The sequence below is a fragment of the Jaculus jaculus genome, chromosome 2, assembly GCF_020740685.1.
Source record: "Jaculus jaculus isolate mJacJac1 chromosome 2, mJacJac1.mat.Y.cur, whole genome shotgun sequence".
NCBI classification, from domain to species: Eukaryota; Metazoa; Chordata; class Mammalia; order Rodentia; family Dipodidae; genus Jaculus; species Jaculus jaculus.
The window spans coordinates 9,298,626-9,437,799 of record NC_059103.1 but is presented as its reverse complement, the minus strand read 5'-3'; the positions used below and the strand labels follow the sequence as shown (position 1 = coordinate 9,437,799).

Genomic DNA, 139,174 nt, shown 5'->3' with positions numbered 1-139,174 from the left:
CGCTGCAGCAGCAGCAGCAGCAGCAGCAGCAGCCACTGCAAGCAACGGCAGGGCTGCGACTGGGGCAGACCTGGCTGCAGGCCAGCTGGCGGGAAGCCCGAGGAGGGAGGAGGGAAGCGGGAGGAGGGGAGGAAGAGGGGAAGAAGGAGGAGGAGAGCAGCAGTGAGCAGCAGGCCCGAGGAGGCAGGACTTCCTGGTGTGGGGGTTGTCAACAGCCCAGAAAGAGAAAGAGAGAGAGAGAGAGAGAGGGAGAGAGAGAGAGAGAGAGAGAGAGAGGGACCGAGACCGAGACGGAGACGAGCTGAAGAGCAAAGAGACAAATCCAGCAGGAGCCACGCGGGAGGAGCCTTGAGTCACTCCAGGGACCCAAGGAGGCCGGCTGCCACCTGGATCCACCAGCGCGGGGGGCTGAGCCGCCCCCTTCCCACCATCACCACCGCCGCCGCTGCCGCAGGGGAGACCCCCCCCCCCCCGCCCAACAACAACCCTCAGCCCCAGGCCGAGGCCGCGCGCCTGAGCTCCACCGTGGAGACGCGGGCTCCTTCTCTTCTCCACTGCAAACTTTGCACCTAGATGCCTCTCTGGGGGGGATCCAGACCCCGGAAAGCACTGGACAGTCCCTGATCACCGCCTGCCTGCGTGGCCAGGAGTCATCAGGAAAAGGACAGCCGGACATCTTAGTCCCCAGGACCCCCCCCCCCCAACTCTCCGCCTTCAACCTCCCGCCCCGTGTCTAAGCTCAGCTCGGTGGCCGAGGCCCGAGAGGTAGGACTCTGGGCTGGGCGGGGCGCTTGGGCTGGCGGGCAGTGCCTAAACCCTAGGATGGCGGGCAGCGGGGTGGTGGTGGTGGGGGGTGGTTGAGGCCCAGCAGGGACCTCAGGGTGGCACCTCAGGAAAAGGAGCCAATTCACCCCCTTTGCTCCAGGCCCTGGAGTCCTGTGTTTTCGGGGAGTGGCGCGGGGAGGGTGGTGGTGGTGCCACTTCTGTCCCCATGAGTTTGAATCTCAAGCCAGAGAAGAACCCCAACTTTGGGTTCTTCCTGTTCCGTATGCCCTCTCGGCCTTGTGCCCTGGGGAGGTGGTGGTGGCTTGCTTGCCATGGCTTTCTTGCACACGCGCGCGCGCACACACACACACACACACACACACACAACACGCAACACACACCCTCTCTCTCTCTCTCTCTTTCTCTCTTTTTCCAGTTTGCAAACTCAGCTCTGGATTTCGGCAGCGACAGCAGCAGCAGGAAAAACCTGCCCCTGCCCCCCCTCCTCTTGACACCTCCCCTCCCTTGTACTCCGCTCACCAACCAGGCACCCCCCCACCCCCAGTTCCCACAAGGCCCTCTTGCCATGTCGGACCCAGACGTTCCCAGGGGCCCCAGTGCCCCCGTCATGTGGCCTCCTTGTTCTAGGGGTGCCTGAGCCCCTTTCCAGGAGCCCAGCCCCTCCCCCACCCCCAGCCCAGTCCTGAGTCCCAGGGACCATGAGTGGGGGCAAGAAGAAAAGTAGTTTCCAGATCACCAGCGTCACCACGGACTACGAGGGCCCAGGAAGCCCAGGAGCTTCGGATCCCCCTACCCCACAAGTTCCCACTGGACCCCCGCCCCGTCTCCCCAATGGGGAACCCAATCCTGATCCAGGGGGTAGGGGCACCCCCCGGAATGGCTCCCCACCACCTGGGGCTCCTGCCTCCCGTTTCCGGGTGGTGAAACTGCCCCATGGCTTGGGAGAACCTTACCGCCGAGGTCGGTGGACGTGTGTGGATGTTTACGAGAGAGACCTGGAGACCCCAAGCTTCAGCCGGCTCCTGGAGGGAGTTCGAGGAGCCTCAGGGGGCACCGGGGGCAGATCTTTGGATTCTAGATTGGAGCTGGCCAGCTTGGGCCTGGGTGCCCCCATCCCACAGTCAGGCCTTTCTCAGGGCCCCACCTCTTGGCTCCGCCCGCCCCCCACTTCTCCTGGACCTCAGGCCCGCTCCTTCACAGGGGGATTGGGCCAGCTGGCCGTGCCAGGCAAGGCTAAGGTGGAGACACCCCCACTGTCGACCTCCCCACCCCAGCAGCGCCCCCCAGGGCCTGGAACTGGGGATGGCCCCCAACCTCTCCTGCCTTCTCTGAGGGTAGATTTGGAGGCTGGGGGCGCGGTGGCTGGGACCCCTCCACTGTCCCGGAGAAAAGATGGGGCTGTTCGGCTGAGGATGGAGTTGGTGGCTCCCGAGGAGACGGGGCAGGTAAGGACGGGGCTCTAGGTTGGGGGAAGACTCCGCTCTGTCAGTGGCCTCTCCCTGCACGTCCATCCTACCTTCCCTAACTCTGCACCTGTCTTTTCGGAGAATTCCCCTTTTCTCCCTCTGCCATTACACTTTGACGTACATTGTCCTCTTCTTTTTTTAATCACCCAGGCCCCCCTCTCCTTTATTTATTTATTTATTTTCTGTCTCTGTGGCCTTTAACTTGTTGCCCATGGCCTTGATCTGTTTCCATAAAACATGTAGCATATGGGGCCTGAACGCTTCAGTTTTGGGTTCACCCCCACCCCCACCCTTTGGCTCCAGGTGATGAGGGTGGAGGCCCCAGCTGGATGATTGGCAGGGCTCCTGAGGGAAGCACTTGTCAGGGTTTGGGGTGGCCATAAAAGGTAGGCATTCTTCTGGGACCTCATTCTTGCCTCTCACCACCATCTCAGCCTCATCTGTAGCTTTATGGCACACACGTTTCTCTGAGGGATTGGTGTGGGTGGCTGGCTGCTGTGGCCTTCCATCTGTAGTCACCTTGGTCCCCTGTACCTGGGCTTCTCTGTGAGTGACAGCTGCGGTGGTACAGCCCGTGGCGGAGTGAGTGGGAAGGAGGCGGAAGCAGGAGACGAGTTAATTCCTTTGCTTTTTTTTTTTTTTTTTTTAATTTTTTTTTTTTTTTTTGGCTTCCTGTCTCCAAAAGAGGAACAAGCCCACAAGCCTGGGCTGGGGGGCAGGATGCCTGGGTCTCTGGTGTATATGTGTGTGTGCGCTGGGTGTGTGTGGGGGGGGTGGGTGGACAGTTAGGAATGGGAGGGTTGGATGTTTCAACCCTGAAGTAGAAAATAACACCTTGGCTGCCGGAGGGCAGGGCAGGGAATGTGAGGATGAGGGCTCTTCCCCCCGTTCTGGCCATGGGCACAAACCACAGTGTAAAAATATCTTGAGCCTGGGCCCTGTTAGAACTGGTCAGGACTGGCTCTCCCACCCTCTCCTGGCCTCCGGCTTCCCCCTCATGACCCCAGTCTCCCCCTTGTCAGAAGCTCTTTCATTCAGCCACTAGGAAGAGCAGATCCCTTCTTGTCCCCAGATTCTCCCAGAGCTAAGCGCCCCCCCCCCCATTTTTTTGGTCACTGGTTCTCTTTGCTGTCATTTTAAGACTTGAGGTCTGCAGACCCTGTCTCTCTTCTCACAGTGTCCCCAACCCCCTTTCCTTCCGCCCAATGCCTCCTGATGGCTTCCTGTGTGTGTAACTGTCGCCGTTTGCCTGCCTTAAAAAGTCTGACTCTGTCATGGGCTTTCTGCCGTCTCTTCTCCTCGCATGGTCTTGAACAGGGGGCGCAGGCCGCCTTTCCTATGCTCTGGCGCCCTAGCTTCCCTGCACTGTGCTCTGGGCTTTTTCGGAGCAGTGGAGAAGCTGGGGCCTCCCCGGGGCCCCACCGAGGCGGGCTGCCTGGTTCCACTCACCCCCGCCCTGGGGCCGCCACCCCCAGCTGCCAGTTGGGCTGTGGGAGTCCACGCCCAGGCTTCCCCTCCCCTCCCCCATCTTCCCGACGCCCACCGCACCCCAAAGCCAAAGCCGGGCAGAGAATTGTTGAACGTCACCTGAGGCCTGAGAAGTTTGAGAAGAGGCTCGAGTGTGGGCCAGGGGTGTGGAAAACCAGTTTCTGAGGATTTATTCATCCTGCAAATAGCCACAGAACAAACTTACCTTCTAGCAGGAGAGACGCAATAAAATACCTTAATTTCAGATAATATTAGATGCTATCAAAAAATGAAACTGTTCAGGGGGGGCCTGTGAAATGGAGGGGAAATATGTCTGTAAGGAAATGACATTTGAATGGCTTGGAGAAGGCACACAATGTGGGAGGTGGAGGCAGGGGGGTGATGAGTTCAAGGTCAGCCTGGACTATCACGTCTCAAAGAAACAAAAAATAAATAAATAAATAAAAAGGAAGGAAGAAGGGAAGGGAAAGGAAAGGAGGAAAGGTGGGGATGTGCCTTAGTCGGTAGAGTGCTTGCTAAGGATGCAGGAAGCCCTGGTCTCCATCCCTAGCACCCCACAGACTAGATGTGATGGTGAATGCCCTAGCATTCATGAGGTGGAGGCATAAGGATCAGAAGTTCAAGGCCAACCTGAGCTATACAAGACCCTGTCTTTAAAAAGAATATATATATATATGGCTGGAGAGATGGTTTATTGATTAAGGCACTCGCCTGCAAAGCCAAAGGACCCAGGTTCAATTCCCCAGGACCCACATCAGCCAGATGCACAAGGTGGCACATGTGTCTGAAGTTTGTTTGCAGTGGCTGGAGGCCCTGGTGTGCCCATTCTCTCTCTTTCTCTCTAATAAATAAATAAAAATAAAAAAATATATATGTATGTGTGTGTCTATATACATACATATATATATATATATATATATATATCAGCACAGGGAAGGATTGTAGTGGTAGAAAGTCTGTAGGCTCCTCAGTCTTAGGCAGAGATGAGGAAGGTGAAGAGGCAGGTTGTAAGGCCGGGTGGGGGGGGGGTGTCTCTCAGTTTCTCTCCCCTGTCTCTCCTTAATGTTGCGGGTGGAACCCAGGGTCTTGTGCTTGCTGGGACGCGCTCTGCTACTGAGCTTTCCCTCCCCAGCCCCTCTCCCACGTGACGATTCCCCCTCTCGGTTCTCCAGGTGCCCCCACTCGACTCTCGACCGAACTCGCCAGCTCTCTACTTCGATGCCAGCCTGGTCCACAAGTCCCCAGACCCGTTTGGGGCGGCAGCAGCTCAGAGCCTTAGCTTGGCCCGCTCCATGTTGGCTATTAGTGGTCACCTGGACGGTGACGACGACAGGTAGGTGGAGGCTTCCTCCGCGTGCTGGGGCATGTACAGGTGAGCGCGTCCCTAGCCCTCACCCAGTGTTACAGTTGTGTGACACAGTCTGGCAGATGTCCCTCCCTCGAGGTCACCTTGGAGGAGAGCCCCGGCCGGGCCATAACCACTGGGCAAACTTGACTGGGGAACTACTTCCTGTCTGTGGAGCGAGCTGGGTGGGACTCTGGCTTAGAACTTAAAAGTTTTTTAAGGGAGTCATTGTTGTCAAATTCCAGAGCTCTTGCAGATTTAGAGATTATGCAGCCAGCCCGAGGAACCCATTGGCAAATGTGCTGGAGATAAAAATAGGAAATGTGGGGCCCTGGAGATGGCTCAGTGGGTCAGGTGTTTGCCATACAAGCATGACTACCTGAGCTTGGATCCCCAGCACCTATGTGAAACACAGGGCACGGTGGCACCTGCCTGTGATCCCCACCACCGTCACGCTGGGCAGACAGAGACAGAAGGATCCCTGGGCTTGCTGGCTAACTAGCCTAGCCAAATCAGTGAGCTCTAGGTTGAAAGCAACAGACCCTGTCTAAAGAAGAAGACGGAGAACTACTGAGGAAGACATCTGATGTCGCCTTATGGCCTCCACACAACCACCTAAGACCATGCACATGTACCTGCACCCCACAAAGACGGAGGGGATGTCTCTTTCCAGTTCAATCTCCCTCTTCTGCCAGTGAGGGGAAAGGGACACTTTAGGGTCCTTGTGGGCTGTGACGTGACATCCTTGAGAGTCCAAGAATTTGTAGTACCAAGCAAACATCGCCTTCCTGGCATGGTGCCATGGAGGCAGCGGGGGTTGAGAGTTCAAGGCCAGCTTGGGCTACATTGTAAGACCCTAACTCAAAACAATAGGGAGAAGGGTTCTGGGCATATAGCTCAGTTGGAACAGTACCCGTTTAGCGTGTGCTAGGCCGTGGGTTCCACCCCTAGCACTGAATAAGCCATGTACAGTGGCACATACCTGAAATCTCAGCATTTGGGAGGGGGAGTTCAAGGTCATCCCAGGCCTACATAGGGAGTTCAAGGGTACCTGGGTCAGAAAAATGGAAGAGGTTGATATTTATGAAACTTGTTAATTAAAAAAGTAACGGGAAAGCCGGGTGTGGTGGCGCACGCCTTTAATCTTGGCACTCGGGAGGCAGAGGTAGGAGGATCACCATGAGTTCGAGGCCACCCTGAGACTACATAGTGAATTCCAGCTCTGCCTGGGCTAGAGCGAGACCCTACCCTGAAAGACTAAAAAAAAAAAAAGGGGGGGGGAGAAGGATGGAAGGAAGAAAGGGAAGAAAAGAAAGAAGGAAATCATTGGCTTAAAATTCAGTTTCCTGTGGGGATGTGGCGCGCACCTTTAATCCCGGCACTTAGGAGGCAGAGGTAGGTGGATCACCGTGAGTTCGAGGCCACCCTGAGAATACATAGTGAATTCCAGGTCAGCCTGGGCTGGAGTAAGACCCTACCTCCTTGAAAAACAAAACAAAGCAAAAAAAAAAAAAAGTGCCAGGGAGATCAAGCCATCCCATGGCAAAGCTGGGCAGCAAGGGACAGACAAGGAGGCAGGATTACCGCTGGCTTTGGCCTTTAGGGGAGAATGCCCCATTCGGTGGGAGGGTGGGCAGGACTTTGTGGAGGCCAGTTTCAACATTCACAGGAATGTTGGCCAGCTGAGCAGGGAAGAATAAAATCACGGGTTAGATGGCCAGGCTGCTGATTTCTGGCGCTGGGCTAGTAATGGCTGGAGCAAAATGTCTAGGGAGCCACCCCTTTCCTTAGAGAGGAGTGGGACTTCCTGTTAGAGGCCCTGGAGGGGTGGGACCCCCCCTGTTGGGGAGGAACTGGGGAGTGGAACTTCATGAGTTGGGTTACATGGGCGCCGGAAGGACCCATTCGAGTTGCCACTCCTTGTCTCTCCCCTAGGTGGCGCCATCCTTGGACTGGGGGACTGAGGCCCACCCTAGAAGGGAGCCAGGGATTTGAGAGGGAGAGTGGGAAGGAAGGGTGGCTGGGAACTTGTCAACTAGAGAGCAAGGGGCCGGTGCCAGGCAGGGCGGGGCAGGGTGGCTTCTCTGTTCCCTCCCAGCTGGCTCTCAGGAATGTGTGAGGTGTAAGGTCGGCCAGGCCGAGAGTCACCTGCCTCCATTGCTGCTATTCTGAGCACTTCCCACCCTTTCCCCCTCCCATTTGGGAGGTTCCCTGGCCAGAAGACTCCCCGTTCCTCCTCTCCCCCTGTCCGTGTCTCTCCAGCTTGCTGTCAGAGAGGGCTCTGATTTAGCACTCTTGTTTTTTTTCCCCCCCAAGGTAGGGTCTCACTCTAGCCCAGGCTGACCTGGAATTCACTCTGTAGTCTCAGGGTGGCCTTGAACTCACAGCGATCCTCCTACCTCTGCCTCTCCAGTGCTGGGATTAAAGGCGGGCGCCACCGCTCTGGGTCTGATTTAACACTCTTCTTTAGGTTTTTCTCCCTTTCTTCCTTCCCTCCCTCTCTGTCCCACCCGCTCTGTACACCCTAGTCTGACCGGTCCAGCTCTCAGCCTCCACTTTAGTCTGTGGGGCTCCCTGACCCAGCCCAGCCCCTCATGCCTCACCCTGCTGGGCCTGCGGGTTTGGGTTTGGCCACCCTTTACCCCTCCTAGGAATGGGGTGGATAAAACCCCTCCTCTCCTGTCTGGTGTACCTGGGGCTGGCAGGAGACCAGGGTTCAAGTGGCATGGGACCTCCCTTTGAGAAGGAAAAGCGGGCTGGGGTGTGAAGTGCCTGGAACCCATGCTTTTCGGGAAAGTGGAGGTGCCTTATCAGTATTGAATATGGGATGGCATGGGAAAACATCTCATCTGGTGAATTCAGACTGTCTGCTGCATGCTCCTGGTTAGAAGGTGTTTTGTGGGTTGAAGAGATGGTTCAGTGGTTAAAAGGCGCTGGCTTGCAAAGCTCGACTGCCTGGGTCCAGTACCCCACGCAAAGCCAGGTGCACAAAGTGGCACATGCATCTGGAGTTCGTTTGTAGTGGCAAGAGTCCCTGGCATGCTCGCTCGCGCGCTCTCTCTCTCTTCTATTTGCAAATAAATATGTTTTTAAAAGGTATTTTGTGCCCCCTTTTAGGGTGCAGATGCTTGGTGAAGGTGAGTAAGTAGAGGGGAAGCCCAGTTAGGGGCTTTGTGGGAAATGAATCCCAGAGACTTAAGAGAGAAAAAGTACATTTATCTAGTGCCATCCTTTTGGTCCAGAATTTTTTCTTTTAAAGGTTTTTGCTGGGTGTGGTGGCCTTTAATCCCAGCACTCGGGAGGCCGAGGTAGGAGCATCTCTGTGAATTCCAGGTCAGCCTGGGCTAGAGTGAGAAACTACCTCTAAAAACAAAAAGTCTTGGTCTGATGACTTAGCGGTTAAGGCGTGCTTGGCTGCAAAGCCAGAGGGACCCAGGTTCATTTCTCAGGACCCACGTGAGCCAGATGCCCAAGGGGGCGCATGTGTCTGTAGTTCATTCCTTTGCAGTGGCTGGAGGCCCTGTTGTGCACATGTTCATATTCTCTCTCTCTCTAATAAATAGATGGAAATAAAATATTTTGCCGGGCGTGATGCTGCAAGCCTTTAATCCCGGCACTCGGGAGGCAGAGGTAGGAGGATCGCCGTGAGTTCCAGGCCACCCTGAGACTCCATAGTGAATTCCAGGTCAGCCTGGGCTAGAGTGAGATCCTACCTCGAAAAACCAAAAACAAAACAAAAATTTTAAATTAAGTGGTTTTTTTTTTTTTGTGTGTGTGTGTATGGTACTGAGAATTGAATCTAGGCTGTCCCACATGCTGTGCAAATGCTCTGCCATTGACCTATACCCTCCCCCCCTTTTTTAAACAGTGTCTCATGTAGCCCAGGCTTACATGGAATTTACTTTGTAGCTGAGAATGACCTTGAACTTCTGATCCTCCTGTCACCTCTTACCAATTTTCTGTGGGATTTTCATTTAATTTTATTTTTTAACATTTTATCTTGATACAGAGTGTCTCAGGAAGTTGCTCACACTGGTCTTTAATTCATTCTGTAACCCAAGCAGGCCTGGGCTTTCTTTTTCTTTCCTTCCTTTTGTCTTTCTTGCTCTCTCTTTTTCTTTTTCCTTTCTTTTTTTTTTTTTTTCCTTTCCTTTCTTCTTCTTTTTTTTTTTTTTTTTAGGTAGGGTTTTACTCTAGCCCAGGCTGACCTGGAATTCACTATGTAGTCTCAGGGTAGCCTTGAACTGATGGCGATCCTCCTACCTCTGCCTCCCGAGTGCTGGGATTAAAGGCGTGCGCCACCACGCCTGGCTCTCTCCTTTCTTTCCACCCCTTCCCCACAGGGTCTCATTTTTTTTAAATTTTAAATATTATTTATTTTCAAGGAGAGAAAGAAATAGAATGGGCACAGTACAAATGAACTCCAGATGCATGCAAGCACCTTAACTGCTGAGTCATCTCTCCAGCCCTTATTTATTTACTTATTTATTTATTTGAGAAAGAGAGAATGAGCCTGTTAGGGCCTTTTGCCACTGCAAACAAACTCCAGATGGTTGCACCACTTTGTGAGTCTGGTTTTATGAATTGAACCCAGGCCGACAGGCTTTGCAAGCAAGCACCTTTAACTGCTGAGCCACCTTCCCAGCCCTCAACAGGGTCTTATGTAGCCAAAGATGGCCTTGAACATCTGATCCTTCTGTCTTTACCTCCCCAGTGCTGGAATTCCAAGCACACACCACCATAACTGGATTATGCAGTGCTGGGATTGAACCCGTGCATACTCTATCAACTGAGCTTCATCCCTGTTCCCCAGACCTGGCCTTTTAGTCCTCCTGCCGTAGCCTCCTTGGTGGTTGGGTAGCTGGGACGACAGGCCTGCCCCACCAGACCTGCTCTACGGCTAACTTGGATCTCACGCAACTGTGAAAGCAATCCTATGCAGATGAGGAAGCTGAGACTCCCAAAACAAAGGTCTTAAGGGCTGGAGAGATGGCTTAGCAGTTAAGGTGCGTGCCTAAAAAGCCAAAGGACCCAAGTTTGATCCCCCAGGACCCGTGTAAGCCAGATGCACAAGGTGGCACAAGTGTCTGGAGTTTATTTGTGGCGACTGAAGGCCCTGGCATTCCCATTCTGTCTCTCTGCCTGTCTCTCTCTCTCTCTCTCTCTCTCAAATAAATAAATAAAAGTAAAATATTAAAAAAAATTTTTTTTAAAAAAAAACAAAAACATGAGCTGGGGAGATGGCTTAGCAGTTAAGGCACTTACCTGCAAAGCCAAAGGACCTAGGTTTGAGTCCCCGGGACCCATGTAAGCCAGGTGCACAAGGAGGCACCTGCGTCTGGAGTTTATTTACAGCAGCTGGAGGCCCTAGCGTGCCCATTCTGTCTCTCTATCTGAAATAAATAAAAACCATTAAAAAAAAAACTTGTTTAAAAGAATAAAATTAAAAGAAAGAAAAGGGTCTTTAGAAACCTGGCTGGGGACTAACCCCAAAACCTCACCACTTCCTGTTGGGGTGCATGTGTCCCAAGAAGGTGGCAGCTGTCCCTTGCTAGGACAAGGAACAGGGACAGCTCCCCAAGTAGGAAAAGAAGTCAGCTCCCCCTCCCCTGGCCTGGCCCTGCCCCTGCCCCCCAAGCCACCACAGACTCTCTAGGGAGTAGAGTAGGCAAGAATGCCAGATGCCACTTTCTTGGCCTCTGGCCTAGCTCCTGGGGGCTCCTCCAACATATCCAGGGTACAGGGCTGGCCTTTGTCCCCGAGATCCGAAGTCACCACCTCTTCAGATGTCCCAAGTCTTCATCTGATTCTCATGTTGAGACTGCCGTATTTGACCATAAAAGGGGAAGACCAGCCTCAAGGGGGAGCAGATCTTCACCCGGGGCCCTGAGGGTCCTGCTGGGCTGTTGTCCTCAGAAGTGCCTGTTGGATACTGAGCAGCTGCAGAGGGTACTGTGCACAGGAAGTCATGACAGTTTTCAGGAAGATGGCAATAAGTGTCTTAGGATGGGGTATTGTGTGTATGTGTGTGGTTTTTTAAAAAAATTAAAAAAATATATATATATATATATTTTTTTTTGGTTTTTCGAGGTAGGGTCTCACTCTAGTCCAGGCTGACCTGGAATTCACTATGGAGTCTCAGGGTGTCCTCGAACTCATGGCGATCCTCCTACCTCTGCCTCCCGAGTGCTGGGATTAAAGGCATGTGCCACCACGCCCGGCTTTACAATATATTTTTATTGATTTCTTTGAAAGAAAAAGAGAATGGGCATGGCAGGACCTCCAGCCATTGCAAACGAACTCCAGATGCGTGCCCTTGTGCATCTGGCTTACTTGGGTCCTAGAGACTCGAACCGGGATCCTTTGGCTTCGCAGGCAGATGCCTTAACTGCTAAGCTATCTCTCCAGCCCTTTTTCGAATTTTTAAATATTTTGTTATTTATTTGAGACCGAGAGAAGGAGAAAGAGAGGATGGGCATGCCAGGGCCTCTAGCCACTGCAAAAGAATTCCAGATACATATGCCACATCATGTGTAGCTAGCTTATGTGGGACTGGAGAATAGAACCTGGGTCCTTAGGCTCTGCAGGCAAAGCAACTTAATCGCTAAGCTATCCCTCCGGCCCGGGTATTGTGTTTTAATTCACACAAAGTCGCTGTGGGGTTTGTGGTACTGGCCGTTTCCGTTCTTGACCCTGCCCAGGATCTACAAGCATGGTACTTGCAGCTAGCTCTCCCTAACTCGGGGCTTGTTAAAAGGGAAGGCCTGGGTTCCTAGAGTCCTGGGCCCATAAAGTGTTAATGTTAGTGTGTCACAGGGCAGGTGCTTTGAAAAAGTCTACAGCTCTAGACAAACAGGAGATAGTCATCTATCAGCCAACAAATGTTTATTGTTGTATTATTCCTTTATTTCTGGCGAGAATGAAGGATTTACTTGGCATCTTTGCTCTGATGTCTGCCAAGCAGGGCTGATGTTCTATTCTTGTGTCTGTCCATCTTTGGGCTCTGTAGGGTGTTCAGGGTTTTTTTTTTTTTTTTTTTCCTGTGATGGCTCAGTCTTCTCCCAGTAGAAGGAAAAAAATAAAACTGCTTAAACACAGATGAGCTGGCCTTCCACTCTTACCCTCCCCCCCACCTTGAGGTAGAGTCTCACTCTAGCCTGTGCTAATGTAGAGTTCATTCTATAGGCCAGATTGGCCTTAAACTCATGGTGATCCACCTACCTCAGCCTCCAGAGTGCTGGGATTCAAGATATTACCCACCACATCTAGCTGGCTCTAAAGTCTCCCCTGTCCCCTTACCCTGGAGGCCCTAGGTGGCCTTTGTCACCACTTTCTAGCCTGCTCACCCCCTTGATTGTTCTACCTGTCAGTACCGTTGGCACCCAGAGACTGGCCAGGAAATGGAAAATTCCCAGCTCCCTTCCTGGCAGCTGGGCCTCACTCTTGCAGGGGTCACCTTGGAGTAAGCACAGATCCCCCTGCTGGAAAGCAAGTTGGAACCAACAGCCCGGAGGGAGGGAGGGAGGGAGGCCCTTAGAGCAGCACTACATGAGATACAGCGTGTCGGGGTCCTGGCTTGCAGAGGGGACAGGGGTTAGGGACCCTGCTGCGAAGCTGGAGGACTGTGCAGCCTGGCTGGCGTTTGTGATGAGCTGCTACAGGGTGAATGAAGCAATAGCCTGCGATGGGAGGGGGGAGGGGACGGGCGGTGTTGAGAGAGCCTTGGGGGACAGGGCTGGGTGAGGAGGCCTTTAGCCACCAGAGGGGCTTGAGGGAGAGCCAGTTTCTGGGACCAAGGGCCCAGTGCTGGTGCCAAGACATAACCAGCCTGGCCCCTGGGGCATTTGAGTCAGGTCTGAGTTGCCCTCTGGTGGCCACTTGACAAACTGCAGCCAGACCTGTTCCCTGTGGCTTTGGTCACCCCATTCCCAGTTCTCTTTAAAGGCTTCCCTCCTCTGTCTAGCTTCACCTTCCTGTTGCTTCTCAAGCCCTTGCACCTCCAGGACCTCACACCCAAGGCCCAGATTGCACATAGACTGTCTTTGACTTACAGGGCTCTGTTGCCATGGGATCCACTCCCAGTCCTCTCTACAGGAGGAGATGGGACACCCCCGCCCCCAGGAGTCACTCATGATGCATAGACGTTGCATGTAGGGGGAGTACTCAAGAAAATGAAGGAGCCGGGCGTGGTGGCGCACGCCTTTAATCCCAGCACTTGGGAGGCAGAGGTAGGAGGATCACTATGAGTTCGAGGCCACCCTGAGACTATATAGTGAATTCCAGGTCAGCCTGGGCCAGAGTAACACCCCACCTCGGAAAACCAAAAAAAAGAAAAGAAAAAAAGCAAATCAAAGTCTCATTCCCTCCTCATCTTTGCAAGCCTTAAGGGACACTAGTATTAGTCCAAAGGGGAAAGGAAGGGGTTCAGAAGTAGGGCAAGGCCTCTTAGGGTCAGGCTCTTTACCATGACACCCCTCCCCATCCCAGCTCTCTTGTCCCATAGCCCCTCCCCCACCCAGGGCCACCAGCTGACTTCCCTCGGCCGCCCCCTCCCCTCCAATCTGGGATCCATGCCAGGGTGAACAGGGGACATTGGCACAGCCCATGTGTGTCTGGGAATTCCCGCCCACCATGGAGCCAAGGGAGGGGGTCCCCGTGTCCCTGAGGAGCCAATAGCTGATGTGCCTTCTCTGGGAGGGGAGGGTGTGTGTATATCTTTCAGGCCAGCACCCTGTAGGCCCTGTCTCCTCTCTGCCTGCCTGGCACCAGCCAGACCCCACTCTGCCCCCCGGGGGGCTCTGAGCCCCCCCCAGGTGTCTCCTATGATAGAGCCCTTTCCTTTTAGGGGAGGGGTGACCAGAGGACCTTCTCCTCTCGGGGATGTCCCAGCCAGGGGTCTCTGTAAAGTCCCTCGTATCATCTTACGAGACCCGAGTAGTCGGGATGGCTCCAGGACCACCCCGGAAAAGGGGCTGTGTCTCCTCACCGTGCTCCCCACGGGAGTCATCCCCCGTCCGAGGGGCACCTGGACAGCCTCTTCACCGGGGTCTGGGGGGCCTTGGGCAACGGCCTTCATCCCGCCGGGGGATGGACAAAAGTCTCCTCCCCTTGATTCTCTGCTGTCACAGGTACAGGGCTTCGTGAGGTGGGCTGGAGGTGGGAAGTGGGGCACCTGGAAAGGCAGCTAGCTGGCTCCTGACTTCGCCTCACCTCTCACCTTCCCCGTGTCTCTCCAGTGGCTCCGGAAGCTTGGTTGGTATCGACAACAAGATCGAGCAAGCCATGGTAAGAAACCATCATCTTGGTCCTGGAAGCCCCCCCCCCACCACCATGTCTTCCTCTTAGAAGTCCCCCATGCACCTGCATGCACTCACCCATTCTGAGGAATATTGACTTCAGCCCCTTGGCTGCCTCAGGTTCAACCCTCCACTTCCCTTAGCACCTGACCCCTCCCCGTCCCTCCAGCTGTGTCCCCACCTTCCTTCCCCTCGGTCCCCCCCCCCCCCCCCCCCCCCGTCTCTGAGCATCGGGAGTGTCTCATAATAGCAGGGGGGTGCAGTTGGGGTGACCTGGCTGCTCTGACACTTTGCTAGTCCCCGGGTGCCACCCCCTCTCCCCCCCAACAGGACTTGGTGAAGTCGCACCTCATGTTTGCGGTCCGGGAGGAGGTGGAGGTACTGAAGGAGCAGATCCGGGATCTGGCCGAGCGGAACGCCGCGCTGGAGCAAGAGAATGGGCTGCTGCGGGCCCTGGCCAGCCCCGAGCAGCTGGCCCAGCTGCCTTCCTCTGGGCTCCCACGACTTGGACCCCCTGCGCCCAATGGGCCTTCCATCTGAGCCTCCTTTCCCTCACAATGTGCCTTTGGGGGGCAGCCCCGAGCTGCTGGGCCTTGTGCCAGCCGCCTGCCCCTTGTCCTACGCAGCTTTAATGCAACCCCACCCCCAACCCCGATGCCCAGGGCTGGGAGTTGAAGGCTCAGTATTGGCCTGTCCCCCCCCCACCACCACCACCACCCTCACCTAGTCTTCCTCTAGTCCCCCAGATCTCGATGGAGGAGGGAGGGCTCAGAGGGGGTGTTCAGATGGAGCCCCACTCCCTGAAACACCTCAGTGCCCCCCCCATTGCCTCCTTAAGTAATCAGAATTCTGGGGCTCCCCAGCAGTACATGGCTTGGGGGTTTTGGAGGATCCCTGGTAGACCCCTTCACTCCCACATTATTCCCTCAAAGTGCCCCCTCCCTGCTGCCCAGGGGAGGGCATATGGACAGTATCTGGAAGTTCTGGGATTCAGGTTGTATTAAAATAATAATTATAATTAAAACTGAAGAAACTTGAATCTGGAGGGTGGTGTGGTTTTGCGTCTTTCTAGGCTTGCCTTGGGGGGGGGCTCTGTGCCTCCCCCCTCTTCACTCTGAGCTGCCTTGAAGCTCCCTCGCAGACCAGGGAGGTGGGCGCCGTAGTTGACGAGAGCAGCAGTGGATCCCAGGAAAGGCCAGGCAGCGGGGCTGGGGGGGGCGGCGTGTGCCCACGTGCTGGTGTGTGGGGGGGAACAATGAGGCCTTTGGTGAATGTGCAGGATCCCAGCATGTCCCCTCTGCGGGCTGGATCCGGGTGGCTGCTTGGGAGGTGGGGCTGGGGGGGGTCCTGAATGGGTCCCTTGTCTTAAGGCTGGGTGTGGGCCAGGCTCTTCGGGCACATGGTGCCCTTGCCAGGCCTGGCTGTCTGCCTGTGGCTTCCACAGCCCCCCCCTTCTCCCCCAGCTGGCTGAGGACAGGCCCTGTGGGTGAGCAGGCTCCACCCTGTCAGTCTGGGCTCGTGGCCCAAGCAGAAAGAGGCGGCCAGGGAGAAGGCCTGGCCCCATCTAGCGAGGGGAGGGCAGCGCTGCAGGGACAGGATTGGGGGTGGCATCCGAGAACTCTGCCCAAGTGTGGATGGGCCCCTGGCAACCAAACTGGGTTTGGAGCCTGTAACTTCCTTTTGGGGGTTAGGGAAAGGTTGAGACAGGGTCTTATCTATCACTGACTGGCTTCGAGCTCCATATGTAGCCGAAGCTGACTTTTGAGCTCCTTGAGTTTTCTGCCTCCTACTGAGTGCTGAGAACACAGGCCTGTGTTCAGCTGTGGACACTGCGAGACAGAGGCCCAACTTTGGTTTTTTGTTTCATTGTTTGGTTTGTTTGAAGTGTATTATTTTTGTGGTGGTGGTTGTGAGTTTTTGTTTTGTTTTGTTTTTAGACAGGGTCTTACTCTAGTCTAGGCTGCCCTTGAACTCACAGGGATTCTCCAATCTCAGCCTTTCCTAGAAGTAAAGGTATGCACTACCATGCCCTGGAACTCACTCTCCAGCTCCTGGTTGGCCTTGAATTTACAGTGATTCTTCTACCTTAGCCTCCCAAGGACTAAAGGTGTGCAGCTGGTGTGTGTGTGTGTGTGTGTGTGTGTGTGTGTGTATGTTTGGTTTTTTGAGGTAGGGCGTCACTCTCTATCGAGCCCAGGCTGACCTGGAATTCGCTATGTAGTCTCAGTGTGGTCTCGAACTTACAGTGATGCACCTACCTCTGCCTCCCAAGTGCTGGGATTAAAGGTGTGTGTCACCATGCCCGGCTATGTGTGTGTGTGTTGTTTATTTGCAAGCAGAGAGAGGAGAAAGTGGGAGGGCTCTTCCATTGCAAATGAACTCCAGCTGCATGCAACACTTTGTGCATCTGGCTTCATGTAGTACTGGGGAATTCAGTCTGGGCTTGTCAGGCTTTACAAGCAAGCCCCTTTAACTACTGAGCCATCTCCTCAGCCCCAGAGTTTGTTTTTTTTTGTTTTGTTTTGTTTTTGAGGCAGGGCCTCATTCTAGTCCATGCTGACCTGGACTTCACTATGCAGTCTCAGGGTGGCTTTAAACTCACAGAGATACTCCTACCACTGCCTCCTGAGTGCTGGGATTAAAGGTGTGTGCCACCATAGCCAGTTTATATATATATATATTATTTGAGAGAGATAAAGAGGAAGAAAGAGAGAGAGAGAGAATGGGCACGCCAGGACCTCCAACCACTCCAAACGAACTTCAGATGCATGTGCCACTTTATATATCTGGCTTATGTGGGTCCTGCAGAGTCAAACCAGGATCTTTTGGCTTTGTAGGCAAGCGCCTTAACCATTAAGCCAGCTCTCCAGCCAGTTTTTTGTTTTAATTTATTTTATTTTCAAGCAGAGAGATGAGAGTCAGAGAGAGAATGGGTACACCAGGCCCTCCAGCCACTACATACGAACTCCAGACTCATGTGCCACTTTGTGCAGTTTTATGGGGGTCCTGGGGGATCAAACCTGGGTCCTTTAGCTTTGCAGACAATAGTGTCTGAGCCATCTCTCCAGCCCTGTTTTTTTTTTTTTTTTTTTTGTAATTATTTTTGAGATAGGATCTCATGTACACCAGGCTGGCCTTGAAGTCCTGAACCTCCAGCCTCCACCTCCTGCGTGCTGAGATTACAGATATATGCCACCATGTTTGGCTGAACCTTGGTTTTTATGACTAGATTCTTCACGGGTACAGTGACATCGACTGATGCTTATCTTGAAGAGTTGTTATGATAATTACATGGTAAAATACATAGACAGTCCTGGACCCATCCAGTACTGGGCCAGAAGGGCCAAGGTCATCTGTGATTGGCTCTGAGGGGCTTGGAAGGACCTGGGGGTTGGAGCTAGCAGCTCTCACAATGATCTAGAACACTCCCTCCCTCTAGATTCTCATCCACTTTGACTCCTCTCCCTGCCCCAGGGAGGGGAGGAAGGGCCTGGGATGAGTCACCGGGGGGGCACACACCACTTGATTTCCTATTTCTTCCATCGCTACTGTGCCTAACGTCCCTCGGGTCCCACAAACCCCTCGCAGTGGTGGCCACCAGCCTGCGGCCTGTCTCCCTCCTCACCCCGAATGCTGGCTCTGCCCCTGGCCCTCCTTTGGGCTTGTGGTATTGGGAGAGATGGCTGTGTTCTTCAGATTCTTCAAATGGGTCAGGAGGGTTTGGTTCAGGGTGACCAGCTGGGTGAGTTTTACATAATGAGCTTGTTCGGTTTGGGGGTTCACAATGGAAGACCAAAAGAGACAGTTTCTTGGATCTAAGACTTTACTGTAACAGGGGAAAAGGAGAAAAAGGGGGGGGGGCGATAAGAGAGACTCATCACTCCTGAGCCAGGAGATTAGAAAGGAGAGAGGGAGTGAGGGATGTGCCCTGTGCAGGAGGGGCCCTGGGTTGTGTGGAGCTGGTGGAAGCCGGCCTTTCCTCCTGTTACCCCAGAGTAACTTGAGTTACCCCGCAAGGCGGCACTTCCAGAGTCAGCGAGGTCAAGTGGCGGAGGAGCGAGAGGGAGAAGGTGGAGCGCTCTGGGACTCCGCAGTGCTGGGGTGGGCCCTGCGGTCTGTGGCCTCGAGGCCGCAGCACCCCACGCCCTTCCCTGTTGGTTAAACAAGACAAGGTGGGAGGTAGCGAGTACTGAGGAGGGGTTCGGGAGGGAGATGCGTAGGCATGTCACCCCCAACTTTGTCTTCGTCGGCTTGTGCCACTGCCTCCCCTCCATCCCTCCGTGTCTTGCTTCTTAGGTTGTTTTCTGGAGGCACCGAACTAAATCAAGCCACCTGGAACATTCTGGATCCAAGAAGCACGTGTTGGAGGGAGTGGAGGAGACTTCCACGGAGTTTGAGGCTGTCAAGTTGCTCAAGCCCTCCAGAGACTTTAAGTTGTCCGAACTGGAAGAATGTCCTGAGGTGCCTGAATTCCACGTGCTGGACACTGCCACCACGGATGGGCCTGCGGTGAGCCCCAAGAGGCGCTCCCTGGTGCAGCTGTCCCAAACCGCTGTCCAGTCCATTTCCATGTTCATGTACTCAGCGCTGCAGTCTGGCTGGCAGATGTGCAGATGGAAGGTGAGCGTCCTCCCGCCCTGCCCGATCTCCAGTGACTCATTCTTCCCTGCACCCCCCCCCCCTTAAACATTACGTGCGGGTGTGGGCGGCTGTGTATGGGTGTGTGCGTGTAGGTCAGGGGACAACCTCAGAGTGCCGGTTCTCTCCTTCCACTTGGTTTCAGGCACGGTCTGGCTTGTCACCACAGACTGCAGATGCAGGCACCACTTCTGTATCTGGCTTTACGTGGGAACTAGAGATTTGAACCTGTACCTGCAGGCTTTGCAAGCAAGTGTCTTTAACCACTGAGCCATCGCCCCAGTCCAGGACAGGGCCTCTCTCTTGTGTGCCGGTGGGAAGGCCAGGTGGCTGCCTTCATTGTTGCAGGCCACTTGGGATTACTTGGCTTCAGCTTTCTATGGGTGCTAGTGATCAAACTCGGTGTCAGCCAGCTTGTGGAGCAAGTGTCTTTAACCACTGAACTATCTCTCCAAGCTCTCTACTTTTATATATGCATATACATTTTTAAAAAAAATTATTTATTTATTTTGTTTTTTTTGAGATAGGGTCTCACTCTAGCCCAGGCTGACCTGGAATTCACTATGGAGTCTCAGGGTGGCCTCGAGCTCATGGCGATCCTCCTACCTCTGCCTCCCAAGAGCTGGGATTAAAGGCGTGCGCCACCACGCCCAGCTTTATATATATATTTACTTTTTATTTACTCATTTGAGAGAGGGAGAGAGAATGGGGTGGGACAAAGCCTATGAACTCCAGATGCATGCGCCACCCACCTTGTGCATCTGGCTTTATGTGGGTCCTGGAGAATTGAACTCAGGTCTTTAGGCTTTGCAGGCAAGCGCCTTAAGTGCTAAGAAGTGTAATTTTTATTTTCTAAAATATGTTCTTTTCTTGAAGCCGTGCGTGGTGGCGCACGTCTTTAATCCCAGCACTCGGGAGGCAGAGGTAGGAGGATCGCCGTGAGCTCGAGGCCACCCTGAGACTCCATAGTGAATTCCAGGTCAGCCTGAGCCAGAGTGAGACCCTACCTTGAAAAATCGAAAAACCAAAACATTTTAAGAAATAAAATAAAATGTCATTTTCTTAAAACATATTTTTATTTATTTGCAAGCAGAAAGAGAGAGAATATGGGCATGCTAGACCCTCTTGTCACTGCAAACAAATTCCAGATGCATGTGCCACTTTGTGCATCTGGCTTTACGTGAGTACTTGGCAATTGAACCCAAGCTGGCAGGCTTTGCGAGCAAGCACATTTAACCTCTTAGCCACCTCTCCAGCCCCAATTTTTTTTAATGCGTGAAAGAGAGAGGGAATTGGCACACCAAGGCCTCCAACCACTGCAACAAAATTCCAGACTCTTCTACCACCCTTTGTACATGTGCGGCCTTGCGAGCTTGCGTCACCTTGTGTGTCTGGCTTATGTGGGACCTGGAGAGTTGAACATGGGTCCTCAGGCTTCACAGGAAAGTGCCCTAACTGCTAAGCCATCTCTCCAGACCTTTTTTCCTTCTTTTTTCTTTTTGGTTTTTCAGGTAGAGTCTTACTCTAGCCTAGGCTGACCTGAAGTTCACTCTGTAGCTTTGAACTCACGGCCATCCTCCTTACCTCTGTCTCTTGAGTGCTGGAATCAAAGGCATGTGCCACCACACTCAGCTCCCTTATTTTATTTTTATCTAATTTTTGTTTGTTTGTTTTTGTTTTTCAAGCTAGGGTCTCACTCTAGCTTTGGCTGACCTAGAATTAACTCCGTATTCTCAGGGTGGCCTCGAACACACAGCAGTCCTTCTACCTCTGCCTCCCAAGTGCTGGGATTAAAGACGGGTGCCACCAGGCCCACCTGATTTCATTTTTTCCATGCAGTTCAGGCTGGCCTCAAACCCACAATGTTAGCCAAGGGTGACCTTGAACTCCTGATCCTCCTGCTTCCATCTCCCAAACGCTGAGATTACAGGGGTGCACCACAATACCTGGTTTATGCAGCGCTGGGAATTGAACCCAGGGCTTCATGCATGCTAGGTGAGTACTCTAACCAACTGAACTACATCCCCAGGCCCTCCATTTTCCCTCCAGCCCCCTTTTAAATTATTTCCTGTGCCTGTTCTGTTGCCAGGCACCAAGAAGACAAGGGTAAGCAAAGCTTAACCAGATCAGGGGCATCACACACAGGATTAATAAGAGGCCTGGTTTGCTTTGTATCTTGAGGCAAGTGTTATGTGAGACAGAGGGGACTTGGATCCTAAGGGAGGGCGTCTCATTCAGACCTGGGGGTGGGGCATCTGGCCTGCCTTCCTCGCCAAAGTGAGCGAAACTCAAGGATTGCCTTTGACTTGTGTGTGTGTTGCGGGGAGGGTGCTGGGGAGCTGCTAAAGGGAAGTAGGAGTGAGAAGCATATTCCAGAAAGAGGTAATAGTAAGTGTGTGTGCGTGTGACCCATGGTATAGGAGAAAATGCCACAATCCTGGAGCTTAGGGTTAGCATGTATAAGGCACAGTGGATGGCCAAGTTGTAGAATTTGGACTTGACCTTAAGGCAGTAAGAATTTTGAAGACATGAGCAGTGGAGTTACAGAATAATTTTAAAAAGAATATTTGGGGCTGGAGAGATGGCTTACCGGTTAAGGCACTTAACGGTTAAAGGACGCAGGTTCAATTTCCCAGGACTCATGCAAGCCAGATGCACAGGTGGTGCATGCATCTGGAGCTCGTTTGCAGCGGCTGGAGGCCATGGCAAGCCTGTTCTCTCTCTACATATTTATCTGCCTCTTTATCTCTCTCAAATAAATAAATAACAATTAAAAAGTTTAGGCTGGAGAGATGGCTTAGTGGTTGTGGAGCTTGCCTTCGAACTCTAAGGACCCAGGTTCAACTCCCCAGAACCCACATGCGTCTGGAGTTCGTTTGCAGTGCCTGGAGACCCTGGTGTGCCCATTCTCTCCTCCCCCCTCTAGTAAATAAAAACATTAAAAAAAAAGTTTATGTGTGTGTGTGTGCGTGTGTGTGTGTGTATGTGTGTGTACATAATTTTGTTGTTGTTGTTGTCTTGTTTTTCGAGGTAGAGTTTTATTCTCTAGTCCAGGCTAACCTGGCATTCACTATGTATTCTCAGGGTGGCCTCGAACTCACAGCGATCCTCCTACCTCTTGCCTCCCGAGTGCTGAGATTAAAGGCGTGCACCACTAAGTCTGGTTGTATGTATATATTTACATATGGCAGAGAGTGGAGAGCGAGTGTCATGTAGCCTAGGCTGGCCTTAAACTCCCTGTGTAGTCAAGGATAATCTTGAACTCCATATCCTCCTGTCTCCGTCTCCTAAATGAGGGAGTTACAGGCATTCAGCACTATGCTCAATTCATGTGGAGATAGTCTTTTTGTTTGTTTGTTTGATTGTCAAGGTAGGGCCTCACTCTAGCCCAGTCTAACCTGCAATTCAGTCCGTAGTCTCAGGGTGGCCTTGAACTCATGGCGATCCTCTTACATCTGTCTCCCAAGTGCTGGGATTAAAGGTGTGCGCCACTACGCCCGGCCTTCTTTCTTAGTTTTTTGAGGTACAGTGAGTATCACTGTAGCCCAGGCTCACTCTGTAGCCCAAGCAGGTCAACTTGAACTCATGGTAATCCTCCTGCTTCAACTCCCTTGGTGCTAGGTTTACAAGCATGAGTTGCCATGCCCAGCCACCCCCACATTTTTTTTCAAGGTAGGGTCTCACTCTAACCCAGGCTGACCTGGAAGGCAGTATGTAGTCTCAGGGCAGCCTCCAACTCACAGCAATCAATCATACTACCTCTGCTTCCCAAGTGCTGGGATTAAAGGCACGTGCCACCATGCCTGGTACCCCTACATTTTAATTGAGAAATCACCTGGACCTACATGTGACTGATGGGACTGAAAAATGATATGGCAATTTTTTACAAATCTTAAACATACAAAGCAGGCCATGGTGATGCACATCTGTAATTCCAGCACTTGGATGGTAGAGACACAAGAATCAACAGTTTAAGGCCAACTGTGACTATGTGGTTGTGTTTGCAATAGGCAAAATCCACCCCAGTGGCCTTCAATAGGTGATATGTTCACATTTGTGTGTACATTTTCTATAACGATAACAAAATGCCTGCTTGAGGCATCTTATAAGGAAAAGAGATTTGGGGCTAAGGATGTAGCTTAGTTGGTGGAATACTTGCCCAGCATGCAAAAAACTCGGAATTTGATCCTCAGCATTACATAAAACCAGGCATGACATAGGTTTATAATCCTAGCACTTGGGAGGCTAAGGCAAGGGGATCAGAGGTTCAAGGTCATCCTCAGCTACATAGTAAATTCAAGGCCAGCCTGGGATACATGAGATCCTGTCCCAAAAAAAGAGGGCTGGAGGAATGGTTTAGCAGTTAGGGCACTTGCCTGTGAAAACTAAGGACCCAGGTTCAATTCTCCAGGTCGTAAGCCAGGTGCACATGGTGGCATATGCATCTGGAGTTTGTTTGCAGTGGCTAGAGGCCCTGGAGTGCCCATTCTCCTGCCCCCCTCTCTCTCTAATAAATAAAATAAAATCTTCAAAAAAGGAAAAACCAAAATAAATAAAAAACAATATGATTTTTTTAAAAGAACTAAAGGCAGCTAGGCATGGTGGCTCATGTTTGTAATCCCAGTAGGAGGATTGCAATGATGGGTTACAGTTGCAGGTCATTCTGGGCTAAAGTAAGACCCTAACCCTGCCTCAAATAAATAAATAAATAAATAAATAAATAAATAAATAAATAAAAGGAAAAAGAAAGAAAGAAAAGAAAAAAAAAAAAAGACAAGCTCAGTGTGGATGGTACATGCCTTTAATCCCAGCACCCTGAGATTACATAGTGAATTCTGGGTCAGCTTGGGCTAGAGCAAGATCCAGCCTCAAAAAACAAACAAACAAACAAAAACAAAAACCAAACAAGTTAGGACAGTGATGCACACCCTTAATTGCAGCAATTGGGATGCAGAGGTTGGAGGATCACTGTGAGTTTGAGGCCACCCTGAGACTATATAGTGAATTCCAGGTCAGCCTGGGCTAGAGTGAGACCTTACCTTGGAAAAAGCCACCTCCCTCCAACCAAAAAAAAAAACAACAACAAAAAAAAACAAATAAACAGGGCTGGAAATTAAAGGCATTTGCTTGCAAAGCCCAGTTCTCATTAAAACCAGATACACAAAGTGGAGCATATGTCTGGAGTTCATTTGCAGTGGCAGGAGGTCCTGGTGCACCCATTCTCTGTTGGACCCTCTCTCAACTCAAATAAATAAATAAATAAATAAATAAATAAATAAATAAATAAATAAATAAATAAATAAGAGGGCTGGAGGGATGGCTTAGTGGCTAAGCACTTGCCTGTGAACCCTAAGGACCCTAGTTCGAGTTTCCCCAGGACCCACGTAAGCCGGATGCACGAGGTGTTGCATGGCATGCATCTGGAGTTTGTTTGCAGTGGCTGGAGACCCTGGTGGCCCATTCTCTCTCTCTCTCCCTCTTTCTCTCTCTGTCTGTCAGTCTCAAATAAATAAATAAAAATACACAAAAAAACTTTAAAAAAAAAAAAAGGGAGGTGGAGAGATAGCTTAAGGACTTGCCTGCAAAGTCAAATGACCCAGGTTTGCTTCCCTGGTACCCCTATAAAATCAGATGTAGAAGGCACATATGTCTGGAGTTTCTTTGCAGTGGATAGAGGCTCTGGCATGCCCATTTTCTATCTGCCTCTCTCTCACACACAGAAATAAATAATTATATAAACAAATAAATAAAATACAAAAAAAAAAAAGAAAGAAAAGGAGGGGCTGGATGGATAGTGTAGCGGTTAAGGTGTTTACCTGCAAAGCCAAAGGACCCAGGTTCGATTCCTTAGTATCCACGTAAACCCGGATGCACAAGGGGGCGCATATGTCTGGAGTTCCCTTACAGTAGCTGGAGGCCCTGGTGCACCCATTCTAGCTCTCTCTGTCCCCTCTCTATCTCTCTCTCTTTGCTTGCGAATAAAATAAAATAAATTTAAATTATTTATTTAAAAAAAGAAAAAGGAGGGCTGGAGAGATGACTTAGTGGTTAAGCGCTTGCCTGTGAAGCCTAAGGACCCCGGTTCGAGGCTCGGTTCCCCAGGTCCCATGTTAGCCAGATGCACAAGGGGGCGCACGCGTCTGGAGTTCGTTTCCAGTGGCTGGAAGCCCTGGCGTGCCCATTCTGTCTCTCTCACTCTCTGCCTCTTTCTCTCTCTGTCTGTCACTCTCAAATAAACAAATAAAAATTAACAAAAAAATTTTAAAAATAAATAAAAAAGAAAAAGGAAAGTAATTTAGAAGTTAAAAGTTCCAAGATCCAGGGGCCCCTTGCATTCAGCTTCTTTCTGGTGGGTGCCTCGTGGCAGATGGCATCACGATATCAGGACATGTGCGGAAGAGATTACATGGTAAAACAGGAAGCCAGCATTGCATAAACTAGGTGGGGTTTAATCCAGACACTTGGAAGGTGGAGGCAGGAGGATTAGGAGTTCAAAGCCATTCTCATCTCTCATTACATAATGAGTTAGTTCTAGGCCACACTGGGATACATGAGACTGTTTCACAAAACAAAACAGAAGGATGGGAAGAAGGAAGAAAAAGAAAGGAAAGGAAAGAAAAGAGAAAGGGAAAATGTGGAATGTTAGGGACAGCTTATCTGAGCAGCTTCCTGGAGAAGGTGGTGTCCGGGCCAGTCCAATTAAAGGAGGTGGTAATGAGTTAAGCCCATTGCTGTTTATCTATCCATAGGTCGTTCCTCCTTACGCCTAACCATCTTCGTTTTTCTTTTCCAGTCCTCTGTGAGTTCTGCCTCAGTTTCCTCTCGGGTGAGGACCCAGTCCAGCTTGGACACGCGGGAGGCGGAGATGCTGCGGGAGGTGTACCTGGTGCTTTGGGTCATCCGGAAACAGCTCCGAGAGCTGGCCCACCGGCAGGAGAGGCGCTGCAGGAGGCGCCACATGCGGTCCCACTCTCACCACCAGCCTGAGCCAGTGCAGGGCCTGAAACAGGATGCCCGAAGCCCCCTCTAGGGAGGGGAACCCCAGATCCTCAGAGAGCCCCTGCCTTGCTCTTATGTAAGGTTGATTGGAAAGGGGTTCAGGGCATCAGGCCAGAAGTTGCAGGTGAGGAGATGTGTTTTCATCCTGGGAGCCCCAAGGCCAGGCCTGGGGTTGCACGCATATTCTCCATTGTTTTTCAATTTGTAAAAAAAAAAAAAATATATATATATATATATATTGAGAAATAAATAGCATATATTTATGTAGGGTGTGCTTGTGAATGGAAGAGGAAATAAAAGGATCTTCAATGGGTCAGGGAGGTTTGGCGGCTCAAATATGCACGGGAGTAACCCCGTGTGTCTATCTGCAGACATCGGGGATGTATCCCCACACCCTTCTAGTGGCTGATTGTGTCTGGCTGCTCTGCCTGACCAGTAACCATAGCAACAGCAGCCATCCATTTGAGCCTTCTATGCACACCAAGCATCCCTGGCTGTCCCCCCAGCAGTCCCAGTGGTGGCCTAGGGGACTTGTCCACAGCCCTACAGCCAAAGAGGCCTCTAATTAAACTTCCTGCACCTGAATCCCACAGTGTCCTGACTCTGGAACTCTCTATTTTATTTATTTATTTATTTATTTATTTATTTATTTATTTATTTATTTATTTTTCCCGAGGTAGGATCTTGCTCTAGCCCAAGCTGACCTGGAATTCACTATGTAGTCTCAGGCTGGCCTTGAACTCACAATGATCATCCTACCTCTGCCTCCTGAGTGCTGGGATTAAAGGGCATGCACAAATAAATTTTTATTGGGGCAGGGGAGATGGCTCAGCGGTTAAAGGTAGGTACTTGCTAGCAAAGACTGCTGGGCTGAGTTCGATCTCGCAGTGCCCATGTTAAGCTAGGTGTGAAGGAATCCCGGGAGGGGGACCCCACGCTCTGCCCGGATATGGCGACACCCCAAATCACTCATGTCATGAGAAGCGGTCTTGATGCAAACTGCAAGAGGATTTTATTCCAAGCGCTCTGGGGCCCACAGTCGTACACCGCACAGGGGTAGAGGACTGCAGAATCCCGAATGCAGGAACAGGACAGTTTTTATAGGGTTTCTAACAAAGCCTGTGCATTAGACCAATCATTTTTTTTTAATTTTTATTTATTTATTTGAGAGCGACAGACACAGAGAGAAAGACAGATAGAGGAAGAGAGAGAGAATGGGCGCGCCAGGGCTTCCAGCCTCTGCAAACGAACTCCAGACGCGTGCGCCCCCTTGTGCATCTGGCTAACATGGGACTTGGGGAACCGAGCCTCGAACTGGGGTCCTTAGGCTTCACAGGCAAGCGCTTAACCGCTAAGCCATCTCTCCAGCCCCCAATCATTTTTTAATATCAGGAGCCCTCAAGGTGTTAGCCAGTCAGTTTGTGCCACCCCATAGTTTCTAAGCCAATTAGTTTATGACCTTGGTGGTCAGCATTTGTGCAGGTCCTTGGGTGGGAGTAGCAGAGTGTGGTACCAGTCTCCTATGACCTTGAAGGTCAGCCTTTGCGCAATTCCTTAGGTGGGGGTAGCAGAGTATGGTATCAGCCTCCTATGACCTTGGTGGTCTGAGGCAGGCTGCTACAGCTTATGGTGCGAGCTACTAAGGCTTACAGTGTGGGCTATTAAGGCTTATAGTGTAAGGCTTATAGTGCAGGCTATTTACAGAAACCAAATAAGTGGTTCACTTCATTACTCATTTCCCATCCTTGAGGGCTATCTCATGCCCTTTTTACCTAGTTTTATATTAGGAGCGGGCTCTGATATAATGAGAAGAGGGATTCTTTACTTGCTTCCAACAGAGAGTAAAGCCTGGAGTTTGAGGTATGCAGGGAGCCCGCTTAAGCTCCCTTGGAGCGTGATAGTATTTCTGAGCTTCTGAATTCTTGGGCCTTTCAGGTGCACAAAGTGGCACATGTGTCTGGTGTTCGTTTGCAGCAGCAAGAAGCCCTGGTGCACCCATGGGTGCATTTTCTCTCTCTCAAATAAAAATATTTTAAAATTTTGTGTGTGTCACATATGTACGTGAGTGTGTGTGTGTGTGTGTGTGTGTGCATATACCCTAGTAAAGGAAGAGGCATTTCACCAGACAGCCAAATTTGGGAATTTGAGGGTTTCTAGGGCTTGGGGTGGAGGCCACTTGAGGCTAGGGGGCAGCACATTCCTGGGGTATGGGAGGAGAAGAAAATCCGAGGTAAGGGAAGGAAAGGGGAAGAGCAGGGGCTCAGTAGGGAGAGGGCTTGCCTAGCATGTACAACACCTACCACATCAAGCTGGGTGTGGTGGCGCACGCCTTTAGTCCCAGCATTGGGGAGGCAGAGGTAGGAGGATTGCAGAGAGTTCGAGGCCAACCTGAGACTACATAGTGAATTCCAGGTCAGCCTGAGCTAGAGCGAGACTCTACCTCGAAAAAACAAAACAAAAACAAAAACCTGTCACATCAACTGGGTATAGTGGTGCATGCTTGTAATCTCAGAATTTAGGAGGCGGAGGCAGGAGTTCAAAATCACCCTCAGCTGCATAGTAAGTTGAAGACGAGCTATCTCAAAAAAAAAAAAAAAAAAAAAAGAGTTGCAGATTGGAGTCATTACAGCAAGGGGGCAGTAAAGAGCAGTGAGCAGAGATGGTTTGCGGAAGCAATTCACCTAGAAAACTCGGTAGGATCCCATCCCCCACACAACCTTGGCAGCTTTGGGAGAGTTTGGTGCCATGGTGGGGATCCAGCAGTCTTTTTGCAGTCCACGTCTTTGCTAGCCTGAGTCTGTTTATCTGCCCACTGCACCTCAATACTTACAGCCCCAGTATTATCACTCCATGTAGCAGGCACCCGTAGTGACAATTTTAATGTCTTTTTCTACAAAATTCTCACTACTGGCTTAGGAAGTTTCATTTCCTTTTCAGGGGTGCTGAGGACTAAACCTCGGGCAAGCCCTGTAGCTCTGAGCCACACCTTCAGCTCTGTCATTTCCAGTTCTTTTAGGGGACGCTCGGCATGGTGGGCGCACACCAGCACTTGGGAGACAGAAGCAGGAGGATTGCAAGTGTGGGCCCATCCTGGGTTACGCAGGGTGGAGGTTTGACTCATGTGTTTCTGATTAAGCCTCATGGTCAATCTCCAGCTGGCTGAGCCTTTGGAAGGTGGAGCCTTGCTGGAGAAGGTGTGTCACTAGGGAGGGTCTTTGGGTGTCATGGAGCAGCTCTGCTTGTCAGTGCTAGAGAGCTCTCTCTCTCTCTCCTCCCTCCCTGTTGCTGAAGAGCAATGATGAACATCTGTGTGCTCCTCCCATGCTCTCCCACCATGATGAAACTTCCCCTTGATATAAGAAGCCAGAAACGAGCCATTTCCCTCAATAAGTTGCACCTGGCTGGATGTTTTGACCCAGCACTGAGAAGGTAACTACATCACGTAGCAAGACCTCACCTCATAGAGAACAGCAGGGTTGGGTGACAAGGTGAGACCCTGTCCCTGGGTGGGGGATGGGGCAACAAAAGCAATAAGTTGAGATATTAAAAAAAAAAAAAGATAGCAAAGGGGGCTGGAGAGATGGCCTAGTGGTTAAGGCATTTGCCTGCAAAGCCAAAGGACCTCTCAGTTTGATTCCCCAGAACCTACTTGAGCCAGATGCACAAGGGGTTGCTTACGTCTGGAGTTCATTTGCAATGGCTGGAGGCCCTTTCTCTCTCTCCCTCTTTCTCGCTCTCAAATAAATAAATAAAAATTAAATTAGGGCTGGAGAGATGGCTTAGCAGTTAAGCACTTGCCTGTGAAGCCTAAGGACCCCGGTTCGAGGCTCGATTCCCCAGGACCCATGTTAGCCAGATGCACAAGGGGGGGATGCACGCATCTGGAGTTTGTTTACAGTAGCTGGAGACCCTGGCACGCCCATTCCCTCTCTCTCTATCTGCCTCTTTCTCTCTCTGTGTCTGTCGCTCTCAAATAAAATAAACATAAACAAAAATTATTAAAAAAAATTAAAAGCCAGGCATGGTGGCGCACGCTTTTAATCCCAGCACTCGGGAGGCAGAGGTAGGAGGATCTCCATGAGTTTGAGGCCACCCTGAGACTACAGAGTGAATTCCAGGTCAGCGTGGGCTAGAGTGAGACCCTACCTCAACAAACCAAACAAACAAAGCTGGACACAGTAGCACAAGCACCTGTCAGCCCAGTGTCGAGATAGGAGGCTAAAAGAGGAGAGTCTGCTGGAAGCCTGTGGGTGAACTAGCCCACGATGAACAAGAGACCCTGTCTCAAACAAGGTGGAAGGTGAGGACTGACATCCAAAGACTGTGACCTCCACTTACACATGGTGGCATGCTGTACCCCCCCCCCAACATGCACACATACACGTAAAAGAATAGAAACCACTCTGAGGAACAGAAAATCCATATCAAATACTCCTCTTTCATTTTTCTGGCTGAGGGATGAGTATAGTTCTTCTGGAGTGGCATGCAGGAACATGGCGGGTAACCATGGTGATGGTCCCAGTGGTCAAAGCCTAGCTTCAGGTTTGTCATGGGGTCTCAAAGCTACTTCCAATTCCGAATTATTCATCAAGTCTTTTATTGCCGGGATCCATTCTGGGACTAACAGTGTGAGTGATGAGTCTGTGTCCTGCAGCCTTGAGGGCTTTTGTTTTTGTTTACAGGGCTGGGGATTGAACATATTCTAGGTCAGCACTGTACCCCTGAGCCTCGCTCCCAGCCCCTCACTGGGGTATTCATGGCAGGAGCTCTACCATTGAGCCATACCCCCAGCCCCTCACTGGGGGATTCTAGGCAGGAGCTCTACCACTGAGCCACACCCCCAGCCCCTCACTGGGGGATTCTAGGCAGGAGCTCTACCACTGAGCCACGCCCCCAGCCCCTCACTGGGGGATTCTGGGCAGGAGCTCTACCACTGAGCCACGCCCCCAGCCCCTCACTGGGGGATTCTAGGCAGGAGCTCTACCGCTGAGCCACGCCCCCAGCCCCTCACTGGGGGATTCTAGGCAGGAGCTCTACCACTGAGCCACACCCCCAGCCCCTCACTGGGGGATTCTAGGCAGGAGCTCTACCACTGAGCCACGCCCCCAACCCCTCACTGGGGGATTCTAAGCAGGTAGTGTATCACTGAAGTATATTCCAGCTCACTTTATACACTCTGAAGTATATTCCAGCCCACTTTATACACTGTCTGTTTTTTGTTTGTTTTTCAAGGTAGGGTCTCACTCTAGCCCAGGCTGACCTGGAATTCACTCTGTAGTCTCAGGGTGGCCTCCAGCTCAGGGCGATCCTCCTACCTCTGCCTCCTAAGTGCTGGGATTAAAGGTGTGAGCTAGCACGCCCTGCAACACTGTCTGTTTTTGAAGCAGGGTCTCACTCTAACCCTGGCCTACTTTGTAGTCCAAGCTGGCCTCAAACTCAGGGCAATCCTCTTACCTCAGCCTTCCAATTGATGGGATTAAATGCAAGCACCACCATGCTCAGCCATTTTTTCATATATATATATATATTTTTTAAATTAATTAATTTTGGTTTGTCTTTTTGAGGTAGGGTGTCTAGCCCATGCTGACCTGGAATTCACTATGTAGTCTCAGGGTGGCCTTAAATTCTCTGTGATCCTCCTACCTCTGCCTCATGAGTGCTGGGATTAAAGGTGTGCACCACCACACCTGGTTTGCTTGTGGGCTTGCCTGCTTTCTTTCTCTTCTCTTCTTTTCTTTTCCTCTCCTCTTTCCCTTCTTTACTCCCTCCCTCCTCCCTCCCTCCCTCCCTTCCTTCCTTCCTTCCTTCCTTTCTTTCTCTCCTCCTCCTCCTCCTCCTTTTTGTAGAATGGGCATGTCAGGGCCTCCAGCCACTGCAAATGAACTCCAAATGCATGTGCCACTTTATGCATCTACCTTTATGTGGGTGCTGGGGAATTGAACTGGATCCTTAGGCTTTTCAGACAAGCACCTTAGGACATGTCTCCAGCCCTCTTTTTTCTTTTTCTTTTCTGCTTTTTTTAAAAAAAATGTTATTTATTTATTTATTTGAGAGCGACAGACACAGAGAGAAAGACAGATAGAGGGAGAAAGAGGGAATGGGCGTGCCAGGGCTTCCAGCCTCTGCAAACGAACTCCAGATGCATGCGCCCCCTTGTGCATCTGGCTAACGTGGGACCTAGGGAATCGAGCCTCGAACCGGAGTCCTTAGACTTCACAGGCAAGCACTTAACCACTAAGCCATCTCTCCAGCCCTGCTTTTTGTTTTTTGAGGGACGGTCTCCCTCTAGTCCAGGCTCACCTGGAATTCATGACATATTCTCAGGCTAACCTTGAACTCACCACGATCCTCCTACCTCTGTCTCCCACGTGCTAGGATTAAAGGCGTGTGTCACCATGCCTGGATGTTGTTCTTTTGAGATAGGGTCTTGCTTTAGGCCACACTGACCTGGAATTCACTATGTAGTCTCAGGCTGACCTTAAACTCACAGTGATCCTCCTACCTCTGCCTCCTGAGTGCTGAAATTAAAGGTGTACATCATCACACCTGTTTTTTGTTTTTTTTTTTTTTTTGAGACAGGTTGTCAATACATACCTCAGACTGCCTTTGAACTGTGGGCTCCTGAATGTTTGAATCATAAGCATGTGCACCTCATCTGATGTTCTCTTTACTTTTTTAAAAAAAACTTATTTATTTATTTATTTATTTATTTATTTATTTAAGAGAGAGAGAGAGAAAATGGGCGCTCCAGGGCCTCCAGCCACTGCAAACGAATTCCAGATGCATGTGCCCCTTGTACATCTGGCTTAGGTGGATCCTGGAGAATTGAATCAGGACCTTTTGGCTTTGCAGACAAATGTCTTAACTGCTAAGCCATCTCTCCAGCCCATCTCTTTACTTTTTAAAATATTTTTTAGCTATTTATTTGAGAAAGAGGCAGATAAATAGTGAGAGAAAGAATGAATGAATGGACATGCCAGAGCCTCTAGCCACTGCAAACAAGCTCTAGATACATTAGTCACTTTGTACATCTGGCTTATGTGGGCACTGGGGGATCAAACCTGGGTGCTTTGGCTTTGTTGGCATAAGCCTTAACCACTGAACCATCTCTCCAGCTCCCTACTTTTTATTTATTTTTATTTTATTTTATCTTTTCATAATTTTTATTAACATTTTCCATGATTATAAAAAATATCCCATGGTAATACCCTTCCCCCCCCCGTACTTTTTATTTTTAAAACATATTTATTTGAAGATTGAAGAGATGGCTAGGTAGTTAAGATGCTTGCCTGCAAAGCCTAAAGATCCATGTTTGACTTCCCAGATCCCATGTAAGCCAGATGCACAAGGCCACAGAGAGACAAGGCTGCACATGCGCACAAGGTGGTGCATGCATCTAGAGTTTGACTGCTGTGGCTGAAAGCCCTGGCATGCTAATTCTCTCTTACATTGAAAAATAAATAAATAAAATAAATACTTATTTGAGCCAGGCATGGTGCTGCACATCTTTAATCCTAGCACTTTGGAGGCAAGAGATAGGAGGATCACTGTGAGTTTGAGGCCAGCTTGGATCTACAGAGTTCCAAGTCAGCACAGGTTACAGTGACACCCTACTTCGTGAGAAAAAAAAAAAAAAAAAGATTACTAATGAATAAATAAATTGCCGAGGCTGGCCTTAAACATGTGCCTCCTGAATAACTGGGATTATAGACCTCAGTGTCACGAGGCCTGGCTAGCTAGCTCTGAGTTTTAATGAGCCTCTGGGTTTGATGTGTTCCCACCATCTAAGATCCAGAACTGGCCTTCATGTCTTAGAAATGATCTTCACTGGGAACCTAAGGCTGCGTCTTGCTGCTGCTGCTGCTGTTCTTCTTTTCGAGGTAGAGTCTTACTCTAGTCCAGTCTGACCTGGAATTCGCTGTGTAGTCTCAGGGTGGCCTAGAACTCACGGTGATCTTCCTACCTCTGCCTCCCAAGTGCTGGGATTAAAGGTATGTGCCACCACATCTGGCGGCTTGTTTTTTTCTTTCTTTATTTTTTGCTTAATTTTATTTATTTGAGAGCGACAGAGAGAGAGAGAATGGGAGCACCAGGGCCTCTAGCCACTGCAAATGAACCCCAGATGCATGCACCCCCTTGTGCATCTGGCTCACATGGTTCCTGGGGAATCGAGCCTCGAACTGAGGTCCTTAGGCTTCACAGGCAAGCACTTAACTGCTAAGCCATCTCTCCAATCCCCCCCTTTGTTTTTAAAGAAAGAAAACATTTTTATTCATTGAGACAGAGAGTGTGTATGGGTATGCCAGAGCCTCCTGCCACTGCAACTGAACTCCAGACACATGCACCACTTTGTGCATCTTGCTTTGCATGGACACTGAGGAATCAAACCCAGGACGTCAGGCTTTGCAAGCAAGTGCATTTAATTGCTGAGCCATCCCTCCAGCCCTGGGACCTGAGGCTTCTGAGAATGAACCATCCAACAGGGCCAAGCAAGAACCTGACTATCATTGGTAAATAGCCTTGCAGGTAGCTACAGGCCCAGGAGGCTGACTGAGCCTGAGGCTGTGGGCTTGTGGAAAGGAATACCATTCTCATTTTCCCTTGGCTACTTCAGTGTCATGGTGGTGCGAGGTGGACAAGGAAAGTGAGTTCAGCCAGCAGTCAAGGGAGCTGTCTGCACACCCTACCTCACTGCTTCCCCTCAGTCCTGCCTGGGCTCGGCCAAGCAGGGGCAGGGAGGTTTGTGGGAGGAGAATGGTGGGGAGTGGAAGAACTTGCTTTTTCTCCTACTGTCTAATTAGTCTCCTTTTTTTGCCCATCCTAAAAGAATCTAGCCCAGGGCCCTGGGGGAACTGTCCAGCAAGAAAGAAAGCATGTGAAGTCTCCTGGCATCGGAAGAGAAGAGGGGGATTCAGATTGATCCTAGGGCAGAAGGAAAGCTTATTTTCTTGGGGTGTGTGTGTTTGTGGGAGTGCACACGTGTCATGGCACATAAGTGCCAGTCAGAAGACAGTTTTGCTTAAAATTTTTTTAAATAACTTTTTATTTATTTATTTATTTATTTGAGAGCGACAGACACAGAGAGAAAGACAGATAGAGAGAGAGAGAGGGCCTCCAGCCACTGCAAACGAACTCCAGACGCGTGCGCCCCCTTGTGCATCTGGCTAACGTGGGACCTGGGGAATCGAGCCTCGAACCGGGGTCCTTAGGCTTCACAGGCAAGTGCTTAACTGCTAAACCATCTCTCCAGCCCTAAAATTTTTTTAATTAATTGATTAATTAATTTGAGAGTGAATGAGAGAAATAGGCAGGTAGAGAGAGAGAGAGAGAAAGAGGGAGAGAGAGAGAGAATGGGCGCTCCAGGGCCTCCAACAATCATAAATGAACTCCAGATGCATGTGCCCCCATGTGCATCTGGCCTACACGGGTCCTGGGGAATTGAACCTGGGTCCTTCGGCTTTGCAGGTAAGTGCCATCCCTCCAGCCCCAGAGGACAGATTTTGGGTGCCAGTCCTCGCCTTCCATCTTGTTCGAGCAGGGGTCTCTAACTGTCCACCGCTCGGATCGCCAGGCTGGCCGGCCTCTGAGTCTCACTTGTGCCCGGCCTCGCTTCTCACCACAGGCACGCTGTTATTCCAGACACAGCTACAACCTTTGGGGGGCTTTACGCAGGTTCAAGGAACCTGAACTCAAGTTCTCATGCTTGTGTTTTCCACTGAGTGATCCTCCCACTTCCATGCTGTTGTGTTTTTTTTTTTTTTTTCCTTTTCTCCTGTTCCTTATCGTTCTCCTTCTACAAAGTATTTATTTGCAAGGAGAGAGACAGATAGGAAAGAGAGAGAGAAGAGAGAATTGGTATACCAGGGCTTCCAGCCACTGCAAATGCCCTCCAGACTCAGGTCACCACATAGGTAGTGGGGAATGAAAACCAGACCATCAGTTTTTGAAAACAAGCACATTTAACCACTGATCTCTCCAGGCCTTTCTCATTTATTTTTATTATCTTTTAAATTTATTTATTTACTTTGTTTTTTCTTTCTTTCTTTCTTTTTTTGTTTGTTTGTTTGTTTTGTTTTTTGAAGTAGGGTCTCACTCTAGCCCAGGCTGACCTGGAATTCACTATGTAGTCTTAGGGTGGCCTCGAACTCATAGCGATCCTCCTACCTCTGCCTCCCGAGTGCTGGGATTAAAGGTGTGTGCCACTGTGCCGGGCTTTCATTTTTTTTTTTTTTTTTAGACAAACTACCCAGGCTGGATTCAAACTCACAGTTCTCTCCAGCTTCCCAAGTAATGGGAATGTCAACATGTATCCCCACACTTAGGTTCCCTGAAAATTTCAAATTTTTCTCAAAGTCCCTATAACCCAATGACTACACCTTTGCTTATGCTTTCTGGTGGCTTCCTGTCATCCTTGAAAAAAAAAAAAAATCTAAAGGCTGGGTGTAGTGGTGCATGCCTTTAATCCCAGCACTCGGGGAGGCAGAGATAGTAGGATTGCCACAAATTCGAGGCCACCCTGAGAATACGCAGTGAATTCAAAGTCAACCTGGGCTAGAGTGAAACTCTACCTCAAAAACAAATATTCTAAAATATCCTGCTCAATGGTGGGTGACATGTCTGTCATTTTGGCATTCAGGAGGCTGAGGCAGGGAGATAACAAGTTTGAGACCAGCCTGAGATACATAGTGAGACTTTGTCTGAAAAAAAAGGGAGGAGGGCTGGAGAGACAGTTTAGCAGCTAAGGCTCTTGCCTGTGAAGACTAAGAACCCAGGTTCAATTCCCCAGTCCCCATGTAAGGCAGATGCACCAGGAGGCACATGTATTTGGAGTTCATTTGCAGTGGCTGGAGGTCCAGGTGTGCTCATCCTCTTTCTCTCTCTCCCCCTCCCTCTTTCTTTCTCAAATAAATAAATAAATAGATTAAAAAAATTGAAGGTGCATGCTGGAGTGATGGCTTAGCAGTTAAGGCACTTGCCTGCAAAGCCAAAGGACCCAGATTCAACTCCCCAGGACCCACGTAAGCCAGATACACAGGCTGGAACATGTGACTGGGGTTCATTTGCAGTGGCTAAAGACCCTTACACGCCCATTCTCTCTCTCTCTCTCTCCCTTTCTTTTTTTTTAAATATTTTATTTCTTTATTTATGAAAGAGAGAGAGAGAGGAAGAGGCAGGAGAAAGAGAGAAAGGAAGAGGCAGAGAGAGAGAATGGGCACACCAGTGCCTCCAGCCACTGCAAACAAACTCCAGACACATGCGCCCCCTCTGCAGCTGGCTTATGTGGGTCCTGGGGAATTGAACCGGGGTCCTTAGCCTTCACAGGAAAACGCCTTAACCACTAAGCCACTTCCCCAGCCCTCCTTCCCTTTCTTAAATAAATAAGTAAATGTAATTTTATTTTATTTTTAAAAAAGAGGAGATGCTAGGCACATAGTTCAGTCAATAAACATGAGGATTTGAGCTTGAACTGTAGAGCTCATGTAAAAATCTGTGCATGGTGGTATACCAGTAATCCCAGCCCTGGGGAGGCAGAGACAAGCAAATCCCTGGTTCTCACTGATCAACCAGCAAGCTCCAGGCCAATAAAAGACTGTTTCAAAAAAGTGGACATTGAGGTTGGCTCAATGGTTAAAGGTTCTTTCTTGCAAAGCCTGCCAGCCCCATGGTTCAATTCCCTAGTACCCATGTAAATCTAGGTGAAGAAAGTGTCCTATGTGTCTGGAGTTCTTTGCAAAAGCCAGAGGCCCTAGAGCACTCTTTTTTTTTTTTTTTTTTTGAGGTAGGCTCTTGCTCTAGCCCAGGGTGATCTGGAATTTACTATGTAGTCTCAGGGTAGCCTCGAACCCTCCCGAGTGCTGGGATTAAAGGTGCGTGCCACCACATCCAGCTTTCTTTCTTTCTCTCTCAAATAAATAAAAATATTTAAAATTTTTTAAAAATTTATTTGCAAGCAGAGAGAAAGGAGAGAGTAGGTACTTCTGGACCTCCTACCACTGTAACAAACTCCAGAGGCGTACGCCACTTTGTGCGCTTGGCTTTATGTGGTGTATGGGTCAAGGTTCTCTACAGGAACAGAACCGACCAACCGAACTGTATTAAAAGGGAATTTATTGGATTAGTTTACGACAGTCAAACAAAAGCAGATTATAGGCCTGAGAGTCAAGGAACCCGGTAGCTGCTCAGTCCACGAGGCTGGATGCCTCAGCAGTCCCAATCCCACCCCGAAGGCCTGGAGGTGACTTGGAGAGACACTGCTCTTCAGTCCACGCTGGGAAGCAGCAAGCAGCAGTAGCCAGTGGGAGGGGAGAAGAATACCTTTCTTCCCACTGCTTCTTTTGATGACAGCTCCCCTCCCAGAGGGGCCGCCCACTCTGGGGAAAGGGCTCACCCTGGGGGAAGGATTCCTCCTTTAGTTAATCCTTCCTGGAAACAACCTCTGGGGACCCACTTATGAGGAATGTCTGTGGATTCCTAGACAGATCAAGTTGACACAAACTTAACCATTCACACATGGGTACTGGGGAATCGAACCCAGGGTTGTCAGACTTTGCACCAAGTGCCTTTTACTGCTGAGCCTTCCCTCTAGCCCCTAAAAAAAATTTTTTTTTGAGGCAAGCCCAACAGACTGGTCCTTTTTTTCTTTAATGAGAGAGAGAGAAAATTGGCATGCCAGGACCTCCAGCCACTGCAATTGAACACCAGATGTGTTTGTGGCCCCCTGTGCACGTGTGTGACATTGCCTGCTTGTGTCACTGTGCATCTGGCTTATGGGGGACCTGAAGAGTTGAATATGAGTCCTTAGGCTTCACAGGCAAGTGCCTTAACTGCTAAGCCATCTCTCTAGCCCTAAAAAAAATTTTTTTTAATTATTTATTTATTTATTTGAGAGCGACAGACAGAGGAGAAAGAGGCAGATAGATAGATAGAGAATGGGCGCACCAGGGCCTCCAGCCACTGCAAAGGAACTCCAGACGTGTGTGCCCCTTGTGCATCTGGCTAACTTGGGTCCTGGGGAATTGAGCCTCAAACCGGGGTCCTTAGGCTCGACAGGCAAGTGCTCAACTGCTACGCCATCTCTCCAGCCCCCCAACTTTTTCTTTAAAGTGGACAGTGTGGATTGGGGAGATGGCTTAGTGCTTAAGGTGTTTGCCTGCAAAACCAAAGGTTTGGTATGGTTGAGGCAGGGTCTCACGTAGCCCAGGCTGGCCTTGGACTTGCAATGTAGCTAATAATGAATTTCTGATCTTCCTCCCTCTACCTCCCAAGTGCTAGGATTGTAGGTGTGCACCATGACAGCCAGTTTATGTAATGCTGGAGATGGAATCCATGGTCTCATGCATGCTAGACAAGCACTCTACCAACTGTATCTCTAGCCCCACAGCTCTCCTATTGCTGGCAGTTAATACTGGGTCCTTGTGTTGTTTCTCCTTTAATGTTAGAGATAACTTTATGATACAGAGACCCTCTATCCCCACTTCACAGGTTAGAAAACTGAGACTCAGGAAAGTGAAGTCATTTACCCAAGGTTACACATCCAGGAAATGTGGCTTTCAACCACTTCCTGTGCTTTTTACTAGTGTGTTTCATTGCTACATTCTGATTGTACTTGTTGTCAACCTAAATTTAAGAATCAGAAAAAAGGGCTGGAGAGATGGCTGAGCCATTAAGGCACTTGCCTGAGAAGCCTAAGGAACCAGGTTTGGTTTCCCAGTACCCATGTAAGATAGCTGCACAAAATGGTGCTTGCATCTGGAGTTCTTTACAGTAGCTGGAGGCCCTGATGCACCCATTCTTTTTCTCTTTCTCTCTTTGCAAATAAATTAACTCAGAAGTTAAATGCACCTGTGCTAAGTCTGAAAGCCCAGGTTCTAATCTATAGTACCCATGTGAAGGCAGATGCATAAAGTGGCTCATGGGTCTGGAGTTCATCTGTAGTGGCAAGAGGCTTTGGTGCATCTGTTTCCTCCCTCTCATTCTTTCTTCGCTTGCAAATGAACAAATTAAAAAAGAATGTGTATAAAGCACACACCTTTAATTCCAGCATTTGGGAGGCTAGAGGTAGTAAAATTGCTGTGAGTTTGAGGGCAGCCTGGGATTACAGACAGAGTTCCAGGTCAGCCTGGGCTACAGTGAGACCCTACTTCAAAAAGATTAATTAAAATAAAAACACACACACACACACACTTCCAAGGGTGGAAGGGTGTAGAAGGAAGAACATTTGTCAGAGACAAGAGACCTTAGTCTTGGTGTCAATATTACCTTTGCTCTCCCCTTATGACTTGTGAAACTTCCTCTCCTGGGTCTCAAGCTCCCCACAGAAAATGATGGATCAGGGGCCTGGGGAGATGGATTAGAGGTTAAAGGTGCTTGCTTGTAAAGCCTGATGAGTTAGGGTTCAGTTCCCCAGTACTCATGTACAAGCTGGATGCAAAGGGGTGCACGCATCTCTGATTGCCAGTGTGTTTAGGACAATGGGCAGCAGAACCAGGAGAATCTGAAGCTCTCGGGCTGGTGTTTGCAGTCTGGCAGTTCGTTTGTAGTGGCAAGAGACCCTGCCTCAAAGAAGGTGGAGCACACACACCTTCAAGTCGTCCCTGACTTCCACATTTTGGGAACCAGGGGTGTTTACAAGGTCGGCTCAGTCATCATTAATATTTTTAAGTTTTATTTTAGAGCGATAATGAGGGAGAGAATTGGGGCACCAGAGCCTCAGCCACTGAAAGCGAACGCCAGACGACTGCGCCCCTAGTGGGTATGTGCCACATTGCACTTGATTCACCTTTGTGCGTCTGGCTTACGTGGGATCTGGAGAGTTGATCACTGGTCCTTAGGCTTCGCAGACAAGCACCTGAGCCATTAAGCCATCCATATATGTGTATATCTTATGAAGATCATGCTAGCTTCGAACTCCCTATGTAGATGAGGACGACTGATCTACCTCCACCTCCCACGTTGTCATTGCTTTTTAAGGGCTTTTCAGGGAAGAGAATTAGGAGAGCATTATCACAAGCTCATACAGACGCTTCCTATCCAAATTCAAGAAGACTGCGGGTAATTCTGCAGCGAAATCCGCGTCCTCTCCTGCAGCAAAATTCCTATCGGAGGTGACAGAAACCTTTGAGGCATCTGCGGAGGCGCTGAGCGGGACATCTAGATGCTAGAGCAGAGGTCATTTTTGTTAAAGATGTCTCCTTAGACGCTCTAGAGGGAGTACTCGGGACCCTCTACGTAAACGCAAAGAATCGACACGATACCCCATCTGCGTTTACGAAACGCAAAGTGGTCTCGATGGGGATCCGTAGGGCGCCTGTGGGGCTCAGCTCTGGAGCCTCGCCTCCCGGGCGAAGCCAAGTGGTACGGGCGGAAGCGCTCGGGGAAGTTGGGGGGTGGGACCCCGGAAGTGGCGTCCCGGAGCACCTATGGGGTGAGCCGGCGGGCGTGCTGCGTATCCGCCTGGATCAGGGCATAACGGTTTCCGGTAGCGGTAGCTCGGAGGGGCGGGGACCGCGCCACCCCAGCAGCAACCCCACGCGAGCATGAGTTGTGGGGCGTCTGAGCCCGAGTTCATGGAAAGCGAAGAGTCCGTGGCGGCCCCGGGTGTACCCCCAGTGCCGCGAGCTCCGGAACCCCGCATCCCCGTACCGGAGCCCGGCTTAGACCTGAGCCTGAGCCCGCTGCCTGACAGCCCCGAGCGGCGGAGCGGCAGCCCGGGGCGGCGGAAGGGGCGTGCGGAGCGCCGGGACCGGGGCCGGGGCCGGGGCCGGAGCGGGAGGCAGGTGAGCGGAGCTGGGAAGAGGCCGAGGCCCCGGGCTCGCTGACCGCCCTTCACCGCTCCGCCTTCTGCTCCCAGGTCCGTTTCCGCCTGGCGCCGCCCTCCCCGGTGCGACCGGAGCCGCCGGCCGCGGCGGATGCACCGAGCGAGCGGCTCGCGGCGCCGCGGGAGCTGGAGGCGCCGGTCCCGCACAGCAGCTTGGCCTTGGGCCTGGAGCTGCGGGCCGCCTCCGGAGCTCAGTTCGATGCGGCGAAGGCCGTGGAGGAGCAGCTGAGGAAGTCGTTCCAGACCCGCTGCGTCCTGGAGGAGAGCGTGGCGGAGGGTGAGCCGGGCGCGCGGGCGGGCCTGAGCCGGGGCCGAGGCGCCGCTCACCCCGCCCTCCCTCCGCGCGCTCGCAGGCTTGAACGTGCCGCGCTCCAAGCGGCTTTTCCGCGACCTGGTGAGCCTGCAGGTGCCCGAGGAGCAGGTGCTCAACGCGGCGCTCCGGGAGAAGCTGGCGCTCCTGCCGCCGCAGGCCCGAGCCCCGCCCCCGAAGGTGAAGGGAGCAGTGCCGGGGCTTCCTCCCTCTCCTTCCTCCCCTTGGGGTGGAACCTTACCTTGGGCCCTGACTCCCCACAGGAGCCACCTGGGCCCGGGCCGGACATGACCATCCTGTGCGACCCGAACACTCTATGTTACGAGTCCCCGTACCTGACCGTGGACGGGCTGCCTCCGCTGCGGCTTCAGGCCCGGCCCCGCCCTTCCGAGGATACCTTCCTCATGCACCGGACGCTGAGGAGGTGGGAAGCTTAGACTTCAACTCGCTGGATTACTCGTTTTTTGTGTTTAAACTTTTTTTAATTTAAATAAAGTTGTTTTTGCAAACGGCGTTTTCGTGGGAACCAGAATGGGGCTCCTTTAGCTGGAGGTTAACTTTTAGTCCACTTCCCGAGAATTTGGTAAGCAACAGGAAAGCACTGTCCGCTGCGGGGCATTAAACACTCCTACTTCTTTCACCTTGTGTGTGAGGTGTGCTTGTAGGCCAGAGGTCTACGTCTGCTCTGGTGTCTTCCAGTCAATCCCCTTCCACCGTGTTTTCTTTTTAAAATATTTATTTCACAGAGAAAGAGAAATGGGCGCACCAGGGCCTCCAGCCGCTGCAAATGAACTCCAGACGCGTGCGCCCCCTTGTACAGCTGGCTAATGTGGGTCCTGGGGAATCGAACCTGGGTCCTTTGGCTTTGCAGGCGAACACCTTAACTGCTACGCCATCCCTTAACCGTATTTTTGGAGACAGGATCTTTCACTGAACCTAGAGCTCCAGCTAGCCAAAAGACCCCAGGGATCTTTGTGTCTTCACCTCCCGTTCTGGGGTCTGAACTTGTCCATGGCAAGCTGTTTATGGACAGCCATCTCCCAGTCCACCACCTTTGATTTGATGCGCATCATTTATTCTAACTACGTAAGATATGGGACTCAAGAGCTCAGCACAGTAGTGCATGCCGGGAGGATCCTGAATTTAAGGCCACCCTAAAAGACAAAGGAAATTATCACAATATTTGTAAAAAATGGGTTTCAGGCTTGGTAGGTGTGACTAAGTGGTGGACTATGTATGTGCAATGTCCTGGTTGCAGTCTTCAGTTTAAGAAGTCCAGTTTCCACTTTGACCGGGTGTGGTGGGGTATACCTGTAACCCTCAAGCACTTGGGAGGGAAGAAACAGGAGGATCTTGGGCAAATTGTTCAGAGTGTAGTCTGAGCAACAGAAGACCCTGTCTCAGAAAATTGCCAACTTACCCCATTGATAAAAAGTGCCATTGTTAAGTATACATTGCAATCCTGAATAGAAAAAGTACTTCAAGTCTTAACCTATTACACTTTAGTGGAGGTCTTCTTTGATTTTTGTCTTAAGGAACTTGCAAGGTTTGCCAATTTAAATTTTTTTTTTTTTTTGAGGTAGGGTCTGAGGTAGGGTCTCGTTTTAGCCCAGGCTGACCTGAAATTCACTATGTAGTCTCATGGCTGGCCTTGAATTCTGCCCCTTTAGAGGTGGATTAAAGGCATCTGCCACCACCAGCTTGCTTTAAATTTTTTTTTTTTTTTTTTTTTTTTTTGAGGTAGGGTTTTGCTCTAGTCCAAGCTGACCTGGAATTCACTATTGCCTCGAAATCTCAGCAAGCCTTCTACCTATGCCTCCCAAGTGCTGGGATTAAAGGCATGCTTCACCATGCCCAGTTTTTTGTTTTTTTTCCAAGCAGAGAAAGGCACCAGAGCCTCTTCCTGGTGCAAATGAACTCCAGATGCATGTACCACTGTGCATTTGCCTTTACATGGAAACAACCTGAGCTGTCAGGTTTTACAAGTGCCTTTGACCACTGAGCCATCTCTCTCCCTAGCCCCCTACTTGCTTTTACCTTCCTGGGGCTTGCCCATTCTTGTTTGCAAATGACCCACGAGTCAAGATTTGTTCCATGTTCAAAGCTATGAAACTCTGGACAACCAGTCATTGCTAGTTGCCTCTTTTTTTTTTATAAACTATTTTTTATTTTTATTTACTTATTTATTTGAGAGTGACAGGCACAGGGAGAAAGACAGATAGAGGGAGAGAGAATGGGCGCGCCAGGGCTTCCAGCCTCTGCAAACGAACTCCAGACGCGTGCGCCCCCTTGTGCATGTGGCTAACGTGGGACCTGGGGAACTGAGCCTCGAACCGGGGTCCTTAGGCTTCACAGGCAAGTGCTTAACCGCTAAGCCATCTCTCCAGCCCTCTAGTTGCCTCTTTGCAAGTCTGATTCCACCAGGGCTCCTGGAGTAGGTCTGGACTCTGTCCCAAATTACTGTTTCCTAAAGTTAGCTTACTTCCCTGAAGTTCCCATGCATAAAGTATGTCACACTTTGAGGGGGCGGGGTAAGAAGTTGCATGTCAAAATTGGTATGACCCCCTGTAGTGGTCTGAACGTAAATGTCCCCATAGAGCCTCTGGTGTTCGGGCTTTCAGCTTGGTCTCCAGCTAGTGCAGTATTTGATAGGCAGGCCTTGCTTTAGGAGTATTGTGTGTGTGCGAGGGTGGGCAGACCTTGAGGGGTGGATGTGAAGTGAGCCAGCTTCTTTTACCATGATGAAACTTCCCCTCCAAACTAACTCTGGGGCTGGACAAATAGCTGAGCAGTGCTTGCCTGAAAAGCCAGAGGACCCAGGTTTGAGTCCCCAGGACCTGCATAAGCCAGATGTACAATGTGGTGTATTCTTCTGGAGTTAGTTTGCAGTGGCTGGGGCTCTGGTATGCCATTCTCTATCTGCCTCTTTCTCTCAAATAAACAAAAGATAAGAAAAAACCGGGGCTGAAGAGATGGCTTAACAGTCAAGGCACTTGCCTGTGAAGCCTAAGAACCCATATTTTCTCTCTCAAGATCCAATGTAATCTCTGGAGATGCACAAAGGTGAGGCACAAAGGTTGCACATGCCCACTAGGTGGCAGAAACATTTGGAGTTTGACTGCAGTGGCTGAGGCCCTGGCACACAAATTCTAAAATTAAAAACAGTAACAAAAAACCCTTTAATAAATCCTCTTGTAAGCTGCTTCTGGACAGGTGTTTTGCTTCAGCATGCAGGTAACTGCTGCTGGGCGTGGTGGTGCACGCCTTTAATCCCAGGCTGAGGTAGGAGGGTCACTGTGAGTTCCAGGCTGCCCTACGACGACTACAATGCGAATTCCAAAATTCCAGGTAAGCAAGGGCTACATCAAGGCCCTACTTTGAAAAAAAAATATAAAGTATAACTGGCTGGAAAGATGGCTTAACGGTTAAGGCACTTGCCCGAGAAGCCTGTCTGAAGTTTATCAGCAGGGCTGCAGGCCCTGGCATGCCCATTCTCTATCTGTCCTTTTCTCTCTTTACAAATAAGGCTAACTGCTATATCCACCTTTTCCTGAGCAGGGTTGTGTACCCATACTCAGCATTCTGACTGACGACTGAAACCCTGCCCAGCTGAGACTAGGATGGGCAGGGAAGAAACAGGTTCTTACTAGGAGGCGCCATCTCTTCTCCAGATAGAAAGTGCCAGACACAGGTCCAGGGGCCACTGCCCTAGATATCAAGTTTATTGTGCTGTTCTCACATTCCAAACCCAGCCCCTCTCCCACTGGGGGACAGCAGCAGGAAGGGTTTTCACAGTACCTGCATGCCTCCTTACTAAGCTTCCCCTGGAGCCCTTAGTCCATCTGTGGTCCAATGAAATGCAGCAAGAGACAAAGGCTGAGGGGAAATAGGAATCTCCGTGGGAGAACAGGAGGAAGGACTGGAGAATTTGATATTCTCCACTTCCTAAACTCTAGGAGGACAGAGGTCAGCAAACAGTCCATGCCATCCAGCCCAGCAGGCTGGGGAAGAGGAAGCTGATGTAACTCCAGCACAGCTGGGCTTGCAGTTCAGGTGCCAGAGGTGTAAAGGGAGGAGGAAAAAGGAGATTGGGACAGCAACTTAAGAAAAGCTTTCTTTGCAGATTCAAGAAAGGAAACTTTTTGGAGTTAAGACAGAAAAAATCTTGGGATAATTTTCCTCCCCCGCCCTAGGTCTTCAGGAGCAGGAGCAGCAAGGAACGCCTCTTCACACCTTCAATCCAGGGGGCCATTTAGTGGCTGGGGGCACGGGCCTTGTGAAACAGGTATACAGGACGCTGGAAGCCTGGGGAGAGATACACAGTTAGGAGGCAGCTGGCCTTGATCTTGGGGCTCTACAGGGCCTGGTTGTATCCTCTCACCCAGGATGGATCAGCCTCCCCCAACAAAATAAGCTTATCTTACCTTTGGACGTGTTGTGAGGTGTGGCCACAAGCTCGTAGCTGGAAAAACCCACCTCTGGAGATGTCAGGTAGGAACTGAACTGTTCTGGCTTTAGCTGGATTCGATAGTAGTTCTTGTAGATTGTTTCCTGGGGAGAAAGGCAGGGGTCCACTTCAGCTTGCTGCCTCCTCCCTTGCCCAAGAATAATGTCCACCCAGGAATCCCTTTCTCCTTGCTCAGAAACTCTGAGTTGGGTAGTATATATGTGCGTAATTCTAGCTTCTCAGAAGGCTGAAGGCAGGAGGATGGAAAACTCAAGGCCAAGCGTGTGCTACAGAGTAAGGTTGAGGGCAACAGTGGAATCCGGTCTCAAAAAGTAAAAAGGGCTGGGGATGTAGCTTAGTGGTAGACCATTTGCCTAGTGAAGAGCTTGGGGGTGTGGCCCAGCAGTAGACTACTTGCCTAGGGTGTGGCTGTTTAGTGCTTGCCTGGCACATACAAGGCCCTAGGTGCAATGTTCAGTACCGAGCCAAAAAAGTCCATTTCCTCGTCTCACCCAAAGGATGATTTATCCCTCATTTCCATAGATACCCAACTCACCGTTAGAGTCTTTCTCTTGCCATAAGAGGACCAAGGTTGGGGCTCCAGGATGAGGATGCCCCCAGGACGCAGGTGCCGGTAGATCCTACGGAACATGCGCTTCAGTCCCTCGTCACCCCAGTTCAGGTGCACCCACTTAGTGAGGCTGAGGCAGAGCACCACATCATACTCGGCTGACTGGGCTTCCACCAGTTCTTCTCGGTCCAGCACATAGTTACCCTGAGGACAAGGATTACAGGGGAGGTCAAAGGGGATGAAAAGAGCTACTGGCTTGCATACCCTGAGATAGAGTCCTAAGTAATGTCACCTTCAGCCTTTGGTGATATTCTTTTCTGGGGCTCCTCCCTATGCCCTAATAGGGCCTTTTGTTCAGTCTCATGTTCTTACAATTTCCTGCCTCTGCTTCATTTTAGTACTAAATCAAAATAACACTAAAAAGGAAGCCTAGGTAATTTTAAAGTTGAGCAAATTATCCAAAACATTTTGCCAACTGGAGTCAAGAGACTACATGCCAAATGCAGTGAGAATGAGAATGCTGAGGTGTTTCCATGATTCTGTCCTATTCCTATTTCTCCCAACAGGGCCCCACAAACACAAGACAGTGACTCCATGTTATTTAAGGGAACCTACCTAGTCCAGAGCTCGGGAAGACTGATGGGTCCTTTCCTATGGCAGGGGCCTACACTTTCTCCAAGTGTAATCAAGAACCCTTGGGCTGGGGAAATGGCTCAGCAGTTAAAAGTACTTGTTTGCAATGCCTGCTGGCCCAGGGCTTATTTTCCCAGTACCCATGTAAAGCCAGGTGCACCAAGTGATACATGCATCTGGAATTTATTTGCAGTGGCAAGAGACCCTGTTGTGTCCATACACATTCTTTCCTTGTAAATAATTAAAACCAAACATCCCAGATCCCTTAGGAAACCTCTTCTAGAAAATAAATTCATGGGCTGGAGAGATGGCTTAGCGGTTAAGCGCTTGCCTGTGAAACCTAAGGACCCCGGTTCGAGGCTCGATTCCCCAGGACCCACGTTAGCCAGATGCACAAGGGGGCGCCCGCGTCTGGAGTTCGTTTGCAGTGGCTGGAGGCCCTGGCGCACCGTGCCCGTTCTCCCTGTCTCTATCTGCCTTTCTCCCCCTGTCACTTTCAAATAAGTAAATATTTTTTTTTTTTAAAAAAAAGAAAATAAATTCATCATGGCCCTCTGTGAAGACATTTCTTCAGTAACCCATGGCAAACATTGCTCCAAGCAGCATAACTGCTTAATGGCAGGAGCTACGTGTGCAGTCAGGGGCAGATATGCCAGGCTAAATAAAGTACTCTCCCCTTCTTGAAGAATCCTTTTTGATTGCCCCCTCCCAGTTTCTAGGGTAAGCATGGAGAGACGTTACAGTCAAGCAGACTGGGTTCCTGACCACTGACTCTTCAATGAATGTTAGGAAAACAAGAGGCCAATGCAAACAAAGCCCCTGCCCCTATCAAAGAACAAAAACGACAAATATTGGTCTGCCACTACCGTAGTCTCCCCCACCTCCCAATCTCACGTTCCCTCTGTAGGTCTGAAGACAAGGCTGCATCTGGACTGAATCTCCTGGTGAGCAGTTTTGGCCTCCTGGGAGGGAAGGTGGACAGGTCTGGCCTAATATAGTCCAGGCCGAGAGAGCTGGACAAGAAATCAGCTCCTATACCAGGGATGAGGAGCCTTGCAGCCATGAGAAAGGACCCGGATTAAGAGCAGGAAGACAGTGAGATCTCACTTTCCAGGTTAGAGGAGGGAGGCACCTGGCACAGGTTCTCTATTCCAGACTGTTCTCTTGAGAAGCTGGTTCTTGTAGGAAGAAGCAGATGCAAGGACACATCTCTGGGTTATGACCTTCCCCTGCCACATTTCTATTTAATCTTATCTTCATATCTGGCCCCTATTCCAAGTCTTTGCACCCTCTTACCGTGACGAAGACCACATTGTTGGGGAAGACGGATGTGTCTGCTCCATCCAAGGGCACTTGGGGTGCAGCGATGGGACCCCGGGTGGCTGTCAGCGAGGCTGGGAAGGAACTCCTTTTTCGGACATTGGCAGTCCCTTCCTCCCCTTCTGTCCCTGGGTCCCCCTCAGAAGTCTGTGATGGGAGGCGAAGCTCCTCAGACAGGTAGTGTCGGATGTTCTGGCGGGCGGAGTGGATGAGCCAGGGATCTATGTCCAGCCCCACCATGCGGGACGGGCCCCACTTGCAGGCAATACTCAGGGTTAGATGGCCCACATTGCAGCCCAGGTCTAGGACGTCTCGGCCCCGAAACCACTCAGGCTTCAAGACCTTAAGTCGCACATCCTCACAGGAAGGATTTCGGTACCCATAGTACTTGCAGTAATTCCCATACTGGTACTTGCGCTGTTGTTTTTTGAAGGCTGCTGCAGGTAGTGGGTGGTGGTGGCGGCTTCCCCCACTCCCTCTGCCCTTTTCCTTGGCACCCTGGCCTCCACCCCTAGCTCCTGCCTCCGACTTGCTGGAAGTCCTGCGACGTTTCCGATGTCGGGAGGAGGAAGACGAGGGTGCAGAGGTAACTGAGGCAACAGAAGGGGCTGAGATGGAGCCTGAGGAGCCCTGCAGGGCAGATGGGAGGGGAGACACGACTTCATCCCTGCAGTTGATGGCTGTGTTGAGTTCATAGGGTTGGGGGGCATCCCGGCTCTGGCTCCTGTGTCGCTGCGGAGGCTGCTGCTGCTGTTGTTGTTGTGGGGCCCCCTCCCCGTGGAGTGAGGGGGTGAGAGGGTGTGCAGGCAGCACGGCGTGGCCATCGTTCCCTCCAGATGCCTGCTGCTGCTGGTGGTGCGATCCCCGGTGTCTATGCCGCTTGCGACCAACCTTGAGCGGCGAAGCAAGAACTACGTGGGCCTCGTCAGTGCAACTATTGAGACTGAGCGGGTCAGTGATATCTTTGGGGATGAGGATCTCCACTGGATCTCGCCCCTTGGCCGGAAGTGGGGATGACTTAGGGGTCTCCGCATTAAGTGCTCGACTCACTTCCTCGTCCAGGAGGCTATTCAGGTTCAGCGGATCAAAGATGTTGCCCCCCAGGAGGAAGTTGGAGGGCAACACGGAGTCACAGTCCGAATTCACCCGCCTGCGCCTCTTGAAGGCCGGATGTTTGAAGCCTCCACCTCCGCCCCCTACGTTACAGCTATTCCTCCTCTTGCCCCCGCCTCCCCCGGGGGGCCGGTGGGGCTGGTAACCGTTCCGAGGTCGCGGAGGGGCGGGGGCACCCAGTTCCGTCCCGCCCCCTCCCCGGCGTTCCTCCCCGACGTCCGGGGGAGCCGCTCGCCCCTGGGGTTCCGTCGGGCGGGCCTCGCCGGGCGCCGCGGGCTGCGCGTGGGGGCCGCCCCCTCGGGGCTGCAGCGCCGAGCCGTCCCGGGGGCTGGCGGCGGCGCCCAGCGAGCGCGCGCGCGGCCCGGGCCCACGTTCTGTCAGCACCCCGTCGCCGAGCTCCCCCGAGGCGGCCTCACGGTGCGGCTGCACCCCGGGGCCGCCCCCTCCGCCCGACTCCTCCGTAAGCGGCGGCGGCGGCGCGGGCACCAGAAACGGTTCCTTCTCCGCCGCCATCTCGATCATTTCCTCCCCTTTAATTTCCGTCCCAGTTGACAGTACCGAAGGAGAGCAAGGGCGCGGGGAGAGGGAGTGGGGGGGGCTTCACCTCCACCCACCCACCACCCCCTTTCCTTTTCCTAGCTACCCACTCCCTTCCACACCCCCACCTCACACACTCTCTTCTCCCTCCCCCCCCCCTCGAGTGCGCGCGCAGCTCGGCTTCGCCCAGCCTCGCGCCTCTTCCCCACAGCGCGCCTCACTCGCCCGCGAGACCAAAACAAGATGCCCGCGAGACCCGGACAAGCCCGGGGTAAGAAAAAAAAAATTCAACCGCGCGTGCGCCGACCCCCTTCTCTCCACCCGGCCGACACTTAAAGCCACACGGCCGCGAGCGCGCACGCACGCACGCCCGCCAGCGCGCGCTACCGCCGTCCCCGGAAACGCGCGTGCGCACTCCGCCACCACCCAGGCTGCGCGCGCATCGGAGTACGAAGCAACTTAACGGCTCCGGGAGTTTAAATATAACCCCCTTTCCGTCAGTAGATCCTCTCCCCCCCCCTCCGCCGCTGCCGCACACCTCACGCCCCCAGCTCCACACGGGAGACCCTACTTCCCTTCGTGGCTACGTCCGGCCCTACTGAATATCCTTTGTCTCTGCCGCGCGATCCCACCCACCATAGGCGGGGGGGACGGGGAGCTGGCGTGAAAAGGTCTCCTTGACACCCGACCCGTGTTCCCGAGGAATGAGCCTCCGCCGTCTCCGCCCGGCTCTAAAACCCAACAAACCTCCCTACCCCGCCTCCTTCCTCCCGCCCTCCCCCCCCTTCGCCGCGACGCGCGTGCGCACTCCCTTCTGGTCCTTGCGCGGGTAGGAGGAGGCCGCACGTGCTGGAGCTGACGCCCCGCCTCCCGGAGGGGGCGGGGCGCGTGACGTCGCTTCCTTAGATACGCGCCGCGTGCGTCAGCACGAATCCAGCGTGGTGGGTTTCCCCGCGGCCAAAGGGGCGGGGCCTGATGAATTATTCATGAGGAGAACGCTGCCGCCGTCACCGCCCCCCGTGCGAAAAATGTATTCAAAGTACGCGAGGGGACCCAAGGCGCTATGCGCTTGACCTAAAGTCTTTCTTAGTCAGCAAAACACTACGAGGCCATTTTAGCTCACCACCCCCACCCCAGAAGAAACAGTCTCCGGATTGAAAACAATGATTAAAAAGCACGAAAACAGGAAAGTGCGTCCAATTTTCTCTTCTACCGAAAAGGTCCAGTCGTTCTTTTCGTTTCTCCGCTTCCGCCCCGCCGCCAGCACCCGGAGACACCACGCCTGGCTCCCCACCTGCAACACCCACGTCCAGGCGCCCGTGGAGAGCACGGGCTTGCGCGCCCTCGCCCAGCTTCGCGCGGGCTGCGTGGTGATGGGTGGCGGGAGCTCCCTGCCTACAGGACACATGGCTGAGAAGAGGACCGTAGCGGGGCGCTCAGGATAACCTTAAATAAAACATCAAAATTGTGTGTGTCTGTGGGGGGGATGCTGAGGAAGAGATGGCTTGGCGGTTAATACGCTTACCTGGGAAGCCTAAGGACCCAGATTCGATTCCCCAGGACCCACGTAAAGGCAGAGGCAAGGTGGCTCATGCGTCTCGAGTTCGTTTGCCGTGGCTGAAGGACTTGGCACACCCATTCTGTCTGCCTCTCTCTTTCGAATAAATAATTTTTTTAAAAAAATGGGGTTGCAGGCCCAGAAAGCCAAGCGCCACATGTTCTCTCTCATATGTGGATCCTAGCTACAGATGACTGGGCTTATGCGTGAGAATGAAAATACTTAGTAGCAGAGGCCAGTAAGTTGAAAAGGAGACATAAAGGGTGGAGAAAGGAAGGGAGGAGGATACTTAATAGGTTGATATTGTATATATGTAATTACAATGATTGTAATGGGGAGGTAATATGGAGAATGGAATTTCAAACGGGAAAGTGTGGGGGTGGGGAGGGAGGGAATTACCATGGGATATATTTTATAATCATGGAAAATGTTAATAAAAATAAAAAAAAAATGGGGTTGAAGAGATTGGCTCAGCGGTAAAAGGCACTTGCTTGCAAAGTGTGATGCCCCGCGTTTGATTCCCCGTGTAAAGCCAGAGGCACAAAGTGGCACATGCATCTGGAGTTGTTCGTTTGCAGTAGCAGGAGTTCCTGGTGCACCCATTCTCTCTTTCTTTGTATCAAATAAATAATATTCTAAAGATATTAACAGGGCTGGAGAGATGGCTTAGCGGTTAAGGAGAGATGGCTGAGCGGTTAAGGTGCATGCCTGCAAGGCCTAAGGACCCAGGTTTGATTCTCCCGGGCCACGTAAGCCAGCTGCACATAGTGGCACATGCGTCTGTAGTTCGTTTGCAGTGGCTAGAGGCCCTGGCGCTCCCATTCTCACTCTCTCTTCCACACTCTGTTTGTAATAAATAAATAAAAATAAAGCTTTAGCTGGGCGTGGTGGCACGCCTTTAATCCCAGCACTCGGGAGGCAGAGGTAGGAGGATCGCCATGAATTCAAGGCCACCCTACATAGTGAATTCCAGCTAAGCCTGAGCTAGATAGAGTGAAACTCTACCTCGGAAAACAAAACAAAACAAATAACATGGAGTTAGAGGAGTTCATTTGCAATGGATGGAGGCCCTGGTTGTGCCCATTTTTTCTATGTCTGCCTCTTTCAAATAAATACCTGTTTCTTTTTTTTTTAATTGACAACGTAAACAATATTCCATGGTAATTCCCTTCCTCCTCCCACTTTCCCCTTTGAAACTCCACTCTATCACATCCTCTCCCCTTCTCAATCAGTCTTCTTTTATTTTCTCATGATCTTTTCCTCCTATTATGATGGTCTTGTGTAGGTAGTGTCAGGCACTTTGGGGTCATGGATATCCAGGCCATTTTGTGTCTGGAGGAGTACCTTGTAAGGAGTCCTACCCTTCCTTTGGCTCTTACATTCTTTTTTTTTTTTTTTTTGGTTTTTCGAGGTAGGGTCTCACTCTGGTCCAGGCTGACCTGGAATTAACTCTGTAGTCTCAGGGTGGCCTTGAACTCACGGCGATCCTCCTACCTCTGCCTCCCGAGTGCTGGGATTAAAGGCGTGCACCACCACGCCCGGCAGCTCTTACATTCTTTCTGCCACCTCTTCCACAATTGACCCTGAGCCTTGGAAGGTGTGATTGAGATATTTCAGGGCTGATCACTTCTCTGTCACTTCTTCTAACCACCATGGTGCCTCCCAAGGTCACTGCCATCTGAAAAGAGAAGGTTCTCTAAACAAAAGTGAGAGTAGCATTAATATATGAGTATGAACATTAAGAGAAGTGCTTACTGGGCAGTTTGGTGAGCATGGTACATACATTAGCCAGACAGCAGCCACCGTTATGCCCCTGGGGTTCATGACTGCCCCTGTTGTAGATTTTCAGTATCAGGGATGTATTCCCTCTCAAGGAGCAGGCCTCCAGTCCAATTAAAGGGCAGTTGGTTTCTCCCATAACAGACATGCCACTATTGCACCTGTTGACTCATTTGGCCTGGATGACCAATTATAAGGCTTGCAGTGTCCACTGTTGAGTATCTTCACTGGTGATTTCTCTCTCTCCCATTGAACTGTATGCAGTGTGGCTTTTTCCAGCTGGTCTACATGGAGGAGGTTTTCTGCTCAGTTCCAGCAGGATTTCTTAATAACCTTGCAGCCCAAGTATGTGGAGTCTTCAGCAATAGGGTCTTACGTCTATTCCTGGTAGGAAACCAAGGGCCTTGGCAATGGCCTGTAATGTTTGGTGGGCATTAGGGACCTCCCTGGCCAACAACTCATTGGAAGGTATCCTATCCCTGACACTGAAATTTTTGTAGTAACAATCTATGGCTTTTGTAAATACCTGCTTTTGGGGGGGAGGGTTCTTTCCCCCAGGGTACATCTCACTCTAGCCAGGTTGACCTGGACTTGACTGTGTAGTCTCAGGGTGGCCTCGAACTTACATTGTTGGACTTAAAGGCCTGCGCCACCATGCTTTGCCTTCTCTCAAATAAATAAAATTATGTAAAACATATATTAAAATGAGCGGATGAGGTTAGAAAGAGGAGTCGTGGCATGAAAGGAAGAAGAAGACCGTTTTGGGCAAAGAGGACTTCACTTCAGGTGCAGTCAGAAACTTCTGCCGCCCAAAAAAAAAAAAAAAATGACCGCAACGGAGGATCATGGGATTTGTAGTTTTATCTGCTGGAGTTAGGACATGGGCCGACCGGATCGCAGCTGCGCCTGCGCACGCGCAGCAGCCGCCGCCCTGAGCTGTGGCCGCTAGGGGGCGGGCTTCTCCTGCGGTCCTCGTGCCTCCTAAGGGTGGCGGGAAAAGTAGGTGGCTGTGGAGCGGGCTTCGCGGCGAGTCCGCGACGGCCTCGTCCTCTGCGCCTGGGGTCCGGGTCCTCGCCGCGCTCAGAAGGTAGCTGAGTCTGGGTGGCACGATGCGGATGGATGGGCGCGGTTAAAGTCTGCGGCCCGTCTGCTGAGGGGCCGGCGTCCCCTTCAGAGCGAGCCCCGCCGCCGGCCCTCCTCGTCGTCCTCCCCGTCAGAGCGCGGTGTCCACGCCGCCCCCGGCTGAAGTCACCCAGAGTCGTGGTGGAAGCGAGGACCCGACGGGGGCCGGAAGCTGAGGGAAAGGGGTCGCGGGGACGGCGGACAGAAAGCCGCTACCCCGCATGGGCGGGAAGTCGTGCGTGGGGACTGAGGCGGGGGAGGAAGGAGGGGACGAACGGAGGACCCCCCCAAAATCCCCGGAGGGTGGGTCTTTCTTCAGGGCGGGCGGAATGTCTGTCGCTGGGTTCGAAACCTCGACGTCCTTGTGAGGAGGCGGGATCGAGGCCCCGGTCTTTGTGCGTGTGGAGGGGGGTTTGCTGAGGACATGACACGCGACACGGGCGGGCCGGGGAGAGGAGCGGGGCGGAGGGTGTCGGCGCTCGGAGCCCGCGCTTGTCCCGTCTTCTCCGGCCGCCGCCGCCGCCGCGGGGAAGGGTTTCATCTCGCCTCGTGCGCCCGGGGTACACGGAATCCTCACTCAGTCTCCTTGCTTTAAAAAAACAAAAATCCCAAAGGCCTGTGAAATCTTGGTCGTTGGGGGGGAAAAATTATGTCTGCATGCTGTTAGACACTGAGGTCGAAAGGCGATCGGACTCCGTCTTAAAGTATATTTTAGGGGATGGGGAAGATGACTGGATGAAGAAGTACTAGCCAAGTGCAAAAGACTGAGAGTTCGGATCCCGGCACCCCGGGGTAAATGCCCGGATGGACAGGGTGTCCAGGGATGGGGAAAAAGATGGAGACGGGAGTCCTCAAGTTAGGCTAGCATCATCCAGGAGCTTTGTGCCCCACCAATAAAGAGGAGAGTAGCCGGGCCGTGGTGGCGCACACCTTTAATCCCAGCACTCGGGAGGCAGAGGTAGGAGGATCGCCGTGAGTTCCAGGCCACCCTGAGACTCCATAGTGAATTTCAGGTCAGCCTGGGCTAGAGTACCCTACCTCGAAAAAACAAACAAAAAAAAAGGAGAGTAATACAAAACTTTCAAGGTCACGCTCTGGCTTACCCATGAGCACACCTCCCCCATGTGTATGAACACTAATACATGCACACAAACATTTTATTTTTTAATTTTTAGAGAGAGAGACAGAGAATTGGCACACCAGGGCCTCAGCCACGAAATCGAACTCCAGACACTAGCGCCTCCTAGCGGACAGTGCGACCTTGTGCTTGCCTCACCTTTGTGCATCTGACTTATGTGGAATCTGGAGAATTGAATATGGGGCCTTAGGCTTCCCAGGCAAGCACCTTAACTACTAAGCCATCTCTCCAACCCACAAACGTATTTCTTACAAATTCTATTTACTTATTTGCACGTTTGGGTATTGCACGTATGAGCACAGCAGGGTCTCACTGCTTCAAATGACCTGACATTTGGTTTTATGTAGGTGGCTTGGGAATTGAGCTCTGGAGGCCGGCTTTGCAACCAAGCACCGGCAACTACTCAACCATGGTCTCCAGCCCCTCGGACGTCTTTATCAATTGCTCTCTGCCTGATTATTTTTTGATTTTTCAAGATAGGGCCTTGCTCTACCCAAGCCGACCTCGAATTCACTATATAGTCTCAGGCTGGCCTGAAACTCATGGCTATCTTCCTACCTCTGCTTCTTAGTGATGGGATTACACCTGGCTTCTACCTTATTTTTAAAATGTTTATATAATTTGCAAGCAGTAATAGGAAGCACGAGCTGCTGGAGAGATGGCTTAGCAGTTAAGGTGCTTGCCTGGGAAGCCTAAGGACTCAGGTTCAATTCTCAGAACCCACATAAGCCAGAAGCACATGTGCCTGGAACTCGTGCAGTGGCTGGAGGCCCTGATGCGCCCATTCTCTCTCAAAATAAATAAATAAGTTAATTAATTAAAATCTATTGTGCAGAATGGCATTAGCTCTCTCTACCTCCCCCTCTCAAATAAATAAAATATTTAAAAAAATAAAAAAGGGCTGGATAGATGGCTTCACGGTCAATGCATTTGTCTGCAAAGCCAAAGGACCTAGGTTCAACTCCTCAGTACCCATGAAAGCCTGATGCACAAGGTGGTACACACATCAAGTTCGTTTGTAGCTGTTTACATGGGATCTAGAGACTTGAACTCTGGCAGTCTCAGACCCCAATTCTTGCTCAGGAAGTGTATTTAACCACTAAGCCATCTCTCCAGCTCAGCCCTCCTTTTTATATTGAGTGGATGGGGTCTAGTTTATGGAACTCTCTCTTGTTTTCTTCAGTAAAGTCTGGCATTGCCTTTGCTCATACACTCGCCTGTGGTGGCTGGTGTGTTCCAGCCATTGCTCTTCTGTGTCTGATCTTTTTTTTTTTTTTTTTTAAGTTGTTATTTATGTAAGAGAGAGTAAGAGAGAGGCAGATAGATACAGAGAATGAGCACCAGGGCCTCTGGCCCCTACAAATGACCTTCAGATACATGTGCCATCTTATGTATCTGGCTTTACGTGGGTACTAGGAAGTCGAGTCTGGGTCTTTAGGCTTTGAAGGCAAGCGCCTTAACCACTAAGCCATCTCTTCAGCCCCCTGGTCTTGTTTTGAGCCTGAGTTTTTTCTCTCTCAACCAGTTCTGGAGTTTGAGGGGTGCCAGTGATTCTAGGCTATTCGCTCCCTTGCAGGTCAGGTTACAGGTACTTGTGGCCACACCCATCTGTTTATGTAGAATCTGGAGATTTTTGAACTTGCAGTCTCAGGTACTCTTTTGTGCAGGAAGTCCATTTAGCCACTGAGCCTTCTCTGCAGCCCTTCACCCTGTGTCTCTTCATTTATTATTATAATTTATTTGTTTGAAAGAGGCAGAGAGAGATTAAGAGAGAGAGAGAGGGAGAATATGAATGAGAATGGGCGTGCCAGGGCTTCCAGGCACTGCAAACGAACTCCAGATGCATGTGCCATCTTGTACATCTGGCTTACTGGGTACTGGGGAACTGAACTGAGGTCCTTTGGCTTTGCAGGCAAGCACCTTAACAGCTAAGCCCTCTCTGCAGCCCATGTGTCTATTTAGAAGAGAAATTTAAGCCTCCAGTATTATTCCTGGGTCTAACCCCTTAGTCTGTTCAGAAAGAAGTTGGCATTTTGAATATATTTTATGGTTTCGTCCCCGTTTCTCAACTAGATTTTATTATGTCTTTGTGAAAGGAAAATTCCTCTGAATCAGGGAGCAGCAGCTTGAGTTATGAGAAAGTGACTTTCTGAGGACTGGGATGTAGCTCAGTTGGTAAGAGTGCTTATCTAGCCTGCACAAAGCCCTGGGTTTAATCCACAGCACTGCATAAAACTGGATATGGTGGTGCATGCCTGTAATCTCTGCACTCTGGAAATGGAGTCAGGGGACTAAGGGCATCAGCTAAATAGTGAGTTGGAGGCCAGTCTGGGATACATGAGACCCTGTCTCAAACAGCCCACTCAAGAAATAATAAATGAAAATATTAAACAAAAATTAATGGCTGGAGAGATGGCTCAGCTGAACCGCTTAAGGCACTTGCCTGCAAAGCCTAACGACCTGGGTTTGATTCCTCATTATCTACACATGTCCAGATGCACAAACTGGCACATGCATCTGGAGTTGTTTGTATCGCATGGAGGCCCTGGCATGCTCATCTTCTCTCTCTGCTTGCAAATACATTAAAAAAGGTGGGTGGAGACTTGAGGGATGGCTTAGCGGTTAAGGCATTTGCCTCAAATCCAAAGGACTCAGGTTCGATTACCCAAGACCCATATTAGCCAGATGCACAAGGGGACACAAGTGTCTGAAGTTCGTTTGCAGTGGCTGGAGGCCCTGGCGCACCCGTTCTCTCTCTCTCTCTCCCCCTACTTCTCTGCCAAACAAATAAATAAAAAATAAATAAATTAAAATACACACACACACACACACACACACAGATATATCACCCCAGAGGCATATACGTATCACTCTGGAGGCAGAGATCAGAGGATTGCTGCGAATTCAAGGCCACCCTGAGTGAATTCCAGATCAGACTGGGCTAGAGGGAGACCCTACCTTATGAAAAAGAAAAGATAAAGAAACATCAAAAGTGCTGGGTGGGGTGTGCCTTAATCTTGGCTCTTGGGAGGCAGAGGTAGGAGGATCACTCTGAGTTCGAGGCCAGCATGGGACTACATAGTGATCTCCAACAGTGAGTCAGCCTGGGCTAGAGACCCTAGCTGGAAAACAACAACAGAGCCCAGTGTGGTGGCGCACGCCTTTAATCCCAGCACTCGGGAGGCAGAGGTAGGAGGATCACTCCGAGTTTGAGGCCACCCTAAGACTACATAGTGAATTCCAGATCAGCCTAAATTAGAGTGGAAACCCTACCTCAAAAAAATCAAAACAGAACACAAGGAAAAACCCCAAAAGTGGCTTCCTGGCTTTCTCTGTTGATGACCTTAGAGATTTTATTTAAAAGTAATGTTCACCACTCTCACCTTAGTTTATTCTGCATCCTTTGGATGAAATGTCCTATATGTATCTGTTAGGTCCATTTCTTCTATGACCTCATTTTGTCCAGCTGCCTCTCTGTTTATTTTTTCCTGGGTTGACCTGTCAATTGATGAGAGTTGGGTGTTGAAGTCACCCCACTACAACTATGTTTGGTGTTATCTGTGACCTTAGTACTAATAGTGTTTGTTTGATGAAGTTGGGAGCCCCCATTTTAGGTGCATATATGTTTAGGATTGTATTGTCCTCCTGTTGGAGTGTGCCTTTAATCAATATAAAGTGACCTTATCTTTCTTAACTAATGTTGGACTAAAGTCTCCCTTGTTAGATATTAGGATAGCAACCTCTGCCTGTTTTCTAGGCCCATTTGCTTGAAACACTGTTTTCCAACCTTTCACCCTAAGATAGTGTCCATCCTTTGTAGAAAGGTGGGTTTCTTAGAGGCAACAAATTGAAGGATACTGCCTTTTTTTATTTTTTATTTTTTTGAGGTAGGGTCTCACTCTAGCCCAGGTTGACCTGGAATTCACTCTGTAGTCTCAGGGTGGCCTTGAAATCATAGCGATCCTCCTACCTCTGCCTCCCGAGTACTGGGATTAAAGGCGTGCGCCACCACGCCCGCCTGGATCCTGCTTTTTTTTTTTTTTAAATTTAATTTATTAGATTTCTTTTCAGCAAATACAGGCAGTTTGGTACCATTGTTTAGGCTCATCCATGACCTACCCCCTCCCAATGGTCCCTCCTTGTTGATGTAAATGGGTCGTGCATTGTGGAGTTAGCCCACAGTTACTGGTACGATAAATGTCTCTGCATATCATGACCCAACATGTGACTCTGACATTCTTTAGGTTCCTGCTTTTTAACCCAGTCTGCAAACCTATGTCTTTTGGTTAGGGCATTGAAACCCTTGATATTAAGAGATATTATTGAAAGGTGTATATTTATTTTTGCCATTTTTTTGGTAGTTCTTCCGGTTTTACCTTTGCTCTCTTGTGTTAACTAGTATTTGAGTATTGTTTGTTTTTTTCCAGGTTCCCTATATGTGTGCTTTTCTTTCTCTTCAGCATGGAGGATTCAAGTACTTTCTGTAGAGCTGGTTTTGTCTTCAAATACTCCTTTAGCCTGCTTTTGGTGTGGAATGCCCTTATTTCTCCATCTATTTGAATGAATAGCTTTGCAGGATAAAGTAACCTTGGTTGACAGTTGTTATCTTTCAGAACTTGGAATATATCACTCCAAGCCCTTCTGGCATTTAAAGTTGTGTTGAGTAATCTGCTGCGATCCTGATGAGCTTGCCTTTATAAGTAACTTGATTTTTCTTTCTAACTGCTTTCTATATTTTTTCTTTGGTTTGTGTATTTGGTAGTTTGATTATAATATGGTGAGGAGAGGTTCTTTCCAGGTTTTGTCTGGTTGGTGTTCTAAAGGATTCCTGTATCTGCTTTGGCACCTCTTTCCCAATTTGGGGGAAGTTTTCTTCTGTGATTTTGTTGAAGATGCCTACTATACATCTGGAGTGAAATTATTCTCCTACTATACCATGTATTCTTATTCTTATTTTTTTTATTTCCCTGGGTTCTTATGTTTGATCTTTTCATAATGTCCCGAATATCTTGAAATTCCCATTCATACTTTCCTATTAGTTTGTCTTTCTCTTTGTTGGACTGTATTAGATCTGCTACCTGCTCTTCTAGTTTATATATTCAGTCCTCTCCTTCATCTATTCTACTGGTGAGATTTTCTACAGAGTTTTTATTTCATTAACTGTGTTCTTCATTGCTAGTAATTCTGACTGGTTTTTTTTTATTATTTCTATTTCCTGATTTATGTCTTGTATTGACATCTTTATTTCATTAAATTGGTTTCCTGTGTCTTCTTTGATTCCTTTGATTTCCTCTTTCATTCCTTTGATTTCCTCTTTGACTTTGAGCACATTTATAATCATTCTTTTGAAATTTTTCTCAAGCATTTCCTCTAACTCATTCTCACTGGAGGTCATTTCTGATGCATTAATACTTTTTGGTGGATTTATATTGTCTTGAGTTTTGGTGTTTCTTGTGTTATAATGTACATATTTTTGCAGCTTGGATTAATTTAATTCTTGGGTTTTGTAGTTAGCTGCAGTACTATGAGATGTATCAATCAATCTGATGTTAATATATCTTCAGGGTAGGAGCTTAAGGCGCTAGGTGTGGCTCTCAAGACTCTCAGAGTATCTACAAAAGTGACCCGAGGTGTTAGGTTTCCCTGCTCTGAGAGCCTTCAAGTAGGCTGAGTGGAACCAAACATAGGCAGATTCTATAATTTAACTAAACAATGTACATGTTCAATGAGAAACAGCACAGAGTACTTATGCAGAGTAGGTATTATGACAACCAGATCCTCTAACTGTTCCTTAGGGTGTGTGGTGCTCCACCCATACCCTTAATCCTGACAATAAGGAGGTTAAGATTTTTGGTCTTTTGAGGGTTCCAAGTCAGCTTGTGACCAAGTGAGACACTTCCCTAATGAACAACAGAAGAGGAAACAAAGCTCTTATAAATCAAGAAGCAACAAATGCCAAGCCCAAAATATATGCTTATTTAAGAATGGCACATATGGGCTGGAGAGATGGCTTAGCGGTTAAGTGCTTGCCTGTGAAGCCTAAGGACCCCGGTTTGAGGCTCGACTCCCCAGGACCCACGTTAGCCAGATGCACAAGGGGGTGCATGTATCTGGAGTTCGTTTGCAGTGGCTGGAGGCCCTGGTGCACCCATTCTTCTCTCTCTCTCTCACACTAACTGCCTCTTTCTCTCTCTGTTGCTCTCAAATAAATAAATAAAAACGAACAAAAAAATTAAAAATAAAAAAGAATGGCAATCTGACTATCCATTAGATTTAACATATAATTTATCCTGATCTGGAAGGTGCAATTAGCATTTCCAGTTCAGGCCAAAAACCAGGTTTATTTGGTGGATACTGACCTGGTGTCAACCCAGTTACCTTTTGGGATAATTTTGGTCTCAGTTATGCTGCGCTCCTGCTTGGGTCCCTTTTTGGTGCATTGTGGGTTCAAGTAGGCTGTCTGTGTCGTTGCATCACTGCTCTGGTTGCCGGTGTTGGGTGTTGTGATCTCCTTTCTGCTGGTCTCTGGTGCTTACTGGCGCTTGTGCTGGCCGTGGGGGAGGGGAGGCTGTCGATGGTGGCTCTAGTTCTCTCGCTGGTCCACGTGATCCTCTGCCTCATGATCTGCTCCTCCGTTGTTCACTATGGTTCTCCACGTTTCTTGAGTTTGTGAGGAGCTCTGGTGTGAGTGGAAAATCCCCTCACCTGGCTTTTCCTGCGGCTCAAGCTGAGCCTGGTGGCTGTGGCCCCGCAGACCTGGTGCTGGCGCTGCTGGAGCTGCTTCTCCCTGCCTATGTGGGCTCCTACTTCTCTGCTGCCATTTTAATTTCTTATACACCTCACTTTTTAGTAGAAGAGTGTATTTTGCTGTTTTGTTTTTTGGCTTTTTCTACCCTAGGCTGCTTGGGCGTGGCTCCTATGCTGCCGTTTTAACTGGAACCCACCTTAGTTTAAAGGGAACTATTATGCATTACTGCTTATAGCTTTGATACGTCTTATTAATAAAATTCATTTTTTGTTTATATTTTATTTATTTATTTATTTATTTGAGAGTGACAGAGAGAGAGGAAGAGGCAGATAGAGAGAGAGAGAATAGGCACACCAGGGCCTGCAGCCACTGCAAATGAACTCCAGATGCGTGTGCCCCTTGTGCATCCGGCTAATGTGGGTCCTGGGGAATTGAGCCTCGAACTGCGGGGTCCTTAGGCTTCACAGGCAAGCGCTTAACTGCTAAGACATCTCTCCAGCCCTTTTTTTTTCTTTTTTGGTTTTCTGAGGTTGGGTCTCACACTAGCTCAGGTTGACCTGGAATTCACTATGTAGTCTCAGGGTGGCCTTGAACTCTCAGTGATCCTCCTATGTCTGCTTCCCAAGTGCTGTAATTAAAGGCGTGTACCACCATGCCTGGCTGCAATTCATTTTTTAAAACTAATTAAGTTATTTATTTGAGACAGTGGGAAGGAGAGAGATGAAGAGGAAGATAGAGAATGGCTGCATCTGGGCCTCCAGCCACTGTAAATGAATTCTAGATGGGTGCACAACTTTGTGCATCTGGCATACTACGGTACTGGGAAATTGAACCTGGGTCCTTAGGCTTTGCAGGCAAGTGCCTTAACTGCTAAGCCATCTTTCCAGATTCTTATTAATGCAATTCTAATTCACAATTCAATCAGTTGAAGGTTGGGGATGTTTGTATAGGTTCAAATAAGGATTTGAAACTAGTAGAAAAATTTGAAGTTTTAGGTTGGGAAAATATTCTTTTCCTATCTTAAATTTTCAGTTTTGAATTACACACACACACACACACACACACACACACACACACACACATCATGCCAGAATACAAGTATAACAAAAAGCTTCATTTTATCCACAGATCTGCTCCCCAGAGGCACTTTGATTTGTTTCTTGTATTTTCTTCCAGAGACAGATTATGGATATACAAACATATAAATACACATTTTTAGTAGCCAACAATTGTTACCGCAAACACAATAATTTTTCATTCTGCCTTTTCTCCTTTAGTAAAGTTCTTATAGTTTAGATTACTTTCGTGATCTGTTTTGGAATTATGGGGTTGAGAGAAGAAATACTAACCAAATTAAGGAATCCTCTTCTCCTTCTTAAAAATATTTTATTATTTATTTATTAGAGAGAGAGAAAGAGGCAGATAGAGAGAATGGGCACACCAGGGCCTCTAGACACTGCACATGAACTCTAGACACATGTGCCACCTTGTGCATCTGGTTGTGCATAGGTCCTGGGCAATTGAACCTGGGTCCTTTGGCTTTGCAAGCAAGCACCTTACTATTATGTCATTTTCAGCTCTATTTTATTTATTTTTATTTATTTGATTTATTTGAGAGAGTGAGACAGGATAGGCACTCCAGGGCTTCTAGCCACTGCAAATGTACTCCAGATGCTTGTGCCTCCATTTGCATTTGGTTTATGTGGATACTGGGGAATTGAACCTGGGTCCTTTGGCTATGCAGGTAAGTGCCTTAACCACTAAGCCATCTCTCAAGCCCCCCCAGGACCTTTTCAACTCATCTTGTGATGTAGAGGGAGGACCTCTATTTCTTGAGTAAGCTTGACAGTTGAGAGCCTTAAAAATCTTTTGATTCTTTTGGTTTCTCTTTATAGGAAAGTATGTGAACCATGGGTCTATTTTGTGTCTTTTTATAGTGGGAAATAGGCTGGGAAATATAGTGGTAGTACACACCTTTAATCCCAGGACTTGGGAGTGTGAGGTATCGCTTTGAGTTCAAGGCCAGCCTGAGAATACAACAGAGAATTTCAGATCAGCCTGAGCTAGAGTGAGATCTTACTTCAAATTTTTTTTTTTTTTTTTGTAAAAAGTGGGGAGGGAAAAGTACAGCGAGTAAGGGAGAGAGAGAATATAAACCATCCAGGGCCTCATGCCACTGTAAACAAGCTCCAGATGCATGTGCCAGTTTGTGCATCAGGCTTTACATAGGTACTGGGGAATCAAACCTGGGCCATTAGGCTTTTTAAGCAAGCACCTTTAACCACTGAGCCATTTTGCCAGCCCCTAGAATGAACTTTGAAATCAGATTCTAATCTTGCTTTTACTATTTATCCATTCCTCAGCACCTCTTAATCTCTAAGCTGCAATTTTCCCTTGTGAAATGGTATGTATCTCATACATTTGTTGTGAGAATTAAATAAAGTGATACATAAAGAATAAATGATGTGTTCAATACACACTTTGTGTCATCAGTGATCACTAGTCACTATTGGTGATAAGAAAAACCATGCTGATTTAGACCATCTGGAATAGATTTTTGGAGATAAGCTATGAGTATCAAGCAACGTGTCAGTTCTCACTGTTAGGTTTTAAGGCAGAGAAATATGATTGAAGGTACTGAGTTCTGTGGGTGGGGACCTCTGCTGGTTGCTAAATATATCTGAGTTGTGAACACAGGTAATAGAATCCAGTAATTTGGAAAATGTATTGACCTGAGCATCTAAGTAAAGAGAAAACAAATTTTATGATGTGTATAAGAGAGTTCTTAATGCCCAGGGACCTCTGAATTAGGTTGGAGAATTGATAAATTATTTATTTTCTGTGTATTTAGAGGAACTTTCTGAACTGAGAGGAAAACACGCTGTAACTCCCAAGATTAGCTATGCCCTATTATCACCACCCCGACCTAATACTCCCATGCTTCTATTTATTTTCTTTCTTTAAGAGAGAGAGAGAGAGAGAGAGGGAGAGAGGGAGGGAGGGAGGGAAGGAGGGAGGGAGGAAAGAGAATGGGCACTCCAGGGCCTGCAGCCATTGCAAATGAACTCCAGATGTATGTGCCACGTTGTACATCTGGCTTGCGTGGATCCTGGAGAATTGAACCTAGGTCTTTAGGCTTCACAGGCAAGTGCCTTAACTGCTAAGCCATCTCTCCAGCCCCATTTCTTTCTTTTTTTTTTTTTTAAAGTTTTGTTTGTGTATTTTTATTTATTTATTTGAGAGTGACAGAGAGAAGGAGGCAGAGAGACAGAGAGAGAATGGGCATGCCAGGGCCTCCAGCCACTGCAAATGAGCTCCAGACGCATGCATTGTGCATCTGGCTAACATGGGTCCTGGGGAATCAAGCCTCAAACTGGGGTCCTTAGGCTTCACCAGCAAGCGCTTAATCATTAAACCATCTCTCCAGCCCCCTATTTCTTTCTTAAAGTATTTTTATTTATTTATCTGCAAGGAGAGAAAGAGAGAGAGAGAGAGAGAGAGAATGGGCATACCAGGGCCTCTTAGTACTGCAAAGAAACTCCAGATGCTTTTGCTACCTTGTGCATCTAGCGCTACACGAGTACTGGGGAATTGAACCCAGGCTATCAAATTTTGCAAGCAAGTGCCATTAACCACTGAGCCAGCCCCCCATGCTTCCATTTCTACTGCTACCATGCCTGCCTTATTTCACACACAGGTATAGGGTAGACAAAATACTAAGGACTGTGGCTCAGGCTTGTCATTTCCGTTACTTGGGTGACTGAGGCAGGAGAACTCCAACTCACTATGTAACTAAGGATAAATTTTCTGATTCTCTTGCTCCCACATCCTGAGTGCTGGGGTTATAGGCTTGCACTGCCGTGTTCAGTTTATGTGGTGTGCCAAATCAAATCTAGGGCTTCTACTAACTGAGATGCACCCCTAGCTCATCTTTAACAGCAGTGTTTATGAATGATTTTTTGGCATGTAACTGGTACCACTGAGGTGGTAGAAATGGAGTCAAGAAGGCAGAAATTTAGTCAGGAGATCCAGGCAAAGAGAGTCTAAATCCAAGAAGATAGGGAGAGAAGGAAGTTTAAAATTATGTTTAATCAAAGTTATAGAAATTCATTTCTTTTTTATTTCTAACATAGGCTGAGAACATCTGGTTCCAGCATTGAATGATGGCAGCATTACAGAATAATGAAGGTAAGTCACTTGGTACATTCTTTCATTTCTCTAATTTTCTGCTTCACCATCTCCTTCTTCCTACCAAAGGGCAGTTCTAGCATATATATTTTTTTGTCTACTTCATTCACATTACCACTCTGCTAGATGCATTAAACAAAAATAAATATGACTTATAAACAATTTTGATCAAGGAATATACAAATTCAGGGAGAAAAACACTTTTATTTATTTAATTAATTAATTTAATTAATTTTTTTGAGGTAGGGTCTCACTCTAGCTCAGGCTGACCTGGAATTCATTGTGCAATCTCAAGGTGGCTTGAGCTCAATGAGATCCTCCTATCTCTGCCTCCCAGTGCTGGGACTAAAGATGTGTACTACCACGCCTGGCATCAACAATAAAATAAAATAAAAGAGACATTTCAATATCTATAATGTGAGGTTAAATGTTAATGTTACCAAAGAGGTGCAAAGTATTATAGAAGCTCAGAAGAAAGATTACAGTTCATGCCTGCAGGATCAGTTTAATTTCATCAGTTTAATTTTTTCAGAGGAGGTGGCATAAGACTGGGTTTGGAACAATTTGTAGATATTGAGTAGTTTTTTTAAAATGTATTTTATTTATTTATTTGAGAGAGAGAAAGAGGCAGAGAAAGAGAGAGGGAGAGAATGAGCATGCCAGGGCCTCCAGCCATTGCAAATGAACTCCAGACTCATGTGCCCCATTGTGCATCTGGTTTACATGGGTCTTGGAGAATCGAACCAGGATTGTTTGGCTTCATAGGCAAACACCTTAACTGCTAAGCCATCTCTCCAGCCCTTGAGTAGTTTTTTTTTTTTAATTTTTAAAAATATTTTTATTAGCATTTTCCATGATTATAAAAAAATATCCCATGGTAATTCCCTCCCCGCCACACTTTCCCTTTTGAAATTCCATTCTCCATCTATTTGAGTAGTTTTTTTTTAAATCTGATTTCTACAAAATTTTATCCAAAAGTCAAAATGAACCAGTTTCACACTTGAAAAATTCAGCTCCCTACATGCTTATATCAGTATTTCCCAAACCTGGAATATGTCAGAATTTACTAACCATGCCAATTACAGATTTTTGGGCCTTACTCTAAACCACTTCATCATGATCTCAGGGCTAGGGAAATGGAATAGGCAGGGAGAGATCTAGGAATCTGAATTTGTTAAAAGCTCCCTCCATATAATTCTGATATGGCTTGTTAATGAGCAATGCTTGGCAATCTTTGTGCGATACCATATTTCATAAACTTTTTTGAACATATTTCTTCAGAATATGAAAAAGTACCGAAGAAAACCTTTGCTCCACCTACACAAAAATGGCATAGCATAATGCCTCCTGGTCCTAACTCATACAAGGAGGACACCCTGGGGATCAGTTCTCCACAGGCAGAGGCCAATCCCAACCCTCCAAAGGCCAGTTTGAAGAGGAAAGAGCAGAAGGCAGCTACTCAGAATGGTCTAAGCAGGGGCCAGGAGAAAAAACAGAAGGTTCAAGACAAGACACCATCAGAGAAGCACAGAAAGGTAGGACAGTCCCTCCTACTCTGCTTCCCACTCTGGCTAGACAAACAGAATCTCTTTGTGCAGAGGGGTTACTTCTGTGGTACTGACAATTAAGCTCAAGACTTCATGCATGCTAGGCAATCACTATTCTCCTTCTACCACTTTTTATTTTTATTTTGAACCGGGCCCTTGATAAATTGCCCAGGCTGGTCTTAAACTTGTAATCCTTCCAGTTCAGCCCTGCTTCCTAGTCACTGGGATTACAGGTATATGCTACCATGTCCATCTTACTTTCAAAAAGCATTTGTGAGCTGGAGAGATGGCTTAGTGGTGAAGCGTTTGCCTTTCATGCCTAAGGACCCTGGTTCCAGGCTCAATTCCCCAAGACCCATGTTAGCCAGATGCACAGGTCTGGAGTTCATCTGCAGTGGCTGGAGGCCCTGGTGTGCCCATTCTCTCTCTCTCTGTCACTCTCAAATAAATAAATAAAAATGAACAACAAAAAAATAAAAATAAAAAAATAGCCGGGCGTGGTGGCGCACGCCTTTAATCCCAGCACTCGGGAGGCAGAGGTAGGAGGATCGCCGAGAGTTCAAGGCCATCCTGAGACTACATAGTGAATTCCAGGTCAGCCTGAGCCAGAGTGAGACCCTACCTCGAAAGACCAAAAAAAAAAAAAAAAAAAAAAAACCAAAAAATAAAAGCCTTTGTGGGGCTGGAGAAATACTTGGCCTTGCAAGGAAGAGGAGAGTACCCAACACCCATGTAAAAAACCTGGGCATGGCAGCACATACCTTTAATCTCAGTGCTGGGGAGATGGAGATAGGAGGATTCTTGGAACACACTGGCTAGCCAGCAGTCCAGCCTAATTGGTGGGTTCCAGGCAGTCTATGAGAGACCCTGTTTCAAAAAGAGGTGGATGACATTCCTGCAGGTGACATCCAAGGTTGTCCTCCAGCCTCCACATGCACATGTGCCACACCTCAACACAGGTGAACATTGTTTTTCTTACTTTTGTTTATTTATTTATTAGGGAGAGAAAGAGAGAGAGAGAATGGGTGCATCAGGGCCTCTAGCCACTGAAAACGAACTACAGATGCATGCGCCACCATGTGCATCTGGTTTACGTGGGATCTGGAGAATCGAACCAGGTCCTTAGGCTTCACAGGCAAGTGCAAGTGCCTTAACCACTAAACCATCTCTCCAGCCCGAGATGAACATTTTTTGAGATAAGGTCTTGTTATGTAGTCCAGATTGACCCAGAACTCACTGTATATCCCAGGTTGGCCTGGAATTTGTGGCAACCTTCCTGCTTCAGCTTTTTTTTTTTTTTTTTTTTTTTTCGAGGTAGGGTTTCACTCTAGTAGTCCAGACTGACCTGAATTCACAGTGTAGTCACAAAGTGGCCTTGAACTCATGGCAATCATCCTACCTTTGCCTCCCAGGTGCTGGGATTAAAGGCATGTGCCACCACACCCAGCCTGCCTCAGCTTTTTGAGTGCTGGGATCATAGGCATGAGCCACCATACTCTCCTGTTCTTAAAATGCAATTTTAGCTTGGCATGATGGCACACACCTTTGATTCTAGCACTTGGGAGGCTGAGGTAGAAGGATCACTCTGAGTTCAAGACCAGCTTGGTTGGAACTACAGAGTGAGTTCCCATTCAGTCTGGGCTAGTGAGACTTTACCTGGACAAAAACAAAAAATTTATAATTTTCATATCTTAAAAATCTTATTTGTGCATGTGCATGTATGAAAGAGAAAGAGAGGGAGAAAAAAATATACTGGGGTCTATTGCTGCTACAAGCAAATATATCTGTTCTGCTTTGTGTGTGTAGGTGGGTAATTGAACCTGAACCAGTAGGCTTTGTAAGGAAGTACTTTTAACCACTGAGCCATCTCCCCAGCCTAGTCCATATATATATATATATATATATATATATATATATATATATTTTTTTTTTTTTTTTTTTTTTTTTTTTTGAGGTAGGTTCTTACTCTAGCCCAGGCTGACCTGGAATTCACTATGTATTCTCAGGCTGGCCTTGAACTCACAAAGATCATTCTACCTCTGCCTCTGAGTACTGGGACTAAAGGTGTGCACCACCATGCCTAGCTAAAAATTGTTTTTATTTAGGGGCTGGAGAGATTTCTTATTGGCTAAGGCACTTCCCTGCAAAGCCTAAGGACCCAGGTTTGATGCCCAGAACCCACTTAAGCCAAATGCACATGGTGGCATGTGGGTCTGGAGTTCATTTGCAGTGGCGAGGGGCCCTCATGCACCCATTTTTTCTCTCTTTCTCAATAAATAAAATCTTTAAAATATATTTATTTACTTATTTGAAAGAGAGAAAAGGCAAATAGAAAGTGAGTGAATATGGGCGTGCCAGGGTCTCCTGCCACTGCAAATGCCCTCCAGACACATGTGTATTTTGTGCATCTGGCTTTAAGTAGGCACTGGAGAATTGACTGGACTGTCAGGCTTTGCAAGCAAGTTCCTTTAACCATTGAGCATTCTCTCCAGCCCCCTCCTTTTAAACTTCCATTTCTTTTCAAAGAGGCCCAAAATAGTTTGATGAAAACATTTAGCTAAAAATAATGGGACAAAGTGAAATAGTGGTGCGGGTAGAAAGGGGCAGAGACAATCATAAATGGCTTCTTTTTCTCTGAGTCTTTTATTCCCAGATCTGGGAGAAAGTTGCTGGGCTCCTTGGGTTTGTTGACGTCATGCCTTTAGTGTTGTAAAGCTCCTGCGTCGTTCAGAACTGTGAAGAAACAAGCAGTTTTCTCCTTCACTCTTGTCTCTGCAGGGGAAAGCCACTCTGTCCAATGCAGAATTTGAGGAGATTGTCCAGACGGTGCTGCAGAAGACCCTCCAGGAGTGCTTGGGTATGGCTTCTGGTCAGTTAGCCAAAGTGACTGCTACCTGAGCTGGGCACTGTTTCTCTTTTCCATCTTCCCGAGAAAATATTAGATGGGATTTTGAAATATTTCATCTCATTGCAGGCCTATAGCTAATTTACCTTAGATAAAAGGTGGTTTTCTAGAAAGTAGGTTATTTTGACTTCAGACTGTATTCTTATCTGTTTTTAAAATGTGATTTTAATTTTCTTCAATATGTCTGTATCTTACTTAGAAAAGATAAACTGCTTTCACAGACCTGAAGAATGCAGTGTTAAGTATTTTTAATCTTGTTTTAGTGTTTTCAGTGGTTGATTTTTAGAATAAAGAGCTCTATTGTACAGGTTCTGAGATCTTCTCTAAGATTATGCAGTTAAAGAGAATGGTCTATATATTACCTATTCTCTCTCTCGCTCTCTCTTTTTTTTTTTCTTTTCTTTTTTTTGAGGCAGGGTCTCACTGTAGCCTTGGCTAACCTGGAATTCACTATGTAGTCTCAGGATGGCCTTGAATTCACAGTGATCCTCCTACCCCTGCCTCCCGAGTGCTGGGATTAAAGGCCAGCGCCACCATGCCCGGGGATATATTAGCTATTCTTTTCTTTTTTATATATAAGCTTTTTTTAAAAAAAATTTTTATTTATTTATTTGAGAGAGACAGACACAGAGAGAAAGACAGATAGAGGGGGAGAGAGAGAATGGGCGCGCCAGGGCTTCCAGCCTCTGCAAATGAACTCCAGACGCGTGCACCCCCTTGTGCATCTGGCTAACATGGGACCTGGGGAACCGAGCCTCGAACCGGGGTCCTTAGGCTTCACAGGCAAGCGCTTAACTGCTAAGCCATCTCTCCAGCCCTATATTAGCTATTCTTAAGTATATTTCTTTTCCTAAAAGGAGTTTAAGGAAATGAGATAAATGTAGTGCATATGCAAAATAAAATTATCTGTCTGTCCTGGAAAGAAAAGGCCTGCAGAAAGATACAGATTAATAGTTTTTCTTGTTTTGTTTTTTTGGTTTTTCGAGGTAGGGTCTCACTCTGGTCCAGGCTGACCTGGAATTAACTCTGTAGTCTCAGGGTGGCCTTGAACTCATGGCGATCCTCCTACCTCTGCCTCCCGAGTGCTGGGATTAAAGGCGTGCGCCACCACGCCCGGCTTTAGTTTTTCTTCAATATTGAAAGGTCTATAGTATGACAATATGCCAGTGGGTAGACTCTTTCCATTAGTGTGTGTGTCATATTTTAATGCAATATTGTATGGGGTTGTTTTCTTTTGTTGCTTCTCTGCTTGCAAGCCTTGTTTTGGAGGGATGGGAACTGACCTTAATTTTGCAGAGACTTCGTATTTCCAACGCATAGTATGTATCCAGTCAGACAGAGAACCAGGAATTGTTGCTTCTGGTAGTGATAATGATAACACTGATGGGTAAGTACCTCAGGGAGGCATGTTGAACACAGGGTGGACTTAACATTGGGAAATGATGACCTTGCCTGCCCACTTAATTACTTATTATATTTTTATTGATTTCTTTTAACTCAGGAAAGATCCCTGTTTGAGTTGGGAAGAGAATAGGCAAATAGTTCAGTAAAATGACCTCAGAAAACCTTAGGAGGCATAGGATTTTGGTTTTATTTAGTTTTAGATGCCAAGAATTGAATCCAGTTTCTTGAACATGCTATGTTCTGTACAACTGAGCTATACCCCAAGCTTCAAGTCTAGAGAATTCCATTTTCCTTTTATCCTTATATTCTTTCAAAGGATTTGTATTACAAGTCTTTATTTTTAAATTTTTTTCTTTTGGCTTTTAAAAAAGGTTTATATTTATTTATTTATTAGAGAGTGAGAATGGGCATGCCAGGGCCTTTAGCCACTGCAAACAAACTCCAGATGCATGCGTCACCATGTACATTTGGCTTACATGGGACCTGGAGAGTCCAACCTGGGTCTTTAGGCTTCATAGGCAAGTGCCTAAACTGCAAAGCCATCTCTCTAGCCCTCTTTTTTTTTTTAAATTTAATTTATTTATTTGCAAGGAGAGTGAGAAGAGAGACAGAGAGAGAGAGAGAGAATGGGCACCATAGTGCCTTGAGTCACTGCAAATGAACTCCAGAAACATGTGTTCCTTGTGCATCTGGCTTACGTAGGTGCTGGGGAATTGAACCTGGGTCCTTTGGCTTTGTAGGCAAACGCCTTAACCACTACGCCATCTCTCCAGTCCCCCTCCTTTTTTTTTTGGTTTTTCAAGGTAGGATTTCACTCTAGCCTAGGCTCACCTGGAATACACTGTGTAGTCTCAGGGTAACTTTGAACTCATGGCAATCCTCCTACTTCTGCCTCCCAAATGCTGGGATTAAAGGTATGTGCCACCATGCCTGGCTCTTGTCCCCTTCTTAAAAATTATTTATTTGAGAGAGCCATAGAGGAGAAAGAATGGCAAAGCAGGGCCTCTAACCCCTGCAAACGAACTCCAGATGCATGTACCATCTTGTGTATCTGGATTTATGTGGGTTCTGGGGAATGAAACCTAGGTCCTTAGGCTTTGCAGGCAAGTACCTTAATTACCAAGCCATCTCTCCAGCCCTCAAAAAAAACTTTTTTGTTTGTTTTCCTTTTTTTTCATGAGAGAGAGAAAATTGGCACACCAGGGCCTCCAGCCACTGCAGTCAGCTACAGATATGTGTGCCACCTTGTGCATATGTGTGACCTTATGTGCTCATGTCACTTTGTGTGTCTGGCTTACATGGGACCTGGAGTCAAACATGAGTCCATAGGCTTTGAAGGCAAGCGCCTTAACCACTAAGCAATTTCTCTAGCCCTATTATTTATTTATTTATTTGAAAGATGTGGGGGGAGGTGAGATGGGGGGCAGCTAGGGTTGGGAGAGAATGAGCATGCCAGAGCCTCCAGCCATTGGAAATGAACTCTAGATGCATGTGCCACTTTGTGCATCTGGCTTATGTGCGTCCTGGGGAATTGAACCTGGGTCCTTTGGCTTTGCAGGGAAGCTCCTTATGTGCCAAGCCATCTCTCCAGTCCTGAAGTTTTAAAAAAAATTATTTATTTGCACATGTGTGTGGGTGGTGGGTGCACCAGTGCCTCTTGAGACTGAAATGAACTATTTTTTGCATTGGGCATGTTGGTGGCTGGGGAAATCAAAGATGGCCCAGCAGTCTTTGCAAGCAAGAGCAATTAACTGCTGAGCCATTCTTCCAGCTCACAAGTGTTACTTTTTTAACTTATTTAAACAATATTGGTTCCAGGGAGAGGGTGATGGCACCTGATAATACAGAGATTCCAGCTTGTCTGGAAGATAAGGTTGACCTTGACATACAGACATCTGAGCTAGGCCAGGTGGCTCCTGCTCTCGCTAAGAAGAAATTTAACAGACCCAATTTAAGCAAAAGAAAGAAGGAAGCTCGTAAGTCTAGTCAAATATCCTTTGTGGCCTGGTTTAAGTACTTTAGGAAATTAGAGAATGGGATATTGGGGAATTTGCAATCCCAGGCTTGAAACTTTATTTCTTTTTCTTTCTTTCCTTTTTTTTTTTTGGTTTTTCAGGGTAGGGTCTCACTCTAGTCCAGGCTGACCTGCAATTCAATATGTAGTCTCAGGGTGGCCTCAAACTCACAGGCATCCTCCTACTTCTGCCTCCTTAGTGCTGGGACTAAAGGAGTGTGCCACCACACCTGGCAAAACTTTTAATTCTTTCACTGGCTTTTATTGCCTACAGAGATTCTCTTTCTTCATCTCCTCATTTCACAGGAAACTTTCCCCCTACAAAGACCTGAACACATGTCTATTCACCCCCAGCTAGGGCTTAGGTAGGCCAAAGAAGCATAATTGCACCAAAACCGGTTCATTGGGGTTAGTTACAGAGAAGGGTGAGGAGTGATGAATCAAAGGCAGCTGCATCACGGAAAAGCCCACCCTAGCTGAGGTGAAGACTCCTGGAAGCTGAGTCTCCGGAGCACAGTGCACAACCGCAGGCAGCTAGGCTTGTCCACGAGTTTCTTCCCAAGCAGTTGTTTTTTTCTTTATGTAACCATGAGGCTGGTTCTTGCACCTTTTCCCAGACTTGTATACTTCCTGAGTCTCCTGAGCTTCCTTCCTCCCCTAAGGAGGGAATGCTTTGACTTGGAGGAAATTGCTATATAACACTCCACCCCTTCTTCTAACGCTTACATTTTTTTTCTATTTATTGTTTATTTTTATTTTTCTATTTTATTTATTTGAGAGAGAGAAAGAGGCAGAGAGAGAGAGAGAATGGGCGCTTAGGGCCTCCAGACACTGCAAACGAGCTCCAGACACATGTACCCCCTTGTGCATCTGGCTTTACGTGGGACTTGGGGAATCAACACTGGGTTCTTTGGCTTTGCAGGCAAGCACCTTAACCACTAAGAAATCTCTCCAGCCCCCTTACATGTTTTTTTGAGGCAAGCCCAACAGACTAGCCTTTTTTTTTTTTTTAATGTGAGAGAGCAAGATAGATAGATAGAAAGAGAGAGAGAGAGAGAGAGAGAGAGAGGGAGAATGGGTACGCCAGTGAATCCAGCTACTGCAAATGAGCTCCAGACACATGCGCCACCTTGTGCCTCTGGTTTATGTGGGTTCTGGAGAATCAAACGTAGGTCCTTAGGCTTTGCAGGCAGGCTCCTTAACCGCCAAGCCAGCTCTCCAGTCCTACTCTTATATACTTTTTTTTTTTTTTTGTTTATTTTTATTTATTTATTTGAGAGCGACAGACAGAGAAAGAGGCAGATAGAGAGAGAGAATGGGCATGGCAGGGCCTCCAGCCACTGCAAGCAAACTCCAGAGGTATGCGCCCCTTGTGCATCTGGCTAACGTGGGACCTGGGGAACCGAGCCTCGAACAGGGGTCCTTAGGCTTCACAGGCAAGCGCTTAACCACTAAGCCATCTCTCCAGCCCGAAAACCTAATCTTTTTTTTTTTTTTTTTTTTTAAATTTTTATTAACATTTTCCATGATTATAAAATATATCCCATGGTGATTCCCTCCCTCCCCACCCCCACACTTTCCCGTTTGAAATTCTATTCTCAATCATACTACCTCCCCATTACAATCATTGTAATTACATATATACAATATCAACCTATTAAGTATTTTCCTCCCTTCCTTTCTCCACCCTTTATGTCTCCTTTTCAACTTACTGGCTTATATACTTTTTTTTTCTGCTCTCTCTTCCATATGTTCTCCAAGCCTTGGAGGGGGAGAGAAGGTTGTTCATCTATGGCTAAGCACTGGACCATTATGCCACAGTAACAGTCATTTAGTCTCATGAGCTTGGCCAGGTTACTAGTGACTTTCCATTAGCAACCACTGCTGCTGACTGCACGTTCTCCAGCTGAGGCAGACAGCAGTGGTGTTGCTGTGTGGGAACAAGCACAAAGTCAGCAGACAGGTTGGCAGGACTGTCACATCTATCTAATAAAATCATCGCTGAGCCGGGTGTCGGGGTGCACGCCTTTAATCCCAGTGCTTGGGAAGCAGAAGTAGGAGCATCACTGTGAGTTCAAGGCCAGCCTGAGACAACATAGTGAATTCCAGGTCAGCCTGGGCTAGAGCTAGACTCCAACTAGAAAAAAATAAAGCAACAACAACAAAAAGCAAAAAAAAAAAAAAAAAAAAAAACCGGGCGTGGTGGTGCACGCCTTTAATCCCAGCACTTGGGAGGCAGAGGTAGGAGGATTGACGTGAGTTTGAGGTCACCCTGAGACTACATGGTTAATTCCAGGTCAGTTTGGACCAGAGTAAGACCCTACCTCAAAAACCAAAACAACAACAGCAACAACAACAAACCCAGTATCTGATCCTTCCCAAATGAGGCCTATTATCTTCTTAGCCACAGACTTTTTATTTATTATTATTATTTTAAAAAATATTTTTATTGACAACTTCCATAATTACAAACAATATCCCATGATAATTCTCTCCTTTCCCCAACTTTCCCCTTTGAAACTCCATTCTCCATCATATCCCTTCCCCCTCTCACTCAGTCTTTCTTTTATTTTGATGTTATGATCTTTTCCTCCAATTATGATGGCCTTGTGTAGGCAGTGTCAGGCACTGTGAGGTCATGGATATCCAGGCCATTTTGTGTCTGGAGGAGCACGTTGTAAGGAGTCCTTTGGCTTTTATATTCTTTCTGCCACCTCTTCCACAATGGATCCTGAGTCATGGAAGGTGTGATTGAGATATTTCAGTGCTGAGCACTCCTCTGTCACTGCTTCTCAGCACCATGGTGCCTCCTGAGTCATCCCAAGGTCACTGCCATCTGAAAAGAGAAAGTTCTATAGCCAAAAGTGAGATTAGCATTAATATATGGGTATGGACATTAAGAGAAGTGTTTACTGGGCAGTTTGGTGACTATAGTATATACTTTTAGCCAGACAGCAGCAGATGTTATACTCCTAGGGCTCATGACTACCCCTGTTGTAGGTTTTCAGTATCAGGGATATATTCCTTCCCATGGAGCAGGCCTCTAGTCATATTAGAGGGTGGTTAGTTTCCCCCATAACATAACTATTGCACCCTTTGGCCCATTTGGCCTGGTTGACCAAATATAAGGCTTGCAGTGTCCACTGTTGGGTACCTTCACTGGTGATTTCTCTCCCATTCAACTGTGTGCAGCATGGCTTTTTCCAGCTTTCTGTCAGCTGGTCTATATGGAGGAGGTTTTCAGCTTAGCTCCAGCAGGGTTTCTCAGTGACCTTGCAGCCCAAGTATGTGGAGTCTTCAGCAATAGGGTCTTACCATCTATTCCTTATGGGAAACCAAGGGCCTCAGCAATGGCCTGTAATGTCTGGGGGGTATCAGGAACCTCCCTGGCCTACAACTCACTGGAAGGTATCCCATCCCTTAGCCACAGACTTTTTTTTTAATATTTATTGTTCATTTTTATTTATTTATTTGAGAGCGACAGAGAAAAAGGCGCAGAGAGAGACAGAGACAGAATGGGCGCGCCAGGGCCTCCAGCCACTGCAAACGAATTCCAGACGTGTGCGCCCTCTTGTGCATCTGGCTAACGTGGGTCCTGGGGAATCGAGCCTCAAACTGGGGTCCTTAAGCTTCACAGGCAAGCACTTAACCGCTAAGCCATCTCTCCAGCCCCTTGCTTAGATTTAAAGCCAGCTCCACAGAAGGTACTTTATGTCTAGTACTGTAAACCTGATCAAAAGTCTCTGAAGAGATGGCTTAGCGGTTAAGTGCTTGCCTGTGAAGCCTAAGTATCCCCGGTTCGAGACTTGACTCCCCAGGGCCCACATTAACCAGATGCATAAGGGGGCACACGCATCTGGAGTTCGTCTGCAGTGGCTGGAGGCCCTGGCACACTCATTCTCTCTCTCTCTCTCTACCTGCCTCTTTGTCTGTCATTCTCAAATAAATAAATAAAAATAATAAACAAAAATTTTAAATCTAAGCAAGGAGCTGTTGGCTGTACCCACAGCAGTTGTGGCATTACTTTATAGGCAGGCACATTTTGCCTGGCATGTTGGTGTTACAGTTCACAGGGTTCATAGTTGAGTAGGATTGTTGATGATTCTTTCCTAGCAGCCTGCATAGTATCTTCTAGCACTACGAATGCCAACCAGCAGCTAGTATGCTCCCAGCTCTGTCCCAGCCTAATTTCTCCACATCTTAAAAGCAAAAGCATGCCATGTCTTCAGCATTATGATCTTACCATTTACTTCTGGACTGCAACTAATAACTGTGGCAATATTGTTTTCATTCTGGGGTCTTCTTGGGCCTCCCAGGCCAACAACTCTTAGAGAGGTAGCCCTTAGCTGGCACTGTGATCTTTATTTAACAGCCTTTTGGAATCTGGGTATGTCTTTTTTCACCTACATAGAACATCTTTTTTTTTCAAGGTAGGGTCTCACTCTGGCCCAGGCTGACCTGGAATTAACTACATAGTCTCAGGGTGGCCTTGAATTTACAGCAATCCTCCTACCTCTGCCTCCCGAGTGCTGGGATTAAAGGTGTGTGCCACCATCCCCTGCTGGACATCTTCTTTTAAATTTTTTTAATTGTCTTTATTGTCTCCTCAGGTACTTTTCTTTTTATTATTTTTATATTATTATTATTTTATTTATTAGGCTGGAGAGATGGCTTAATGGTTAAGGCACTTGCCCGCAAAGGCTAAGTCTCCAGGTCCCATGTAAGCCGGATGCAAAGTGACAGTGCACAACACCGCACATGTGCACAAGGTGGTGCACGTGTCTGGAGTTCATCTGCAGCAGCTGAAGGCCCTGGCGTGCCTATTCTCTCTCTCAAATAAATTTTTTAAAAAAGTGTTTTTTTTAAACAAGTATATTCATTTATGTGAGCAAGAGAGACAGACAAAGAGAAAGAGGCAGGGAGAGTGTGAGCATAGGAGCACCAGGGCCTCCTGCCACTTTAAGTGAGCTCCAGGTGCAGGTCCTGGGGATTTGAACCTGAGTGCTTTGGCTTTGTAGGCAGGTACCTTAAGTGCTTAGCCATCTCTCCAGCCCTCAGATACTTTTCTAAATATGTAAGACACCTACAGCTTATAAGGTACTATAATATTTATAAAACCTTACATAATTCTATAATAAACCCTCTTTAAAAGACCCATTGCCATCCATTCCAAGCAGCTGCCAGTTGGTGTTTGTAGTCAGCAGCTAAGTGGATGCTGAAGAAGATGTTAAAGAAATGAGGTCCAATACAACATGGAGACTGCTGCTTGTGTCAGTTGTTTCCTCAAAAGGGCAATATTGGGAACAGCACCATGGATGGGAGGCACTGCCCCATATGCTCTCTATAATCTACACATATTTTCTTTTTCTTTTTAAAAAGTTTTTTCGAGGTAGGGTCTCACTCTAGCCCAGGCTGACCTGGAATTCACTGTAGTCTCAGGGTGGCCTTGAACTCACACTGATCCTCCCACCTCTGCCTCAGTGCTGGGATTAAAGGTGTGTGCCACCATGCCTGGTTGATAATCTACACATATTTTATATGAGCTCTCTTGCTTTCTCTTCCTAGAATACTTCTATAGGACCTCCTTGCATCTCCCCATGTCTGGGTTCAGTAGGGCCCACTCAAGCTGTTTTGTTTAGCCAAACAGGCCACGAGGGAGTGAAGCTGCTCTGCAGCCTGCTGTGGTGCCCTTTCCTTTCCTTTCCCCACCCACCTGGTTTGACCTGCTTGGGTGGGGGGAGGCAGCACTGAGGCTGCAGACTTGGATATTATTGCTTCCTCAGCCACACCTGGCTTCTGTGATAGCCTCAGGCTAGGCAAGCATTTCCCACCCCCTGCACATCCTGTTTTCTGGCTTACTGGGGGGGGGGGGGTTACTCGGGGGCATAATTGCCCACTCCTGGATAAGCTTAGTTCTTTTCACTTTCACCAGTTTGTTGTATATGCCTGCTGAGAACTGTTCTTCCAGGGCTGGAGAGATTGCTGAGTGGTTAAAGATGCTTTCTGGCAAAGCCTAATGGTTTGGGGTTTGACTCCCCAGCACCTACGTAAAGCCAGATGCACAAAGTAGCATATGTATCTTGAGTTCCTTTGCAGTGGCTGGAGGCCGTGGCATGTCCTCTCTCTCAAATACATAGAAGTATGAAGAGAAGGGAACTGTTCTTCCAGCTCTAAACCCTTACAGTGGTTTACCAGCACAGTATTTGGCTTTCTGCCAGTTTTTTCCTTGGGGACTCCAATTTGACAGAAATCTTGTCACATTTGTCATTGAGTGACTAGAACAGACCTTTTACCTGCTTGGCCCTTCTCTTATTACCTGTAGATCTCTTTGTCACTTCATGGACCTGACTTACGTGCTAGTCTTGCTTAAAAGTCTTTACCAACCTAAGCAATTCAGATGCAGAATATTCTCTACCTTGAGGCAGATATGTCTTAAGAGTTAATTTTCTTATGAGCAATGAACGTGAGATATCAGGAATGAGACAGTTATTTACCTTTTTTTTTTTTTTTTTGAGGTAGGGTCTCCTTGTGACCCAGGCTGACCTGGAATTCACTATGTAGTCTCAGGGTGTCCTCAGACTGACAGCGATCCTCCTACCTCTGCCTCCCGAGTGCTGGGATTAAAGGTGTGCGCCACCACACCTGGCCTAAATCTGCTTTAAAAGAGAAAACACTGTTGAATAATAAACATTTTTAGTTTAAGTAAAATAGGAGTTATTTTTAAAACTTCAACATTTTTAGTATGAGATCCTTATCTTGGGAAATTAGACATTAAAAAGTGAACCTTTACCTTAATATTCAGTTTCCCTAATAGTTAGAACATTTTTTTTAAATCTATCTCCCTGTCAGCTAACAGTTTCTGTGAATCATCAGAGACTATGGAAAGAAGCTGTAATCAGGAGTATGTAGGCTGCCTAATGTCTTGTCATTTTTTAGTTCTTCCTGAAGAGCATCTTTTTGTTTTTATTCCTCCTGTTTACATCTTCACACCTTTTTTATTTGCATTGACCATTTAAACATCTTTCTTAATAATGTTCTGTGTATGTATTATTAAAAATCTTTCTATATTATCCTTCAACAATCTCATCTTATCTTTTAAAAAATGTTAATCATTTTTGCAGGACAAGTAAGAGAAACTTTCATTCAATTGATTTATCTTATTATCAGTTGAGAGAGAAGCAAGTAGTTCAGCATCATGAAGTTAACCATTTTATTATTGGGAATCTGTAGGGAAACATCCTTAGCAGAAAACATTAGAATTTAAAGTGAGAAATATATCATAAACCTGGTTTTAATAATTTATCATCATCTTAAAACATATGAGCATCAGAACATTTAATGACCATAAGCATTGGAACAATTAATGACAACGAATTTAGTCATATGTAAAGACAGACTTCATGCAACATAGAACACATGACATGACATGGTTGGTCAACATTAGACATGACAACACAAAACATGGAGAGACATTCCTTTTTAAGATTTTAGTTATGTTTTTTAGCTGGGTGTGGTGGTGCATGCCTTTAATCCCAGAACTTGGGAGGCAGAGGTAGGAGGATAACCATGAGTTTGAGGCCATCCTGAGACTACATAGTGAATTCCAGTTCAGCCTGGACTAAAGTGAAATTCTACCTGAAAAAAAAAAAATTTTAGTTATGTTATAAATTGGTGAGGACTTAACAGGACAACAGCCAGTGGTTTGAATTTAAAGTTGACAATTTTTTTTGGTGGCTAGTCATGAAAAGAAGGAGAAAAGGGAAAAGAAAGGAAAAAAAAAAACCATAGAAGCTGAATAGTGATTTTAACTTTTAGCAAGGAGAGAAAAATTAGATATTCATATACAGAAGAAGTTAAAGAAGCCCAGTAAAGACAGGAGTTTGTTTAAGAAGGCAGGTATTTGATTTAGCAAGATGGCTTGAATTTGGTGAGAGGGAGAGACCCTGGCAAGTCATGGCCAGCTGACAGAACTGTGTGTGAGAGATAGAGGAGATAGAGCTTTAGGAGGGGCAGGAGCAGGGGAAGGAACCTTGCATACCATTTGCTGTGTCATCGGAGAAAGTTATCAGGACCAATGAGAATGTTGAAATCTAAAATATTAAATTCAGGCCAGTGGTGGCCATTGTTTAAAAAAATATTGTGGCCAATTTGAATAGAGAGTTGGAGTAATTTGGTAGGTAGGAGCTCAGAGGCGAAGTTCCATTACATTAGCTCTGAGATATGTCAGTTGGCTGTCTTTTGGAACAGATAATTTAGAGCCCATGTTGGAGGACAGGTACTAGTGGTGTGGCCAATCCCACCACCTGGGATGTCTCCCAGGCTTAGAGAGGGCAAACAAAAGCTAAGGATTAGGAGGGAGCATCCCTACACTCAAAATGTCCAGTGGAGCGATATGTGGGAGGCTCCCAGAGCCTCTGATCGCGTGTGGACTGAAAAGTGAGAAATTCCCAGAATTTTGAAGGTTTGAGACAGGGCGCCTCCACCACAGACTGAGATGAGTACCTTGTGCTGAAGTTGTAATCTGATGAGAGTGTGGATGCAGCTGATTACATGGCAATGACCTTTTGTCTGGAGTTCAAAAGTCCTGTGGGAGAGGGTGAAAAGAAGAAAAGGAAGCCTGAGATAGTAAGTTGGAAAGACTGGAGGTTTTAGGTCGCAGGTGGCTGTTTAGTTCAGAGTAGTGAGCATGTCGTGTTTTAGTGCTCCCGAGGGAGTGAAACATTGGCAGGGAGGTAGAGAGGAGGAGAGGGAAAGAGGAAGGGAGAATGTGCAGCCCAAAAGCTCCAGAGGGCTCTGATCCTAGTCATGACACCAAAATGTAAGGAAAGTGTAAGAGAAAAGCAAAAGCGAGCACCGGACTTGATCTCTACAGACAGACTGTTTATTGAGAGAAACAGCGAGGGCCAGCAGCCTTCCTGTGGGATGAAGGCTGAAGCACTTATTCAGGCTGGGGTTCAGACTTATAAGGAGAATCCTAAGACACTGACTAAACCAGGTGCAGTGGATAAGGAACTCGTAGCTATATGTGTCCTTCAGAACAGGCTTCTTCATCCAGGAATGCCTAAGGGAGGATACCCAGATGATTTCTGGCTCTTCAAGGCCATCTGACCTAAGGGGAGTACATCTGTCCGGGGAGCCAGGCTGAACTCCTCTGTTGTTTCTTTGATGGCTTTCTAGCCTTAGAGATAGTTATTAACTTTTTAGTTCCCTCAGGTTTTCAGGGAAAGCTATTAACCCAGAAGAGAGTGTTTCAGTTTGGAGGAAATTGCTGTACAACACCTCACTTTACAGTGTTTTGTTTTATCTTACCAGAAGATGAAAGTATGGAGGAAATGCAAGATAGACATGTGCTCAAACAGAAGGACCAACAAAGGACAATGACTAAGGATCGTTCTCAGATCAGGGGTCAGCAGAACAAAGAGGAAAGTGGTTTTGGTGAGTTCATGCATGATGTGGAAAATCTTGGGCTGAAAATTCAAGTGGATTGAAGCCAATGATTAAGATTTTAAAGGCGGTGTCTTGAGAAATGGCTTAGAGTTAAGGCGCTTGCCTATGAAGCCTAAGGGCTCATGTTCAATCTCCTGGTTCCACATAAGCCAGAAGCACAGTGATGCAAGCATGCAAGGTTGCATGTGCGCATAAGGGGGTGCACACGTCTGGAGTTCAACTGCAGTGGCTGAGGCCCCACTGCACCAATTCTCTCTCCCTCTCTCTCTCTCTCTCTCTCTCTCTCATTAAATAAAGGCCAGTCTGTTGGGCTTTCCTAAAAAAAAAAAAAGATTTTAAAGGAGGGCTGGGAGATGGCTCAGTGGATAAAGTGATGGGTGTGCAAGTATGAGCAACAGATAAAGCCAGGTGCTATAGCGCCAGCGTCTGTAGTCTCTGCCTATGGTGAGGAGGTAGCAGAGACCAGAATCACCTGGAAGCTTGTGGGCCAATGAGCGTGGTGAACACAGTGGCAAAAAGGGGACTGTGCCTCAAATCAAGGAGAAAAGGGTGAGGACCAACCAGCACTCCAATCTTTCCCTTTCCTTGATCTCCGTACATGCACTTGGCATGTACACATGTGTACACCTGCACTCACATGAACATGCACATACACTTGTCAAAAACATATCGTAAAAACTGTCCTTTTGAAAGGTAAAACTGAAGTCCATAAAAGTCTTTAAAAGTTGTTGACCTGCCTTTCCCCTTCCTTCTTTCCCTCCCTCCCTCCCCCTTGCAGTCTGTCTTCTCCCTCTTTTTCCTTTCCTTTCTTTCTATAAAGAAAAGATGTTAAGGGGAACATGAAAGACCATAATTTATCTCTCACAGTTGCTTCTTAGAGGATGTTGTTTATTTTTTGGCTTGTGTGTGTGTATGTGGTGTGTGGTCTATACACGTGTATGTGCCTTTGTGGTACCCCTTACGCTCGCCTGTGGCAGGACTTGCTCACTTGTGGAATGCTGGGTGAGTACTCCACTGCTCTTGCACCTAGATACAAGAAGCACTGACGTAAGAGTCACGCCAGTGTCTAATATGTATGTGTGTGTACATTGTTTGATTGTAAAATCATAGGATATTATTTGCATATACTTGGAGGAAAAAGCTAAAACAAAACTCTAGAAAGTACCAAACAAGGTAGCAAATCTATACTTACTATGATAACGTGGTAATGTAAGGAGCTGGAAGTAATTAGGTAATTAGGTCTAGAGCTCATATCATTCCCAAGGAAGGTTCAAGAAAGGTTCTTTTTCTCAAGAGAGCTAAAAGGTTATTCATTTGATTTAGGTGTATATGTAAACAGATTTTCCTGTTGAGAAGTTTTAGAGTATGCAGACTTCACTAATCTTAGCTCTACTTAGCCCAAATAAACTGATGTTGCTACTCTATTAGTCTTTTCTCAGGTATGGGATTTCAGATTGACAGGTAGGAGTTATTCCCTAGCTGGCCCTCAGGAGTTGAATTATGATTCAGTGAATTTGTCAGCCTCTTGCTGTTGCATTCTTTCCTTTTCTTACAATTACCAAGGAGAGGAAAGTCCTTGCTATAGGAAGAAGAAAGGGTTGTATCTAATAAATACAGCTTGTATTAGTACTCTGAAGGGAAAGAATAGTGTCATGAAGGGAAACAGTGGAGCCCTGATTAAGATTGGACCAGCCAGGGCGGGAACACATTCCTGAAGGAAGATTGGAAGCTATCTACATGAGGAGCAGAAGAAAGTTTTAGGTAGGATAAGGTTTGGTATCTGGCTATTAAAAGAAAGCCAGGGTGATTGTAGTTCAAACCAGGGCCTTTAAGCACTGAGCCCTCTTCTCAGCCCATGATTGTAGTTCAGAGAGCTAGGGAAGAGATGGGGAATGGCTTTGGGAGAATGGGAGGAGGTAGGTTCAAAAGAAATACCTTACAGTGAGAATTGAACTATAAGGGAAGTGGAAGTCAGTGGTGAATTATATAGCTAGGAGAGTGACATCCTCAAGTTAATGTTTTTTTAAAAAATTATTTTATTATTATTATTATTTTTTTTTTTTGGTTTTTCGAGGTAGGGTCTTACTCCAGCCCAGGCTGACCTGGAATTCACTATGGAGTCTCAGGGTGGCCTCGAACTCACGGCAATCCTCCTACCTCTGCCTCCCGAGTGCTGGGATTAAAGGCGTGCGCCACCACGCCCGGCTTATTTTATTATTATTATTTTGGTTTTCTGAGGTAGGGTTTCACTCTAGCTCAGGCTGACCTGGAATTCATTATGGTGTTTCAGGGTGGTCTTGAACTCACGGGGATCCTCCTACCTCTGCCTCCCCACCCGAGTGTTGGGATTAAAGGTGTGTGCCACCATGCCCGGCTCCGACCTTTTTTTAAATTTTAGAGAGAGAGAATAGGCATGCCGGGACCTCAGCCACTGTCATCGAACTCCAGACCTTGTGCCACTATATTTTTATTTATTTATTTGAGAGAGTTGGGGGGGGGAATCTGGACCTCCAGCCACTGCAGACAAACTCCAGATGCATGTACCACACATGCATCTGGCTTACGTGGGTTCTGGGGAGTTGAACTGAGGTCTTTAGGCATCGCAGGCAAGTTTCTTAACCAGGGAGCCATCTCTCCAGCCCAGGCTAATGTTTTAAAATGATCCTGGTATAGATCAGTGGTTAAGATGTGAGGCTTGTGTTCTAGAGTCAGCTCTGTCACTACACTAGTGTGACTTTCACAAGTCATATCCATCACCCATCGAGTAGTTGGTATGTAAGGTCTGTATGGATATGTGATTCTGGAATAAGTGGGAAAGTTAGGTTGAACTGAGTTAGCTTGAAGAAGAAAGAGCATAGTATTGATTCTCTTGTGTCAATTTCTTTCCTGTCCCAGGTCAGTGTATAGTCTGGGTCCAGTGTTCTTACCCAACATGTGAAAAATGGAGGCGGCTGCATAGAAACATTGACCCTTCAGTTCTTCCAGATAACTGGTCTTGTGACCAGAATCCAGGTAGAAAGGCTTGGAAACATTTGTTGTTTTCAGTTTTTACAACTCCCTTTTTTCCCCATTATGCATCATTTAGATGAAATATGATGTAGCTGGCTTTCAGAGGGTCTTCATTGTGACTGGGAGAGAAGAATTGCCTGGCCTGTGGCATAAAGGGTGGGAGGAGGGCACATTATGGGAGGGGCCTGGAATCTGAATGCATACATTGAGTAAATTCCACCTTCTTTCCCTTTGGTCTGATTTTGTCCATCATTAGAATATTGGCTTTGATTGTAGATGTGTGGGAAAATGCAGCTGAGAAATATCCAGTGATCTTTGAATTCTAGAAAGTTTGCAACTGTTTCGGAGGGAGTATGATGATGTTGTCCAGTGCAGTTATTTTATAAACAAGAAAACAATCTCACAGAAATTACCCCATGCTGTTCTGTAGAGGGGAATAGTCACTGGGTGGAAGCGGGAGTCTGGGCTCTCTGTCGACTGTTTGGAAGCAGCACTCCTACTTCTGGGGCTAGCTGCACTTCTTCCATGGGTTGCTGTGGGTTCTCCTCCGCCAAGTGCCCCTGGGTCCCACCTGTAGCCTGTCCCACTTCCTTTTGCTCTCTACCTTCCTGCTCTTTTTTGGCAGACTTGGATTATAACCGGTGTGATATTCCTGAGGAAACCTGGATAGGTTGTGAGAGTGATGTGGTCTATGCCTCCTATGTCCCAGGATCCATCATCTGGGCCAAGCAGTACGGCTACCCCTGGTAGGTAGCACGACACAGAGCATTCTTCCTGAATGTGGCAGTGGGAGGGTCAAGCAAGGGGACAGGCAATGGAAAGCATTCGGAAGGGAAGTGGTGCTTGTTTTAGAAAAGGAGCATGAAGTGAGGGAGGCTTTGAAGTTGTGTAGGGCTCAGGGTGGAGGTGCTACCTCCCTGGAAAAATGAGTCTGATAACAGCTGCCATGAATGGATACAAAAAGAAACAGCTAAAACATTGTTTTGTTTGTTGTTGTTGTTGTTTTTTTGAGACAAGTTGCTACCAGGATGGCTTTGAACGCCACATCCTTCTGCCTCAGCTTCTCTAAGAGCTTGCATTATAGGTACCTGCTACCACACCTAGATTTTTACATGTTGAAATGTGAGAGTCCTGCAAAATAAAGGGAACAGAAAGAGTAGAATAGTTGCTTCTTGGGCGCTGTCCCACGCAGGAGTTTGTTCTTAGGCTGTGGGCATACCTTGGTTAGGATGCTGAGCTTTGCATATTGATGAAAGTCACGGCAATAACATGAAGTGATCACGGGGGAGGGGAGGAGGGCTAATGAGGACTGGGCTTAGGGATCTTCTACAAAACACATTGTCCCTTTGTCTGTTGATGAGGTGTGTTCTGCCCATTTAACCCCTTCTCTTTCATCCCCTACCCATCTGTCTTCCCTAGGTGGCCAGGCATGGTGGAATCTGATCCTGACCTGGGAGAATATTTTCTTTTTGCTTCTCATCTTGATTCCTTGCCGGTGAGTTTCCTGATTTAGGCCAAAGTAATGACACAGTCATCCTAACATGATTAGAATTAGAAACATACACACAGGCAGACATAGACAGAGGGAAATAGACAACTAGAGTGGCAAATGTGGGAAGAAGTACTCACACAGAAATGAGCTTGTAGCTAGTAAAATATATACCAGTTAGGGGGCTGGAGAGATGGCACATCCTTATTTTCTCTCTCTACTTAAAAATAAATAAAAATATTAAAAAATTAAACACACACACATATGTATATCTGTTAGTAGGGTGTTTATAGTTTTTTAAAAGTATTTATTTCCAGGTCAGCCTGGGCTAGAGCAAAACCCTACCTCGAAAAAAAAAGTATGTATTTATTTCTTTGAGAGAGAAAGAAGCAGATAGAGAGAGATAATGGGCGCATCAGGGCCTCTAGCCACTGCAAACAAATTCCAGACACTTGTGCTACCTTGTGCATCTGGCTTACTTGTGTCCTGGGGGACTGAACCTGGGTCCTTTGGTTTTGTAGACAAGTTCCTTAACCACTAAGCAATCTTTTCAGCCCACACTTAAAGTGCGTTTTTAATTATTTAAAATTTTTTATATTATTTTTTATTAACAACTTCCATGATTGTAAACAATATCCCATGGTAATGCCCTCCCTCCCCCAACTTTCCCCTTTGAAATTCCGCTTTCCATAATATCCCCTTCTCCTCTCAGTCTCTCTATTATTTTGATGTCATGATCTTTTCCTCCTATTGTGATGGTCTTGTGTAGGTAGTGTCAGGCACTGTGACGTCATGGATATCCAGACCATTTTATGTCTGGGGGGAGCACTATGTAAGGAGTCCTACCTTTCCTTTGGCTTTTACACTCTTTCCGCCACTTCTGCAATAGACCCTGAGCCTTGGAAGGTGTGATAGAGATATTGCAGTACTGAGCACTCCTGTCACTTCTTCCTAGCACGATGATGCCTTCTGAGTCATCCCAAGGTCACTGCCATCTGAAAAGAGAAGGTTCCCTACCAAAAGTGAGAGTAGCATTAATATAAGGGTATGAACATTAAGAGGAGTGCTTACTGGACAGTTTGATAAGCATAGTATATACATTTAGCTAGATAGCAGCAGACACCTAGGGCTCCCGTCTTAGATTTTCAGTATCAGGGATGTATTCCCTCCCATGGAGTGGGCCTCCAGTTCAATTAGAGGGCAGTTGACCATGACAGACATGCCACTATTGCACCCGTTGGCTCATTTGGCCTGGGTGGCCAAATATAAGGCTTGCAGTGTCCACTGTTGAGTATCTTCACTGGTGATTTCTCTTTCTCCCATTGAACTGCATGCAGAATGGCTTCTTCCAGCTTTCTGTCAGCTGGCCTACGAGGAGGAGGTTATCAGCTCAGTTCCATCAGGATTTCTCAGTGGCCTTGCAGCCCAAGTATGTGGAGTCTTCAGCAATAGGGTCTTACCATCTATTTCTGGTGGGAAACCAAGGACCTCAGCAATGACCTATAATGTTTTGGGGGCATCAGGGATCTCCCCTGGCCAAGAACTCATTGGAAGGTATCCCATCCCTGGCACTGAAATTTTCTAGCCAGAATCCACAGTTCCTGAGTTTTCTATTGTCCAAAGAAGTAGGTTTCCATATGATTTATTTATATCCTCTTAGATTTTTATTAGCCCTTCCTCCATCCTCTTCCTTTCCTTTACTCAGTCTCTTCCCCTGACCTCACTTGGGCCTTTTCACCCCCATTAATCTATTCTTCTTACATATATATGATACCATCCTATTGTATACCCCCCTCCCTTCCTTTCTCTTCCTTTTATATCTCTTTTCTATCTTACTGGCCTTTGCTACTGAGTTTTCTTCCTACTCACACAGAAGTCCAGTCATCTGTAGCTATGATCCACATATGAGAGAGAACATGTGATATTTGGCTTTCTGGGCCTGAGTTACCTCACTTAGTATAATCCTTTCCAGATCCATCTATTTTCCTGAAAATTTCACAACTTCAGTTTTCTTTACCATTGAATAGAACTCCATTGTATAAATGTGCCATATCTTCATTATCCACACATCAGTTGAGGGACATCTAGGCTGGTTCCATTTCCCAGCTATTGTTAATTGAGCGGCAATAAACATGATTGAGCAAGTATCTCTAAGGTAACGAGATGAGTCCTTAGGACATATGCCTAGGAGTGCTATAGCTGGGTCATATGGTAGATCTATTTTTAGCTGTCTTAGAAACCTCCACACTGTTTTCCACAATGGCTGGACCAGATTGCATTCCCACCAGCAGTGTAGAAGGGTTCCTCTTTTAATACATCCCCACCAGCATTTATGATCATTTGTTTTCATGATGGTGGCCAATCTAACAGGAATGAGAGGGAATCTCAACATAGTTTCAATCTGCATTTCCCTGATGACTAGGGATATAGAACATTTTTTTAGATGCTTATATGCCATCCATATTTCTTCTTTTGAGATATTTAGTTCCATGTGATTTTTGTCCTTCAGTCAATTTATATAATGTATTACATTTATTGATTTGTGTATGTTGAACCATTCCTGCATCTCTGGGATAAAGCCTACTTGGTCAGGGTGAATAATCTTTCTGATATATTCTTGTATTGTTTGCCAATATTTTGTTGTGAATTTTTGCATCTATGTTCATGAGGGAGATTGGTCTGTAATTTTCTTTTTTTTTAAATATGGAACACTTCACGTATTTGCATGTCATCCTTGCGCAGGGGCCATGCTAATCTTCTCTGTATTGTTCCAATTTTAGTATATGTGCTGCTGAAGCGAGCACTGTAATTTTCTTTTTTTGTTCTATCTTTGCCTGGGTTTGGTATCAGGGTGATGCTGGCTTTGTAAAAGGAGTTGGGTAGGATTCCTTCTTATTCTGTTTTATGGAAAAATTTAAGAAGTAATGGTTTTAGTTCTTCCCTGAAGGTCTGGTAAAATTTCCAGTGAATCCATCTGGTCCTCTACTTTTTTTAGTTGGGAGATCTTTGATAACTGCTTGGATCTCCATACTTGTTATAGGTCAATTTAAGTGATTAATCTCATCTTGATTTAATTTAATTTAATTTAGGTAGGTCATATAAATCAAGGAAATCATCCATTTCTTTCAGATTTTCATACTATGTCCCTATGATTTTTTGAATTTCTCTGTTACCTGGTATCTGTTGTGATGGTGCCTTTTTCATTTCTAATTTTATTAATTTGTGTCTATTCTCTTTCTTTTGGTCAAATTTGCTAAGGGTTTATCAATCTTGGTTTTTCTTTCAAAGAACCAACTCTTTGTTTCATGTATTCTTTGGATTTTTTTTTGTTTGTTTCTATTTCATTAATTTTTGCCCTAATCTTTATTATTTCTTCCCATGTACTGATTTTCAGTTTGCCTTGTTCTTCTTTTTCCAAGGCTTTAAGGTGAAACATTAGATCATTTAAGACTTCTCCAATTTCTTTTTTTTTTTTTTTTTTTTTTGGTTTTTCAAGGTAGGGTCTCCCTCTAGCCCAGGCTAACCTGGAATTCATGCAGATGACATGATTCTATGGAGTCTCAGGGTGGCCTTGAACTCATGGCGATCCTCCTACCTCTGCCTCCTGAATCCTGGGAATAAAAGGCATGTGCCACCACGCCCAGCTTCCAGTTTCTTAATATTGGCACTTAAAGCTCTAAATTTACCTCTTAGCACTGCCTTCATTGTGTATGTTGTATTCTCATTATCATTTGAGTCTATGAATTTTTTGGTTTCCTTCTTGATTTCTTCATTGACCCATTCATCATTTAGTAGTGTCTTGTTTAGTTTCCATGATTTTGTGTATGCTCTATAGCTTTTCTTGCTGTTGATTTGTAGTTTGATTCCATTGTGGTCAGATAGAATGCAAGGAATGATTTCAATTTTCCTGTATTTGTTAAGATTTTCTTTGTGTTCTAATATATGATCTATTTTAGAGAATGTTCCATGTGCTGCTGAAAAGAATGTGTATTCTGTAGCATTTGGATGAAATGTCCTGTATATATCTGTTAGGTCCATTTCTTCTATGACCTCATTTAATCCAGACACTTCTCTGTTTATTTTATTTTTTATTTTTTGCTGGGATGACCTGTCAATTGATGAGAGTGGGGTGTTGAAGTCACCTACTACCACTGTGTTTGGTGTTATCTGTGACTTCAGTTCTAATAGTGTTTGTTCAATGAAGTTGGGAGCCCCCATGTTAGGTGCATATATGTTTAGGATTGTAATGTCCTCCTGTTTGAGTGTGCCTTTAATCAATATAAAGTGACTTTATCTTTCTCAACTAATGTTGGACAGAAGTCTACCTTGTCAGATATTAGGATAGCAACCCCTGATTGTTTTCTAGGCCCATTTGTTTGAAACACTGTTTTCCAATCTTTCACCCTAAGATAGTATCTGTCCTTTGTAGAAAGGTGAGTTTCTTGGAGGCAACAAATTGGAGGATCCTGCTGTTTAACCCAGCCTGCAAAGCTACGTCTTTTGGTTGGGACATTGACAACGTTGGTATTAAGAGATATTATTGAGCTGGTCACCTTCACGTTGCCTCGGGTCCTTCCGTCCGCGTGGACCAGCCGCGGGCCAGCAAGCTCTGGGAAATTAAAACTGACTGCAAATTAAAACTCTCTTGGCGGAGGGCTTCGGAAAGAGTGTTCTTTTACTTACTAGTAGCTGTAGTGGGCCAATTGCAGAAAGACCTAGAAGAGGTAAAGGTCTTGTTGGAAAAGTCCACTAGGAAAAGAGTGCGTGATGCCCTTACAGTTGAAAAAAACAAGATTGAGACAGAAATAAAGAACAAGATGCAGCAGAAATCACAGAAGAAACCAGAACTTGTTGACAGTGAAAAGCCAGCTGCTGTAGTTGCTCCTCTTACAACAGGATATACAGTGAAGATCAGTAATTATGGATGGGATCAGTCAGATAAGTTTGTGAAAATCTACATTACCTTAACTGGAGTTCACCAGGTTCCCATTGAGAACGTGCAAGTGCATTTCACCGAGAGATCATTTGATCTTTTGGTGAAGAATCTAAATGGGAAGAATTACTCCATGATTGTGAACAATCTTTTGAAACCCATCTCTGTGGAAGGCAGTTCAAAAAAAGTCAAGACTGACACAGTTATCATCTTATGTAGAAAGAAAGCAGAAAACACACGATGGGACTACTTGACTCAAGTTGAGAAGGAGTGCAAAGAAAAAGAAAAGCCCTCCTATGACAATGAAACAGATCCCAGTGAGGGATTAATGAATGTCTTAAAGAAAATTTATGAAGATGGAGACGATGATATGAAGCGAACCATTAATAAAGCCTGGGTGGAATCAAGAGAGAAGCAAGCCAAGGGAGAGACAGAATTTTAAGACTTCAGTTTTGGGGAACTGTGTTGTGGAAATTTGTGTTTCCAGTAAGGGAATGTTGTTGAACTGCACATAAATTTGAGAGACAAGAATTTACATAGCCACCTTCTAGGAGAAGGCAGTGAGCTTGCCAGTGGAGGATGTATTTTAAATATGATTATTAAGCTTCCTCCAAAGATAGTTTCATTAGTACCCTGGTAATTTTGTTCAAAAAAGGGTTATGGCATTCTTGTTGAGATGTAAAAAGTGTGTCTAACCCAACGAAAATGATACATTGTGTATTTCTGTTCAGTTGGAAGGTAGGAAACAAAAGTATTTGACTGCCTGTAACTTACATCAGCTATGCTAATGTAAAAATAAGAGTAAAGCTAAAATATTCACTAAAATTCCAATTTGTACATGTATGTGACAGTTACTGCAGAGCAGTTGATACTTTATCACCAGCTTGAGCAGTGTATATACCATGCATTACCATGCTCTAGTCATCCAATCACAAGTGCTCCTATCTAGAATTAAATATATGTTTGTGAATATAAAATTGAGACAAAATACAAACTTGACAAAAATGTATAAGCATCTTTATATGAGAGGAACTGCCATGGACCAGATGGTTTACAGAACAGCTATGAAACAAAAATAATTTGAAAGTCCATCTATGCCTATGTTCAATAAAGTTTGATTTTTATTTAAAAAAAAAGAGATATTATTGAAAGGTGTGTATCTATTTTTGTCATTTTTTGGTAGTTCATCCTGTTTTACCTTTGCTTTCTTGTATTAACTAGTATTTGAATATGGTTTGTTTTCTGCATGTTCCTTATATGTGTGATTTTCTTTCTCTTCAGCATTGAGGATTCTTTCAGTTATTTTCTTTTCTTTTCTTTTTTTTTTTGTTTTTCAAGGTAGGGTGTCACTCTAGCCCAGGCTGACCTGGAATTCACTATGTAGTCTCAGGGTGGTCTTGAACTTATGGCGATCCTCCTACCTCTGCCTCCTGAGTGTTGGGATTAAAGGCGTGCGCCACCACACCTGGCTCTTTCAGGTATTTTCTGTAGAGCTGGTTTTGTCTTTAAATATTCCTTTAGCCTGCTTTTGTTGTGGAATGGTCTTATTTCTCCATTTATTTGAATGGATAGCTTTGCAGGATAAAATAACCTTGGTTGACAGTTGTTATCTTTCAGAACTTGGATTACATCACTCCAAACCCTTCTGGCATTTAAAGTTTGTGTTGAGTAATCTGCTATGATCCTGATGGGCTTGCATTTGTATGGAACTTGATTTTTCTATCTAACTGCTTTCAATATTTTTTCTTCGGTTTGTATGTTTGATAGTTTAATTATAATATGGCAAGGAGAGGTTCTTTCCAGATTTTGTCTGTTTGGTGTTCTAAAGGATTCTTGTGTCTGCATTGACATTTCTTTCCCAGTTTGGGGAAAGTTTTCTTTTTTGATTTTGTTGAAAACACCTACTATGCCTTTGGAGTGAAATTCTTCTCCTTCTACTATACTCTGAATTCTTATGTTTGATCTTTTCATAGTGTCTTTCATGTCTTTCTCTTTGTTGGATATCATTATATCTGCCATCTGGTCTTCTAGTTTAGATATTCTATCCTCTCCTTCATCCATTCTACTGCTGAGATTTTTCTAGTTTTTTTTTTTTTTTTAATTTCATTGACTGTGTTCTTCATTGCTAGTAGTTTTTCGTTATTATTTCTATTTCCTTATTTATGTTTTGTATTTACCTCTTTATTTCATTAAATTGGTTTCTTTGTCGTCTTTGATTCCTTGATTTCCTCTTTCATTCCTTTGATTTCCTCTTTGACTTCTTTGAGTATATTTATAATCATTCTTTGAAATTTTTTTTTCAGGCATTTCCTCTAATTCATTCTCACTAGAGGTAATTTCTGATGCATTTATACTTTTGGTCTTAATTTTTGGTGTCGTGTTATAATGTATATATTTTTACATCTTGGATTAATTTAATGCTTGGATTTTCTAGTTAGCTGCAGTATTATTAGATGTATCAATCAATCTGATGTTATTTATCTTCAGGGTAGGAGCTTAAGGTGCTAGGTGTGGCTCTTAAGACCCTCAGAGTATCTACAAAAGTGACCTCTGATATTGGGTTTGCCTACTCTGAGAGTATTCAAGTAGGCTGAAAGGAACAAAATACAGGCAGATTCTAAAATTTAACTGAACAGTATACACATTTAATGAAAAACAGCACAGAGTATTTGCGCAAGAGTAGGTATTATGACAACCAGACCCTCTAAAGACCCTTAGCGTGTGTGTTGCCCCACACCCTTAATCCTGTCAACTAGGAGGTTAAGATTTCTGGTCTTTAGAGGGTTCCAAGTCAGCTTGTGACCAAGTGAGACGCTTTCCTAATAAATAGCAGAAGAGGAAACAAAGCCACTGTAAATCTGGAATCAACCAATAACAAGCCCAAAATATACCTTATTTAAGCATGGCAAATCCAACCATCTGTCAGATTTAACATGTAATTTATCCTGATACAGGAGGTGCAATTAGAAGTTTTGATTCAAGCCTATATTCCAGGCTTATATGGTGGGTACTAACCTGTTGTAATCCCAGTTAACTTTTGGGATGATTTTGGTTTCAGTTATGCTGTGCTCCTGCTTGGGTCCCTCTTTGGTGCACTGTGGGTTCAAGTAGGCTGTCTGGGTTGCTGGATTACTGCTCTGCTTGCTGCTGCTGGGTGCCGGGTGCTGTGATCTCCCTTCCCCAGGTCTCTGGTGCTTGCTGGCGCTTGTGCTGGTGATGGGGGAGGGGAGCTTTGGATGGCAGCTCTAGTTCTCCCTCTGGTCCACATGATCCTCTATCTCATGATCTGCTTCCCCGCTGGCTGCTGTCGTCCTCCCTTCATGTTTCTTGAGTTTGTGAGGAGCTCCGGTGTGAGTGGAAAATCCCCTCACCTGGCTTTTCCTGCGGCTCAAGCTGAGCCGTGTAGCTGTGGCCCCGCGGACCTGCTGCCGCCGTGGACCTGGTGCCGCCGCTGGAGCCACTTCTGCCTGCCTGTGTGGTCTCTGGATGCTCTGCATCTCTCCTACTTCTCTGCTGCCATTGGTAATGTCTTACACACCTCAGTTTTTAGTAGAAGGGTGTATTTTGCTGTTTTTTTTTTTGTTGTTGTTGTTGTGTTTTGGCTTTTTCTCCCCTAGGCTGCTTTGGCGTGGTTCCTACACCACCATCTTAACTGGAAGTCTCTCACTTAAAGTTTTGATCGCTGCGTTTCATGTAGGATTCCTGAGGTCAGAGTGGAAGAACAGTGGAATGAGGTGGGATCAGTGAGACAGGGTTCAGGGCACATAGGCGCCCCAGCATCTTCTTTGTAAATTCCCCCATTTTTCTTCAGTCTTTATGACAAGAGGAGAAAAGCAAGAGAAGGACAGGAATCAAAATAGGACTATCTTTTATTACAGTCTAAGTACCATGTGACATTTTTTGGAGAAACTGCTTGCCGTGCTTGGATCCCAGTTAACATGCTGAAGAACTTCCAGGAGCTGTCCCAGGAGCTAGCTACCATGGTAAGTTTTGGATAACTGTTGTGATGCAGGCAACTGGTTTTTTATTTACTTTGAGACAGGGTCTGACTTAGCTCAGGCTGGCCTCAAATTCACTGTTCAGCAGGGAATGACCTTGAACTCCTGGATCTTCTTGCTTTCTTTTACTGGGTACTGGGATAAGAAATGTGCACCACCACACTCAGTTTTATGCAGGGCTGAGGATCAAACCCAGGGCTGTGTGCATGTTGAACTAGCATTCTACCCACTAAACCTCATCTCCAGAGCCGGTGACAGAGGAAACTTAAAGACAAAACTTTCCCTGTATTAACCTGATCTGCTCCCAGGGGAATTTATTAGCATCCCAATCTTGCCAAGGAAGAGGTTATTCATGAGAGTCTCTTCTTTCCGCTAAGGTTGCAGTGGGCTAGTGACTTTTTCAAATCTGTTCCTGGGCTGCAGAGTTGGCTTATCAGTTAAAAGTGTTTGTGAAGCCTGTAGGCCCAGGTTCATTCACTAGTAAAGCCAGATGCACAAAGTGATGCATGTGCCTGGAGTTAGTTTTCAGTGGCAAGAGGTCCTGGCACATCCATACCCTCTCTCTTAAACAAACAAACAAACAAATACATGAAAAACAAATGCATAAAATTTCTTCCCTATCTGTATCTTTTTTCTTTTTAGAGAGAGCAAGACAGAATTGGTGCACCAGGGCCTCAGCCACTGCAATCGAATGTCAGATGCTTGAGCCACTTAGTGGCATGGGCATGTACGACCTTGTGCTTTCCTCATCTTTGTGCATTTGGCTTCTGTGGGATCTGGAGAGTCAAACATGGGTCCTTAGGCTTTGCAGTCACGTGCCTTAACTTCTAAGCCATCTCTCTAGCCCCAGTGTCTATGTCTTGAAGGTTTTTCTTTTTTGAAAGAGACTGAGAATTGGCATGCCGGAGTCTTTAGCCACTATAATCAAACTCGAGATGTGTGCGCCACCTTGTGTGCATCCACAACCTTGTGTGCATGCATCACCTTGTGTGTTTCACTTATGTAGGTTTGGGGAGTTGAACCTGGGTCCTTAGGCTTTGCAGGCAAGCACCTTAACTGCTAAGCCATCTCTCCATGTTAGGAGTGACAGTCACAAGGGCCCAGGTTAATTGAAGACTTAATTGGTCTCAGACTGTGGAAGTTGTATTCCACATACTCCTTCATCATGGAGGGCTGTCCCGTGTGTGGCAGGATGTTTAGCAGCCTCCCTGGGCTCTGCAGCATCTAACCAGTAGCATCTTCTATCCCAACTCTTATTCTTTGTTCCTAATTGTGATAACCAAAAAGTTGTCTCCAGCCATTGCCAAATATCTTTTGTGGAACAAAGTCCCATTTGAGAAGTACTGGGTAGCTAAATCATATTTCCTCTCTATAATCACTTTGGGTTGGATTAGCCTGTAAAATGTCTCTTAGCTGGAGAGGTGGCTTAGCAGTTAAAGTGCTTGCCTGCAAAGCCAAAGGATCAAGGTTTGATTCCCCAGGACCCACATAAGCCAAATGTGCAAGGTGGTGCATGTATCTGGAGTTTGTATGCAGTGGCTGGAGGCCCTGGTGCATCCATTCTCTCTGTCTCTCTCTCTCTCTCTCTCTCAGATAAATAAATCAAAATAAAATATTTTAAAAGTCTCTCTCTCTGTACATGTGTGAAGGTCACAGGACAACCTTGAGTGTCAGACCTTGCTTTTCATCTTGTTTAAGGCAAGGTTGTTCTTTGTTGCTCATCATGGCATACACAAGGCTAGCTGGCCTGTGTGCTTCTGGGGAGTCTCCTGTCTCCACTTTGCCTGACATCAGAGGAGCATGGGATTCCAGATGGGTCCTGCTCTGCCCTGCTGTGTTCTGCTTTATATGAGTTCTAAGGATCAAAATCCAGGTCCTCACACTCTGCCTAACAAGCTGTTTATCTGCGGAGCCATCTCCCGGCTCCTTGATTAGCTCTAAAGTGTGCAGATGCCCAGAAGCCCAAGGGCCTTGGAACAATCAAGCTATAGTAAATCATGCAGCTAGATTCAGAGCAACTGGTGAGACGCTTAAAACTGGAATCGCTTGAACTTTTTCTTCTTCAGATTCCCATATAGTTCACTTTGGAGAGGACACCAAAATGTTGATTTAAAAAATTTCTGGGATTGGTGATCAGTTTATTAGGGGGAGGGGGAGAGGGAGTGTTGTGTTTGTGCTCTCAAAAAATATTAAGAGTCAGCCAGTGGGCTGGAGAGATGGCTTAGTGGTTAAGGTGCTTGCCTGTGAAGCCTGAGGACCCCTGTTTGACTCACCAAGTCCCACATAAGCCAGATGCACAAAGTGACACGAGGTTGCACATGCACACAAGGTGGCGGACACATTCAGAGTTCGGTTGCAGTAGCTGGAGGCTCTGGCATGCCGATCCCATCCCCGCCCCCTCGCGTGCTGTCATACTCCCCTTAAAAAAAAGGCCAGTCTGCTGGGCTTGTCTCAAAAAAAATAAAAGAATCCATCCGGCATGGTGTTGTGGTGTATATCTTTAATCCCAGCACTCAGGAGGCAGAGGTAGGAGGATCACCATGAGTTTAAGGCCACCCTGAGACTACAGAGTGAATTCCAGGTCAGCCTGGGCTAGAGGGAGACCCTACCTCAAACCCCCATCCTCCCAAATAGACTAAGAATCAAGTATCTGGTCTGGGGAGATAGCTCAATGGGTGAAGTGCTTGCTACATCGAGCATGAGGACCTGAGGTCAGATTTCTAGAACGTACATAACATGCCAGGCATGGTATTGTGTGCCTACAGTCCCAGCTCAGCAGGCAGAGACAAAAGGATCCCTGGAGTTTGATGGCTAGTTTGTCTGGCTGAATTGGTGAATTCTGGGAGAGACCCTGTCTCAAAATTTAGGTGAGAAACAATAGAGGAAGATACCTGACATTGACCTCTGGGCTTTACATATGCATGTTCACGTGCACACCCACATGCATATGAACACGAGTACACACATGCACACACAATACATACAGTCAGAAAACAGGAGTACCACAGTAGTACTAGGATCTGGAAACAGTGACAATTAAGGTAGTGTCTGAGCTGGGCCTGGTGGCTTACACCTGTAATCCCAGCACTTGGAATGCTAAGGTAGGAGCACTATAGTGAGTTTGAGGCCAGGTGAGTCTGAGTTACAATGTGAGACCTTGTCTCAAAAAAAAAAAAAAAAAAGTGATAACCTGATGGGAATATGACCACTTTGCAGTACGTTCATATATTAAGACTCTCCATTAAAAAAATAAAAAAATTATCATGTCTGTTGGGGTCACTTTTCTGGTATTTATTATTGACCATTTAAGGTAGTATTTATCACTTAATGCCATTCTTCCATTTTAGAAAAAGTGCAAAAACAAGGACTATAGCCAGAAACTGGAGGCAGCCATAATGATGGCTCAGAAGGCAGAACAGACCAACATTCAGGTAGGGTAGTGTGCATACTTAACTTCTATTCAGGATATGGACACAAAGCAAACCATATATTCCTCACTGCAGGAAACTGGTGTCCTTCCCCATTGCAGTTTTGTCTTAGAGCTGATCTTTCCTTTCCAGACCAGGTTTCCTTGATTGCTTAAGTTATTCATTCTTTTCCCTGTTCTCGGACAAGTATGATTTTCTCTCAGCCCAAACACAAACAATTTGTGGTAGGGGAACCCTACCTTCCTAATTAATTTCAGGTCCCAGATATGCGCATCATAATCTCATATAGTTAGTCAGTTTCCACTCTCAGATTCCTCTGGAAGAAGGTATGGCCAGTGTAGAGAATGACAAATTGTGAATTTCTTTTTCCCAGTTAACTTGCTTATAAATAAACTGGGAAGATATTTTAATTAATCCCCATAAAAAGTTTAAAATAAAGCAAATGCAATATTTTAACTGAAAATATTTTGGAAAAAGCATGCAAATATTGTCACAAATAAAATCTAGGAGACAGGGCAAAAGCTGTCAAAGGTACTGGGTGATATTTTTGTTTCTTGGTTCCCTAGGAACGGGTTAACTTGTTTGGTTTCAGGAGTCGATACAATGCACCTGAAAACAATGGGGAAGGAAAAGGTAAGAGAAGAACTGGCGATGGTGGGGACAGATATGCACATAAGGCAACAGTTTAGTGGTTTTTTTTTTAATTTAGTTTTATTTATTTATTAGACAGAGAGAGAGAGAAAGAGAGAGAGAGAATGGTCATGCCAGGGCTCTAGCTACTGTAAATGAACTCCAGACACATGTGCCATCATGTACATCTGGCTTACGTGGGACCTGGAGAATTGAACCTGGGTCTTTAGGCTTCCCAGTCATGAGCCTTAACTGCTAAGCCATCTCTTCAGCCCTGGCCCAGTGTTTTTTTTTTTTTTTTTTATGTCCTATGTCATAGCTTCATTCTGTATTCTGTAATAGGATGGTCTTGTTAATCTGATCCAGTATTTGGAATTGATGGGCAGGTGGCTAGAGAGGGGATTGGGGAAAGAGATTACATGTGAACAGTGATGGACTTGGAAAAGGGTGGAACCATGATAATCTGGGAACACATTTTCTGGAGGAACTACCACTGGGATACAAAAGGTAGAGTTGGGAGATGGGTTTCCTGGAATCAGTTCCATCTCACCAACTATGTTGTAGATAAATTATTTAGCCTTTGCTTCCTTTCCCTGTTCTAGACTTACCACTGTCTGGGCCCAACAGCCCAGAGTCCTGCTTGGAGAAAGAAGAGGAGGACTTAGAACTGGAGAAGGAAGAGAAAAGAGTAAGGTTAAAACACTGGCTCAGGGCAAGATCTTGCAGTTTTCTTTTTCTTTCTTTCTCTCTCTTTCTTTCTTTCTTTTTTTTTCAAAGTAGGCTCTCACTCTGGTCCAGACTGACCTGGAATTAACTATGTATTCTCAGGGTCTCAGGGTGGCCTTGAACTCTCGGCGATCCTCCTACCTCTGCCTCCCCGGTGCTGGGATTAAAGGAGTGCGCCACCACGCCCGGCATGATCTTGCAGTTTTCTTATAGGCAATTCCCATGTGGATCTGTTTAGCATTCATTCAAGTTCACTGTGAATCAGGATTGGTTTCATCACTTAGGGTCTCTGGGCAAGGAGGCATTCTTTCCTCTTCATTTTCTGAATTTCTTATGTCTCTGGAGTATAATCTTGGTTCCTGCTGTATGTTTTTGGTCCTTCCTGAAGTAATTTCTGGGTGATGCAGGCTTAGGGGGCTAGGAGGTTTCTTCCAAACTTCCAAACTCCAATTTTGGGTCCTTATCCTGTTGTAACAAAGAGTCAATGAAAATGGACTCAAGGGCTGGAGAGATGGCTTAGTGGTTAAGGCACTTGCCTGCAAAGCCTAAGGACCCATGTTTGACTCTTCAGATCCCAGGTAAGCCAAATGCACTAGGTGACACAAGTGCTCAAGTTTTCATATGTGCACAAGGGGGCGCATGCATCTGGAGTTCCATTACAGTTGGCTGGAGGCCCTGGCACACCAATTCTCTCTCTCTCTCATAAAAAGCCCAGTCTGTTAGGCTTCTCTCAAAAACAAAATGGACTCATAAGTTAGGAATTACTGAGTTTTTCTAGGGGGAATCACAAATTGTGTGGGTTTATTTAAGAGAAACTGGGGTTTAGGAAGACTGGAGCAGTCACAGCATGTGGAAGATAGGGAACACCCTCGTGTGGAAGGCACAGCATAGTTCATGAGGCTCATTTAAAAGAAATGGAGGTCTAGGAAGAGGCTGGAGCAGAGCCACAAGCACATGCAAGATAGGACTTGAGAGCTCATGTCGGGCATTTAGGAGAAACACTCATGTGGAGGCACAGCACCTGCCCCAGACTCCCCATGGAAGAGAGTTAAGAGAGCAGGTGGCGATGGTTTAAGGAAGAACACCAGAAGGAAAGCACTAAATCAGAGAATGGGAAACTCAGGTGAAAGATGAGAGCAAAGCGAGTTACACCCTTGTTACCTCAAGTTTAGAGAAATCACACGGGTAGCAGGCCCAGATCTTAGAGGAAATACCCACATGGTAGATCTAGAGTGTAAGGAAACTACACATGTGGTAGATTCAGAGGCTAGAGAAAAATCATACATGTAATTAAAATGAAAAGTTACCCCAAAGCATAAAGCTGAGGCAGGCAGAAGTTGGGTAGGAGAAAGCCACACTTATGTGTCCAGACAGAGATTCCAGGGCAGAGACAGTGCCAGCAAGCCTTTATAGGTGTCTGAAAATGTGTGTAAGGGGAAGACTGGATTGGTTTGCAGATTCACCCAACAGCCAGCCCACCTAGGCAGTGTGCTAGACTGGGGCAGCAGGGGGCGCTGCAGCAGTTGTGGATAAACAGGATCAGACAAGAGATCCACCCAGGTGTGGTGGCACCTTCAGGTTCTGTCTTGGGGCTCCTGTCCCTAACCCAACCTGCCTAAAAGAAGCTAGCTTTCTCCTGTGTCTCCTTCAAGAGGATAGCAGGTCGCTTCTTTCCACCTCTTCCTCCTTCTGTGTGTGCACTTAAGGTATTCATTCTCTCATTTTCTTAGAATACCTTTTCCAGAATGTGAAACAGGTTTTTCATTTTTTGTTTATTTTTTATTTATTTCTTTATTTGAGAGCAACAGACAGAGGAAGAGTCAGATAGAGAGAATGGGTGCTCCAGGGCCTCCAGCCACTGCAAACCAACTCCACATGCGTGCACCCCCTTGTGCATCTGGCTAACATGGGTCCTGGGGAATTGAACTGGGTCCTTTGGCTTTGCAGGCAAGTGCCTTAACCGCTAAGCCATCCCTTCAGCCCTGAAACAGGTTTTTCATGTTTTGTGTGTGTGTGTGTGTCTGGGGGGTTATGAGCATATGTGCCAGGTGAGTATATGGAGGGTGTGTGTGGGCCACCTTCATCAAGACAGGGTCTCTTGCCACTGCAAACAAGCCATCAGACTTCAAAGGAACATCATACTCGCTGGCCCATGAGCTTTGGAATCTCCAGGTTCCATCACCCATTGCTGTAGGCCATTGGGTGCCGGGCTTCTCCCGGGTGGGTAGGTAGTGCTGAGGGAAGGACCAGGCCTGCTGGTTCCTCCCAAGGGGTTGAGAAAGAGGGTAAGTGTCGGACTCAAAAACCTCTCCTATTCACCAGAGAAAAACCACACTGAGTCGGGAGTCTTGTGGAAGCAGGAACTCACTTCATTGTTAAAAGCAGTTGCCTATATAATGTTGGGGACGAAGGCGGGGATTTTAAGATGGGGGAAGAGGTAAGGGCCAATAGTAAACTGTGACTATTGAAATGATAATTCCAACTCCGGTGTGGAAGTAGCAGGCCAGAAGCCATTAGGCATCTTGCTGAGTCCTAGCTGGCCAGAGACAGGTTGCCAAACTTTAGCTAGGCTCAGGAAGTTCCACTAGGCCTCACGCCCGGGCCTCTGAAGGCCCAACATCTCCCCCTTTTGTTTTTGTAAGAGCATTAGTCACCATGGCCCCTGTCTTAGGTTGTCCCCCTCTGGGGATCTTACCCATCACTGGGTACCATGTGTTTAGCTCGCTGAGAACCCACTCTATGGCCTGTCTTAGGTTGTCTCAGTCAGTCTGAGGTCTTACCCATCGTTGGTCACATGGAGGGCAGAGAAGGTGGCAGTGGGTCATCTGAGGAACTTAATTCCTGGTTGCCAGCCTGTGGTAATATATCTCAACCTGATGGAGTTTTATTGTCTCTAGCTGCTGGTGAAAGAATTGTGTAATTTTGTTAATTACACAAGGCCTGACAGTGAGGATAAGGAGGAGGGGAAGGAGGGGCCTAAGTAGAGGGAGGAGGTAGGGTAAGAAGCCATGTAAGCCCATCCACAGTGGGCTGTCCTGGGGGTACTGTTGCCTCCTCTCCAAGTCTTCCTGGAGCCTCTTAATCTTGTCCTGGATGATTCTCGATTTACTGGCATAAAAGCAGCATTTTTCCTATGAAAACAAGCATATGCCTCCCTTTTTGGCCATTAGTAGGTCTAGTCCCCTCCTGTTTTGTATGACTACCTCAGCCAGGGAATCTAGTTTCCAGGAATGATATCTACATCTGGGATTAAGGTGGCTGGGGCACAAAGGCCCATCCAATTGGTGGGTAGAAAGTTATAGGCCATTCCACCTCCACAAACATAAACCATTCCAGAAGGTGGACAGTGTTGATCACTGGGCTCAGTTGTGTTAAAAGTACATGAGGAAGGATGAATGTACCCCACATCTATACTGGAATTATTAGGGGAAGGCAGGGCCCAAATGCAAATTCCAGAGGAAACATTGGGAAAAGCTGGACAGGGATGGGGAAGGTGGCTGAGCAATTTTTTAAGGTCGTATGGGCAACTGTACTGCAAGCAGCCATGGAGGCCCAGATTGGAGGCAAAGCCAGAGCAGGGTGAAGACTATTTTAGGAACAGTCCTCCAGGGTGGGACACTCCCTGGAGAAGTGATTGTCAGTGTCCCCTTGTTGGGACAAATATCTTAGGTCTCTTGCTGGTACACAAATGGGTCTTTTTTCATCTTGAGGGAAGACACATCCAAACCCTCTCCATGCTGTGATCAGGCCCTCTCCAGGCCCCAGTCAATGGGTTCCTCTATCTTACCCAGATAGAACTGTAGGTAATGGATGAGGACCAATGTTTTTTGTTTTTTTTTTTTGGTTTGGTTTTTCGAGGTAGGGTCTCACTGTCGCCCAGGCTGACCTGGAATTCACTATGGAGTCTCAGGGTGGCCTCGAACTCACGGCAATCCTCCCACCTGTGCCTCCCGAGTGCTGGGATTAAAGGCGTGCGCCACCATACCCGGCTTAGGACCAATGTTTTTGAAAAGGGGATAATTGTTTATTTTCTTTAGAAAAATTTAAAATATTTAGGGTAAATAATGCCTTTTTTAGCTGGTCATGTGGGGGTAAGGATTCCCCCTTTTGTTTTTGTAATTGAGACTTGAGAGTCTGATTATATCTTTCAATGATAGCCTGGCCCCAGGGGTTGTATGGGATGCCTGTGGAATGTGAGATTTTCCAGGTCTGGAGAAAATCTACAAAGGCCTTGCTTATGAAACAGGGGCCATTATCTGTTTCAATTTGGTCAGGGAGTCCACGGGTGGCAAAGCATTGAAGCATATGGCTAATTGCATGTTTAGATTTTTCCCTGGTATGTGCTGATACCCAGCAGGCGTGGGAAAAGGTATCAACTGAAAGAAAAATATATTTAAGCTTTCCAAATGGAGAATAGTGTGTGACATCAATTTGCCAAAGATGATTAGGGCGGAGCCCTCGAGGATTGCTTCCTGTAGTTTGGGGGGAGTACTTGGAGGAAAGGCTGACAGGACTTACAAGTCTGGACAATTTTTTTAAGGTCTTTGGTACCTTTGGAAACCTTTGTTTGAGACCTCTCCAGCTGGCATGGGTCAATAAGTGGAAGCATGTAGCTTCTGTAATAGTATTATACTGAGGCATAGAAGCCATTTTATCAGCCAAATTGTTTCCTCGAGAGAGAAATCCCAGTAAGTTTTGATGACCCCTGAGATGTTGAAGAAAAATGGGGTTAATTCTTTGAGTAGAGAACGAGCTTGAATCATCAGAGGAGATAGAGGGTTGGAGTCCAGTCTAATATGGGCCTCAACCTCAACCAGGTTGGGTAAGAAATTTACAACATAAGGGCTATCAGAAAACAAGTTAAACAGCTCTTGAATAGTATCCAAAGCTAGAACGACAGCAAATAGTTCTTTGAATTGTGCTGACCCTTCAAACTCATGGGAGACTGACTTTATGGGCATAGGCTCTTTTTCCTGTTTTAAGGGAGGGTAAAGGACTAGGGAAGCCTCCAGGCGCCCTCCATCAGTAAACACGGTAAGAAAGTCAGGGTTAGGTTGAGACAGAAAAAGCCTGGGGGGCTTCCATTCTAACCTGGAGAAAAAACTCATCCATTTGTGGGGGCCATAATGGCAATCAATTTTACATAGAAACCCCTTGAGAGCCATAGAAACTCTGTTATTATTTCTCTGAAGCCAGGTGAAATCTCTTATCTTAAAGGGAGTGACAATAAGGTGAGGTTCTGTGCCAAACAACCAGACAGAGGTATCTCTGCCCTTGATAATGCAATCAGCAACCTGGTTGGCTATAGAATAAACTCTGGGACCCCACCGATTGAGAGGTGGACCCATTGGATGGGCTCAACTTCCTGGGCCAACAGTGTACTGTATAATGTTTCCCCAGAGATAATGTAGAGGGAGATGGGCAAATCAGGATTGAACCTCTTTAGGGTCGCAGTATTTATAGCCTGTTGTACCTTATGAAAAATTTGTTGATGACAAGGGGACAAAATTACCTGAGAGGAGAAGTTAAGATACTTTAGGAGGTCAAACAAAGGGGACAGCTCTTCAGTAGTTATGGGTATCCAAGGCCTCATCCAATTAATTTCTCCCAAGAGCTTCTGGAGTTGAGGCAAGGTGTAAGGATTCTGAATATAAAGTTGTGGTCTAACAGGTGAAACTGTATCTAGGTTAAGGATCGAGTCCAAGATCTTAAAGGGAGGCACAGTTTGAACTTTCTCAGGAGCTACTTTAAAGCTGTGAGTATGAAGGATAGTTAGACATTGGTGGGTAAGATCCTGGAGTGGGGAGGAATCTAGGCACCCAAGAATATCATCCATGTAAATATAAAACAGGGTATTGGGGAGATTGATAAGAGAAGAGAAAATGGATGACAGGTAATATTGACAAATGGGTGGGCTATTAGCCATGCCCTGAGGTAAGGCAGTCCACTCAAATCTCCTATCTGGGCCACAAAAATTAACAGCGGGTACAGAAAATGCAAATTTTTCCATGTCTTCTGGATGTAGAGGGATAGAGAAGAAGCAATCTTTAATGTCAATGATAGTAATATGGTATATATTGGGAATAGCTGGGATCCATGGAAGTCCCCTCTGGGGGGTTCTGAAGGGGATCATGTGTTCATTGATCTTCCTTAAATCATGTAAAAATCTCCAGGACCCATTAGGCTTTTTAATGACAAAGACAGGAGAGTTCCAGGGACTAGCGGAGGGACGGATATGTCCGGCCTCCAACTGTTGGTCAATAAGTATGTGGAGTTGGTGTAACTTAGAAGAAGGGAGAGGCCACTGCTCAACCCATATAGGATCCCCTGGTCTCCACTGGATTTTAAATGGGGGGGGGGCTGGGCAATGGCCCTTAGAATTGGGGTTGTTCATTGGAGTAATTGGGATGACATTCCCTCCCTTCCTCAAACTGTTGTTGATATTTTTTTATCTAACAAATCATTATGAAAGGCCTTATGGTCAGTAGTGATGAAAGCCTCGGCATTTCCAAGGATGTCTTGCCCCAGTAAGTTAGCAGTGAGCCCAGTCACCACGAGAGGGCAGATTTTTCTCCTGTCCCCACCTGGGTCAGTCCAAGGGAGCCACATGGCAGTCTCCCAGGAGGTGGACTGCCCACCAACTCCCAGTAGGGGAGGGCCGGGCACAAGCTGCCAGGAGGAGGGCACTTCCTCCTTTCTCAGGACTGTTCGGTCCGCTCCAGTGTCAATGAGAAGTTTGAATTTTTTATTGCCAATATTTAAAATAATTTTGGGTCTAAGGCCGGGGACCAGAGGGACGATCCAATGGGCTTTAATGGTCTCTTTCCCCTTATTTAATGGGGCTGGGGGAGCCCCGGGATGAGTTTAAAGACTTTCCCTGTATGTCAAACTTCGACCAACACTCCCTAGCCCAATGAAACCCCTTATTGCATTTAGGGCAGCAGGTGCGAGGAGCGTTGGTCGTCCCCCCAGAGGGCAGGGGATGCTTTGTCTTGTTGGGGCACTCCTTTTTAAAGTGGCCCTCTTCCCCACACCCGAAACATGTTGATGTTTTAAGATTTAACTGTAATGCGCAGATCATAGTGGCCAAATCTCTCTGTTTATTTTCCTGAAGGGTGGCAGCCATGGCCATAGCCTGATGGGAGATAGTGCCAACATCCTTGGTGGCTACAATCCAGCTACTCATGGAGTTGTCCTTGAGAAGACCAACATCCTAGTAAACTGATCCCGTAATGCCCCTAGGGGAAATTTTCTTTGGAGGCTTTTTTCCACCCTATCTATAAATGTAGCAAGTCCTCAGATGGTTTCTGAGTAATACCCATAATGGGGGGTTCAGAGGGTCCCTCATCAAGCCTTTTCCATACTGCCAAGCCTAGTGCCCTGACCTGGTCCCTATACAGGTCATGGATAGCCACCTGTTGAGTGCCTGTAGCATATTGATCAGAGTACCGGAGAGCATCCCAAAAGTTATCGGCACAGGGGCCTGTTGACTTTGGTTTTGTTCTGCCTGTGTATGGCACTGATCTTTAAAAAGCACACACCACTTAAGGTATAGAGGACCCTACAAGACAGCCCTGGCTAGATTTTTCCAATCTTGGGTTGTACAAGGTTGATGGGCAAGTCCCTGTAATAGGGTCTCAGCCCAAGGAGAGTTGGGTCCATCCTCCAAGACCGCCTTTTTAAGTTCCTTAAGGTCCTGAGCTTCCCACGGATACCAGGCAGCAGGGCGATTGCGCCCAGGATTTAGATTGACGGGAAATAAAAAAGTAGCTTTATTTTCTGGCAGCTTTGCGGCTGAATATGAAGGAGGGGCCAAGGGGGTCTTGGTGGTTGAATATGAAGGAGGGGCCGAGGGGGTCCAGAAAGGGTTGGTCAATGGAGGAGGTGGAGGAGGTCCCCCAGAAGGCCAGGGAGCACTCTCAAAGGGATCGAGTGAGGAGTATGAAGATGTACCCTTTTCTGGGGTTTTTAAAGCTGTATCTCCAGGAGGAGTAGCCGGATCAGGCTGTATACTATCTTTTTCCCTCTGTCTTTTGTTTATGTTTGCTTGGCCTTGGAGGGAAGCAGTCCTTGAGGGTCGAGCTCATAGGGAGGACCCCTGAGGGGGTATTTGATCCTTCTCTACATGTGCCCCACAAACAAGGGCCTCTACCCTATCCCATGTGTCCCAATCAAAGAGATTTCCTTCTGGCAGCCATGGTGCCAGCTTAAGAAGGCAATCCCATGTCTGTCGAGCCTGATTATCAGTCAGATTCAGCCCTCTACTCTTTAGGAGTGCCCTGAGAGATTCTAAGGCAGGATTGGATTTAGAGGTAGACTGTCCCATATTATAAAGTTGAGAGAGACATTCATAAAATTAGGGTGCTAGCAACCCACAGACACACGAGTACAACACAACCACAAGGATCCAAAAGATAGGTAAACATGCTGTACAAAAGCCGCAGATGCAGCTTGCTGGTGAACAGAAAGTGAAAGGAAAGAGAAAGGGAATGAAGAGATGAGACAAGCAAGTAGAAGCAAAGATTAGTGCATTAAATATGAAGACTGCCTCATAACTCATGAGGGTACGCTCACCTGCACACCGATTGACCTCCTCAACGAATGCCTCTCGTGGGGCACTAGTCTGCCAGGTTCCCAGAGCCCCACGTTAGACACTAGATGCCGGGCTACTTCCCGGTGGGTAGGTAGTGCTGAGGGAAGGACCAGGCCCACTGGTTCCTCCCAAGGGGTTAAGAAAGGGTAAGTGTCAGACGACTCAAAACCTCTCCTATTCACCGGAGAAAAACCAAACTGAGTCTGGAGTCTTGTGGAAGCAGGAACTCACAGGAACTCGCTTTATTGTTAAAAGCAGTTGCCTATATAATGTTGGGGATGAAGGCAGGGATTTTAGGATGGGGGAAGAGGTGAGGGCCAATAGTAAACTGTGACTATTGAAATGATAATTCCAACTCCTGCGTGGAAGTAGCAGGCCAGAAGCCATTAGGTGTTTTGCTGAGTCCTAGCTGGTCAGAGATAGGTCGTCAAACTTCAGCTAGGTTTAGGAAGTTCCACTAGGCCTCTCGCTCAGGCTCCTCAAGGCTCAACAATTGGGAACACATGCATGTGTGACTTTGCATCCAGCAAGTTGAACCCAGGTTGTCAGGCTTTGCAAGCAAGAACCTTTGACCATTGAGCTGTCTCCCCAACCTCTATTTTCTCTGTTAATTTACATTTTTTTTTCTTTTTCGAGGTAGGGTCTCACTCTAGCTCAGGCTGACCTGGAAATCACTCTGTAGTCTCAGGGTGGTCTCGAACTCATGGCAATCCTCCTACCTCTGCCTCCCAAGTGCTGGGATTAAAAGCATGCACCACCATGCCTGGCAATTTACAAATTTTTATTGTGCTTCTGTCTTGGCTTTATTTCCTCTTATATATGCTTTTTGTTTTTTTTGTTTTTTTTTTTGGATTTTTTTTTGTTTGTTTGTTTCTATTTCATTAATTTCTGCCCTAAACCTTATTATTTCTTTCCATCTACTGATTTTCGGTTTGCCTTGTTCTTCTTTTTCCAAGGCTTTAAGGTGAAGCATTAGGCCATTTGCTTGACACCTTTCTAATTTCTTAATATAGGCACTTAAAGCTATAAATTTACCTCTTAGCACTGCCTTCATTGTGTCCCAAAGATTTTGGTATGTTGTCTTCTCATTATCATTTGACTCTATGAATATTTTGATTTCCTTCTTGATTTCTTCATTGACCCATTCATCATTCTTTTAAAATTGTTATTAGCATTTTCCATGATTATAAAAAAAAATCCCATGGTAATTACCTCCTCATCACAATCATTGTACCATTCATCATTTAGTAGTATATTGTTTAGTTTCCATGATTCTGTGTATGCTGTATAGCTTTTCTTGCTATTGATTTGTAGTTTGATTCCATTGTGGTCAGATAGAATGCAAGGAATGATTTCAGTTTTCCTGTATTTGTTAAGATTTGCTTTGTGTCCTAATGTATGGTCTATTTTAGAGAATGTTCCATGTGCTGCTGAAAAGAATGTGTATTCTGTAGCATTTGGATGAAATGTCCTGTATATATATATCTGTTAGGTCCATTTCTTCTATGACCTCATTTAATCCAGATGCCTCTCTGTTTATTTTTTGCCTGGATGACCTGTTAATTGATGAGAGTGGGGTGTTGAAGTTACCTACCACCACTGTATTTGGTGTTATCTGTGACTTTAGTTCTAATAGTGTTTGTTTGATGAAGTTGGGAGTCCCCATGTTAGGTGCTTATATGTTTAGGATTGTAATGTCCTCCTGTTGGAGTGTGCCTTTAATCAATATAAAGTGACCTTATCTTTCTTAACTAATGTTGGACAGAAGTCTGCCTTGTCAGATATTAGGATAGCAACCCTGCTTGTTTTAGGCCCATTTGCTTGAAACACTGTTTTCCAACCTTTCACTCTAAGATAGTGTCCATCCTTTGTAGAGAGGTGAGTTTCTTTTTCTTTTTTTTTTTTTTTTTTTGGTTTTTCGAGGTAGGGTCTCACTCTGGTCCAGGCTGACCTGGAATTAACTCTGTAGTCTCAGGGTGGCCTTGAACTCACAGCGATCCTCCTACCTCTGCCTCCTGAGTGCTGGGATTAAAGGCATGCGCCACCACGCCCGGCTCGAGAGGTGAGTTTCTTGGAGGCAACAAATTGAAGGATGCTGCTTTTTAACCCAGTCTGAAAACCTGTGTCTTTTGATTGGGGCATTGAGGCCATTTATATTAAGAGGTATTATTGAAAGGTGTGCATTTATTTTTGCCATTTTATTTGTACTTCTTCCAGTTTTACTTTTGCTCTCTTGCATTAACTAGTATTTGAATATTGTTTCTTTTTTTCCAGGTTCCTTACATGTGTGATTTTCTTTCTCTTCAGCATAGAGGATTCTTTCAAGTATTTTCTATAGAGCTGGTTTTGTCTTCAAATATTCCTTTAGCCTGCTTTCGTCATGGGCTATCCTTATTTCTCCATCTATTTGAATGGGTCGCTTTGGAGGATAAAGAACCTTGGTTGACAGTTGTTATCTTTCAGAACTTGGAATACATCACTCCAAGCCCTTCTGGCTTTTAAAGTTTGTGTTGAGTCATCTTCTGTGATCCTGATGGGCTTGCCTTTGTAGTTTACTTGATTTTTCTGTCTAACTGCTTTCAGTATTTTTTCTTTGGTGTGTGTGTTTGGTAGTTTGATTATAATATGGCAAGGAGATGTTCTTTCCAGGTTTTATCTGTTTGGTGTTCTAAAGGCTTCCTGTATCTGCATTGGCACCTCTTTCCCAATTTGGGGGAAGTTTTCTTCTATGATTTTTTTTAATTCATTAAACTTCACTTTAAATATAATGTAAAATATCAAAGATATGGGGAAATGGCTCTGGTTAAAGGCACTTGACTGCAAGTCTGCCGACCTGAGTTAGAATCTCCTTGATGCCATGTAAAGTTTGACACAAAGTGGCACACTTCTGTGATCCTGATACATCTATGGCAGTGGGAGGGAGAGTTAGGAAGCTTGTATGTGGCAGTGGCAAAACAATAGAAACTGTCTGAAAAACAAAAAGTTAAGCCAGGTGTGGTGGTGCATGCCTTTAATACCAGAACTTGGAAGCAGAAGTAAGAGGATCATTGAAATTCAAGGCCAACCTGGGACTATAGAGTGAGTTCCTGGCCAGCCTGGACTACAGTGAGACTAGTCCTTGAAAAAGAAAAGAAGATGGAAAGAGAAGAGAGAGAAGAAATACATTTCAAAGTTTGTTCTCTGACCATATACCTGTACCATGGCACTCACATGCCCAAGCACAATACATCCACACTCAGATGTATACACACACACAGAAATTTTTTGTATATGTATATACACATATATATATTTGTAAAAGAGAGACAATTAGCATGCCAGGGCCTCTTACATCTGCAAACTCCAGAAACATGCACCACTTTATGCATCTGGCTTTACGTGGGTATTTACAGGGAATCAAACCTGCACCATCAAGTGCTTTGAAATCAAGAGCCTTTACCCTTTAAGCTGTCTCCCCAGCCAAATACACAATTTTTTAAAAATGTCCTATTATTTAGAAATATACAGACTTCATTGTAAATAGCATCTTTTCTCCCTATGCTGTACTAATATGTAGATAAGAATACATTCTGCAGACAAAAACTTTCAGATGACTATTCTACAAACTTTATAACATTAACGTTTTTATTTTTTTGAATTTTTAATTTTATTTTCTTTTCACAATTTTTATTAACATTTTCCATGATTATAAAAAATTTCCCATGGTAATACCCTCCCCCTCCACACTTTCCTCTTTTTTTTTTCCAGTTTTTTTTTTTTCACACTTTCCTCTTTGAAATTAAATTCTCCATCATATTATCTCCCCATCTCAATCATTGTACTTACATATATACAATACCAACCTAGTAAGTACCCTCCTCTCTTCCTTTCTCTACCCCTTATGTCTCCTTTTTAACTTACTGGCCTCTTCTACTAAGTATTTTCCTTCTCGCGCAGAAGCCCAATCATCTGTAGCTAGGATCCACAGATGAGAGAGAACATGTGGCGCTTGGCTTTCTGGGCCTGGGTTACCTCACTTAGTATAATCCTTTCCAGATCCATCCATTTTTCTGCAAATTTCATAACTTCATTTTTCTTTACGGCTGAGTAGAACTCCATTGTATAAATGTGCCACATATTCATTATCCACTCATCAGTTGAGGAACATCTAGGCTGGTTCCATTTCCCAGCTATTATAAATTGAGCAGCAATAAACATGGTTGAGCACGTACTTCTAAGGAAATAAGATGATTTCTTCGGATATATGCCTCGGAGTGCTATATCTGGGTCATATGGTAGATCAATCTTTAGCTGTTTTAGGAACCTCCACTCTGATTTCCACAATGGCTGGACCAGATTGCATTCCCACCAGCAGTGTAGAAGGGTTCCTCTTTTTCCACATCCCCGCCAACATTTATGATCATTTGTTTTCATGATGGTGGCCAATCTGACAGGAGTGAGATGGAATCTCAATGTAGTTTTAATCTGCATTTCCCTGATGACTAGTGACGTAGAACATTTTTTTAGATGCCTATATGCCATTCATATTACTTCCTTTGAGAACTCTATTTAGCTCCATAGCCTATTTTTTGATTGGCTTGTTTGATTCCTTATTATTTAACTTTTTGAGTTCTTTGTATATCCGAGATATTAATCCTCTATCAGATATATAGCTGGCGAAGATTTTTTCCCATTCTGTAGGTTGTCTCTTTGCTTTTTTCACTGTGTCCTTTGCAGTGCAAAATCTTTGTAATTTCATGAGATCCCAGTGATTAATTTGTGGCTTTATTGCCTGAGCAATTGGGGTTGTATTCAGAAAGTCTTTGCCAAGACCAATATATTGAAGGGTTTCCCCTACGTTTTCTTCTAGCAGTTTCAGAGTTTCAGGTCTGATGTTAAGTTCTTGTATTGACCTCTTGGTTCCATTAAGTTGGTGTCCTATGTCTTTGATTCCTTTGATTTCCTCTTTCAGTCCTATGATTTCTTCTTTGACTTCTTTGAGCATATTTATAATCATTCTTTTCAAATCTTCCTCAGGCATTTTCCTCTAACTCATTCTCACTGGAGGTCATTCCTGATGCACTAATACTTTTTGGTGGATTTATATTGTCTTGAGTTTTGGTGTTTCTTGTGTTATAATGTCTATATTTTTGCATCTTGGATTAATTTAATGCTTGGATTTTGTAGTTAGCTGCTGTACTATGAGATGTGTGAATCAATCTGATGTTATATATCTTCAGGTTAGGAGCTTAAGGTTCTGTGCGGCTCTCAAGGCTCTCCCAGAGTATCTACAAAAGTGACCCTACGGATTGAGTTTCCCTGCTATGAGACTATTCAAGTAGGCTGAGTGGAACAAAATACAGGCAGATTCTAAAGGTTAACTAAACAATATACACTTTCAATGAAAGACAGCACCCAGTATTTATGCAAGATTATGACAACCAGATCCTCTAACTGTCAAGATTTCTGGTATGTTTAGGGTTCCAAGTGAGCTTGTGACCAAATGAGACCCTTCCCTAATGTATGACAGAAGAGGAAACAAAGCCGCTATAAGTCAAGAAACAACAAATAACAAGTCCAAAATATAGCTTATTTAAGAATTGCAAATCTGACCATCCATCAGATTTAACATATAATTCATCCTGATATGGAAGGTGCAATTAGTTAACACATTCAGTTCAGGCGTATGTACCAGGCTTATTTGGCTGGTACTGACCTGGTGTAATCCCAGTTACCTTTTGGGATGATTTTGGTCTCAGTTATGCTGCACTCCTGCTTGGGTCCCTCTTTGGTGCACTGTGGATTCAAGTAGGCTGGCTGGGTCACTGGATCGTTGCTCTGGTTGCCAGTGATGCGTGCAGTGATCTCCCTTTTCTTGGTGTCTGGTGCTTGCTGGCGTTTGCGCTGGCGGTGGGGAAAGGGAGGCTGTGGATGGTGGCTCTAGTTCTCCTGCTGGTCCACATGATCCTCTGCCTTGTGATCTGCTCCTCCGTTGTTCAATGCGGTTCTCCACATTTCTTGAGTTTAGGAAGAGCTCTGGTGTGAGTGGAAAATCCCCTCACCCTCTTTTCCTGCAGCTCAAGCCAAGCCTGGCAGCTGTGGCCCCTGGACCTGGAGCCACAGCTGCTGAAGCTGCTTCTGCCTGCCTATGTGAGCTCTGGGTGCTGTGGATCTCTCCTACTTCTCCTCTGACTTTTTAATTTCTTATACACCTCACTTTTTAGTAGAGGAGTGCATTTTGCTTTTTTTTTTTTTTTTCTTCTTTTTCTCCCCTAGGCTGCTTTGGTGTGGTTCCTATGCTGCCATCTTAACTGGGAGTCTCCCTTTTGTGCTTTCAAAATTGACTGATACCAAATAGGATGGGAGGGTGACCACCTTTCTCTGTATAATATGAGGTTCACAGAACCTAATTTGACTATCTGAAGTCCACCCATTATTTTATCACACTCTTCTCTGTTAAAGAATTTCGTGACTTATTTATTTTCTTGTTTTCTTTCCTACCTGTAGGACCCAACATTGCATGGACCCAAGCCAGCTAAAGTACAGACAAAAAGAACCAAGCCAAGAGGTAAGCTAGCCAGCTGGAAGTGGGACACAACCCACACTTCAGGCAGGGCAGAGGAAGGAGAAAAGGGTCGACAGGTAGCTACGCCTGGCTACATCTCAGCTTTAGGACCTGAGAAACCAGGCAAGGCTAGCTGAGTGTCAGGGAGGGTCAATGCCTCCTCATCTGTATTTTACAGACTCTTAGGTTAAGGACAGGAGGTTTTAAATTTATAACCAAAGGTATGGAGAGATGGCTTAGTGGTTAAGGTGCTTGCCTGCAAAGCCTAAGGACCAATGTTTGACTCTCCAGATCCCATGTAAACCAGTTACACAAAGGTGAGGCAAGCGCAAGGTTGCACGTGCCCACTAGGTGGCACAAGTGTCTGGAGTTCAATTGCAGTGTCTGAGGCCCTGGTGCTCCAGTTCTCTCTTTCTCTGCTTCTCTCTCTCTCTCACTGCATCTAAAATAAAAAAATATATATATAGAAAAACTTATAACCAAGGATGTCTTCTTGGACAAGGCAGGCTCTGAAGAGAGCACCTAGGAGATTAAAAAAAGTCCAGATGTTTGGGACCAGGAAGCTACTGAAGGAACTTGCTAGACTGAGAATAAGCCAAAGACACGGAGCAGACAGAGGCTAAATGTAACAATTATCTGTCCTCATGGAGCTGTCATTCCTTCATGGTTGGGTATTGGGGTCATATAGGTATGACCGATGGACAAGGCAGGACTCTGAAAAGGAAGACAATGGAAAAATGCCTGGGCAGTGAATCCACACCCTATCCTGCACCCATGGTGGGAGAAAAGGGAGGACAGAAGAATTCAGACCTGGACTGTCCAGGTAAGACTCTCGGCCTAAAAGTCCAGGGAGAAATGTGATCTATGTCTGTAGCCCCCCCCCCCCCCCAGTCATTTCTGAGCAATTCTAGCTTTTCATTACTTGGTTTTACTTTTTATGTTTTTAATACTTTCTTAATTCTTTATTTTTCTTTATTTGAGAGAGAGAGAAATAGGCAGGGAGAGATGTGGGGAGGGGAGGAGAGAGAAAGAGAGAGAATGGACATATCAGGGCCTCCAGCTGCTGCTGCTGCAAAAAATCTCCAGGTGTGTATACCACCTTGTGCATCTGGCTTACGTGGGTCCTGGGGAATTGAACCTGGGTCCTTTGGCCTTGCAGGCAAGTGAGTGCCTTAACCACTAAGCCATTTATCCAGCCCCCTTTTAAAAAATATTTTTATTTATTTGTAAGGAGAGAGAGAGAGAGAGAGAAGGAAAGAGAGAGGTAGGGAGAAAGGTAGAGAGCAGAGTGACACAGAATGTGTGTGTGGCAGGGCCTCCAGCCACTGCAAACAAACTCCAGGTGCATGCACCGTTATGTGCATCTGGCTTTCTGTGGACACTGGGGAATTAAACCCACATTGCTAGGCTTTGTAGGCAAGTGCCTTAACTGCTGAGCCATCTCTCCAACTCACTTTGTTTTATTTTTTTATTGGGAATGCTAAGGATTGAACCCAGGGCATTTTTACATGCTAGGCAAGCACTCTGTCACTGAGCTGCACCCCTAACCAGCTTTTCATTAGTTTTTAATGCTTTACTTTTCCTACCTCTGCCTTCCAAGTGCTGGGATTAAAGGCATGCATCACCACACCTGGCTACAAAGCCCATATTGTTTATGCTAAGCAAGGTAATTGGGCTAGAGGGAAGTCTTAAGAGTTTAAGGTGCTTGCCTGCACGGCCAAAGGACCCAGGTTCAATTCCCGAGTACCCATGTGAGCCAGATGCACGAGGTGGCACATGCGTCTGGAGTTTGTTTGCAATGGCTGGAGACCCTGGCACATCCATTCTCTCCTTCACTCTCTCTCTGCCTCTTCCTGTCTGTCAAATAAATCAATAAAATATTAAAGAAGGGCTGGAGAGACGGCTTAGTGGTTAAGCACTTGCTTGTGAAGTCTAAGGACCCCGGTTTGAGGCTCGGTTCCCCTGGTCCCACGTTAGCCAGATGCACAAGGGGGCGCACGTGTCTAGAGTTCGTTTGCAGAGGCTGGAAGCCCTAGTGCGCCCATTCTCTCTCTCTCCCTCTATCTGTCTTTCTCTCTGTGTCTGTCACTCTCAAATAAATAAATAAATAAAATATTAAAGAAAAAGAAAGGTAATCTTTTCCAGATTTTTTCCTTTTATTTCTTTTTAATTTTTAGTTTTGAAAATTTCATACATGTATATAATATATATTGATTGTATTTACCTCTCTCTTATCCCCTGCAAAACCCTTATTCTTCCCAACTTAGATTTTTCTTTTGGTTTTGGAAGTAGGGTCTCACTCTAGCCCAGGCTGATCTGTAATTCACTGTATAGTCCCAGGGTGGCCTTAAACTCACAGCAATTCTCCTAGCTCCGCCTCCTGAGTACTGGGATTAAAGGCTTGCACCATCATGCCCGGCTCTAGATTTATTATTATTATTATTATTATTTTCCTTTACATAGGACTTGTCAAATGTTGGGATAGACTAACTTAATTTCCACCTTGTCCCTTTCCCACTTAGGCCCTAAGAAAAAATTCAAAGCTCCTGAAATGAAGGCCTCAGTCTGCAGTGCCTCTGAAGAAAAGGAAGATAGAATGGTGCCAGAGGACCTGACCCTAGCTGCTCACCATGGGCTCTCTCCCCTCGTAGAGAAAGAAGGGCCTAGCTTTAGAAAGGAGCCACCTAGCCCGGAGGCTTTACATTTCCCCTCTGAATATGAAGCCTCTACTGACCTGGACCTTGAACAGTTTATGGAAGATATTGGAAGAGAAGAGTCAGAGAGGAGACAAGATCCTCAACACAGGGAGGACTCAGAGGACTTCCTGGCAGCCTTCTTTGAGTAGTGTGCCCCTGCCCTCCTGTGCGGTTGGTTTTCTGCAGCAATGGGAGCCTCAGCCTTCCTCCCAGGCAGCTATTAAGAATCCTCATTGTTGATCAGCTCAGGTTTAAGTCAGAGCTGTGCAGTCACATGTTAATAAAGCGGGTTTCTGGAATGCTTGGTTAGGCTTGTATCTAGATGTTTCCTTTTGGTTTCTTTCTCTCTACTGTGTGCTGCCGTATGTGGTGGGAGGTCTGAAGATTGTGGGAACCTGGGAAGAGTGGAGACGTCAGTCCTGGGAGAACTTCCAGAAGAGCAGGTCTGCGGCCAAGTCCTGCTTCAGCTACTGCCAGGCTCTACACGGCCTTGGGAGAGCACCCTAACAATCTGGCTCATTTTTTTTTTTTTGACACATATTAGCTGATTTTACTGGATTTTCTTATTTCCATAAGTTTTAGTCTGTACCAACAAACACCTAAAGCAATACAACATTATACTACACCAGAGGCAAATGGTATATGCATGATGGAATAGATTCCTGGGACACAAAACTATAATTTTAGTCAAAGCACAAGTACACAGATATGAAGCAAGACAGTGAGTTGATAAAAATGAATCCATTTAGATTAGCGAGTAGCAAAATAAAAGTGAAACCAGTGCCATATATTATTATTGTTATTTCAACGTAGGGTCTCACTCTAGCTCAGACTGACCTGGAATTCACCACATAGTATCAGGTTGGCTTCGAACTCACAGTGATCCTCTTACATTTGCCTCTCCAGTGCTGGGATTAAAGGGTGTGCCACCACACCCAGCAGTACTATATGTTCTTTTTTTTAAAAAAAATTTATTTATTTATTTATTTGAGAGCGACAGACACAGAGAGAAAGACAGATAGAGGGAGAGAGAGAGAATGGGCGCGCCAGGGCTTCCAGCCTCTGCAAACGAACTCCAGACGCATGCGCCCCCTTGTGCATCTGGCTAACATGGGACCTGGGGAACTGAGCCTCGAACCGGGGTCCGTAGGCTTCACAGGCAAGCGCTTAACCACTAAGCAATCTCTCCAGCCCTTGTACATTTCTTAAATTTTTCTTTTGATTTTTTTTAGGAAGGGTCATGCTCTAGCCCAGGCTAAATATTATTTATTTATTTATTTATTTATTTATTTATTTATTTGCAAGCAGAGGCAGAGAAAGAGCAAAGAAAGAATGGGAACACCAGGGCCTCCAGCCACTGCCAACGAACTCCAGACTCGTGTGCCCCCTTGTGCATCTGGGTAATGTGGGTCCTGGGGAATTGAGCCGCGAACCAGGGTCCTTAGGCTTCACAGGCAAGCACTTAACCACTAAGCCATCTCTCCAGCCCATTTTTGTGCTAGTTTTTATAATGAAGATTGAAGAATGGAGATTATAGTAAAGATTCCACATGAATCTTGGGTTCTAGCTACCAGTGTTCAGGACTTTGTGTTTATGGTCCAAGACAGTCACTAAAAAATAAAATTAAGAAAAAAGCAATACAGGAGAGGTCTTAGATGTCAGTTACTGGGATAATTTTTGGTCAGATGATGAAGGAGGCATCTGTTTCCTCAGATTCATCGAGGCAAATTTTGTGGTTTGGTTACTTGTTTTGAGCACAGGATGGGAAGTTCTAAAGGGAACAAGTAGTTTCTCTTCAGCTTCCTTTGTGACCTTCAGAGTTGCTGACTTGTGAGCTGGCTGTCTCTGGCCTTGGAGGTTATGGGAAGTAGCAGAAAGGAACATGGATGACCCTAAGAGTGTCACTCAGTCCCACTCACTTGCCCTTTACCACAGAGTATACAGTGTCTTCCTGGGGTGTCCCATGGGCAGGGGTGCTTGGAGGCTGTCCTGTTGAGCTTGACGTGGACAGGGCCAGAGAGGCATAGACAACGCCATCATCCTGGGCAGAAGCAAGAGGAGGTGAGAGAGCAGAGGGGGACTGGCTGTCAAAGCAACATCCGGCAACCCCAGTGTCCCGCTCACACCTCCGCCCTCCACCCCCATCTTACATTCTCCAGCCTCCCCTTAGTCTTCTGTTTTGAAAATATTTTTATTTATTTACTTGAGAGAGGGGGAAAGAAGCAAAGGGAGAGAATGGCCACTCCGGGGCCCCCAGCCACTGCAAACAAACTCCAGAGGCATGTTCCACCTTTGTGTATCTGGTCTGTGTGGGTCCTGGGGAATTGAACCTAGGTCCTTTGGTTTTGCAGGTAAGCGACTTAACTCCTAAGCCATCTCCCCAGCCCTCCCCTTAACTTTCCTCAGACATCTAATCTGAACTGCTTACCTTGGGCTTGTGCTTGGGGTTCTGATCTTGTCCTGGAGGAAAAAAGAACAAGGGATGTTGGAGACGAGCCGTGAAAGGGAAGGGAAGGTAGATGGGCAGGGCTGCCTCCACTGAGCTTATTGGCCAGGTCCCAGCTCGGGTTACCCAGGAAGGGTGAGGTAAGGAATGGAAAAGGAACAAATGCTGAAGGGGTGTTTATGTTCTATGGAAGGACAAGAGTAGAAATGGGAAAGATACAGGTAGAACATACCTTTATGTCCAATATTATCATATTGCCCAGTGTTTCGGGAAAGTTCTCTGCATGGGACAAGAGAATGAGAGACATTAGAGGCTGGGCGGAAAAGATTGAAGAAATGGTGGAGGCTGGTTCTCTTTGAGGGGTATCTGTAATCTCCACCCCCAGCACACTCAGGATGAACATGGTGGTGTTGGCCCTAAGGCAGAGGCAGCCTGGAAAAGGAACTTGAAGCCCCTTGGTAGGGTGGCCCAGCACAGACCCCTCAGCTCTCACTGCAGGTACATTATTCTAGGAGATCTGCTTATATTGGGAAAAGATTCAGAGAAGAGAAATGGGAAAGACCAGCCCTGCTCTCTGCTGGAACTGCCTTGGCCCAAACCAGAATTTTAGATCTCCTGGGTAGGTGCTCAGGGTAGGCTTCTAGGAGGAGAAGGGACCTGGGAGCGGATTGGTGGAAGGACAGCTGGCCAAAGAGGCAAGAGAAGAAAGGAAGGAAGGAGGAGGAGGCCAAGGATGTGGCTGGGGTTGTGGACCATTTTCCTACCATGCACGAAACCCCAGGTTTCACCCCTGGCATAAAACTGGGTGTAGTGGCATGCACATGTAATCCCAGCTCTCAGGAGATGGAGGCAAAAGCATAATAAGTATTTCTCTGGTCACATGGTAACTTCCAGCTGTGGGGGAGCTTTTCCCTTCACTGGGCCTGGGCTGGCTTGGCCCAGGCTCAGGCCCAGGCCTAGGCCCAGCTGGGAGGGTCCCCAGTCCTTTCTCTATAGGCTCTTTATCCTCTCCAGCTCCTCCAAGTGGCAGGAACTCCTTGAATTTTCTTTTCTCTTTTCTTTCATGCTTTTTACCCCAGATCTGTATCTGGTCACGTGGACTCCTGAACTACCCACGTGGCCCACATGGGCTTTTGGGCTCCATGTGGTGTGTACTTCTCCCTGCTTTATCTCCTTTGACCTCCCAGCCTTCTCCTTTCCACACTTCTTGGTAAAATCTGAATGAAATGTGGTATTTAAAAAATAAAAAAAAAAGAGAATAATAAATTCAAGTTCATCTTTGGTTACATAAGTTCGAGGCCAGCCTGGAGTACATGAGACTCCCTCTAAAAAATAAAAAAGGAGAGGAAATGGAGGGAGGAAAGCTTGGATCAGGGAAAGTATGGTCATGAGCAGACAGGGCAGGAGAAAAGGAGAGGCAGGATGAGGACAGGATAAGGAAGGTGGAAGCTGTGGGGATAAAGGGGAGCCAGGGGCTGCGGAGCACTGATGAGGGAGAAGGACAGACTGGAGGGCTGGAAGAAAGAGGAAGAGAGATTGGAAAGCCAGATGCATCCAGGGAAAGGTTCAAGGCTGACAGGAAAACGAATACATGAGAGAAGCTTAGGAGGGAGGGAAAGAGGATCCAGAAGAAATGCTGGAGGAGAATTTTCTGAAAGGGCCGATCTCTGAAACTGCTGGTTTCATATCTAGGGGGTTGAATCCACGGATGTGGGGAGCCTGGCCAACATCGGACAGAGGAGGAAGGTGACCACGTGAGTCTGGGTGAGACAGGTGAGAAAGGTTGCATGGTCTTATTTTTAAGTTAACCAGATAATGTTTTTAAAAGTACATTTTCATTTATTTGACAGCGACAGACAGAGAAAGAGGCAGAGAGAGAGAATGGGCGTGCCAGGGCTTCCAGCCACTGCAAACAAACTCCAGATGCATGTGCCACCTTGAGCATCTGGCTTACATGGGACCTGGGGAATTGAGCCTTGAATTGGGGTCCTTAGGCTTCACTGGCAAGCATTTAACCACTAAGCCATCTCTCCAGCTCCTAACCAGATATTTTAATGATAAATGTAATTCATTTTTTGAGGCAATCACACAGACTGGTCATTATTTTTTAAATAAGAGATAGAGAGAGAGATAGAGATAGATAGCTAGAGAGAGAGAGAGAAAGAGTATTGGTGTGCCACAGCCTCCAGCCACTTTAATCAAATTCCATACTTGTGAGTCACTTTGTGTGCATATGCGACCTTCACACTTGTTTCACCTTGTGCATCTGGCTTACATGGGATTTGGGGAGACAAACATGGGTCCTTAGGCTTTTCAGGCAAGTACCTTAACTGGTAAGCAATCTTTCTCCAGCCCTGCCTGTAATTCTTTTTGTTGTTGTCATTGTAGCCCAGGCTGGCCTTGAACTTCTAGTCATCTTGCCTACCATCCGCTTAGGTGTTGGGATTATGTATGTATGTATGTATGTATGTATGTATGTATGTACGTATGTATGTATGTATGTACGTATGTATGTATGTATGTAGTGCTGGGAATGGAACCCAGGACTTCTTGCATGTTAGAATAGTGCTGTACCAACTAAGCTACATCTAGCCCTGACAAGTGTAATTTCATAGTCATTTTCTGTGGTGAATATACCAATTCACATGCATTTTACTCGAAGTAATAATTTAATTAAGTCCATAAGAAAAGTTATATATTAGCTGAGCATGGTGATACACAGCTATCATCTTAGCCCTTGGGAGGCAGAAGCAGGAGGAAGAGTTTGAGGCCAGATTTGCTACATAGTGAGACCCTATGTTTAAAAAAAAAAGTGTATTTGGGCTGGAGAGATGGCTCAGCTATTAAGGTGCTTGCCTACAAAACTTAATAACCTGAGTTCAATTCCCCAGTACCCACATAAATCCAGATACACAAAGCAGTGCATGCATCTTGACTTGCAGTGGCTAGAGGCCCTGGTGTGTCCATTCTTTCTTTTCTCTCTCTCTCTGTCCCTGCTTGCAAATAAATAAATAAATAATATTTAGCCTGGGCTAGAGCAAGACCCTTCCTCAAAAAATCAAAAGAAAAATTTAAGAAATGTATAAAAGTATCAAAAGTAAATGAAGGGGTGGAGAGATGGCTTAGTGGTTAAGATGCTTGTCTGAAAAGCATAAGAACCCATGTTGGACCTCTCCAGATCCCATTACCCAGACACACAAAGGCGAGGCAAGCGCAAGGTCACACATGTTCACTAGGTGACGGAAGCATTAGGAGTTTGATTGTAGTGGCTGAAGTCCTGCTGCACCAATTCCCTCTCCCTCTCTCTATGTCTCTATTTCACTTTATTTAAAAAGAAAATAAATGGATGGTTGGATGGCTTAGTGGCTAAGGTGCTTGCCTGCAAAGCCAACCGGCCCAGGTTTGATTCTCCAGGACCCATGTAAGCCAGATGCACAAGGTGGTGCATGTGTCTGGAGTTTATTTGCAGTGGCTGGAGGCCCTGGTATTCCCATTCTCTCTCTCTCTCTTTCTCTGCCTCTTTCTCTCTGTCAAATAAATTAATTGAAAAGTATATGAATGTAAAATAATTTTTATCTAGAATTCTTAAGATTTTACTTTTCTTATATAACATCTCTGAATGTAAGGCAAACGTTTGCCCTGCAGAGAGGCAATGGGAGATCTCTGTATGCTGAAAACAGGCAAAGAAAGAAAACCTTCCTGAGGAGATTTTGTCAGTTAGATTGATGTCACCTATAGAAATCATTATTATTATCACTGCTATTCTTATTTGTTTTTTCGAGGTAGGGTCTCACTCTAGCCCAGGTTGACCTGGGAATTCACTATGTTGTCTCAGGGTGGCCTTAAATTCAGGCAATTCTCCCACCTTCGCTTCCCAAGTGTTGGGATTAAAAGTGTGTGCCACCATGCCTGGCTGGATTTTTTTTTTTTTTTTTTTTTTTTTTTGTGCAAGGACAAGGAGCTTTAATTCGGGCTTAAACTTGGTCTCCTGACTTCACCAACGCAGTGGTTCTGTACAAGAGCCCCAAGTAGTGGGAAGGTCGGGTATTTATAGGCATTTGAACATAGAAAAAGGGGATGGGTACATGATTGATTGAATTAAATAATGTACCTGGCTGGAATTATTTTTAATGTATGTCTATGTTTTTAACTTTTGATTTTTTAAATAAATAAATGTTATTTATTTATTTAGAAAGAGGCAGAGAGAGAGGGAAAGAGAGAGAATTGGCGAGCCAATGCCTTTAGGTGCTGCAAATGAACTCCAGATGCATGTGCCACCTTGTACATCTAGCTTATGTGAGTCTAGGGAATGGAACCTGGGTCCTTAGGCTGCAGGCTAACACCTTAACTGCTAAGCCATCTCTCCAGCCCAAACCATATTTTTTAAAAGCAGAATTCAAGTTTATTGTTGAGATTTTAAGATAGACTTAAGTATAGGTTTAATAGAAACACAAGTGTTTAGGAAAAGGAAAGTGCACACGTAATTGAGTAGGATTGGGCTTCACTAAATTAAGTAAATATTTTAAAATATATCAAAGGCTTTTTAGCTAAAACATACATCTATATAACACTCTTCTTAATATATTATATTGAATATACAAAGTAATCGGTTTCATGGTGCCATTTTCATAGTTGTTCTTACGAGAACATTGCAAGGGAGAAGTCTCAACCCAGTGTCCCGAACCCTCCCTGCTGCCTTGGGAGGACAAGTACTCACGCGGCTGGGGTGTCAGGTTTTGCTTGCCGGCCTGAAGGAGAAGAAGCGGGGTGTCAGTGTGACAGCAGTGGTGATCCTGGCTCCTTAGCGGCGCCCTGCGTTCACACAATCCTTAGTGGAACAGGGCAGCCAAACTCGAGCATCATTTCTTAACTCACCTGTTTTTCATAAGCAATGCTCCTGTCTAGCTGGGCATGGTGGCGCACGCCTTTAATCCCAGCACTCGGGAGGCAGAGGTAGGAGGATCAGCATGAGTTCGAGGCCACCCTGATGCTCCATGGAGAATTCCAGATCAGCCTGGGCTAGAGCGAGGCCCTACCTCGAAACACCCCCCCCCGCCCAAAAAAAAGAAAGAAGTACTCCTTTCTGGGGCTGGAGAGATGGCTTAGCAGTTAAGTGCTTGCCTGTGAAGCCTAAGGACCCTGGTTTGAAGCTCGACTCCCCTGGACCCACGTAAGCCAGGTGCAAAAGGTGGCACATGCATCTGGAGTTCGTTTGTAGTGGCTGGAGGCCCTGGTGTGCCCACTCTCTTTCTCTCTGCCTCTTTCTCTGTCTGTCTGTTGCTCTCAAATAAATAAATATAAACAAACAAAAAAATAAAAGAAACGCTCCTTTCTGGGCCTGGGAGGAATCTCTGGGTAGAGCGCTGCCAAGCACGCCCAGAGCCTAGATTCAACCCCCAGTACCTCGTAGACCAGGCATTGTGGTGGACACCTGTAACCCCAGCACCCAGGAAGTAGAAGCAGGAGGTACTGAAATTCAAGTTTGTCCTTAGCCTAGGCCAAGTTTGAGGCCAACCTGGGTTACCTGAGACCTCGCCCATAACCCCGCCACACAAAGTGCTGGAGAGATGGTTCAGTAGTCGCAGGTGGATCTGGCAAAGGGGTACCAGGAATGGGCTCTATTGCCCCTCAGGCTCTGCTCCTAGGCGCAGTGGGCCCAGTTCTGGATAGGAAAGTTTCTGCTGTTAGTCTTTGCTAAATCCAGTGCTGTGACCCCCACCCCGAAAGGACAGGGTTTCTGGCATGAACCGCTATGCCCAACTCATTGCACATCTTCTTGAAAGTAATTTCAAATCAGTTTTGGAGGCTGTTGAGCTATAAACAATGTCTCTAACCTTGTGTTCTTTTTGGACTTAGCGATGTCAATTTCTAAGGGACTACTCCACGCAGACCTACAAAGGCACCTCATGTATAACATGTCCTGGTGGTTTTTAACTCATTGCATTCTGTGTGCAGAACACTCTGTGGTCCTGCTGACACTCTGCTTTGAGAAGGACATCTGTGCTTGACCCCAGAATGCTGAGGACAGTGTTTCTGGTGTCCATTCTCCAGCGGTTAGGAAGCTCTAATATTCATCTGGAGCCTGAAGTTATCCAGGCTGTCTCCTGCTTCTGAGATAGGGAAGTTGCCCTCCACTTGGTTTTGTATAAGCTGTTATTTGCATAAATCCCGCATGAATCCCGTACACAGAGCTGTTCTAATATGAACTCTGTGACCTGCTGCCCCGGGCTCCTGTGCAGAAGAAATCGCCGGGAGTCCCCTGGTTCTGCTGACTCGCCCCAGTCTCAGTTCAACTCCTCGCCACCAGTCACTCAAGACCTGGGAAAGGATTCAGTTGGCAGCAAAAGGTGACGACAACAACAGGGTGGTGCCCAACATGGGGTTTTGAGCTAGACACGGACTGTGGAGGAAAACCGGAGATATATATTGTTCTGAAAAAGTGCACAAGGCTCCCACTCCGGGAGGCCAGGGTAAGTGTGGGTCAAACCCAGAGTAGAAGGGAGGATTACGTGTGCTTATTGCACAGCATGTTAAAAAGCATCAGGAAAAACAAAAAAGAGAATCCTCCACATAGCTGGTTGCTCTTCCCATCAAAATTGCACTTCCAGTAAGGTTTAGAGGTTAAGGTGCTTATCTGTGAAGGCTGAGGACCCAGGTTTAACTCCCCAGGACCCACATAAGCCAGATGCACAAGGCGACATACAAGTCTGGAGTTCAACTGCAGTGGCTAGATGCCCTGGCATGTCAATTCTCTCCCTCATAAATAAACAGGGCTTCCAGATGCATAGGTGACACTTGCATCTGATTGCAATGGCTAGAGGTCCGAGTATGTCAATCCTCTCTCTCTCTTGCTCTCTTTCTCATTAATAAGAAAATCCAAAACAAACAACCAAAACACCTCACCACTCTTCCAGATGCACAAGGTGGCACATGCCTCTGGAGTTTATTAACAGTGGCTGGAGGCCCTAGAATGCCCATTCTTGTTCTATCTGCTCCCCTCCAAATAAAACAAAATAAAAAAAATAAAAGCAATGGGCTTCCTCCTATGCCATATATTACTTGGTGGCTTCGTCAGAGCCTAATTCACCCACATGAGAAACTTGACTTCTCCGGCTCCCTTGCCCCTGCATCAATCTATTCACTAAACATTAATGTTTTTGCCACGGATCTTTCCTGGCTGTGGCCAGTTCCGTCTACACACAGTGGCACTGTGTGACACTGGCCCAGCCTGGTCCCCTCCCGCCTGGCCTCCACATGCTGACATCCACGGTGATCGTGTGCATGGCTTACCACGTCCATTTCTCATCGCCTCCTCCTTCCGATGGTGCTACTTCAAGGTGGTTTCTCCTCCATGGAAGGCAAGGGATTATAACCTAAGGTGACCCCCAACATTTTTCTCTGGTACAGGTTGAGACACAGTCTCATAGAGCCCAGGTAAGCCTTGAACTCATTAAGTAGCCATGGCTGGCCTTGAACTTCAGATTCTCGTGTCTCTACCTCCCAAGTGCTGGGATTACACATGGTGCTGCTTAGTGTGGGTCTCATTCTCTTTATTTCTTTGGGATTTTTTCTCCCAGGTTTCTCTTTCTCTGAGAATACTTTTCTGACTCTGACCTTGATAATTTCTAACACAACTCTTTGGAAATAAACACTGAGCCTGTGAAGCACCCACTCCCCTCCTGAGGCACTTGAGCACCAGATAGTATGCTTTATTTAGTTTTGTTTCTCCATTTTCAAACTGCACCCTGGAAAGTAGGGAGTGCGCCAGTTCTTGCTGAGCTGGGACAATTTCCTTTCCTTCTTTCTGTCCCTTCCTTTCTCCCCCGGGCAGCCCTTCTTTAAAATGCCAAACTGAGAGTTGCTGAGAACAACTGGGAAGAATGGAGAAATGATGTGATTGTGTGGTTCTCAAACTTGATCTCACACAAGCTTCACCTGAGCCTGTTTAGAGTCTTGGGAAGTGTGACAGTGACACCTGTCATCCCAGAACATGGTGGCCAGCAGGCCAACAGAGTGACGCCCTGTTCCAGAAATATCTTGGCGGGGCCGGGGAGGGGCTCAGTGGTCAACAGAATTGCAACACCACCCTGAGAACCAGGGTTTGCCTCCCTGGAACCCTCAGCAAAGCTGATCTCAAGAAACTCATGCACAAGTAACTCCCGCGTGTCTACAGCAATGGAGAGGAGTCAGGAGATTCCCATGGGCCAGTGACTCCAGCATGCTCAGATTCAAAGACTAGGGGAGACCCTGTCTCGAGGTGGGAAGGTAAGGACTGACATCCTAAGGCTGTCCTATGACCTCCACGTATGTGTTGTGGAGTACTTGTGCCAACACACACAAACACACACACACACACACACACACACGCCAAACTGACAGCAAAGAGAAAACTCTCTCCCACATCATTCACAGAACCTGATTGAAAGGATTAGAGGGAGCCTGGCAGGGACCTGTAGCTTTTTGCATTTACGTATGTCTTCGTATTTGTGTGTGAAGGTGTGTGTGAGTGTCTGCACACGTCCATGCAGAGGTTAGGGGACAACTGTGATGTCATCGTCAGGAATGCCTCTACCTCGTTAGTGACAAGGTCTCTCATCTGCCTGGAGAGCACGCATGAGGCTCGATTGGCCAGCGAGCTCCTGGGATCTGCCTGTTTCCATTTCCCAAGCTTTGCTAACATGTTCCCGTGGGTTTTAGGGAATCCAGCTCAGGCCTTGTGCTTGCAAGGCAGCCAGTTTACTGACCGGGCCAGCTCCTCAGGTCGGGAGCTGCAATTAACAAACACCTTCTGATGCCCGGAATTCCGAGAAGACACCCAAGAAAAGTGTGCCAAGAGGGCCAGCGCTGACCACTTACCTTTTTTTCTCTTCCACTTAAGCACGAGCAACAATGCCAAAATCCCTGTCACAAGCACAGCGACGGCCACTGCCACACCAGCTACGGCTCCCGGACTCAGGGGCCAAGGCCCCCCGCCCTCCTGGCCTTCTGTGGTCACCTCGCGGGCTGCCGTGGTGACTGAACAGGTTGGGGTCTGGGTGCTCTGCACGGTAGTTTTCTCATCTGAGAAGAGATGAGAAGTTTCATGGCGCTGACCTGGCGGGGATGAAGACATTCTAAAGAGGCACTCGAGGCCCTCCCTTTGACTATCAGACTATTGAAACGACAGACCCCAGAAGTTGGATTTTCCCTGGGATCGTGAGATGAGAGAAGAAACAGGCTGAACCCAGGTGCCCGCCAAAGGAAGACCCTTTCTCCCAGACAGAAATTTCAGGCAGCTCTGGGAAGTTGTCTGTAACCTCGCAGGAGAAACTAGCGTCCAGTGATGGGCAGACCACACTGTGACCAGGACTCCTTGGTCATGGAAATTTCTCGTCTTCTATTTTTAAAAAATATTTTATTGTTTATTTGAGAAAGAAAGAGAGGCAGAGGAGAGATAGAGTGAATGAGCATGCCAGGGCTTTCAGCACTGCAAATGGGCTCCAGACGCATGCATTACCTTGTGCATTTGGCTTACATGGGTTCTGGAGAATCAGACTTGGGTCATTTGGCTTTGCAGGCAGTCGCCTTAAACACTAAGCCATCTGTCCAGCCCTTCTGGTTTTTTTTGTTGTTGTTTGTTTGTTTTTGTTTTTTTTTTTGTTTTTGGTATTGTAGAGAGAGAGAGAGAGAGAGAGAGAGAGAGAGAGAGAGGGAGAGAGAGAGTGGGCATCTGCAAGAGAATTGGCATTCCAGGGTCTCCAACCTCTGCAATCAAACTCCAGACGCATGCTCCATCTTGTCCTCACGGCAACCCTGCATGCTTGCGTCACCTCACGTGGGATCTGGAGTGTCAAACATGGGTCCTTAGGCTTCTTATCTGCTAAGCACTCTGTCCAGCCCTCTTGTTTTCTATTTAAACCTAAACCTCACGTTGGACGAGGAAGATGGACATAGGGAGCCACTGAACTTCGCTGTTCCTCTTTGCAGTGCGGTACATTGAGTTCTTCTTTCTTTGCTGTTCACTATTTCCTTGTCTGTTTAATTGGCCTGTTGAGGTTGAGTGGCTGAGCCTAGCTTGCTTGGGCTTCCAGGGCCAGACTCTGACCCTAACAATTCTGGTATCAAAGAGATCCTTTCTGAGGTAGTGAGGGGATCAGCGTTCATGTCCTGTCTTAGTGTCTTGCTTAGAAATGTAAGGACTGGGAACAGCTCTCAGAAGCTCATAGAAGGAGGGAGTAAAGAGTGCTGACAGCATAGAATTCAGATGACCCAGTTTAAATGCTGACTCTCCACCCTCACTGAGGTCCCTAGACCTTCACTGGTCCCTAGACCTTCATTTCATCACTTACAGATAAGGATCACTACATCACAGGAATAAAAAATAAGGTTTTTTTTTTTTTTGTTTTTGAGCAAGCTGGCTTTGAACTCTATATAGCTGAGGATGACATTGAACTCCTGACTGTCCTGTGACTGTCCCAAGTGCTGAGGTGACAGATGTGTACCACTATACCAAACGTTATGTGTCACATAAACTATCACTTTAATTTAATGAAAACATACACTTCAGTGGCCCTGAGTACATTCATTTTGCTATGTGACTATTGCTACCATTCAATTCCACAACTTTTTTAAATTTTAAGTTTTTTAAATTTATTTGAGACAGACAGAGAAAGATGCAGAGAGGGAGAGAGAGTAAGAGAGAGAGAGAGAGAGAGAGAGAGAGAGACAGAGGGAGAGAGCGGGAGATAATGGGTGCACCAGGTCATCTAGCCTCTGCAAACACCACCCCCTTGTGAGCATCAGTGACCGTGTACATTTGCCTCACTTTGTGCGTCTGGCTCACGTGGCACCCAGAGAGTCAGACATGGGTCCTTAGGCTTCACAGGCAAGTGCCTTAACCACTCAGCCATTTCTCTATCTCTTCTTTCTTTCTTAATTTATTTTTTTGGTTTCTAGAGATAGGGTCTCATTCTAGCTCAGGATAATCTGGAATTCACTATGTAGTCTCAGGGTAGTCTTAAACTCGTGCCGATCCTCCTACCCCTGCCTCCCAAGTGCTAGGATTAAAGGCATGCGCCACTACGCCTGGCTACTTTTTATTTTACTTTTATGAGAGGGAGAACATGTGCAAAAGAGAGAATTGGTGTGCTTCGGACACCAGCCACTGTGATCAAACTCCAGCCATGTGTGCCACCTTGTGCACATGTGTGACCTTGTGCTTGGGTCACCTTGTGTGTTTGGCTTACAAGGGATCTGGAGAGTTGAACATGGAACCCTAGGCTTTGCAGATAAACACCTTAACTGCTAAACCATCTCTCTAGCCGCATAATTTTTTTTTATTATTAAAAGTATTTTTTTTGTTATCCTCTTACTGGATTTTGAGATGTAATGGAGGTAGGTATGTACATATACATATTCTACCCTCTTTTCCAAATTTGATGATATATATATTTTGGTACAAAATTATTTAAAATTAAAAATTGTGAATTAGGGCTGGAGAGATGGCTTAGCGGTTAAGCGCTTGCCTGTGAAGCCTAAGGACCCCGGTTCGAGGCTCAGTTCCCCAGGTCCCACGTTAGCCAGATGCACAAGGGGGCGCACGCATCTGGAGTTCGTTTGCAGAGGCTGGAAGCCCTGGCGCGCCCATTCTCTCTCCCCCCCTCTATTTGTCTTTCTCTCTATGTGTGTTGCTCTCAAATAAATTAAAAAAAAAATTGTGAATTATCTTGCCTGAATACAAGGTGAATTCTTATCTCAATAAAACAAAGGAAAATAACCAAAAATAAAGTTGTTGAAGAAAAAGCAACGGTTGAGAAATGATAGAGACAGATATGGTCTGATGCCCGGGGACATGCCATAAAGTTACAGTCCCTGAAAGGGCGTGGCACAGGCGGCAGAAAAGATGCATTCACCAAACAGAATGGATTGACGGGCCAGAAACTGATGCTATTCTACAAGAGAGTTAAAAAGCCCGGGCATGAATGACCTCACGGTGCCTGACACTACCTACACAGACCATCATAATAGGAGGAAAAGATCATGACATCAAAATAAAAGAGAGGCTGATTGAAAAACAAAAGCCTGGGCACGAGAGTAGCTCAGCACTGAGCTCTACTGCCTGGCACGCAGAAGGCCCTGGCTTCATCCTCAGCACCAAACACACCAACGCACCTTTGGTCTCAAGGGAGAAGAGAGAAAACACTGAGTAAGTGAAGCTGAGATGATGACTCAGTGCTTGGCACAGAGATCAGGTGGAGGAGGCTGGAGATGGCTCAGCTGGTGACGTGCTCCCTGTGCAAGCATAAAGAGCCGAGTCGGAGTCCTCAGTACCCATGTGGAAGCCGGGCATGAGAGACTGTGCCTCTGACCCCAGTGTTGGGAAGGCAGAGCCAGGAAGAGGCCTGGGCTTGCTGGGCAGCTCGTCTCGCCAAGTCAGCGACCTCCAGCCTCAATGATAAACTCTGTCGGGCGAGGTGGTGCACGCCTTGAATCCCAGCACTTGAGAGGCAGAGGTATTAGGATCACCGTGAGTCTGAGGCTACCCTGAGACTACATAGTGAATTCCAGGTCAGCCTCAGTTACATGCAATCTTGCACCTTAAAAAAATAATGATAAAATAAAATAAAGTGGGGCTGGAGAGATGACTTAACAGTTAGGGTGCTTGCCTGTGAAACCTAAGGATTCATGTTTGACTCTTCAGATCCCATATAAGCCTAACACACAAGGTGATGCAAGCGTGCAAGGTTGCACATGCGCACAGGGTGGCTTACGTGTCTCAAGGTGATTGCAGTGGCTGGAAGCCTTTGTGCTGCAGTTTTCTCTCTCATAAAAAAATTACAAAATAAATAAATAAATAAATAAAGTGAAGAGAGCAACTGAGAAACACACATGGCATCCACATGCACATGCTCACTCACACACGTGTGAATATGCATGTATAGCACACACACACAAGAAAAGAAAAACAAAAACCACAGTACATGTGGTTGAAGCAATGAAAGACAAATCTGCTCTAAGTTGACCTTTATCTCAAGCACCTCACCCATTATCTCAAAGGTCAGGAGGAATTACAACAAAGAGGAAGAGGGGGTGGAGAAGAACCAACATTTCTTATCTTTCTTTTTTTTCTTTTTTTTTTTGATGTAGGGTTTCATTCTAGTCCAGGCTGACCTGGAATTCACTATGGAGTCTCAGGGTGGCCTTGAACTCATGGGGATCCTCCTACCTCTGCCTCCCCAGTGCTGAGATTAAAGGTGTGCACCACCACGCTAGGCCAAGAACCAACATTTCTAAGAAAAGGCTGCAGACGGAAATAGGTAGGAGGCACATGAACACCAGCCTAAGGGCATCTTGCCAGTTCTGGCTGTGACCTCTCCATGTGCTCTGAGCCAACACAGGGTTAAGAGGGAGCAGTGGTTTGCCAGCAGGGGAGGCTTCTGTCAGTGGACCCATTCTTGCCAATGAGGTCCCTTGAATTGCCACACAACTGACAAAAAAAAAAAAAAAAAAAGCAAAGCCACTTGATTTTCCATGTTTTCCCTGTTCTGAGTATTAATTTTCTAGTTTGTTTTAAAGACAACGCATCTCTTCTTGTCTCTGCATGAGGAACACGGCAATACTACTCTGGATGGAAAAACGAGTTCCAGAGCTGGAGGTGGCTTAGTGGTTAAGGCACTTGTCTGTGAAACCTAAGGACCCAGGTTTGATTCCCCAGGACACACGGAAACCAGATGCACAAGGTGGTGCATGTGTCTGGAGTTTGTTTGCAGTGGCTGGAGGCCCTGGCACGCCCATTCTGTTAATAGTGTGCATCCATTCTGACACTAAAATGTAGACAGACAATCACACCAACTCAGTCAGTCAGGTTGTATCTTCTGGCTAAGAGAGAAGACTTTGGGGTGTGGAGATGGCTCAGTGTAAACAGCTTGCTGCATCACCATGCCCAGATAACTTTTTTTTTTTTTTTAACGTTTAGTAATATCTTGAGGAAGTCAAGTCCACAAGGACATTGTGGTGCAAGATGGGAGTGGGCAGGGTGACAGTGCCAGCTGGAGAGAGAAGTGGCATCTGGTAAGAGCTGAGACCTCGGAATTGTGGCAAGGCCGGATCTACCGCAGAGTGAGGGCCTTGGTCATTAAAGAAGCTAAGGTCTGAGGGCGACCCAGGGGAAGATAAAAGGAAAAGTTGGCAGAGGTCTGGGGTGGGGGAAGGGCCAGGGAGAAGATTCTTTCAGATCAGCAACAAGGGGCCCCTGGTGACATTTAGGGGACAAGGAAGCCAGGGCAGCACAGCCTGGCACAGGGAGGCTCACCGTGGGTGATGGTGAGTCTGGTCCCATCGATTGACTGCCACACCTCCTGGCGTGCACTCCGTGTGTTCAGCCGCACTCTGCAAAAGTACGTGCTCTCGTCCTCCTTCCTGAGGTTCAGGATCCTGAGGCTGCCGGACGTCTGACCCTGTGTCCAGTTCAGGACGAGCCTGTTCTTGAACTGCTCATGGATGAAAGACAGGGCGCTGTTGTAGATAAATGGTCCATGGAAGTTCTTCCATCTCCACATTATCGTCATCCGGGGATCGCTGGCTAACTCCCAGGGGTGGTAGAAGGAGAAGGGAATTTCCACAAAGCCACCCTGGCGACCAGACATGTGTTTGGGTTGGTCCATCCCGTACACATTCCTTTGGCTGGATCGGGAATCATTACCTGGGAAGGATGGGGGGAATTTGATGTAACTGCAGGGGACAGAGGGTATCTCCCCAGACATTTATGCACTTCTGTCTAGAACAAGTTGTGTGACAGGAGGCAGGACGGTCCCTCTGGCTGGGTCCCCATCTTCAGGGAGGAGGAGGAGAGAGGTGAGCACAGGGTTGGAGGCACTCTGAGGGACCACGTGCTCTGGCTGTCTCCTCTCCCTGTCCACACGCCCAACCACTGTCCCGAGCCCTTGGTCCCCACGGTGGTGCAGGCAGTGTCCCAGGCTCTGGAGGTCCCAGCACTCACCAGCTTGCAGGGATGCTGGTGGCAGCAGCAGCAGCAGCAGCAGCAGGACCATAGCCACCGCCAGCTCCCTTCTAGGGGACAAGAGAAGCTGAGCCGGGCGGGCAGGAGAGGAGCCCTGGGGAGGAACACTGAGGCTGCTCCTGTGTCCAGAGAAGATCGGGTAAAAAGATCGGAGGCCCAGAGCCCACCTCTCCGGAGGACTGAGGTCAGAGGGAAGTCCCCATGTCCGCCTCCCTGTGGCTACCGCCTTCCTCAGTTATGCTGGCTTCTTCTTTCTACGTTTCAGAGGAGGCTCCTTTGGTCACTCAGCAGAAGGCCTGTCCTTGGGTCCAGCCCCCATCTGCTGGGGAGTGTGGCCTTGACTTTGCCTGGCTGGGTCTCCCCTAGTCCACCTCTACCTTCCATGTCACCCCGTCCTTCCCGGGTCCTGTGCAGCACCCTTTCCTCATCTGTGTCCTCTCGGTCACTCACTCGATTCCTTCCCTCCTCATCTTGCTCAGTGTCTCTGTCCCTGTCACTCAGTTTCCCTTCTCAGTGGTTCTTGAGAGTCTCAGTCTCTCCCGGTCATCAGGGGGGAGGCGGCCAGGACCCGCACAGCCTCTGTCAGGAAGAGCAAAGGTGGATGTGAGACTCTATCCAGCCGTACCCCTAGTTGGCTCACGTTGATGAGGAAGGCGATGGTGGAGGGGACACCCTCTCATTCCCCCACCCCAGGTTGGCTCTTTGCCCCTGTTCTGCCTTCAGGGGCTCTACTCTCCCCAGGAGGACATAAAGCCGGGTGAACCCTCTTGCCCATGGCCTGCTGACAAGTCCTCGACTTCCCTGAACTTTGGATTATTTTTTATTTAGACGGGGGTCTCACTCGAGCCCAGGCTGACCTGGAACTCACTTTGCAGTCTCAGGCTGGCCTCAAAGGTGAGGACCACCACATTCAGCTTCACTGGAGATTGTATTTAACACTTCACTTGCCTGGTCAGTGACCCCAGAAGCTGTAGGTGTTATTGCAATGGCCTCTCTGTCCTCTGCCCTACAGAGGAGGAGGAGGAGGCGCAGAGTCACTTTGGTCCAGGCCATGCAGTGGTCACATGG

The 139,174-nt window shown here is 46.8% G+C and overlaps 6 protein-coding genes, 1 long non-coding RNA gene and 1 other non-coding gene across 10 annotated transcripts; 4 read left to right on the top strand and 4 right to left on the bottom strand.

The window, feature by feature from the left end:
- The first annotated feature begins 136 nt into the window (after nucleotides 1-136).
- LOC101616061 (TSC22 domain family protein 4) lies at nucleotides 137-26,213 on the top strand. Of its 2 annotated transcripts, XM_045143044.1 has the most exons (6): nucleotides 137-765; nucleotides 1,202-2,231; nucleotides 4,913-5,073; nucleotides 14,322-14,370; nucleotides 18,678-19,001; nucleotides 25,813-26,213. In XM_045143044.1, exons 2-6 carry the CDS (start codon nucleotides 1,485-1,487, stop codon nucleotides 26,047-26,049), a joined length of 1,518 nt encoding a protein of 505 aa, XP_044998979.1. In that variant the 5' UTR covers nucleotides 137-765; nucleotides 1,202-1,484; the 3' UTR covers nucleotides 26,050-26,213. The 2 variants fall into 2 exon arrangements, with proteins under 2 accessions (XP_044998979.1, XP_004666372.2); XM_004666315.2 differs by lacking the exons at nucleotides 18,678-19,001; nucleotides 25,813-26,213 and adding an exon at nucleotides 14,712-15,420 and having other exon boundaries at nucleotides 150-765.
- LOC123458611 lies at nucleotides 11,985-14,939 on the bottom strand. The gene is made up of 3 exons (XR_006635743.1): nucleotides 14,730-14,939; nucleotides 14,072-14,333; nucleotides 11,985-12,140 (listed from the first exon to the last, which is right to left on the bottom strand). It is a non-coding gene; the product is annotated as an uncharacterized LOC123458611 (long non-coding RNA).
- A 15,212-nt stretch (nucleotides 26,214-41,425) lies between the features above and the next one.
- Nucleotides 41,426-42,658, top strand: Ppp1r35 (protein phosphatase 1 regulatory subunit 35). The gene is made up of 4 exons (XM_045144111.1): nucleotides 41,426-41,794; nucleotides 41,869-42,112; nucleotides 42,189-42,325; nucleotides 42,409-42,658. Exons 1-4 carry the CDS (start codon nucleotides 41,555-41,557, stop codon nucleotides 42,580-42,582), a joined length of 795 nt encoding a protein of 264 aa, XP_045000046.1. The 5' UTR covers nucleotides 41,426-41,554; the 3' UTR covers nucleotides 42,583-42,658.
- A 3,179-nt stretch (nucleotides 42,659-45,837) lies between these two features.
- Nucleotides 45,838-50,863, bottom strand: Mepce (methylphosphate capping enzyme). Its single transcript, XM_045144357.1, has 4 exons — nucleotides 49,093-50,863; nucleotides 47,149-47,367; nucleotides 46,570-46,696; nucleotides 45,838-46,450 (listed from the first exon to the last, which is right to left on the bottom strand). The coding sequence occupies exons 1-4, from the start codon at nucleotides 50,749-50,751 to the stop codon at nucleotides 46,398-46,400; spliced, it is 2,058 nt and encodes a 685-aa protein (XP_045000292.1). The 5' UTR covers nucleotides 50,752-50,863; the 3' UTR covers nucleotides 45,838-46,397.
- A 4,214-nt stretch (nucleotides 50,864-55,077) lies between these two features.
- Zcwpw1 (zinc finger CW-type and PWWP domain containing 1) lies at nucleotides 55,078-120,961 on the top strand. 2 transcript variants are annotated; one of them, XM_045144438.1, is made up of 17 exons: nucleotides 55,078-55,190; nucleotides 67,245-67,299; nucleotides 68,581-68,834; nucleotides 71,625-71,703; nucleotides 73,021-73,138; nucleotides 74,974-75,131; nucleotides 84,482-84,604; nucleotides 87,512-87,628; nucleotides 88,251-88,371; nucleotides 89,045-89,120; nucleotides 97,926-98,030; nucleotides 101,393-101,476; nucleotides 102,040-102,106; nucleotides 102,706-102,791; nucleotides 117,909-117,969; nucleotides 118,655-118,789; nucleotides 120,489-120,961. In XM_045144438.1, exons 2-17 carry the CDS (start codon nucleotides 67,272-67,274, stop codon nucleotides 120,809-120,811), a joined length of 1,935 nt encoding a protein of 644 aa, XP_045000373.1. In that variant the 5' UTR covers nucleotides 55,078-55,190; nucleotides 67,245-67,271; the 3' UTR covers nucleotides 120,812-120,961. The 2 variants fall into 2 exon arrangements, with proteins under 2 accessions (XP_045000373.1, XP_045000374.1); XM_045144439.1 differs by lacking the exons at nucleotides 73,021-73,138; nucleotides 74,974-75,131.
- Nucleotides 91,812-91,918, bottom strand: LOC123458951. Its single transcript, XR_006635884.1, has one exon. It is a non-coding gene; the product is annotated as a U6 spliceosomal RNA (small nuclear RNA).
- Nucleotides 93,803-95,177, top strand: LOC123458830 (calcyclin-binding protein). Its single transcript, XM_045144440.1, has one exon. The coding sequence runs from the start codon at nucleotides 93,932-93,934 to the stop codon at nucleotides 94,487-94,489; it is 558 nt and encodes a 185-aa protein (XP_045000375.1). The 5' UTR covers nucleotides 93,803-93,931; the 3' UTR covers nucleotides 94,490-95,177.
- A 1,091-nt stretch (nucleotides 120,962-122,052) lies between the features above and the next one.
- LOC123458772 (paired immunoglobulin-like type 2 receptor alpha) lies at nucleotides 122,053-138,341 on the bottom strand. The gene is made up of 7 exons (XM_045144083.1): nucleotides 138,086-138,341; nucleotides 137,399-137,788; nucleotides 131,965-132,168; nucleotides 127,826-127,856; nucleotides 123,341-123,387; nucleotides 123,091-123,122; nucleotides 122,053-122,703 (listed from the first exon to the last, which is right to left on the bottom strand). Exons 1-7 carry the CDS (start codon nucleotides 138,135-138,137, stop codon nucleotides 122,578-122,580), a joined length of 882 nt encoding a protein of 293 aa, XP_045000018.1. The 5' UTR covers nucleotides 138,138-138,341; the 3' UTR covers nucleotides 122,053-122,577.
- Between the last annotated feature and the right edge of the window lie 833 nt (nucleotides 138,342-139,174).

Excerpts from the sequence above, each read along its gene's own strand:
- LOC101616061 (XM_045143044.1), top strand. The coding sequence starts at position 1,485 with ATGAGTGGGGGCAAGAAGAAAAGTAGTTTCCAGATCACCAGCGTCACC. Across the intron at positions 2,232-4,912 it reads CTCCCGAGGAGACGGGGCAG|GTGCCCCCACTCGACTCTCG; the intron begins GTAAGGACGGGG and ends TCGGTTCTCCAG. Across the intron at positions 19,002-25,812 it reads GGCAGATGTGCAGATGGAAG|TCCTCTGTGAGTTCTGCCTC; the intron begins GTGAGCGTCCTC and ends TTTCTTTTCCAG.
- LOC123458830 (XM_045144440.1), top strand. The coding sequence starts at position 93,932 with ATGCAGCAGAAATCACAGAAGAAACCAGAACTTGTTGACAGTGAAAAG.
- Zcwpw1 (XM_045144438.1), top strand. The coding sequence starts at position 67,272 with ATGATGGCAGCATTACAGAATAATGAAG. Across the intron at positions 98,031-101,392 it reads CCCAGGAGCTAGCTACCATG|AAAAAGTGCAAAAACAAGGA; the intron begins GTAAGTTTTGGA and ends CTTCCATTTTAG. Across the intron at positions 118,790-120,488 it reads TTCAGACCTGGACTGTCCAG|GCCCTAAGAAAAAATTCAAA; the intron begins GTAAGACTCTCG and ends TTTCCCACTTAG.
- LOC123458772 (XM_045144083.1), bottom strand. The coding sequence starts at position 138,137 with ATGGTCCTGCTGCTGCTGCTGCTGCTGCTGCCACCAGCATCCCTGCAA. Across the intron at positions 137,789-138,085 it reads ACCAGCATCCCTGCAAGCTG|GTAATGATTCCCGATCCAGC; the intron begins GTGAGTGCTGGG and ends CATCCTTCCCAG. Across the intron at positions 132,169-137,398 it reads CAGACTCACCATCACCCACG|ATGAGAAAACTACCGTGCAG; the intron begins GTGAGCCTCCCT and ends ATCTCTTCTCAG.
- Mepce (XM_045144357.1), bottom strand. The coding sequence starts at position 50,751 with ATGATCGAGATGGCGGCGGAGAAGGAACCGTTTCTGGTGCCCGCGCCG. Across the intron at positions 47,368-49,092 it reads ACAATGTGGTCTTCGTCACG|GGTAACTATGTGCTGGACCG; the intron begins GTAAGAGGGTGC and ends CCTTGTCCTCAG. Across the intron at positions 46,697-47,148 it reads GCAAGAGAAAGACTCTAACG|GAAACAATCTACAAGAACTA; the intron begins GTGAGTTGGGTA and ends CTTTCTCCCCAG.
- Ppp1r35 (XM_045144111.1), top strand. The coding sequence starts at position 41,555 with ATGAGTTGTGGGGCGTCTGAGCCCGAGTTCATGGAAAGCGAAGAGTCC. Across the intron at positions 41,795-41,868 it reads GGGGCCGGAGCGGGAGGCAG|GTCCGTTTCCGCCTGGCGCC; the intron begins GTGAGCGGAGCT and ends TTCTGCTCCCAG. Across the intron at positions 42,326-42,408 it reads CCCGAGCCCCGCCCCCGAAG|GAGCCACCTGGGCCCGGGCC; the intron begins GTGAAGGGAGCA and ends GACTCCCCACAG.